We start from the raw sequence: 132,363 nt of genomic DNA on the forward strand, positions 1-132,363 counted from the left end.
TGGGAAAATTCTCATAGCAAAGAGACCAGCACACAAGCAGTAAGGTTGGAGTCACAAGAATGGATGCTATTGCACAAAGTCTAAAAGATGAAATAATAAAGGCAAACCTGACGTCAGGACTCATCAGTATTTAACAGACAAGCAGCACATGGCTCCTGATCCTGATAAGCTGAAGAGCTTTTCCCTTTGATTTTTTTCTAAGTATTTCAGTCTCTCAACCTAGAAGTCACCAAGCCTCACCATTATGACCTTCATTCTCACCATCTGATTGGTGAGTCTTGCTCTACCAGTTATATGGGCAGAAACCACAACACCGCTGTCTGTTTACTCTTGTGTCAGCTTTTACCTACAGTAAACTCACCTCTTTCCTGTCTGAAACTAGATCAAAGGACTAGAGAAATCTGGTATGAGCCAGACATGAGACAAACACACTGATGTGAAAAGTCTTGAGGTTGAGCCAAAATGAAGCTGGCAACTGATTACCACTCTGCAGTTTCCTGCCCAATGGGAATCTTAATTGCAATGGCAGTGACTGAAAAAGTCAGGGGTCAGGAGGGCTTTCAACTGGTGTGACAGGTTGAAGAAACTGTGCTAGAAACCAACGATCCACATGTGCAACCTGTAATCTAAGTGTCCTGACTACCCATGGACAGATTTGAAAATCCTGAACTGGGTGTGGTATTGTTGCACAACTGTAGTCTCTAACCAGTTCCTCTTCAAACCTGATACATGCAAGGTTATTACTTAACAGTCTCCATATTGTCATAGGAACATAGGTTTGTTCTACATTGTATCTCAAAATCCTGAAGTATTATTCTCCACTGCCTTTAGCAGCTCAGTAGTTGATAACCTGAAGACTTTGGCAGAATGTGAGAAATGTGAAGAAAGTGTGTGAATAGTATAGATCTCGTGTGTGTGGTCTGATCTGCGTGTATTTACTGAGGCTCAGTGTCATGGCCAAGGTACCTGGTTTCCATCCATCTTTCCCTTCTCCTCTTTGGTTCCTCTCTAATCCTTCAACCCAGTCTAAACCCAAACTCAACTTCTTGCTACTCTCAAACACTCTTGTCTTTATGCAAACCCTACATATTTCTGGAACTCCTCTATCTGTTTGTGAGACCGCCTGCCCATCCACCAAGAATTAGGCTTCTTCAGCATCCAGATATATTTCTGTGTATGACCTTACACACACATATTTGCAAATGTCTTTCCTGACTAAATTTGGGGCTTCTTAATAAGAGAGACCATTGTATTTTCCTTTTTCTACCCCAGTATCTCAGTGTCTGTCTGAGGAATGAAAGAGCAGCTCCCGCGTGTTTGCAGATGGAAAAACCTTGAAATTATATTTAGCTATCTATAGATGTAATTTCCCAGCTTCTAAGTGGAGAAGGTCAATCAGCAGAAATAGAACATACCCAAAGGTACTTCACGCCAAAGGCTTGCAAATACAAGTTTGTAATTATGAAGTACACCATTTTCACTTTTTTTTGCAAGTAATTAACATTTCTGTTTGAACCAGAGATGCTAAACTTAATCAACATACTAGGTTGCAACAATTTAAATGCTAGCTATTTCTGCTTTTGGAAATCACAACCACAATTCCACACTGACCTTTAGTAATATTCAACTAGCTCTGCAGGAACTCCCTGGCAGGTAATGCAATCACCTGATAAAGCTGAGTGCTGCTGTCGTCACTGACTTACGAACAGAATGAAAGCAGGCGCTGCTGTTCACCGTATATTAAGGAGAATGGAAAAATTTACACGTGGGCAGATACCTTCTGTCAACAGAAATTTTGACAATTGTGTTTCCTTTTTAAACTTAACTTCTAAAATGATTCTTATGTGCAAACTACAATATGATTGTTGGTATTTAAATATCACATCTATTTGTAGCTGATGAATAAAGCTGTCTTGAGCAAAACTTTATTTTTATCTAATTTTCGCAGAGTTCTCACATCTTACTTATACAGACTTCATATCCTAAATATACGACATAAAGGAACGGAGAGATGTGAAAGGGAAAGAGAAACCATCACACCAGGCTTTGTATCAAACTCCAGCTACTACGAACTTTTCAAATATTATGTAAGTTTTAAGCGTATGATTGTATTAAAAGCTAAAGGTATATTCTCTTAAGTTCCTGTGATTTGTGTGCTAAAAATAAGAGGTTTTTCTAGATTTTGAAATAAAACAAAACTATGCACACACACAATGCAACAGATAAGATAACTGAATATGTCTGTTTCTTAGTGTACAAGATGTGTATTTAAGCATCAGTAATTTGAGCCTGATGCCTGAAGGCGGCTGTATTCAACCACTTCTATTTGTGAAGGAAATAATTACATAACTCTGAATAGCATGTTGGTTCTCCAAATAGCACCTTGGTTCACAGGTGTCTGCTTTCTTGGATGAATATCTCTGGTTTATTTTTCAAATTGGGGAACAGAATTTTTTTAAATCTCCAGCTTATTAAAACAGTTTAGATAATGCAATGGCTAATATTAATTATCAACTAGATATGAGAATTGTGTAGGTGACAGGTTGCTGGGTACTTCAATGGAGGACCTCTGGCCATGACTGTGCTAGATCATCTTCATTAAGTTAGTTGAGGTGGGAAGACCCATCCAAATAATGGCAGATACCCTTCCCTGAGCTTAATTCCTCAGATGCATGAAAAGAAGTGCCAGCATTCACCACTGTCTGCTTCCTAACTGCAGATGCAATACACCTAGATTCCCCAGCGTCCTTGGAAGAACTTAACGGGCTAAGGCTTCTCTGTCATGATAGACTTTCCTGGGAATTTGTAAGCCAAAATAAACTGTCTCTGCCTGCAGCTGCTTTTGTTGCAATATTTTATCACAGCATCAGGAAAAGTAGCTAAGATAGCAAGGTTCCCTGCTTAAGCCATTTCGTGACATTTGCAAAAGTGAAGAGAGATTCCAACTGCATTATGAATCTAAAGGAAAATTTTTAACATGTAAAAGGGTCCCAGACCATAGCACAACTGACTCCTCCGTGATGGAAGTACTATTCAGGCTGTAACACTCAGCATGTAGACAGCACCACCTGCCAACACTAAAACAAAGGCCTAAGCCATCCAAGTTAATGGTTCTGGGAAAGTCTCAAAATGTACTAACCTTGCTTTTTAGCTTCTATAGTTCTGCTTCAGGCTAACTGTTGCTGTTAACTGAATTATGTCAACCCAGAACACGGTCTTTGTGCTCCAAAGCTCACCTTGAAAAGGCTAATATGATGACGTTCTATTGGCTTAAACCAATGTTCAAGCAGCGCTCTCTGGTGGATACCCACAGCAATCCCATCAACTTTACTGCGGAATTCAGGACCCATTTCTTTTGGGTTTGCTGAAGCAAAAGAAACATCTACAGTCTTCAACTTCTCCACCATCTGGCTGTTCTGACTTTATTAACCTTTCCTAATTGACAGCTACCGAAGCAGCTCTATTTGTGGTAACTCTGAGTGAGACATGGTTTGTATTTCTCTAATTATGGCGCTATCCTGACAATGACAGTCATTGCCTAGAATTACTCATCCTAGTCTAGTGTCTTGGGAATCTGAAAAAAAAAAAAAAAGTCAAGGCTGACAAGCTACTCTAATGTTTCAAAAATAGTTACTTCCTTAGGTGTAAATTAACTCCTGCTCCCCTACCCTACTCTGCCTACTCGACTGTCCGGGTGCACCTGCCTCTCTTCTCCCAAAAGGTCTTTCCTAACTCTTCACAAATGGAGACTACACACCCTTCTCGCCTCTGTGGCCACGACCTCAGAGCCCCCAGGACACAGAAGAGATGAGTCTCCATTCTTGATATCAGTGTGTTTGTCTCTCCAAATATCCCATTACTCTTTGCAGTTCCCTCTAAGGGGAGCAGAGAGAGAAACATAATGAAAATGTATTGAGACACCCATCTCCCAGGCAAAGGGTGTCAAGTCTGCCTGTCATGCTAATATTCTTGAAAAAAAAAGGAACAGACTAATAAATGATTCTGAAGCATATTACAGAGGGAAATAGACACATATCCACTGGGGTAATGAGGCTTATCTCTGTGGGCTTTCTTAAATTAATGACAGAAATATGTGATTTTTCATACAGAGTGAAAACTTTGGACAGGAGAAAATTACTTAAGAAAGATCACCAAGGCCTTGTATTATCGTTTGTCTCACATCTCTAATTTATATTTATGTTCTGACACAGGAAATGTGACACTTCTGGATACTATAAATCTCAGTAATGACACAAAACAAATGTAGTCACCCAGTTTCTCTGTACTCTCCACCTTTGCTTCTATATTGTTGTCTTTAAATATCCTTACTACTTGAATAAACATTTGTAATTGTACAGACCATCCTACATGTTAGGTACACTGAGAAATTTTAATTCATTTATTGGTATTACTTTTCTAGACACCTTATTGACATAGTAATAGCATATATCCTCAGCACATACCCTCAACACATAACCTCAGCACATACCCTCAACACATATCCTCAGTACATACCCTCAGCACATACCCTCAGCACATATCCTCAGCACATATCCTCAGCACATATCCCCAGCACATACCCTCAGCACATACCCTCAGCACATATCCTCAGTGCATACCCTCAACACATAACCTCAGCACATACCCTCAGTGCATACCCTCAGCAATACCCTCAGCAATACCCTTAGCACATACCCTCATCACATACCCTCAGAACATACCCCTCACCACATATCCCCAGCACATACCCTCAGCACATATCCTCAGCACATATCCTCAGCACATATCCTCAGCACATATCCTCAACACATATCCTCAGCACATATCCTCATCAATACCCTCAGCAATACCCTTAGCACATACCCTCAGCACATATCCCCAGCACATACCCTCAGCACATACCCTCAGCACATATCCTCAGCACATACACTCAGCACATATCCTCAGCACATACCCTCAGCACATACCCTCAGTGCATACCCTCAGCAATACCCTCAGCAATACCCTTAGCACATACCCTCATCACATACCCTCAGAACATACCCCTCACCACATATCCCCAGCACATACCCTCAGCATATACCCTCAGCACATATCCTCAGCAATACCCTCAGGACATATCCTCACTCATTATCACCACCATCTTCATTGCACCATTTGTCTTAGCCAGTCAACAAAAACAAAGTTCATATTCTATATGTGTCACTATATCAATTACTAAGAATTCAGTCAAACTGCATGATCTCCAGGAATACAGAGCACTGGGTGTTATTAAATGTGGAAACTATAGAAATTATATAGTTCAGATTTATCTAGCTTGGTGGTTAGTCAGAACCATCTAAGGTGGTTGGGTCTGAAAAAATGGCTCAGTAGTTAAAATTACTGACTTCTCTTCCAGAGGAACCATGTTCATTTCCCAGCACCTACTTGACAATTGACAGCCATGTGCAACTCCAGGTTTGGTAGATCGAAGACCCTTCCCTGGTCTCTAAGAGCAAAAGGCACGCATGTAATACAAAAAAATATGCATAGAATCAAGAATTCATTACAAGTGCCTGTTTTATCTACACTGATCTGTGTTTGATTCAGAAGAGCCTAGCCTGGAGCTTGGCATCTCTGCTTTCCCATCTTCACTTTGGAATAACTGGGAACTGTGAGAATAAGCAAGATCAGTGAACTACCAACCTGAGCCGCTTCCCTTACTGTAGACAAGAAATAAACTGCTGGTGAGAGTGATTTTCTAATCATACATCCAGTGTGAGCACTGTGTGGCCCAAACCCAGATTTTCCAACTCTTCCTTCCATGTTCTTTTATATTGGCTAGGACTCTGGATTGCAAAGGGAGAAATATCCAAAGTAAACCATTTAAAGTTCAGGAAGAGAGAGAGAGAACTGGGATTTCTTACCAATTCTCACCAATATATCCACAGGTAGCCTAAACTTACCCTAAAACTGGTGTCTCACGCGGCTTTCTCAGGTGATGATTATGGTCCAAGGAATTATGCTCATAAAGTAGTTCTAGTGCCTGAAATAAAGTATGACAAGAAATTAGATATACAAAATGAATAGATATCTACTTAATATCTAACCCACTCTGCAATATAATTCATGACCTTTATATTAGTAAGGGTTGTCCAGAGAAACAAAACTGATAATGCGAGCATACACATCTGTATAAGGGGATGGGGAGTATTAGACTGGCTAGTGTGGTCCATCTTCATGCTAGAGGATCTGAAAACCTAGGAGCCGCTTAGTCCTAAACACTGGGCGTCCCAACAGTGCCAACCTAAGGCAACAAGGGAAGTTGCTAGTCTTTGGCTCCCAGGAGAGGCCAGAGTCTGATGTCACCAAAGGAAAGCATCAGCTACAACAGTATGGATAGATGGTCTCACCAACAACAATTAAACAAATAGCATGCTCTCTTCTCAGACCTCCCTGTATCTCTCTATAGCACCCACTCAGACGTGCTTATTTCTCAGGGATCGTCTCTGTTCTGTTAATTCTTTCTAAAAATACTCTTATACAACAACCCAGAGATGTGCACCCCAGTTGGATACTGACCCCATCAAGTTGACAGTCAGGATTAAACATCACTGCCTTCCAAAGTTCTTTTATAGCTTATGTTACTTAAAAATGTTTTATTCTTCGACACTCAACTTTTATGAAGCAGGAGTTTCACAAAATAGTATTCTGTTTTACAATACTTGGTGACATCCTTCTCTCTATCATGTCCTATTTCATTTTGTAAAAAATTTAAAAATATGCAGCTCTCACCCATTAAAGCGTTTTCAATACTTTAATATTGTAACTGGTGGGGAACAATGTAGAAGCTGATTTGTCTGGTCTGATTTTCAACTTGTCAAAAATTCAATGAGTCCTATAGTGTGCATCATACAGACTTTAAGGGAATTATATGACAGTCTCTGGTCTCTGGATGTGTAAATAAGAAAGGAGGCATTGGGTAGGATAGCACAGTACAGAATGCTAATCAGAGAGCAAAACACAAAGCAAGGGTGAACAGATAGCAATCTCAGGGACAGCCAAGACAGTGAGAAAACAGCCAGAAGCAGAAAGTAATGACATCAGCAAGATGCTGGATGTGATGTCAGCCAAGAGCCTGGCAGCATGTGAAAGTAGGTCAAGGGCCCATTCTACAGCTTGTCCTGGAAAGCTGCAGGGGACCTCTCAGGGGGAGGGGAGTGCTGGGGGTGGGGGGACACATCCAAGGTAATGACTCCACTTCTTTCTCTGTCTGCTTCATGAGAGTGGGCACCATGTGGCAGCAAACACTAGAGTACAACAGTGTCTGCAGGCAGACACATGTCCAGGTCCTAATGGGGACGAGAGACCTGAAGCTGGCCAACTCTGCAGTGAATATTTTGCAGAATAGAGTAACATTACTATATAAGAAACATACTGCTTGCTTATGTTATATGTTATGGTAGATATTTTTAAATCATACTTGTAGTCTATTTATATCTACCCGGTTCAGCAGAGCATTGGAAGGAGGGAACTTAAAACTTTCTCGTAAAATGGTGTTCACTTTGTATGTGCATTCTCATGCTGTGAGGCCAATCCCTAGGTTCCATGCTCTGAAACAGCTTTGAGGCCCACTCTGTCAGCACCCCTTCCTTGGTTCTCTTGGGTTCTTGCGTACATCCTCTTGGACTATCACTTGGGAGTGTTAGCTCTAGTCTTCTCCATGAGAATTAAACCTTCTCGGACAGAAATGTGATCCTACTCAATTTTCTTCAGTCATTTCTTTTTCCCAGCTACTACTTCTTTTTATATAAATTAACAGTATGGTCTGTCACACTCAGCAGCTACAAGACCTTGATTTTTGTTCCAAGTCCTGAAATATTTCTTTCTGCTAATAAGCTGCAGGCTGGATCACAATGACTGAATACTCACTTCTCCTCCCCCGTGACCCTCTCTTCAATGTCATAGAGTATTACCTCGGTTTCCACTTCAGTTCCCAGTGCCTGAATAGTCTAGCCAACAGGCATGTGTTGTCTCCTTGGCCAGTAGGTTCATTTGCTCCATAGAGAGCCCAGGATGCCCAGCCGCACAGTACCTCCCCTCACAAGGTTTTGCCCTAAGCTTCCATATTCACTAACCTCCATAGTGATTATCCTTCACCTCTGCTTGGTTGTTTTATTAGAAATGGTGATTTAAGTTTATCTGGAACAACTGTTTTGTGTGTCATCCAGAAAGACACAAGTATGGCTCCACAATCATCTTTCTAAAATCTTCATAGTTAAATCTTTTGAAATTCATAATTTTAAGGATTGTATAAAGAAATACAGTATGCAGACCATACATGATTTAATACTTCTAGAAAGTCTGGGATATCACATAATAACAAAACACACTGCTCTTCTTTTTTTCCAGCAAGATAGAAAGCTAGTTACATGGCATAAATCAAACAAAGAACATACATGGCTTCAAGGCAGATTAACTGTTTCTTGCAAATGACATAAAGTTTCAGTTTTCAGAGTTTACTCTGTATTTTCTAAGCTGCAGGCCTATATGAAAGACTGAAGGTACTAATGAACTGCTGAGTTGACCAGGTTTGGCCAAATGTCTGTTGAGGGTTTTGCATGGTTGGTACTGTAACAGATGCAATGGATACAATGGACATCTTTGCCTACCAGCAGTGCTTGGGAGTCTGAGAAACTTAAGGACTGAATCCTGTGTCATAGGACGGTGGCTTACTTATCTGGCTGGATTATGCAACATTCCTCTGAATTTAATGCAAACAATATTTTTGAGATGTTAACTTAGAACGTTATTCAGAGATTTCTCCAATCCAATTCCAAGAAGGCTGTGTGTATAGATAACCCACAGTGCTTATATTTTTTTTTCTAAAAGCTTAGCTTGGAAATAAATGAAAAGGGATAGTTTTAGTGACTGAGTAATGGGGTGGATTCCCCCCGCAAAGCCAGGAGAAAAACTGGAAATCAACAGGCTCTGCAGTAGGGACTTGAGGTTGGATTATGGGTGGTAACAGAAGCTGAGAGGGAGACTTTCTGCCTTGTTGCCTAGCTTTGGCAGAGATTCACATGTCCAAAGAATTAGACAAAGAGGATGAAGAAATGGCTCAACAGTTAAAGGCACTTGCTGCTTTTGCAGAGGACCCAGACTCAGTTCCTAGCACCAGTCTGGGCTCACAACCATCCTTCACTCCAGTTCCAAGGGACTCTACAGGCACTTCACACATGTGGTGCACAGATATACAAGCAAGCAAACATATAAATATATGTAAATAAATATTTTAAAAGCTAAAGCAAACAAGCAAAAAGGAATGGGACAGGACAGTGGGCTGTTGTAAGCTAGGTGGACTAAAGAAAATGGGGACCACCTATACTTATATTTCAAGTTTCCTCATGAACTTCAAGGGATGAGGGATATGAGACACTTCGGTATGACTGGAATGAAATGATCTATTAATTGGAGATAAAATTATATGAAATAAGATTAAAAGTCAACTGAGGCGATGATCTTGTACATTTGGTGTGTGGTTCGTACTTGTTATTAGTTTATCACATCTCCCACTGTCATTTGCTGTTAACCCAACATCAACACGTATAGACCTACCAATTGCCCAGTCCCATACTGGGTTCCTGAAGCCACACTCCAGGCCAAGCCTGAGCCCCACTTGGGAGAGGAAACAGTTGTCAGTGGTCTTGAGTAGAAACATACACAGTGTGCTTTACTGGTCTGTTTGGTTTACTGTTCCATATTATACAAAGCCAATTGTGGCTTTCAAATATTCATCTAGTTTTGTCCTATTGGGGTCAGTTCAGTGCATTGTGAGATAGTTTGCTCTTCACAAAGATGTTTTGTTTTGTTTTGTTTTGTTTTTCAATAAATCCACAGCTGAAAAGATACCCAACGTTACTAGGTAGTGTTGTAGCATTTCAGGGCTAAGACAGATGAAGTGTTGAGCCTTAGTAGTTATATGTTAACGCTGTCTGAAGGCAGAACATTCCCAAGACATCACAGACACTTATAGCCTATGAAGATGCCATCAGCAGATTCTCCAGCTATCATCCCACATCCCTAATGGGCCACAGATTGTTTACCCAGGAGGCAATACATACTCTGTAGTCTTCCCCCAAGAGAGAAAAAGTCCCGATTTATACTAAGACTTTGCAGCCTGCTTTCTCATCCTCTAGAGCAAGCTTTCTGCAAATGATCCTCAGGGTCATGCAGGTGCAGTGTTCAAGTGATTTCAACTGGAGCAAGTCATCCCCAATGTTTCACATATGTTTTTATGTCTATATATTCATTTTCAGGTGAGCTCATGGTTTCTTAACATTCTTCCTAAATTTTTATTAAATACATTGCTGGAAACCTATTACCATTGTCACTTTTGCAGCAATGTCTTTTCAAATTATATTTTTATACTGCTGCTTTTGTGTGAAAATATTCCTGACCTTCACCCTTTGTGGTGTCAATGTTGGGAAGCATCTCTGGGTGTTCCTTTAAAGGTAATGAGGTTGTTTTGCTTGCTTGTTTGTTTGTCTGTTCTCTTGCCAGTGTCCCTTCCTCTGGGACACCCACACACTTCTCATTGTCCATCATTGTTGATATCTGTAAGCCACCTTCACAGAGTTCCCCTGCCTGAATTGCCTTACAGTCTCTTATAACATCACCATCCACACAATTTCCATTCTCTGATGGGTGACTCTTTTTACTTTCTCACCCCTGACTTCACTTCTTCCCCGCACTTTCTTGTTTGTTGAGCAAACCCCGTCTCTTAAGTACCTGTTTGTTAAATGTCTTGTGGGCTTGTCACTGGGAGACTAGGAAGCAGTAAATGCATCCGTATGCTCTTCTGTGTATGTTAATCCTGTGGTTAATCACTGATTGCGATGTCTGTGCATCTTCATGAACTGACTTGTGAACTGTGCATGTATGCACTTGCTCACAGTTAACTTTCCTTGGAAACTAAAACAGAAGCCAAATTGTTAGGAACTTGCTTTTAAATAAAGTGTGCAACTTGTACTTGTGTAGATTATAACTGTCCAAAGTGAAGACTGGTTACTGTATTGTAGTATTGCTGATATCTATAAAAATCCAGAGCAGAAAAGAAAATGTACATCATAACTTAGTTGGTTTTATATATATATATGTGTGTGTGTGTGTGTGTGTGTGTGTGTATAAAGATTGTTGTCAATAATTATCCTAGATTTATAATTCATATAAATAGACTGAAAAGGAAAAGGAAAACTTTTATTAAAAATTATATATGAGTGCAAGACATAAAATGAAATATCCAGAAATGGAGACAGCAAAGCCCAATGCTCTACAGGGATTAATTCTCTCCAACAACAGAGGCCATGACTCCATGTAAACAAACTAGGAAATTCTAAGCTTTTTATTTTTAAATTTTATAATGAAGCAGTCGCTTTAATTATTAATCTAAACCCACAATCCAAGTCATAAAGCAAAATACATTAATATTTTAAAATAAGTTAATATTTAAAAATTAATCTCTTACAATGAAAAAAAAAGATCTATTTCCCAAAACCACAAAAAGATACAGACTGAATCCTAAACATCTTTGTTTTATATGTAACAGAAAAAGACTAGTATTTGTTAATAATATAGAAGGAACACTCTCTTTCATCAACTGTAACATGAATGAATTTTAAAATAATTATGCTAAATGCAAAAAGCCAGATCAAAAGCTACTATGCACTGGGTGGTCTAGCCCAAACAGTGCTGCAGAGTTCTCCTGAGTTGTACAGATACAGGAGACCCTGCACGTTGACCAACTCAGGTACCACCCAGGCTCAGACCTAAGGCTTTGAGTTGGCCTGCCCCAAAATCTACACCATGTGTGAACTGTTAGAGCTCAAGAAAGGGAAGGTCCTGCTGATCTAAAGCTGCAGGGTCTCCACGACTCAGGGTAGCAACAGGATAACTGGGAGGAAACCAGGTGAGGATCCAATATTGATGATGTCACAGAAGCCCAAATCCTTGAACCAGACCAACATTCCCAAGTGAAGATGTGTGGACAGAGGGGTACACTGTGGAACATACTGTGACACACTACAGATTCCATGAAAAGAAGTTGTCTGTGTTTTTTGTTTTGTTTTGTTTGTTTGTGTTTTTTATTTTCTTTTGAGCGAGGAGGTTGCAAGGGCAGGGGGTGGATACAGTGGGACTGGGAGATGAGTGGAGTAGGGGTGCATGATGTAAAACTCACAAAGAATCAATAATATATACGTATATGTATGTAAAATAAAGATACTATTTTTATAAATAACCCAGGTCCACTTAAACAAGTACAAGTCTATTTATATATAACTCTAGAAAATGCAACCTAATTTTTAGTCACAGCAACAGATCAGTGGTGAACTTGACCTGGAACAGAGAATATCAGCATATAAAGAAGAGTCATAATAAACTGTCATGAGGTGACAGTTATAGTCATCATATAGATTGTAGTAGCAACTTCAGTCTTGTGGCTGGTCCCTCAAGGGCAAGGGATACCTTGGCATGGGCCGCCAAGGCACCCCCTCCCCCATAACTGACTGCACCTGCATAGACTACACCCTTCTCTTTATCTTTTTAAAAGCACAACAGTAACAAACTAATCACTAACTTTTTTTTTGCCGGGCAGTGGTGGCGCACAACTTTAATCCCAGCACTGGGGAGGCAGAGGCAGGTGGATTTCTGAGTTCAAGGCCAGCCTGGTCTACAAAGTGAGTTCCAGAACAGCCAGGGGCTACACAGAGAAACCCTGTCTCAAAAAAATAAAAATAAAAATAAATAAATAAAAATGTTTTTAAAGTCTCTTTTTTTAAATCAAAGATAATTATTTTTCTGTCATTTTTGGAAGAAGTGCTTCTGGTTATACAGTCTGAGAGGGCATTTTCTCTCTCTACTTTAAAAGATCCTTTCTTCTGATAGTCATTGCTTAGGGAGCGGTCTACTAATAGCCACTTCAGTTAGATGTCTGCCTGTTTTTTTCTTCCTGGTTTAATCATCTTTGCATATTTGGCAGTGTGGTGATGTACCAAATAGTGAATTCAACATATGGCCTGGTTAAGGAATAAGCAATAAGCTGTACTGAGTCCAGAGAGCAGAGTGTCCTGAGGCCACATGGGGCAAAATGTGTTGGAGTGAAGAGACTTCTCTTTCTTCTTAGGGCAAACTTGAGAATTTTCTCAGTGAACAATGATGGTTGAGCATTCAGGAAATGCTAATTCACACACTGGGTGTTTATAGGAGTTTCTGAGAAGCTTAACGACTTGGATGCTCTTTGATTGGAAGTCATAGTAGCTCTCAGCCAACCTGGAACCCATGAGAAAGACAGACTCCCAAAGTTTCAGTCAATTCAGTTACTGAGCTGCAGCTCCACACGCTAATCTTTCTTGTCACATATCTGACTAAGGAAGCAGTCATTTGCATTTAGGCTTTTCTCTTGTTTCCAGGGGCGAGCTTCTGCTGCCTCTTCTTGGAATAAGGGACTCTTTCTAGATCCAGGAATTGTTATTTTGATACCAAGAGCAACATCTAGAGACGGAGAAATTCAGTTTTGAGGCGACCTCCCTTGCCCCAGTCCCTCAGGCTGAAGTCTCCTTTCCCAGGTGACAGGGACATTTCTGACTACTTTGCAATTCAGACTTCATTTCATACAGACAGCTCTCCATGCAAATAAAACATTGTCTAGGAACCATGGTGACTCTCACAGTTCCAAAAGACTCCAAGCTATATCTCAATACTGAATTGAGTCAGTCATACCTCAAGGAAGAAAGCATCAGCATCTTAGGGATGCAGGATGAGGCTGGCAGGCAACCAAGCCCCCACCCTTGTCCTTCTCTAGTGTAAACAGGCTGGAGCAAGGTGGGGGTCCTCGGGCTGCCTGCTGGCACTAGTTTGCAAAACAGCACATCTGAGTAGGTTACTGTCATCTTCCTGGACAAGGGGGGCAATTCCTTGGAAGGCCAGAACAATGTGCCCTCATCCTAAAGGGGACAGAAGTTCTCAGTCTAACCTCTGTTGTGAAGGTCTTTCTCATGGCTTTCTTCCTCCTTACTGGCCTTCCACAAAGTTGCAGATTTTCTGAAAACTAGCCTTTGTCTTTCTCACTTACTTCTCCAGCCCAGCAACTCTTGCCCAGACACTTCTCTCATTCTTTCTGTGATTTCTTTCTCCTTGCTACAGCTGTGGTCGCCTAGAAATGTCCAAGGAATTCTGCCCAGGTCCAGAAACTCAACAGTCCCTCTGCTTGATTGGGGAATTTACTTCTTGACAAGATGCTGCAGATGGCATAGCCTCAAGCTGAAAACCCCTAGCCTTAGAACTAGGAGGATGTGCCTGCTCATCCACGCTGGCCAGTCTGACGATTTACACAATGTGATTTACGCGGTGGCAGGCTCTGTAACTGGTTGAGAGTAATCTATTGAGTCATTCTCAGATGGTTTTAACTTTTATGACACTTTATTCTTGTATGTGTGCTCATGGTGTGTGGGTGCTGGGGATCAGATTTGAGTCATGAGGCTTCTGCAGCAAACACTTTTACCTGTGGGACAATCTTTACAGAGTAAGTGGAGCCAGCCAGGCAGCATTACTGACTTGTGACCACTCACTGCATCCCATACTCCCTGGTTCAAAGCAGATGTCCTGGGTTCAGCTAAGTGTCATATTGGTTCCCAAACTAACCTTCTAACTTCCCTGTGAATTCATTTCCCTTCATGAGTTGGCCTATGTGAATTTAACAACCACCTAAATGTTAATGACTCAAATCTGAGTGTTTAACTTAAGTGGCTTTCCCTAAGCTCTAGACCCATTTAGCCAAGGCAGCACTACCATTTGGATGCTTTCCAGGTCCTTACAATTCTGCCTGCTAGAAATTGAACTCTTCCATCTCTGTCCTCTCCAAAGTGTTTTTTTGTTGTTGTTTGTTTGTTTGTTTGTTTGTTTGCATCCCCTCATTCAGTGATGGTCACCGGCTCCTCTGAGAATCTTGAACATCATCATTCTTGTCTCCTCTTTAAATGAACCTTTCAATTCTGCCTTCTAAATAGCTTTCTACTTACTATGTGTTTTTTGTCTTCATTTCAAATCTGTCCTTGGTGTTGGATTGACTGGTAGAGTGTGGAGCCCTCAGAAACCTCCACCCTTTTGGCTGTTGTCATGTAAGAATTTACCTTCTTAGGAGGCCAGCAGGAAAAAAAAAAAAAAAAAGGAGGCCAGCAGGAGGGCTCAGCAGGTAAAGGACTGACAACCCTTCCTCCCATGCTAAAAACCGCTTGGTGGAAGAGAACAATGCCTATAAACTGTCTGCTGACTAAGTGTGTTCTCCAAAAGCTTGTGTATACACAAAGACACACTCACATGCACACACACACACACACACACACGAAATAAGCAAATACAATTGAATTTTTTAAAAAACTAATTTTACTTATATCTGTCAGAAAGAAGACTTAATCAGACATCTAAGATCAATAAAATAGCTGCACTCTTCTGCTCTCAAGAAATAACTGATAAATGAACTTAAGCAGAAGAACTTAGAGAGGGCGTCCTCAGAGTCCTTTTAACTTGCTTAGTCATGAGACTTTTTGCAGACTTCTGTCTTTTGTTTTTGATTTTAAAGGGGGTGGGAGGAAGCACCAGTTAGTGTTCCAGATAAGGAATGAACAATGTATTCAGTCATTCTGTCAATCTCACATGTAAAAGGTGTGAAAAGAGAAACTTGAGTTACACAATCACAATCCTACTCCCCATGGAAGGAACTACTACCCAAGGAAGGAAGAGCTAGGTCGCGTCCACACACGTGGATTATACATAGAGATGTTTTCACCAACTGCTCACAGCAGGAGAAGCATTCATTGTTAATGGAAGTGTTACAGCTTTGAGGGGAAAGCTATCTCAGCAGTCCAGCACTAAGCAGTAACACAAAGTCACATGGCACAAAAAACCTCACCCCCCACCACCACCAAAAAAAAAGACACAAGAGATGGCTGCCTTTGCTGAATAAGAACATCAAGGAACTCAGCGGGAGGCAGGCTTATATAGGGCTTCCTTGGGGAGAGTTTTCCAGAGCAGAGATTGGTGAGATTTCAAGCCAAGCCCAGGGATTGCTGGGATTTTGAGTTCTGGGATTGATGGGATTTCGTGCTAAGGAATTGGTGGGGTTTTGGTAGGTTTTCAAACCCAGAAGTGAACTTGCCCCTTGTACCCTACATTTCCTCCTTTTTTGTTTATTATTAATAAACAACCAGGGGTTGGGAAAGGGAGCAGAATTATCATTAGACTATTTCCTGCTGATTGGGGGCACTGAAGTCTTTAGTGTGAATTTAACCTTCACCAGCAGGGCAGAACTGAGACTCACAAGTCTCTGGCTGGGGAGCCAGGGACTAGTAATCCTGAAATAGCAACTGAACAAGCATCTTTTTAGAAATATTTTGAATCTGTTGTTGAAGAAATCTAGATCACTTTGACTGTCCATTTATTGCATTACCTTCTTTCATTTTTTATTTATTTGTGTGTGTGTTGTTTTTCTTGTTGTTGTTTTGGTTTTTCAAGACAGAGTTTCTCTGTGTAGCCCTGGCTGTCCTGGAACTCACTCTGTAGACCAGGCTGGCCTCAAACTCAGAAATCCGCCTACCTCTGCTTCCCAAGTGCTGGGACTAAAAGCATGAGCCACCACTACCCAGCCCTTCTTTCTTTTCTGAGATTAAATTTTTAAAATGGTATCATTTGAATAAATTTGAGTTGAGATGAACTGAAAAAAATCTTTCAGTATTCATTGAAATATAAGACTTTTAATAAATATTAGTACTTCTCAGAAAATATGACATATGGAAACTGTGGTCCTACAATAAAGATACATCAAAACTACATTTTTACAATTTGCTCAACAAAAACAAATGTTTTATGGGACTATATTGAATGAATCTCCAAAATAATGATAAGATTGGGAACACTATGTCTTAAGCCAAATGTAAAATGAAGAGGAAAGTAATTACACAAAATCGGTATTTCACACATGTATTAAACAACTGCTGTTTACTGGGGCTGAAGATGATTTGCCCTCAATAAGCATTTCTCCATCTTTAGTCCATCTTCTCACGTGACTGGAGGGTTTATGAGAACAGTTACAATGTTTCTCTTGGCTACAAAGCATCCTGGTACAATATATGCCTGTTCCTCAGTAAATGCTACATTGGTAAGTGAGGGAACATGGAAACAAATCAGGATGTTTTGATCTAGTTGGAGACCCAAAGCTCAAGCAGAATGCAAGGTCAAAATTTTAGATGTGATGTGAATATAGACAATCGTTATAACACTTGGAGATTTGTTTTGTTTTTTTGGTTGTTTTGTTTTTGTTTTGAGGAAGTTGGAGAGGTTTCATGGTGTTGGAGAGTGGCCATGAATTTCTTAGGTTTGCTTTCCTAGTGTTCAGCATTTTTTTTTTTTTTTTAGAACATCTGAATTTTTTAATCCTTCTTTACAGGTTACCTAGACCACTTTTGATTAAGAAAACTGTAGAAAGTTAGTAACTGCCACAAGTGGACGCCAGTTGGTGGCATGTGTCAATTTCCACAGAGTCCTGCTTTGTGGGGCGTCTGAATGCACTGCTCGGGGTCTCTGCTCAAACTTGCCGGAATCACTCATGGCAGATTTTAGTCCACAGGTCGCTTTTCCCCATATTTCTTTGTAAACTCTTTGGCATTCTTACAGAATTTTCTACGGTCCTTAGAGTATTCTTCAGCTAGGTCAGCCGGAGTGGGTGCTCAGGCTGGGGGTCATTCACCAGTGCTGTGAGGGACTGGATTACTTGGTCAGTCTTGGTGGCTGGCTTCCAGCTTTCAGCACTAATGACTGGCAGACAGACCTTCTCATCGATGTTAGGGTGGCAGATCTTTGTTTCAAATGTGATCTTGGGTGGTTTGAGTGGATACTCTGCTGGAAAGTTGATGTCAATTCTAAAGGCTCCCTTATCATATGGAGGGTTGTCAGGAACAATAAGCCCTTGCCAAGTCAATAAATTAGCTTCATCAACCTGGATGTTAGGGAAGCTAATTCCACATTTTCATTCCACATTTGTGGATCTCTTCAAGCTCCTTCATCAGCCTCCTGCTGGCCGCCATCTTGAATCTGGTGCTGCTGCTTTCCCAAAAATCTAGAGTTCAGCTTCTTAAACTATAGGTCATGACCCTATGAGGCCACACAAGCAAATGCCAACTGTAAGTTTTCTGAATGTGCAATGGCCAAAACTTAATTCAAAATCAAACTTGCAATGAAGCTGAGACATCTCTGGCAGTACTCACAGACTTTGTATAGTTCAACTCACTGCAAGCTTCATTCTCAACACACAAGGTGATCATCTGCACTGAGCAGAACACTATACAACACCATCAACACTGCTCCACTCAGAGTTAACACGTCTTATTTTATGTACTGCAGTGTTTTAATGTGCACACAAAATTTTCTGCTCTTATAGAAATATAATGGTTTAACTACTGAAAATAACACATTTTTTTTTGCTACTCCTTGAAATGAAAGTATCAAAATAGCATAACTTTGGATCAGAGAATTTTGATATTTAAAATTACTGTGTGAGCTGGTAATTTTATTTTTATATAAAAAGTTATAAAATACATTTTTGCTTAGGACAAGAACAGACTATCCAACAATTTCTGAAATGTTCCTAGACACACTTCTGCCGCTGCATATATGAGAAATGGCAGTCTCAGCATTGACAACCTGTAAAATTAAAATCTTGACCACTTTTTAACTCTGGGAAATGTTAAGTATCAAATGTTTTGTCAAGACTTAATTGTTTATATCAAAACTAAGCAGCAAATCCACTGCATCAGGGTACAAGTTAGTTTACTTTTGTCTTTAAAAAGTGATGAAATTATATTTACATCAAAGAATTATTTTCAATACATTTCTTTATCACTATTATTAAATGTTTAATTAGTGAATCTACTCTATATATTGATTTACATACAGAAAGGACATAAAAAATTTGTGAGAATAAAGGGGTTGTGAATGGAAAAAATACTTAAGGATTTCTTAATCAACAATCAAAGTTATTTCAAAGTTCTAACCTGAGGTGGAAATTTTTAGTTTCTTAACAACTCAGTTATGTCATGTGATGTTTTTCTGGAAGCTGTCTTGTAAGAGGGCTTATGATGTTTTGCTGAAAACAGACTCTTCAGACATGTGATATTTAGAAAGAATATAACTAGAACCCACACACAGTGGGAGAATGCTCTTGCATTGCTACACTGTGCAACACTTCACTTCTTTGCTAGCTTTACTTCTTCACTGGTTTTTACTTTGTAGAGAGAAATGCACCAAAGAACTTCTCATGGTATTCTGGTTGATTCTGGCTACTTCCACTGACAATTCAGTGGAGCCTTGCTGTTTCTGCTGGATCATGCTGCCACTACTGATCCATCTTTGGTGTTTGCTATTGAATTGAACTGCTGATATCCTGACAATAAAGAGTGGAATCAACCCAGAGAACTACCATTAAACAGGTCCACAATCCCCTACTTCAGGTCAGTGGGCTAGAAGGGAGGTTGAAGCATTTAAGAACCATAAATAAAGTAGGTTTTGAAGAAAAATCTAAGCCTACACTAACCAAGAGTAGAAGGGTGCATAAAGGGGAACATGAGACAAAAGAAGATATATGAGCCTATATTTAAAAGTAGCTTGTCACATTATCTAGAATGTGGAAACCTGGAAAGACTATTCCCCCCACCTAACAAATAAAGCTGGATAAATGCTGTTTCTTCTTTAGGCCATTGACTAGCTGAGATCATACAGAAACAAAGTGGTTTAAAATTTGAAAATGAACAGGCTCACAGAGAGAGAGCTGTCCTGAGGCACTCTCTTACCTATGGCAGAAAAGATGAAGAAATAACCTATATATGCCATATGGACAAGTTAAAGCACTCAGTTTAAGGTAGAAGTCTGCAGTGGCTACCATGAAGACATAGACAGCAAGCAGCTTATCTTCGTGACCTCCACTGGATGCTCACAAGAAAGATTGAGAATGGAGGAAGAGAGAACCTCTACCACGGCAGGTCTGGAAGAAAAAGAATGACTGGTCACCTTATGAAGAGTTAGCTCAGCTGGCAAAGTCCTTGTCTTGAAATCATCTGCAACTCTAGCTCGAGGAGATCCAATACCCTTTCCTAACCACTTGCTACAGACGAACCTCTATTGGGTCTCCGATCTGCAGGGAACAGGTTTCTGGTTGCAGGTGAGCAAGGGTCGGCAAGAACTGACAGACAGACGCAGACACAAGGGAGTGCTGAATCTGAATGTAATTTTTTTCCAAGCAAACACCAGACTTTTAATACAGGAAAAAAAAAAAGAAAGCCAGGGGAACACATCTGCCAAGTTACATTGACGCATACACACAAAAAGAATGCATACATTAAAAGATGGCAGGCGCCAGGCTGTGTTTACAACTGAAAATAGGAACAACCTTAATTAAGATCAGCTAAACACAGGAGCCAGGTGAATGCTCTGATGCAATGCTAGTCTATTGTTAAACCCATCACCAGGGGTCCTTAGGTAAATACCTGATTATGCTATTCCTCTGGGCCTAGTGAAAAAACCTGCACCAGGGGAATTCCCTTCTACTAACCCTTTCATGCTACAACCCACCTATTTCCTAGGCCATTGTGTAGTCCTGTGTTTGGGTGTGACTCTTTCCTAAGTAATTACTATGCAGACTAGCCCTGAGCTTTTCTAGCTCTGTTCAAGTAAATTGTAATGCCTAATTAGTTTCACTGTCTCTACTAGAAGTGAATTTGAGTGTTACTGAATAGGTAACATTCTTATTGAATTCCAAGCTCAGGGTCGGCTTCAAGGATTGCCTGGGACATTGGAACACTGAGGAAGGCTTAGCTATATGTCAAAATCAATCCTAAAAGGCACTTATAATAAAACAATATTGAAAGAGAGCACACAGATCCATACACCAGAGTAACGTGAGGATAGGTTTTGAGTATACAGGCTATGGTTAGGCTAATGCCAAGGTTCCAGGAGGCAAAGTTTCATTGGAACTCTTTGCCTCACGACTGCTTCCAGGCTTTCAGGCCTGTCATGCGTGCCACATCACTGAAGTGGATGTAGCAACCACCAAGAGTGCAAGGCATGCACATAGCACACACATACATGCAACTGAAACACTGGATAAAACAATGAAATAAATAATGTGTGGTCACTTGCACTGTTAATCCCAGTGTTGGGGAGGGGACAACAGGGACTCAATAGCTAGCCAGTCTAAAGTTATTGTTAAGCTCCAAGTCAAAGCAGACCAATAAGAGATACTTTCTCAATGGAGAAAGATGGATTTCCTGAGTACAACATCTGAGAGTGTGCTCTTGTCTCAACAGGAGCACATATGCATCTGCACACACACATACGTACCCTAACCCATGCATGCTTGTGCACATCTTACACACACACACACACACACACACACACAAATCAAAATTTGAAAGCCTCGCTTGAACCCTTGTCTTCTATAGAAAACAATCATGAGCCTTTGTCAGAGAGTCGACAAACCTTGTCTCCAGTTATTCACTCCTCATTGTAAGCCTAAGGAACACTAGGACAATTTTGAAGATGAAAGTAATCTAACTTAATCTTGATTATATGATTGAATTTCTCACATTAATCCTCATGCACAAATACCATTTACTCATGATGAATATTGTTCAATAAAAATGTACAAGTCAGCCACAGTTTTCAAATTTTTGTTTGTATGTTTGATTGATTGATTGATTGATGTGATCTTGCTAACTCAGGTTGGCTTTATAATCATAATCCTCCTGCCTCACTTTCCTGAGTTCTGGAATTCCAGTTATGTACCAGCATACCTACGGAAGAGATTCTTTGGTAAAGCAGGATGAAACAAGTCACTGTAAAAGACAGGAAAGCAACAAGATTGCTGAGATGAATAAGGCGTGTGAGATATCAGATGTGGAATTTAAATACTGATTAAGAGATATGGTGACTCAACACCTTTAATCCCAGCACTCAGGAGGCAGAGGCAGATTGATCTCTGTGAATCCAAGTCTAGTCTGGTTTACACAGCCAGTTTCAAGCCAGTCAGGACCACATGGTGAAACTGTCCCAAACAAACAAACAAAACCAAAACAAAACAAAGCAAAACAAACAAAAGCTCTGATTAATAAGCTAAAGAATTTGTAAAGTGATATAAGATAAACAACAGATGAGAACTTTTAAGGGAAAAATGAAATAGACATGTTAAGAGCACTCCATCTGTATCACAGTTTGAATATAAAATGTCAACAAAGGCTCCTGTGTTGAATTGGTTTCCAGATGATGACACTGTTTGAGAAGCAGGGGTCACCTGGAGGGAGCAGATCCCTGAGGAGGTTAGCCCTGTGTCATGTAACTCTGTGAGCCCTACTTCCTGATGCACTCAGATACAAGCCTCACGTTCCTGCCTCCACAAGTCCTGCTGCCATGCTTACCCCATCATTTTAGAATGCACCCACAAACCCTGAGGCCAAACAAGCAAGCCTGAAATGTGCTTCCTGTCAGGTGTGTGGTAACAGAAGGAGAATAGCAACATTCACATACACAGTGACAGACAGTGGGTGTGTTTGATAGCTTCATCAGCATATTTGATAAACCGAAGGAAGAACATAGCAGTAGAACCTTGACTATAGACCAACAGAAATGACCAGATTTGAAAAGGCATAGACTGTGTGTGGTTGATGGATTAAAACACTGAAAGGAAACGTACTCAACAGAATCATGTGTAACTGAAATTTCAGAAGAGAAGAGAAAGAAAATAGAACTATTTGAAGAGAGAATGACTAAGGATTCCTTTTAAAGATCAAAACATATCAAATTAAAGATCCCATAATCTCTGAGAATCATTAACAACAAAAACAAAATTAAAAGTTACGATCATCACATCCAAAATGCTGAAAATCACACAAGAAGAACATTTTGAAGATAGCTAAAAAATATATACATTAGGTGGAAAAATAACTATTATTTTCCATCCCAAACCATTCAACTAGAAATCAGTAAAATGATAATTTTAAATGCTGAGGAAACAAAAGTCTTCCCCAAATGCTAAGCTCAGCTAAAATACCTGCTAGAACTGAAAGTGAAAGTGGATTTCTTCTCAAACAAAAGCTGAGAGAACATGTTGAATACATCTGTATTAAAAAAGATGAACCAACCAAGCAAAAAGTCAGATTTATCCAAGGAACTAGCAGAAATAGTTACATAGTGGCTAATATAAATGCATTTAATGTTTTTATTGTAGTCATTCCAAGATATTTAACTACCAAAATGTGTGATGTTCAATATATAATACAAGTCATGGGGTAGCAGTACAATTTAATTATATTTTAGAGAGTAAAAATTCTGGCTATCGGGCTGGAGAGATGGCTCAGTGGTTAAGAGCACTGGTTGCTCTTCCAGAGGTCCTGAGTTCAATTCCCAGCAACCACATGGTGGCTCACAGCCACCTGGAATAAGAACTGATGCTCTCTTCTGGCATTAGGGTGTACATGCAGATAGAGCACTCATACATAAAATAAATAAAGCAATCTTTTTAGAATAAATCCTGGCTATCAGTACGATTACCAACATTTAAGTGGGCAAGTGGCTTACTAGATATCTTCATTTTCTTCATATTCCCACTACTTATAACACTTATTTAAAGCAAAATGGTAGCATGTGTTTTGTGTTTTTATTACAAATTAAAAAACAAAAGATACTACAATAAAAGTACAAAATTTGAAAGTGAAGGCTAAATTTTTGCAGTATTCTTCAAGCAATAAATGTGCATAATGATTAACTAAGAATGTTATAAATTCCAAGGGAAAGGCCAAAACTCCTTTTAAAATGGATACAAACAGTAGGTGAAGGACCAGAGAGATGGCTGTCATATGTGCTTGCTATGCAATTAAATGTAATGTCCTAAGTTTCATAATATCTCTTCCTCATGTGACATTTTTCCAGGCTACAGTACCGAGTATTTCAGGGCAGCCCATGGGAAACACCCATAACAGTTATCTATGTGACTGTGTAGATTCAAAGGATGGAAATGTGTCTGCCTGCTGTCCTGCAATGTACTGTATCTGACTGGTTAAATGTGTCACCACAAGAAATTAATCCCACAGACTTTCCATCATGTCTGGACTGTCCCCTCCCATAGCTGTTCAGGGTGCCTGGATGACTGATAAAAGGACAACTGTTTGTGGATAAGGAGATGCTCGGTCATAGTCCCTCGCTGGGGAATAGATGGCTAACACAAAATGAACTGGATAGGTGTTGTTGTTGTTTGGACTCTTTTTTTTTTTTTTTCTGAGACAGGGTTTCTCTGTGTAGCCCAGGCTGTCTTGGAACTCACTCTGTAGACCAGGCTGGCCCCGAACTCAGAAATTCACCTGCCTCTGCCTCCCGAGTGCTGGGATTCAAAGCATGAACCACCACTGTCTGGCGATTTTTATAGTTTTGTGTGTGTGTTTCTTCATTTTTTTTTTGTAAGATAAAGAAAGGGCAGGATGCTGGTAAGTGGGGAGGATCTGGGGGGATTGGGAGAGAGGAAAGCATGGTCAAAATATATTGTATGAAAATAACTTTTCCTTTTCATTAAAAGATATTTAGGACAGCCAAGCTTAACGCTAATTGTGAAAGGTTTCAGAGATGAAGCTTGGCAGGTTCAAGTAGAGTTTGAAGGCAAGCAGCTAAGAATATAAGGCTCTGATGGTCCTTGAAGGCAAGACACCATTCATTTGATAATAATTAAACTTGGATACTGATAGTAAATATCAAAAGAGAAAAAGGAAAAGAAAAAGAAAAAGAGTAACTGTAGGTGAGAAAGCAGTTACATATCAGAGACAGCAAACAAGAAATATTAACCTGCTCTGGAGCCAGCCGAGCTGCCCTGAGCAGCCTGATGGCACAGGAGAACCTCCACTCTCCACCCACCTCTGCCCAGCTTTGTGGGATCTACAGATCCTGAACCATACAGACCTGCAGATATGGACCCATACAACCCACGGATACCCGTTAGAGGCCTGGCAAATCAGCATCATCAAGGTTAACCTCCCTCCCAATATCTATTACAACAGGAGCATCCAGGGACCAAAGCCATCCAGATGGCTAAAGGCCCTCAAAAAAAAAAAAAATCAACAAAAGCCAGGGCAATATGATACTTTCAGAGCACACACACCCTCCTACAGCAAGCCCTGGATATCCTAACACAACTCAATCACAAGAAAATAACCGTAAATCCAATCTTATAAAGATGACAGAGGCCTTTAAAGAGGAAATGAACAAGTCCCTTAAAGAAATACAAGAAAATGCAATCAAACAGGTAGAGGTTTTTAAAGTGGAAACAAATAAATCCCTTAAAGACATACAGAAAAATACAATTAAACAGGTGAAGTATTTCCTTCATAAAACTGTGCAAGACCTGAAAGTGAAAAAAGAAGCAATAAAGAGGAAATCCTAGAGATGGAAAATCTAGGGAAGAGAACAACAAATATAAGCATCACCAACATAACTCAGGAGATGGGAGAATCTCAGGCATGCAAGATACAACAGGACAAACTGATACATCAGTGAGAAAATAATGTTAAATCTAAAACATTCTGACACAAAACATCCAGGAAACCTGGGATAACGTGACAAGTCCTAACCTAAGAATAATTGAAATAGAAGAAAGTAGAGTCTGCGCTCCAAGGCCCAGAAAATATTTTCAACTAAATCACAGAAGAAAGAAAGAGAGAGAGAGAGAGAGAGAGAGAGAGAGAGAGAGAGAGAGAGAAAGAAAGAAAGAAAGAAAGAAAGAAAGAAAGAAAGAAAGAAAGAAAGAGAAATTCCCAACCTAAAGAGATTTCTATAGACCTATACAGGAATCTTATAGAACACCAATTAGACTGGACCAGGAAAAAATCCTCCTGTCACATAATAATCAAAACATAAAAATCTACAGAACAAAGAAACAATATTAAAAGCAGTAAGTAAAGGGGGCCAGGTAACATACAAAGGCAGACCTATCGGAGTTACACCTGACATCTCAACAGAGACTGTAAAAGCTAGAAGGGCTTAGACAGATATATTGCAACCTCCAAAAACCCAGATGTCAGCCATGCTAGGCTCCTGTCTGAGAGCACATCATCAGTAATAGTGTCAGTGTTTGGTACCTGCTCATGAGATGGACCCCAAGTTGGGCCAATCACTGATCATCTTTTCTGAGTCAGACTCCTCCTCTGAGGTTGATTTTTCCTCTTCTGATTTATAACTAACCTCTCCTGAGCTACTTTTCTCAGACTTTTCTGTTGAGAAATAAACATTGTCCTTAGATCCTGAGGGAGACTGTAGTGATGGAGTACCCTCACAAGGAGGTAAATCTACTGTCCCCTGAGCACATATGGCTTTTTTGCCATCTGCCAATGCCGTCCTAAGCACACTCCAAAGAGCAAACGCTGTAGGGGGCATGCCTCCAGTCTCTGAAAACCAGTTTTAAATATCTAATCCTTTCTCCCATGTATCTAACTCTAGAGTTCTTTTTCCTGGAAAACAAGGACTAATTGGACTAACCGTTTGTACAAACTGAAGTCAGTCAGCTAGCTAGTGTTAACGTCAATGCCTTTTTCTTTAACAGTATGCTTAATAACATCTGTAAGGAACTCTCTGTAGATTCACTTTGTCCCATCCTGAGAGACACACATGAAATGCACACAACCCAGAACTGATGGCTTCTGACCTGAGATGGGTGCTGTTAAAACCCAACAGAACAGCTAGGCACTGATGACACCTAATATCAGCCTCTACTGATGGTAACAAGCAATAAAAGCCAGAGCTGATGGCTCCTGGCTTAAAGTGGGCACTGATGGTAGCCAATATCAACTACTGCTGATGGTGTGAGACCCCGACTTAGAGCATTTCTCCCTGGAAGGTAAAGCCCCTGGACGTTCCCCAAGCTTGTTTTCCCTGATCTCTAAAAATACAGCTAGAAAGAAGCTCTTTGTTCTCTATAGCCAGCAAAAAGCCTTTTTGTTTCTATATTTTACAACCAGAGATGCAATAATTGTAATTTTACCAAGGACATCTGGCAGAGAAGAGCTGTAGCCCAACTCCTCCCAATTCTTCAGCTAGCTGTTAAAAGCTACTGTTACTGCTCGGGGTCTAACTCCCCTACCCTGCACGGCACAAGGAGTTCGTCCTCAGCTAGCTGATAATAAAACCTCTTGCAGTTTGCATCAGGGTGATTTTCTCTCGAGTCATTGGGGTGCTGGCCAGCTCATCCCGGGACTAGAGCAGAGGCCCAGCTTCGGGGGTCTTACATGTGGGGGCTCGTCCGCCTGGATTTGTGGCCTACCCCAAATCTCAGAGACCCCACTTGGAGGTAGGATCCTGTCTTTGTCTATGTCTTTGTCTGCCAGCTATGTTTCAATTCAGTATTCTTGGTTTGCAGTCGTTCGTGCTTGCGAGAGCAACGAACTCCCTGTCTGGGACAGAGGGGAGGGTTACTGACAGACGTGTCAGGAGTAACTGGTTGCTACCTTGGGAGACGTCCCAGGAGGTCTGAGGGAGCTCCAGGGACAACTGGAGATCTCCCATCTGGGTGCCAAGTGAGAGTGTGCTCACTCGGCCATCTGATTGGGTCCTGGTCTCAGTTATCGTAATCTTTTTGTGTATATATCTTGTTTGTTTCCCTGCATGCGACTCTGACGATGGGACAGACTATTAGCACTCCCCTTGGACTGACTCTCGAGCATTGGACTGAATTAAGACTAAGACTCACAATCTGTCTATAGATGTCAGAAAGAGATTTTGGAGAGCTTTCTGCTATACGGAATGGCCAGCTTTTGATGTTGGTTGGCCACCAGAGGGCACTCTTGATCTGATTGTGATTTCTGCCATTACAGATGTTGTTATGCAGAAGAGACCAGGGTCTCAACCAGATCAAGTACCCTACATTCTCATCTGGAAAAATTTAGCACAGGACCCCCAATCCTGGTTTTGAAGCCTTGGGTTCAGAAGAACAAGCTGGGCTCCCAAGTCCTAGCTCTCTGCGACTCAGAGAAAAACTAAGAAAGCCCAGATTTGCCAGACAGAAGTAACCTATTTGGGTTATACTCTCAGGGGAGAGAAACGGAGGCTAACAGAAGCTCAGAAAAAGACTGTGACAAATCCCCATCCCAACAACCTCGAAGGAGGTGAGGGAATTTCTGGGCACGGCTGGGTTCTGTAGGCTCTGGATCCCAGGCTTTGCCACCCTGGCAGCCCCACTCTACCCCCTTAATAAGAGACTGGGACTTTCTCATGGACCCCCATACACCAGGAGGCCTTTAAAGAGATTAAAAAGGCCTTGCTTAGTGCACCAGCCCTACCCCTGCAGGACCTGACCAAGCCTTTTACTCTCTATGTAGATGAAAAAACAAGAATAGTGAGAGGGGTCCTGACCCAAGCTCTGGAGCCAGAGAAACGACCTGTGGCCTACTTGTCAAAAAAAAAAAAAAAAAATTAGACCCAGTGGCCAGTAGATGGCCATCTTGATTAAAAGCTATCGCTGCTGTGGCACTACTTCTCAAGGATGCTGACAAACTGACTCTAGGTCAACAAACTATAGTAGTAGCCCTATATGCCTTAGAAAACATCGTCAGACAATCGCCTGATCACTAGATGACTAATGCTCGCATGACCCATTATCAGAGCCTCTTACTGACTGAGAGAGTGCAGTTTACACCCCCTGCTATCCTGAATCCTGCCACCTTGCTGCTGGAAGCCAACAACTCACTACCAGGGCACCAGTGTATAGACATCCTGGCAGAAGAAACTGGAACTAGGAAAGACTTCACTGACCAGCTATGGCCAGGCTGCTCCAACTGGTACACGGATGGTAGCAGCTTTTTGGTTAAAGATAAGCAAAAAGTGGGGACAACAGTAGTCAACAGAAAACAAACTATCTGGGCCAACAGCTTGCCTGAAGGGACGACAGCCCAGAGAGCAAAGCTAATCGCACTCACCCAAGCCTTGCGGCTGGCAGAAGAGAAGAACATCAATATCTACACAGACAGCAGGTATGCTTTCGCCACCGCTCACATACATGGGGCAAACTATAGGCAAAGGGGGCTACTCACATCTGCTGGGAAAGATATAAAAATAAAGAAGAAATCTTGAGCCTATGAGAAGCCATACACTTGCCAAAAAACAACCCAACTAACCAGGGCCCAAGTTCATCCACATGCACTCCAGCCAGTTCGAAGAGGTCGCATGGTTCAGCTGTACCTGCACATCAGGCAGAAGCCTCGCAAGCAGGAGCACTACCACACCACCAAAGTGGGGTTCTGGATGGAGCTGGTCCAGCACCTCAGTACCATGATGCTCCCCCCATCCCCGCTCCAGCGCCAGGCCACAAGGTGCCCTGCTGTAAAGTCATCCTCCGCGTCCTCGTTCTCCATTGCTCCGGGTTCAAAACTGCCCAGGTAGGGACGCCTGGCTGGGGATCCCGACCTGGGCCCAGACGGGGCGGCCCTAGTGTGACTAATCAAAGGAGTTGAGCGTGAGGATTACAACGTGGGCGCCTTCCTCAACATCTTCGTCTTCACTACACTCTTCTACAAGAAGGACAAGCAGTGCCAAGAGATGCACTGCAAGTCATGCCCTCTCTACCTGGCGCCACGCGGGGAAAGACATCAAGAGGGCAGACAGGCTGGTGAACTGGGTCACAAGTTCGATTCCCACACCAAAAGCCCCACGGTGGCCCCATCAGGAAAACGTCCCAGGACATGAAGAGTAGAGCAAGAGGGCAAGGAAATGGGCAAGACTTGGTGGTGGGTGCCAGAATGAACTGGTTTGAACCAGACTGAACTGGACTTGACCGGTTTGAGCTGGGTTGGAACTCATGTCCAAGGAAAGGCCATGGAGTCCTTCCTGGTACTTGGGTTCAGCTACAGGTCAAGTGCTTAGACTTTTTTTCTTTTAAGATCAAGTCCAGTCCCTCTCAATATGATTGTATATATAAGCAAGCCCCAAAATTCTAGCAATGAACTCCTACAGCTGATCAACAACTTCAGCAAAGTGGCTAGATAAAAAATTAGCTCAAAGAAATCAATAGACTTCCTTTATACAAATGATAAACTGTCTGAGAAAAAAAATAGGGAAACAACACCCTAAAGAAAGAAATTGAAGAAGATATATCAGTTAGATGTAAAGTCTCCCATGCTCAAGGATTGGCAGGATTAAAATAGTGAAAATGACCATCCTACCAAAGGCAATCTACAGATTCCAACACAATTTTTTATAGACCTTGCACAAGCAATTCTCAACTTCATAAGAAAAAAATTTAAAAACAAAACAAAACAAAACACAGGAGAGCCAAAACAATCCTGAGCAATGAGAGAACTTCCAAGAGTCACAGTCCCTGACCTCAGGCTGTAATAAAGAGCAACAGTGATACAAAACACCTGTGTGATACTGATACAAAAACAGACTCACTAATCAAAGTAAATGAATCAAAGACCCAGAAACAAACTCACACACCTATGAACACTTGATCTCTGAAAAAGAAGCCAAAATTATACAGTGAAGAAAAAAGAAAGAAAGAAAGGAAAGAAAGAAAGAAAGAAAGAAAGGAAAGAAAGAAAGCACCTTCAATAAATGGTGCTGGTCTAACTGGCTGTCTGTATGTAGAAGAATGAAAATAGATCCATATTTATCATCTTGCACAAACCTCAAGTCCAAGTGGATCAAGGACCTCAACATAAAACTGGATACATTGAGTCTAATAGAAGAGAAAGTGGGGAAGAGCCATGAACACGCTGGCATAGGGAAAATGTTCTGAATAGAACACCAGTGGCTCAGGTTCTAAGATCAAATATTGATAAATAGGACCTCATGAAACTGAAAAGCTTCTGTAAGGCAAAGGACACTATCAATAGGACCAAACAGCAGCCTACAGATTGGGGAAGGATTGTCACTGACTACTTATGGTAGAGGCTGTAGAGTAAGGGGAACACCTTCATTGCAGGTAGTAATGCAAACTTGTACAACCACTTTGGAACCAAAGTGTGTGTGTGTGTGTGTGTGTGTGTGTGTGTGTAGTAATTAGATTTCCTCCACAGACAGTTGTATTGTTCAATAATACATAATGGGCCTCTTTCTAATATGGGTGCCGTGTTTTCCTTGTCTTTTTGCAATGCTTATGAAATCTATGTGTAGCAGACACTGCGTATGTTATCTTTTATTCTTAGAAATACTCTACTATTGTCCTTATGTTCTATATAAGGAAGTTTAAACAAACGGTTCAAAGATTCTCCCAACATCTCAAAATTCAGAAATAGTTGAGTCAATGTTTCCAGACCAAATTTTTTTCAGGACCCAAAGCCCTCTCTTTGGACACGAATTTTCTTATTCCTATACATTCTTTAATTTCAAGGCTTTTCTTCTTCCAGGTGTCCTATAAATGTGCAAGGGCAGCGTTAACTTTACTGATTACCCTCACTAACACTCGAATACTTCCACATCTAGTTTCAAGCTTGCAAAGACAAACAAATTATTCTATTTAATCAGTTCCACAGAGTTCCCATTGTCCACCTTCTCGCCAGAGGAAAGCCTAGTTTTTTAGAGAATACTCGTTTCTGTCGGTACTTTTATGTGTGCGGCTTTCTGGAAGGAACTGAAGACACAGAAAGTGGGCGGTGGGCTGGTGAGATGGCTCAGTGGGTAAGAGCACCCAACTGCTCTTCCGAAGGTCCAGAGTTCAAGTCCCAGCAACCACATGGTGGCTCACAACCATCCCTAACGAGATCTGGCGCCCTCTTCTGGAGTGTCTGAAGACAGCTACAGTGTACTTACATATAATAAATAAATAAATCTTAAAAAAAAAAAAAAAAGAAAAGAAAAGAAAGTGGGCGGTGAGGTGCCTCCAGGTCGTCCTTCAGCTTGTCTAAGGGTTTCCGGCTGGAAAGCTCAGAGAGGGTAGCGGTAATCACTTACCAGTAACCGACCACTGAGCACCGCCGCCTGGAGACTAGAGCGGCCCTCGTTGTCGCGCGGCTCCCTGACGTCACTCGACCGCGCTGGCTCCGCCCCCAGCGCTGGCTTCCGGCAGGAAAGCTTGCGGTTGCGCTTTGTGAACCACGCCGAGTGAGTGGCGCGGGGCTGACCGGAGGCTAACTGCTCTCTGCATTATCAGGTGGTGCCCGCCAAAATGTCTCACTTGGAGAGCATGGTCCTCTGTCGAGAGGCCCAAGTGTCCACTTTGCAGTCCCTGTTTGGAGAGGTATTGTAGTCAGACTGCTTCCCAAATGCCAGAGGCGAATGCGTCCTGGATCCGTTCCGTTTGGGGGGAGTACTGTGTGGATTGCGAGGCGGTAGGCTATCCCCTTATGTTAAGATGGAGGTGCGGTATGACTGCCCCACACTTACCCAAAGAAACTTCTCAGTCTATTTTAAAGGAGACTGCAGAGGAAGAGCTGGCCTGCTCTACAGGACGTCGGCTAGAAAGTGCTCCTTTTACTTGGACCACACTTGGGAGATTTTGTGAGCCCCAAATAGCTACTGCAAGTTGCTGCAGAACAGGGTTTAGGTAGGAAGTCTGTTTGCAGAGTGTTTATTAAACGCCAGTTCGCCCGTTGTAGTGAGGTATAGATTGGGTCAAATACAGAGAGGTGATTGGCTTCAAGGCCAATTAGGGTAACGCTGTGTTTTAGCCTTTAAAATCCTTCAGCTTTTCCAGAATTATAAAAGCCAGGAGAAGTCTCGCTTGGGTTTCTCTCCCCGCTGACCAGATGAGATGATTTAGAGGGGAGAGGTTAGCCTCTGAAGTGAACACAGCTAGGGCTTCTCTTTCACAGGCAGAGGTAACATTCATTTTTCTCAGCTGCCTTGCATTGTGCTCATTAATTAGAATTGATTGCACTTGGATCTTATCTGGGAGATGAGTAAATACAAATAGCCATTTAGTCTTCCTTTAGAAATGTACTTTCATCCAGCAGAGTGTTGGATCCAGTGAGTCTGTGGTGGCAAATGAAATAGTCATGGAAAAGTACTTCCCTCCATCTAAAAGGAGTCATGTTAGCAATTCTAGAGGTCAGCTGCATCTGTAGTTATAATGCTTTCAATTTAAGTACCTATATTATTGAAATGTATAATTGTTTATGCTCTGTACATTCCTTCATTGGGCTTGATAAACCCAGATTATTCTAATCAAAAGTACTCCTTTTTTTGAGGAGTACTTTATTAGCAAAATAAGAGAGGTAGGGCTGATTTAGCAGTCGGTCACAGAAAAGGTTTCACCTTTGCTCTTACTTAATACTACATTTAACAAAAACAATATTTTTCTTCAAGGAAGTTTGCATGTGGGAAATACAAAGAACCACTATAGCAAATAACTACAGAAGAAGAAAAAAAGCTAGCTATGCTCTTAGAAGACTAAGTCATATGTTTAGCAAGTGTGTATTTTCTGAGCACTGGCTCTGTGTGTGGCACTGTGCCAGCTTCTGTCTTGTGGCACATGTTGGGGGAAAGTTAAGTGACAGTGGAGTCAGAGTTCATTTCAACTCTAGGTGACAATGTAAACGTTGTTTAAAAGGGGAACGTGCTGGTTAATTTTGCCCTCATGGGAAGAGAGAACATAACTGAAAAAAAAAAAAAAAATATGCCTCCAACAGATAGTCGGTAGGCAAGTCTGTAGGACATTTTCTTGATTAATGATTGATGTGGGAGGGCCCAGCCCACTGGGAATGGTACCACTCCAGGGAAGAAAGCAAGCTGAATAAGTCAGTCAATAAGACACCTTCCTCCGTGGCCTCTGCTTCAGTTTCTGCTTCTAGGTTCTTGCCTCTAATTCCTGTCCCAACTTTCCTTCATGATGAACTATAACCGTCAGCTGAAGTAAACCCTTTCCTCCACAGGATGCTTCTGACCATGCACGGCAATAGAAGCTTGTATGGGCAGGGAATACTATAGTAGGCTCCAAAGAGTAGGTGTATACAAGTGTGGTGGGATTCCAGAAGCCAGATACCATCTAGCTCTGGAAAGAAAGGAAAACAACAAAAAAAAAGTCATGAGCTTCCTTTTTGCTTATGAAATGATATCTGAAATTATTTTTAAAATTTATGTCTCCCCAGTAGATGTTTGAATCCATCAGAGTCTACCCTGTTTTACACTGGTATCTGTGCTGCTCAGTAGCTTATAATTTTACAAGATAATTCCATAAGGGAACACACCTTGAGTTGAGTTGAATTTAAGTTCAGAGTATTAGGCACACGCCTTTAATCCCAGCACTCGGGAGGCAGAGGCAGGCGGATTTCTGAGTTTGAGGCCAGCCTGGTCTACAAAGTGAGTTCCAGGACAGCCAGGGCTACACAGAGAAACCCTGTCTTGAAAAAACCAAAACCAAAAAAAAAAAAAAAAAAAAGAATATGTATAGAATATGTATATAGCACTGAAATAACTTGGATTTAGTATTATACTCTACTAATAAAACTTGTGTACAAGTTGGTAAATATTTATTTCTGGTTTCATACAGACAGAACCTTGTCTTTTCTTTCTTAGAGACATCATTTCAGCTTTCCGTCCATCTTTATTTATGGACACACTGCCAGTGGGAAGACCTATGTAACACAAACATTGTTGAAAACTTTAGAGGTAAGAATAAACCTAACCCTGATGTAGACCTTTATTCTTACATTACTAGAGACGGAATGAATCGATACAATTTATTTCACCATCCAGTGCCTTCTCTATCTGCAAACCAGGGCAAGTAGAGGCAGCTTTGGGATTGTTAGATACTAAATGTTAACGCATGAAAAATGAATTACAGTTCAGTATTATAAACAGTTATAGAAGTATTTTAGATGCTATTTATTTATGAATATTATCATATACCTACTTATGTCCTAAGCCAGCAGTAAGCAATATCTATTTGAGAAGGTATGGCTATGCTCTGCAGCAAGTGTGTACACAGAAACAGATGTGCAGGCCACAGCTTCGGGTTGCTAACTCTGGTCTTGCCTTAGCTCCGAGGATGCATGTTTAAGATGGCCTGCTGAGTTGCTCTGAAAATTTGCATTTGAAAACTTGTCTATGAAGTATCCTGGAGATAATTATTGAATAAAAGCATGAAAATCCAGTAAGGAGTTTTGTGTTTAAGAAATGTATTATATTTTTAATACTTTATTACTTTTGCAATCACTTAATGTAAGAAGGGATTTGTTTCTGTTATAGATGCCCAAATACATGCTTAGAAAAAATACTATTATTTGAGTCAAAAATAGCACAAAAATAAGCAAGATACTTATTTTTAACAGACATTATGAGTGTTCTACATAAGGAAATGAATGTGAAAGCAAATATTGTTGGTATCTTCCTACTAAATAAATGTAACATGTTAGTAAGTAAACTTCTCTAGTAAATAAAGTTCTCACTAGGAGTTTCAACATTCAAAAGTAGTTTGGTTTCTTTATAATAATATTTCGAGAGAAAAATACAAGTTTACTTTGGGTGCTAGAGGAAAACAAATGAAAAACTCAAATCACTGAAGTGAGTTTGAGTAAGGAACTATCTACAAAGACTGAGGTAGTCTCAAGGAACTCAGAAGGGACAGTAATTCATCATGGCATTTATCTCCCCCAGACCTCAAGGGATCTTAGAGACACTGTTGCCAAAACTGGCAAGACTAGCTGCCTTACAGAAGCTGAGCCCAGCTGGAGCGCTGGCCTTTACAGCACAATGTAGACACTGAAATAATGAGCTGCTTCCCTAGCCGCCCTGCTTCAGTCCCTAGCTGCTACTTCCTGTGACTTCTCCAACCAGGACCTGATGATGTACTCTACACGGTCAGGCTCCTGGGGCACAGGGTACTTAGAGAACAGTGGGGTGTAGACTCACAGAGGCCATTAGAAGCCACCCAGCAGACACTGCACTGTGTATGTTCTGTTTACCCTGCTGTGCTTTTTTGTTTTCAGCTGCCGCATGCCTTTGTGAATTGTGTTGAATGTTTTACTTCGAGGCTACTTTTGGAACAAATTTTAAACAAGCTGAGTCATCTTAATTCTTCAGATGCAGGGTGTTCTACAGAAATGACCTGTGAAACATTTAATGACTTTGTTCAGTTGTTTAAGCAAGTGACCAGTGCTGAACATCTCAAGGACCAGACTGTGTATATTGTAAGTAATTTGATATGATCATATTATCTTTAATTCGAAAACTGCAATAGATACACTTCCATATATTTATTTTGAGTCTTATTTTGTATAGTGCTCTGTGGAAGGTACTGTTGTGATACAAAAATGTGTTAGAGCTGCTGTTAAAAAGGAGCTTTGCCTAACAGAAGAGTTATATATAACACATATTCACATAAGACAACATGCAGACTACAATAAGTGGTAGCCATGGTATGCTAAGTACTGATGTTCATGACCATGTATAGCTTCATGAGTGGTAAGATTTGAGACAGACCAAAGAGAATGAATCGGATTATCAGTTAGTTTTCTCATCGTTGGGACCAAGTGCCAAACCATGAGAAGGACAGGTTGGTTTTGGTTTAATGATCCAGCATGATGATTTTTATTTTGGAGTGGTAAACGTATGTATAAACCTCTGGGACTGGATTAAGTTACCAGTGCAGGTAGCTATGATACAGATGAGTCTTGGACCTGAGTCCTGTGGCACTGCATGGGTTTATGTGAACATTCCAGTATTCAGGGAATGGGAGATAAGAAGGAACACACATGAAGACTGAGAAGTTAGCGATATGGTAAGTCTACACACCAGATTACATTTGTGGCTCAGGCTTTAGTACAGCAATAAAAACAGAAGGAGTCTGCTTTAAATGTGGAGAGACAGGACACTGAAGGAATGAATGCCCACAAAACTCCCTTCCCATAAAAAATCCTAATGCCCCTAAGACAGTCTGTCCCCAGTGTCACAAAGGTTTCCACGGGAGAAAACATTGTACCTCCCTACATGGTAAAAATGGTAAACCACTAAAGCCTTTAAACTTAAGAGGGTGCAGCTTTCCAACAGTAAGAGATAACTGCTCCCATAGAAGCCTGATGGGTGTGTACGATCTCAAAAGCCTCCCACCCAAAAGTAACCTTCAAATAGATAACAAGCCATCATCCACACTCCTCAACAGATCAAACTGACACTGTCCCTACCTTTACTAGCTCTCAGTTCCAAAACCTTCTGCACTCAATAAAAAATTGCCCACTGTACAGGGATTCCCCACATCCCTCAAGGCCAAAAAGAGTGTGCAGTGCCTTAGAAGCTTTGCCAGGCCTTCCCTTTCCTGCTCTTTTAGCCCAAGAGAGCACTTTCTTGATGGGGTTCTTTGGGTGTGCACCCACTGGTTTTTATTCATTGCTGGCATCTTCAGAAATTGTCTGAAATATGTGAGACAAAGCTACAAGCCAGGTGATAAGAAAATACTCTAAGGTGAGCTCTGCTTTTTCTCTCTCTGTTTCAGAGGTTTCTTTGTTTTATAGAATATTCAGTGTTCTTAGTTTGACTTAGCAATCAGGACTGTACTGGCTGGTTTTGTGTGTCACCTTGACTCAAGCTGAGGTTATCACAGAGAAAGAAATCTCTGTTGAGGAAATGCCTCCATGAGATCCAGCTGTAAGGCCTTTTCTCAATTAGTGATCAAGGTGGGAGGGCCTATTAGGGGTGGTGCCATCCCTGGGCTGGTAGTCTTGGGTTCTATAAGTCAGCAAGCTGAGCAAGTCAGGGGAAGCAAGCCAGTAAGAAACATTCCTCCATGGCTTCTGCATCAGCTCCTGCTTCCTGACCTGCTTGAGTTCCAGCCCTGACTTCTTTGGTGATGAACAGCAGTGTGGAAGTGTAAGCCGAATAAATCCTTTCCTCCCCAACTAATTTGTTTGTTTCTTTCCTTTTTTTATGGTTTTAGAGCTTTATTGTAGAAAGGCAGGAAGAAGGAGAGAAGGGAGAAAGAGAGAAGCCGGCCATGGCCATGTGGAGAGACGGGGGGGAAAAGAGAAAGAGGAGGGTTAGAGAGGAGAGTAAGAAAGGTGAGGGCTTAAAGAGCCCCAACTTGTTTCTTCGTCATGATATTTTGTGCAAGCATACAAACCCTGACAAGACAAGGACAAAACACATCTTTTTTGTCTTGTAAGAAGACAAAGTCTATTTTTTTTTTAAATTTTGCCAGCATGTAAGTCTATGAACCACATGCATGCCCCGAACCTGCATTGGTCAGAAGAGAACATTATATCCCCTGGAACTAAAGTTGGTTGTAAGCTTTCATGTGGGTGCTGGGAATTCAATCCAGGTCATCTGGAGGAGCACCAAGTGCTCTTAACCTCTGAGCCATCTTTCCAGCCCCAAGTCAGTTTGTAAATGTTTAGCAAATGCTAGTAAAGAATGCAGGGACTGCTAATAATCACTACCATTTCTGTGATGTATTCTAAGGTGACTCTTGTTTAACTCACTGTTGCTTTATACGAACAGTGAAAATGTTAAAAATGATGGAAAAAGACAAATAGCATTTTAGTACTATAAAAATAGTTTCATAATGTAACAACCAAATGAGGACCATCTCTGTAGACGCTGAAATGTCTAAATATACAGAAGTTGTCTTAGAGAAGGATGATTCAAAGATGTAACTGATAGACAATAAGGAGGATTGGCCCCTGACTGTATAACTAACTTTAGCAAATAGAATTTGCAGGGCTGCTGAGATGAGAAGGGAGAGCCAGGGTGAGGATGGGAGTATATGAGTCAGCACGATTGAATCTAGAAGACCTGTGAGAGCTGATGGTCTTTCTAAAAATGGAGAGTTTTGCAACTTCTAGTTGTAAAGATCATTACTCGCAAATGGCACATATGTCATAAACTGTCTCCCCTGAGCATCTGGTGATCCTGTAGTCCAGAGGGGTAAGTCAGTAGTAGAGTTGGCCCTCTTGGCAATGCAGGCCTGAGTGAGGTGGACTCCAAGTGGGATCAGGAGAGTCACGGGGGGTGGGGGTGGGGAGTCCTGGCTAGGCAGGAGTAGCAGGAACATAAGGAGGGGTACAGAGATCCTTCTCGGGAGCAGAAAGGGGAGCAAGGCAAGAGCCCGAGGCTAACCCTCTTTTAGAGGAAGAAGAGTTGGGAGTGGCGAGGCCTGCAACAAAAAAAGGTCTCATTCAAATGGGGCTTTTTAACCAGGTATTGTCACATGGTGATATATGGCACTTGGTTCAGTTGGCCCCAAGCCTCATAAACTAAACATTTACCCTGTAAATGATGGGGAGATAGAAAGTTCCGTCCTCAGGCCATAGGTGGGCCATTTATTCATGCAAAAGATGGTTAATGTGTGTGGGCTGAACAACCAGACCCAAATCTTCTGTGACTCAGGGAAAGTCCTGAAAATGGTCAGGCCCAGGCCCAGTGCTTATCCCATCTTAGGAATCTAAGGAAAATTTGTACAAGAGGACACAAATCACAAACAATACACACAGACAAACACAGAAGGCATTCCCAGAAAAACAAAAAACATAAGGCTGTCTCAGACAGCCTGTGCATGTGAGGCCACAGCCAGTACAGAATCTAGATGAAAACTAGCAAGTTCTCCTGCCTCTGGTAGGGGGTTGGGAGCATCCTCCATTGCCCCTGGCCAGGTGACAAAATACGTGTCAGCTTTGTCCCTCTCAGCCTCTAGGTTAAACCCAAAACAGAAACACAGAGATGTACAAGAAAAAAGACAGCTGGGAGCCCTAACTTACCAGCTGGAAAAACACTTTACTATTTCGGTCGGGGGTGGGGGGTCTCTAGGGAATCCCAGATGAGCCCCCAAATATAAGGGCCTGTAATTCGCTGAAGAATGATATCCTGGACTTAAATAGTAGAAGAATAGAAGTCCAGCATGTTGGGATCTCCCATTACCAAGAGAGAGAGACAACCAAATGAGCTGGTAGACCCAGTTTAAAGTACATTAGGGGAATTTCGGGGTGGGCAAGCTTTATCTTATTTTATCTCTAGGATTTTAGAACCATTATCAGGGTGTAGGGCTAGAAACTGGGTTGTTTTTTCTAGTACCTGACTTGGATGTGCTTGCCTAGACTTGCCTAGTTCTTAGGCCTAGTCTCTTAAGCTGCCAGTTTGAAGCCTGCCATGGAGTCAGCCTAGCCTTCTCAACTAGATTTAAGGCCTATTTTTGAGGAGGAAACTATACTCTAAGCTTGATCAGAACCTGTGGCTGAAGATAATAATAGACCCAGAGGGAGAACCTATTATTGTTTCCTTTCTAAATGAACATAATATCAAACTGCCTTCTAAGTACCTTTATACCAATAGATTAGCACAGCTGAGAACTCAGGAGAGAAGGTGTCCCTAAAAAGGACATCTGTATCATAATGCCTCCATACAAGGCTCAGAGAACAATGGAATTGGGGGTAGAGATATTGTAAGAGCCAAAGGTTGGGAAAGCCAGGGACAAAGCTGTGTCTTCTGAATATAGCAGCCATCGAAATCATGAACTGACTGCAGTTTTAGTCATCTGCACAGGATTAAGCCCAGTCAGCATTCCACCATGGATGAGGGAGGAGCTCACGAGGCCCCTGACCCTAATTGAGGAGGTAATGGCCGTTGATGACTGGTTTTCTAGAGCTAGTTTTCTTCAGGGCTGTGACCCCTGGTCAGTTGCCCATGCTCCAGTGAGTGCCCTCACAGTCATGAGCATAGGCAGCACTAACTGGACTCGGGTATTTCAAAGGACCAAGGGAGAACAAAGCATGAAGCTTGGCAGGGTGTGGGTAACTGGCAGTCCAGGAGTCTGAGAAGTGAGGGAGTCCATGGTGAAAATCCATTGTATACATGTACCAAGTTCTCAGAGAATTACCTTGGAAACCTTCAATGAGTTAATGAACAGAAACATTAGATAAGTAGTTAAAAAATTATGGAACACCAACTTATTGTTCCCTTGAGGATGTCGTTTACTGCACTAAAGGCAGGCAAGTCATAGCCCCAAGAAGATATCAGGCCCTAGTTTCTGAACCCTGAAATACTACTGTACTTGGGAAAAGGATCTTCACACATAGAATTAAGTGGAGGATCTTAGGGTAAGGAGACTGACCCAGTTATCTGGGAGGAAAACAGACTAATCCTAAATGTCAGTACGTAAGAGGATCAGAAGGAAACTGAAGTGCACTGTACAGGTGGACAAGACCAGACTGAGAGCACTGCAGCAAATCAGGCGGACGTGGGAGGATGTTTATTTGCCTTGAAGATTAGAGTGTTGTAGGTGACGTGCCACAGCATTCCGGAACCACAGCCATCTGGACCAGGGGACCAGAAGCTGGGAAGGACAGGAAATGAACTTTCTCTAGGAACCACTGGAGTTGTCATTGTGATGCTTGGTGAGAGGGTCTGTAGGATTTCGACCTTCAAGAACTGTGAAAAAATAAATTTTAAGCCTTTAGGTCTATAGTAATAATACAAAAACAAAAACATCACAAACTCAGAAAAATTGGCAATTGGGGAAATCAAGTATTTTTCCTTTTGTCCTATATGAACTCATACAATCATGAATCTTTAATCACCCATGAAACTAATGTGACTTTTTGGGACAAGTTTGGAGAAATTTGAGTATTATCACTAAATTTTTAAATGTATGATACTATGGCTGGTTATATTTTTTAAAAGACCCATGGCCTCATTAGTCAGTCTTAATAGTCGTTAATGTGACCAAACTCATCACCATTTTGCTCTTATATATTGTGATGTTATCCATAAGTGTTTACCATGTAGGTCTATGTTTTAGGAAAACGTTATAACACTGAACAAAACTCGATCTTTGAGTTATCCAGCAGTTTAAACATTACATTGTATGTGTAGCTGTAAAGTTTTATCAGGGAAACTTCTGCGATGAATTTTAGAATATATTTCTGTCTTTCTTGGGTAATAAAGACTTGCAGGGTTTTGGGTGGGTTTTTTGTTTTGTTTTGTGTTGTTTTTAAAGTGGTAAAATGAAGTCAGAATTTTATACTATGTGTTGGGTAGAACAATTAGAGAACAGCCTTTTAAACACAGCAGTGACATGTTTTCTCTTTGAATATTTAGATTAAAATATGCTATTAATTATCTAGGTTTTTAGCTTAATCTGTTTAAAATATCTTTACAAACAATAGCCGTTTGGAAGTAAATTCAAATTTACTTTTAAAAAGTTACAACTTTTTGTAGCATGGAAAATTTTAAAAAGTCTTACAATGTGTTGTACTTTATAAAATAGATTATGAACTGATTTTCATATAGCCATCTCTCTTTAAAGGTTCTGGATAAAGCTGAGTATCTAAGAGATATGGAAGCAAATCTTTTGCCTGGGTTCCTTAGGTTGCAAGAATTGGTAAGTAATGAGTGAGAGTGACTTTACCTTGGCATAGACCAGGTCTGTCCCTATCCAGTGTGTTATATTCTCGGGTTTCTCTATCATGATCACAGTTGAGTTATCCATAGTAATATTAATTTATGACTTGATGGGCTTATTAAATTATTTTAGCTTTTCATTTTCAATTATAAAGTAATTCTTATCTGTTAAAGAATTTTAAGTGTTCACTCATTAGTGAGAGAGGGCTAGACATTGGATTCTACAATAATTCTTAAATATCTTTTCATTTACATCTACCACGTCATGCTGTGCTTATTCTGATCATCTGGATTTCTGTCCACTAGCCATGCAGTGTCACCATGCAACTCTCCACTTTACTGTGTGTTATCATCGAATTGTTTTAAAGCGGCTGTAATTGCCATGTAATGCAGAAAGAGCAGGAAGATTTAATAAGCATGTGCATCAGATTAGAGAGTAGTTATCATAGGGGAAAAGCACAAACATTTGGATAATTTGAACAAAACTGATGAGAGAATTCAGTCTTTACCAGTGTTCACGTAGGAATGTTAGATTCATAATAGTTATGCTTATTTCCTGTTGAAATTTTATTCACCAACAGCAGAGAGCTAGCTAAGCAGACAAGTACTGTTTGCTCTTTTTACTTAAGAGTGATTTAAATTTTGTGGTTGCTTTATATTTTAGTTTGGTTTTATTATCTTATCGGTGGTTTGACATAGTGTTTTGGACATACTTCCTAGCTGTATGCTTTTGTATTAAAGTGTTAAGTATAACGTTGTACTAAGAACCAGGGCAGTCTCCCCCTTTGAAATTGCATTCAGTATTAAAACACGAGAAACTGCTGGTTCTAGTTCCTGTTCTGTTGCTGTGATAGAACAGTAACCTTGGGGAGAAAGGGTTTCTAAGCCTTACAGTTCCACAAGACATCCTGTCCCTCATGGGGTGGGAGGGCACGGCAGCAGGAGTGTGAGCCCAGCCTGGCACTTGGGAAGCCAAGTTGTTCCATCCCTATACAGGAAGGAAGGAGAGAGAGAAAGAAAGAAATGAGAAGTGGGGCCTTAAGGCTTAACCAGTGGCATATTTCCTTACTGCCTTCTGTAAGGCCCTGCCCCTAAAGGCTCCACACCTTCCCAACTGAAGGCCAGTTGTTCATATACATGAGCCCATTAGAGATAATTCTGATTCAAATGATTGCAAGGCTGAAAGTTTAAGGGACTCCCAGGTGCCACTGAAATCATTGTCTCCCAAGAGACAGTGGTTTTCTCGTGGTTCACAGTTGTGTTCTCTCCAGGTTCACCTATGGTAAAGAATTGGGGAGGAAGAAGGTTCACCTATATAGTAGAGAGTTGGGGAGGAGGGTAGGGTGGGGAGCACTCCAGGAGGTAGGTGTGAGGTCAGTACTGTAATGAGGTACCTGCCTGTGCTTGGTCCTCCTTTCATTTTGTTAGTTTGTTTTTGTGGCTGTGTGGGGTTTTAAATGGCTGCTCTCATTGTCTCTCATTCTTGTCATAGTCTTACCCGTTGTTTTCTCCTTATAACTAGTAATGGTGTTCAGGTGACCTTGGCAATATTAGGCCTTTTACTTGTGTCTTAGTTTTAACTATAAAAACTATTTGGAAAAAAAATTAAGGTTAACTTAGTAAACACTTCCTGTTTTTTACATTAAGTATCTAAGTCAAAGGAAATTTAAATTGTAATAAAACCCATTGTATACTGGAAGATTTTTAAGATGAACAGTTGGAAATATTACCAGTTTGAAATCACTGATCTTTGTTCTTGTCAACTTCTCTATGTATTTAACTAATTTTATAAAATGCCTTTTACCTAGCAAGAAGGCTCAGTGTTAGGAGTTCTTGCCCCCAAGCCTGGTGACCCAAATTCTTTACCTGCAACCAACATGCTCATGGAGACCCAACTCCAGCAAGTTGTCCTCTGATCTCCACAGCCATGTGTGATAGGCAAGGGGTGCTATATATGTGAGCACACTAAATAAGTACAAATAAATCTGTTGGTTTTCCATGAGCTCTATCATCAAGAATGTGGATAGAGCATACTTTTTTAAAAATTTTTAACATTTTTTTATTACGTATTTTCCTCAATTATATTTCCAATGCTATCCCAAAAGTCCCCCATACCATGCCCCCCACTTCCCTACCCACCCATTCCCATTTTTTTGGCCCTGGCGTTCCACTATACTGGGGCATATAAAGTTTGTGTGTCCAATGGGCCTCTCTTTCCAGTGATGGCCGACTAGGCCATCTTTTGATACATATGCAGCTAGAGTCAAGAGCTCTGGGGTACTGGTTAGTTAATAATGTTGTTCCACCTATAGGGTTGCAGATCCCTTTAGCTCCGGGTACTTTCTCTAGCTTCTCCATTGGGAGCCTTGTGATCCATCCAATAACTGACTGTGAGCATCCACTTCTGTGTTTGCTAGGCCCCGGCATAGTCTCACAAGAGACAGCTATATCTGGGTCCTTTCAGCAAAATCTTGCTAGTGTATGCAATGGTGTCAGCATTTGGAACCTGATTGTGGGGTGGATCCCTGGATATGGCAGTCTCTAGATGGTCCATCCTTTCGTCACAGCTCCAAACTTTGTCTCTGTAACTCCTTCCATGGGTGTTTTGTTCCCAATTCTAAGAAGGGGCAAAGTTTCCACACTTTGGTCTTTGTTCTTGAGTTTCCTGTGTTTTGCAAATTGTATCTTATATCTTGGGTATCCTAAGTTTTTGGGCTAATATCCACTTATAAGTGAGTACATATTGTGTGAGTTCCTTTGTGATTGTGTTACCTCACTCAGGATGATGCCCTCCAGGTCCATCCATTTGGCTAGGAATTTCATAAATTCATTCTTTTTAATAGCTGAGTAGTACTCCATTGTGTAAATGTACCACATTTTCTGTATCCATTCCTCTGTTGAGGGGCATCTGGGTTCTTTCCAGCTTCTGGCTATTATAAATAAGGCTGCTATGAACATGGTGGAGCATGTGTCCTTCTTACAGGTTGGGACATCTTCTGGATATATGCCCAGGAGAGGTATTGCTGGATCCTCCGGTAGTACTATGTCCAATTTTCTAAGGAACCGCCAGACTGATTTCCAGGGTGGTTGTACAAGCTTGCAATCCCACCAACAGTGGAGGAGTGTTCCTCATTCTCCACATCCTCGCCAGCATCTGCTGTCACCTGAATTTTTGATCTTAGCCATTCTGACTGGTGTGAGGTGGAATCTCAGGGATGTTTTGATTTGCATTTCCCTGATGATTAAGGATGTTGAACATTTTTTCAGGTGCTTCTCTGCCATTCAGTATTCCTCAGGTGAGAATTCTTTGTTCAGTTCTGAGCCCCATTTTTTAATGGGGTTATTTGATTTTCTGGAGTCCACCTTCTTGAGTTCTTTATATATATTGGATATTAGTCCCCTATCTGATTTAGGATAGGTAAAGAACTTTCCCAATCTGTTGGTGGCCTTTTTGTCTTACTGACAGTGTCTTTTGCCTTGCAGAACCTTTGCAGTTTCATGAGGTCCCATTTGTCAATTCTTGATCTTACAGCGCAAGCCATTGCTGTTCTATTCAGGAATTTTTCCCCTGTGCCCATATCTTCAAGGCTTTTCCCCACTTTCTCCTCTATAAGTTTCAGTGTCTCTGGTTTTATGTGAAGTTCCTTGATCCACTTAGATTTGACCTTAGTACAAGGAGATAGGAATGGATCAATTCGTATTCTTCTACATGATAACAACCAGTTTTGCCAGCACCATATGTTGAAAATGTGTCTTTCTTCCACTGGATGGTTTTAGCTCCCTTGTCGAAGATCAAGTGACCATAAGTGTGTGGGTTCATTTCTGGGTCTTCAATTCTATTCCATTGGTCTACTTGTCTGTCAGTATACCAGTACCATGCAGTTTTTATCACAATTGCTCTGTAGTAAAGCTTTAGGTCAGGCATGGTGATTCCACCACAGGTTCTTTTATCATTGAGAAGAGTTTTTCTATCCTAGGTTTTTTGTTATTCCAGATGAATTTGCAGATTGCTCTTTCTAATTCGTTGAAGAATTGAGTTGGAATTTTGATGGGGATTGCATTGAATCTGTAGATTGCTTTTGGCAAGATAGTCATTTTTACAATGTTGATCCTGCCAATCCATGAGTATGGGAGATCTTTCCATCTTCTGAGATCTTCTTTAATTTCTTTCTTCAGAGACTTGAAGTTTTTATCATACAGATCTTTCACTTCCTTAGTTAGAGTCACACCAAGATATTTTATATTATTTGTGACTATTGAGAAGGGTGACGTTTCCCTAATTTCTAACACTCTTCTCAATGATATCTTGGTCAAGGAAGGAATAAAGAAAGAAATTAAAGACTTTTTAGAGTTTAATGAAAATGAAGCCACAACATACGCAAACTTATGGGACACATGATCATTTCGTTAGATACGGAAAAAGCATTCAACAAGATCCAACACCCATTCATAATAAAAGTCTTGGAAAGATCAGGAATTCAAGGCCCATATCTAACCATGATAAAAGCAATCTACAGCAAACCAGTAGCCAACATCAAAGTAAATGGTGAGAAGCTTGAAGCAATCCCACTAAAATCAGGGACTAGACAAGGCTGTCCACTCTCTCCATACCTATTCAACATTGTACTTGAAGTCCTAGCCAGAGCAATTTGACAACAAAAGGAGATACAAATTGGAAAAGATGAAGTCAAAATATCACTTTTTGCAGATGATATGATAGTATATATAAGTGACCCTAAAAATTCCATCAGAGAATTCCTAAACCTGATAAACAGCTTCAGTGAAGTAGCTGGATATAAAATTAACACAAACAAGTCAATGGCCTTTCTCTTCACAAAGAATAAACAGGCTGAGATAGAGCATACTTTTAAAGTCTAAATAAATTCATAATTAATTTTTAAAAAATCAGTGAGTTTCTAAACTGAACGTGTTTGAAAAGTCCTTTTTTGGGGGGCTGGTGTATAGCTCAGTAGTAGAAGCTTGGCATTGTATTCATGAGAAGTAGAGTCTTTCCTGAGAGGGTTCTCTGCTGGTATCCACGCAGGAAAGCTAATCCTGTGAAGACATGGCAATGAACCCCAGTGCCTTCACCAATGAGGTCAGACTCTAATGAACTCCAAAGTCAGGCAGCTCATTTTTAGAATATTTAATACACAGTACAATTTGGGGAAAGTAAGTCCAGTCAGTCTAGTTCTATGTGCACAATAAAGCTTAAGGTGTGACTACATAGAAACTCTTTTACAAAGTATATGTGACCATGAGGGTGGGTTGTATAGCTGAAAGGCCTAGAAGATAGTATTGGTCTCTGACTGATAGCATAGAATCAGGAGGCCATCAAGTACACGTGGCATCTCCCCTAAGGATGGGTAATGGTCTAGGGAGGGAAGAATCTGGGATAAATATTCTGAGGAAATAGGGTGAGGTCTTGCCTCTATAACAAAACAAACAGAAAACTTTAATATTTCTTAATAATAATTTATGTGCTCACTTCGGCAGCACACATACTGAAGTTGGAACGATACAGAGAAGATTAGCATGGCCCCTGCGCAAGGATGACGCACAAATTCGTGAAGCATTCCATATTTTTTCACAGTCATCCACAAGATGATATGATAGTATATATAAGTGACCCTAAAAATTCCATCAGAGAGTTCCTAAACCTGATAAACAGCTTCAGTGAAGTAGCTGGATATAAAATTAACTCAAGTCAATGGCCTTTCTCTACACAAAGAATGAAGGAGCTAGAGAAAGGACCCAAGGAGTTGAAGGAGCTTTCAGTTCCATAGGAGGAACAACAATATGAACCAGCCAGTACCCCCAGAGCTCCCAGGGACTAAACCACCAACCAAAGAGTACACATGGTGGGACTCATGGCTCCAGCTGCATATGCAGCAGAGGATGGACAAGTTAGACATCAGTGGGAGGAGAGGGCCCTGGTTCTGTGAAGGCTCTATGCCCCAGTGTACGGGACTGTCAGGGCCAGGAAGCGGGAGTGGGTGGGTTGGTAAGCAGGGGGAGAGGGAAGGGATGGGGGGTTTTGGAGGGGGAAACCAGGAAAGGGGATAATATTTGAAATGTAAATAAAGAAACTATCTAATAAAAATATAATATGAAGTTATACAATATGGCAGATCTACTTTGATCCAACTCCATGTTTCCTTTTCTCTGAGTTGCTGTAGCTGTTTTAATAATGGAAAATGCTAAATTTTCTTTTTCTGTTGTCAATTGATTGAGAGCCTATGATTTTTAAAAATTCTCATAGAAAGATTTTGTCTTGATTTTTCCAACAGATGTGTTTCTTAATATCTACAAGATAAGTTCTGTATGACTGCTCTAGTGTTCATGAATAACTAAAATGTTGATTAACCTACAGTTTAATGGAAATTCTAAGCAATTATGTATGAAAATTTACAAATGGTTGAGCTCTCTGATTAGGTTTTCTAAATACGGTTTATTAATATGCAAATAATTTGTTACATATATTAAGCTTTGCTGAATTTAGTTGAAGATAGATCCAAAGGGAATTACTGCCCTGGGATTGTTAAATACTAAGTTACTTTTCTTCCTGTTTATTTATAGACTGACAGAAACGTGACTGTTATCTTTCTCAGTGAGATTATTTGGGAAAAATTTCGTCCAAATACTGGCTGCTTTGAGCCATTTGTCTTATATTTCCCTGACTATAGCATAGGTAAGTTTCCATTGTTTGAGCAGATAATCCTTGTGAAGATTTTTATTCAAAATGTTAAGCTACAAAATGTTTAGATTCATCAACTGTTGTTGCCAGTCTCAAATAAAATGCTTCTATTTCTGCATTTAAACCTGTGAAGGGAAATATTCTCATAATTACTAAATGAGCAGCTCTTATATCTTTATTAATACCTTTAACAGCATATACATATATACACACACACACACACACATATATATATATACATACATACATACATACATACATAATTAACTGTTTTTTATTTAGAGGAACTCAAAATAGATAAAGACCTTATTTTTAATAGCTTCTCATCCATAAAAATCACACACACACACAAAATAAAAATGGGAGAAGAATAGGAAAGAGGTTTAGATCAAAGGATACAATATTGTAGAGTCTGGGGTTTTTTTGTTTTTGTTTTTTTTTAAGATGTAAGCATACATACATAGATGCACACACACACACACACACACACACACACACACTGTGATGATAATATCCAGACAAATAAGAATCACACTAGACTGGTAACATACATTGAGGAGAATTGGGGAGAAATCTTTATCATATACGTGAATTAAGTCCCATGGTGACTGTTTCTTGATTCTATACATTTATTTGTCATTGCTGTAACTATTACTCTAACAAATACTAGTTCTCTTGTCTATTTAAGGGGGGTATATTTAATCTTAAATTTTATGGTTTAATAATTTTTCTCTTTGGAAGAACATGGTACTTCACGGTACTTCTATATTATTTAATAGCCTTGTTGATTATTGAATTTTGAGCTATCACTATACAGAGAAGATCCCTCCAATTTAAAGACTATAACTGTGAAGCATAAGGTGGTGTAGCAGGCTGCGAGGAAACAGCATCCCATGACCTCGGCCTTGTTAACACTGTCCTGCTCTTCTAATGAGCTGTAAGCATTCATTGCTGAGAACAACACATTTTTGCCTGTTTTCACAAGAACAGAAGCCAAGTAACACCTCCTGGTTTAGCTAATTAACTGTTTTTAATTTGAGGAACTCAAAATAGATAAAGACCTTATTTTTAATAGCTTCTCATCCATAAAAATCACACACACACACAAAAAAGAAAAATGGGAGAAGAATAGGAAAGAGGTTTAGATCAAAGGATACAATATTGTAGAGTTGTAGGGTTTTTTTGTTTTTGTTTTTTTTTTAAGATGTAAAACATGGTTGAAATTTCAGGACAAAATTAAATCTAGCAATCTTTGTAGTATTGCAGTGTAGAAATAAGATTAGATTTGGTTTAGTTACTATCAGCGTAAGGTAAGGCCTGCCTGCTCTGTAACAATTTGAAATTTTCAGTGACATAATTTCCTACCTCACTCGCTATGTGTTCCACCCATATTCTCTGTTTTCTTTCATTATTATATGCCCCTTGGTTCTGCTTCCTAGGAGCCTGTAATAATCTTTTGGTTTTAATGAAATATAAATATGAGAAAGAAAATAGCTTTCATCATATATTCTGTCTAGTGTGTTTTTGTTAGTCTAGATACATAAATGTAGTTTCATCTAAATCAGTGGTTCTCAGCCTTCCTAATGCTATCTATAATCCTTTAACACCTCATGTTGTGGTGACCCCCACCATAAAATTCATTGCTTCTTCATAACTGTAATTTTGTCACTGTTATGAATTGTAAGGTGTCCTATGTTTTCTGATGGGCTTAGGCTACCTGTGAAAGGATTGTTCAACCTGCACAGGGGTCACAACCCACAGGTTGAGAACCACTGATCTAAGCGGACTTAGTCATTATTGCTCCGTACGCTTGACCTCATTCACAGCTTCCATTTTCCCCAGGGGCTGTATTAGTTGTTGTAGGCCATGTGAGCCTGTCCCACTGCAGTTTATTTAAACTAAAAGTCCTCTCGACTTGACTTTTTTGGCATAGTTTTTTTTTCAGTCTTTAAATTCATCTTTTGTTTGTTTTTGTTTTGTTTTGTTTTTCCCTGAAGTTAATCTTGCCCTCCTTCGGAATTTTTCATCCTAGAGCCCTTTTCTCTGTACTGTTGAACATGTAAACATATTTATAATAATAGTCTAACCTGTTACTTTTCCATTTTGGTTGATTTCTGCTAATTCCCCCTCCCCCTCCCCGAGTATTAAGCTCCATCTAGCTACCTTTTTTAAAAACTGAATTATAGACATGGTGATTTGAACATTTTTAGGCTATATTTCATATGTTTTGGGAGAAAGGATCTAGAATAGTTTTTATTCCAGGGCTAATTTTCTAAGACCTAGCACCTTTGGAATCTCACTGAGTGCCTCAGATTCATCATGGTTTGTGCATTCTGACTGAAAGTAGCATGAAGAATTAATAAACCCATGTGAGCTAGGTGTTGTCTAACCTTTAGTTCTCAATAATTGTTTGTTTCCACTTCCTTCTGATTCACAGAAATTGTTCTCATTTGGCCGTATGATGTTTTACTCTGTTCATATATAAATATATATGAACTCAAGACCATTTGGCAGGTTTCTATACCCCTCCCTTTTTCCATCGCTTTAGGATGGCTCTATGTCCTTGAATACACTGCCTGCACGTCCAGCTGTCTTAACTCGACACCATCAGTACTCTCCTCAGCTCAGACAAACTACTGAGCTCCTTCAGGCTCAGCCGGTTGAGCCAGATATAGTGGTGCACAGTTCTGATCCCAACACTGTGGAGGCAGACACAGATAATCTCTGAATTCAAGGCCACTCCGGTCTATATAGAGAGTTTTAAGACGCCAACGCTACACAAAGAGACCCTAGGGTGGGGAAGGAAGGGAGGAAGGAACGCAAACTGGGTTGGTAGAACTCACCTGTTTTATTATTCCAGGACTAATTTTAGCTTTTTCTGGTACCACAGCCTTTTATTGCTTTTTGTTTGATGTTTGAGTATATTCATTTACAGTTAATTATTCATTACAGAAAAGTTCTGTCTATCTTAGGGTGGCTTTTTATGTGATAGGTCATGCCTTAAAAGCAAAATTATAGGACACTCAGGCCAATCAAAATGTTTTTCTCTTTGTGTGCTATGTAGTAGTTCAGCATTTGTTAGGCATGATTTTTTTTCATAACTTTGAGTAATCCCAGGCTATTAGATCAGACATGCCTTGGGTGCTTTAGACCTTGCTTATTGTGTATGTAGTCTGTACTCAAGCAACTGCTTGTTTTAATAGCAATTCACTGAGAAGTTTGATTCTTGGAGTGTTCCTCATGGCTGAAATGGGCCAGTGGCAATATCTGGATTATTTCTACTGAGAACACTTTCTGATAACAAATACTGTAGGTTTTGTTTTGTTTTTAATTCATCCAGCAATCTGTTCTTGAGTTGTTTGGCCCAGTTTGACAATCACATGTCAGTTCCATTGGAACCATCTTCCAGGACTTGGTGTAGAACTCACAGGTTAAAGACTCTGCCTCACAGAGCTGCTTCTCCTGCAGATGCCAGCTCCATTACAGACCTGCCTTCTAAAAGCTGACTGTCCACTAGGGTTCCTGTGATTCTCCCCTCAGGTCTCTTGGTTTGCCTGTAGGGCTCACAGAACTCAAAGCGTTTCCTTTCTTACTACTGTACTGACTACCATCAGATTGTGAAAGACTGAGAAAAAGCCAGACATGAACAGTTGTATGAGAAATGCAAAATTGAGGTTCAAGGAGGTGCCAAGCCTAGAAGCTGACCCTGTGGCCATGGTGGGGTGTCTGTCCACCCAGCGCGTGGGTACACTGGCAGTCTGTACTGCTTGCACTCCATCACCTAGGGGTGTGCATGGAGCCCCATCTAAATAGGTCCAGTTATAACTAAGTCTTTGCCTGGGGGGATGAACTTGGCCTTCAGCCTAAAGGCTAGGAAGTAGGGACCCTAGCAACTGCTGTCACTTGTAAGCTAGTAGAGGCCCAGTCAGGTCACCTCATTAGTGTAAGCCCCAGTATGTTTAGGAGGGACTTAGTGGGAGATGCTTAACCCATCATTTATGAAGTTTTGTGCTAGGAAGAAAAAGAAATACAAATTATTCTATCACATAATTACTCTTTTCTAACTGATAACCACTTTATTTTTCTTAATTATTGTTGGACCTAAATACTTGTTTTTAAAAAACATTTATAAGATTCTGGAGCATAATGATTGTGGTTCTGTGTTGATCATTTAAGTTGGTTTTGTGTCCTGTGAACAGGAAACCTTCAAAAGATCCTGTCCCATGATCATCCTCCAGAGTATTCAGCGGATTTTTACGCTGCCTACATTAACATTCTCCTTGGAGTTTTCTACACTGTCTGTCGAGATCTGAAAGAACTCAGACACCTGGTGGGTGAACATTTTGTGTGTGCACACACACACATCACATACACATACAATATTTGTGTGTGCATATCTGTTAGAAAATTTTGAGACAAGCTTCTAGCTGAGAATATGTGTCAGAAATTTGGAGAAGGCACTTTGAGGCTGTCTGTGTGTTAGCACCTGCTGAGATCTGATAAGAAAGTTGTATATTCATTGTTAGTTATACCTTTCCGTTATTATGAATGTGTCTTAGAGTTGTGAAAGGAAGGAGGCAAGGATGACTGGTTCCCTTTAGAAAGCTTCAGTGAAGGCACTGAGGGAGGTGACTCACTGAGGGTGGAGACAGGTGATGCCAAGGCCTGCTGGCAGTCTAGCATCGAAAGACCCTGTCTCAACAAACACAAACTTCAGTTAATATTTAATACTTCATCTCTGTGGTTGAAAATTCCTAGAAGGACCCTGTGTCAGTAGGTACTAATTGGCTAATGGAAGTTTCTATGGAGAGTGTGGAATGTTGCAGGTCCAGAACGTAACTACAACCCGCCTTAGGCTAAAGCCCATTGAGTGTCCATGCCTTCACCCCCATGCCCACCCCAGCTGTCTCAGGCCTAACATCCTGACTGCAGATAAAAACCTTTTTGGAATAAGCTAACAAAAGGTCAAATTTGCTTCCAGCTAGTTGAGATTTGCCAACTATGCCATAACCACCACCTAATGTTTCTACCAAAGTACTCTAAAAGTGCAGCCTTATTAGTTTGTTTTTCTTAGAAACTAGCAACACTGCTTCAGGTCCTAGTGAGTTTGAGTTTCTACTTCACTGTAGTAAATCTGTGGTGGTGTGAGTGAGAATGGCCTCCATAGACTCACATGTTTGAATATTTAGTCTGCAATTGGTGGAACTATCTGGGAAAGGCTTAGGAGGTGTGGTCTTATTGGAAGAGGTGTGTCACTAGGGGTGGACTTTGAGGTTCTAAAAGGTCCACATCATTTTGAGTTAGCTCACTCTCTGTCTCCTCCTCTCAGCTGCTGCTTCAGTGCCATGCCCACCAAGCCTGCTGCCATGCTCCCCACCATGGTGATCATGAACTAACCCTCTGCAGATATGAGCCCCAAGTTAAATACTTTCTTCTATAAGTTGCTTTGATTATGGTGCTTTGTCCCATTAATAGAAAATTAACTAAGACAAAAATTCTAATACAAAGTAGGATAGATTTGCTGATATTGGAGAAAGAAATGTAGGAGAAATGGGCATGATGCTGGAGAGCAGTACGTTTTGTCTGGGCTAATGGCTTTCTTGACGTGATGCCTTAGTAATTATGTTCTCTGCCTAGGTCTGAAAATCTAAAATTAAGGCAAAAAGTTGGCTGAGGCAAATAGCTCTCTATTATTCTTTTCTCTCTGAAGTTAATTTTAGTACTTAATATTGTCCCCTGAATTTGAATTTGCACAGCAATATCATTATGTCTGTCTCTTCTCCAGGCTCTACTACTAAATCATTTCATCATAAAATACTTACAATCAAATTAATGTTAATAAGTTCTATCTCTGTATGTAAACATACACATTTTATCAATTCGCTAAAATTACATTTCAGTAGGATGGTACCAAGGAAAATTAGTAAGTAGTCATGATTAGTTAATCCATCTCATACTTGTTAATGCATAGAATTTCTAGAGACATTGTTAAAACATGATTCTTGGGTATTAAATGTTCCAGTTGACTTGGCATGCCTGGGATAGTGCCAAGAACTCGTATGTGCAGCGCCCAGTGAGAACTCTTTAAGTCATCGTTAATTAGGTAGTGCTTAAATTATGATGGTGTTCACATGCTGGAAGATAGTTAATGGTCTGGCCCTGATCTTTTTATTAAATATCATTATGACTAAGAGTACAAATTATGCCTTGCTATTTTATTTGAGCCTAATGTATGAGATAGGATTTAGTCAATAGCATGTTTGCTGGTGTACTACCATTATTGATATTGTTTTATAAAATGACACTTTACTTAAAATTGAATTTAAATAAAATTGTATAATTTGTAATAAATTTTATGAAAAGGTTTCTAATTATAATTGTTTCCTGCTTTTTGTCTCTCTGTTTTTAAATTCATAGGCAGTGCTTAATTTCCCCAAATATTGTGAACCTGTAGTTAAAGGAGAAGGTAACTAACTATAATTATTAATATTTCATGTGAGAACATTTATACAAGATTTAAATTATTGAAATTCTCTCCTGGGAGTAGCAGGTGAACGTGATACTCGCAAACTGTGGAGAAATATTGAACCTCACCTGAAGAAGGCAATGCAGACTGTGTATCTCCGGGAGATCTCAAGGTAACTGTGTTTACCTATTAAATATTGCTCATCCAGAGTGCTAGGACTAGAAATGGTACAGGCAGAGGTGATTAAGCTCCCTTATCCAAAATCTAAACTCCAGAATACTTCAAATTTCTAAACTACTTAAACTTCATATCTAAACTACTTAAATTTCATATAAAACCAATGTATGCATGTTTTCCTTTCCTTCTTCATGTATGATAGAAAAAGCATATATAATAAGGTACCCATGGAGATAGGAAACAATGAGTAGTTATAAACCTCCAACACCAGAGTAAAGCAAACATCTGGGAAATAAAAGAAGATGCATTTCTGCACCAGAAGTGTTGATAGTCCAGATTCTCCAGAGTGGTCAGTTCAGAGACTCTACTTGTCTGCTGCATTCTAATGAGTTACCATACCCTCTTGCCACATGTAGTAGCTGTTGTCATCAGATTGTGGTTTCTCACTGCATCTCTCAGTCAGCACTCAAGGCTAGTCTCTTCTCTAGGGCCTATTCTTCCTCCTGGACTACTTGAATAGTCCCTAGAAGTTCCAGTCTCAGTATCTGACTCGGTCACATCTGCTAATTTTTCTCACATAAAGCAACATAACTACTTTCAACATCTTTGAAAGAAATATTAAGTCTACTATTAAGACTTGGAAACTTAAAAAGAAAAGAAAAACATCTTTAGTGTTCTAAGCAAAAAGTCACTTACAAAAGAAAGTTAATAAAACTTGTGAATTGATCAGGATTTTTGAGAAACTCAAAGAGAAGTGAAGCCAAAATATTTGTATTTTCAACCTGTCACTCAAGTATTAAAGCTATAGAAACAGAATGAAACAGGGGACACTTCATAAAGCCCCTCTGAGAGATCTGCTGGGGATAGTCTGGACACACCGGAGACAGCAGCAAAGCCCACCTAAAAGATGGATAGCAAACATTGAATTTAATTTTATCTAAATGAAAATAAAGGCAAACAGTATAGAGCAGTATATGAGTATAGATTGCTTAATAAGCAGTCATATATGATACATGATATGATACCATCTTTTTAAAAAAAAAAAATGGCAAGAGGGCCAGGTTTGGTGGCACACACTTTGAATCTCAGCACTCAGCGGTAAACTTTTGAAAAATACAGATTCATATATATTAATTCTGCTTTTGTGTATTCTTGGAGGACTTAATCTTTAGGTCTCAATATTCTGATTGATTATACACACTTCAGTTGATTGTTCCATAGATTAATGTACAGTTGTATCCAGTATGATGATTTGAGCTGTTGGAAGCTTACAGAGTGGCTGCTATATATTTATTGTAATTTTGATAGTTTTACACCTATGATCAGAGTAAAAGGATTATTAAAACTTGAGTATTTTGTCAGACTGTTACGACATATCAAATGACTTTGTACATGTACAGACATAGTCATGTGTGTGTATTACTTTTCTATTTTCTAATGGAAGTGGTAGGTTCTGTGGGACTCTTTATTACTGTATATTGATTTCTTGTGTCCTTCATTCTGTTTGTGCTCTTCTGTTTTGTTTTAGTTCCCAGTGGGAAAAGTTACAGAAAGATAACACAGACCCAGGACAACTGAAAGGTATCAAAGAAACCCTGTGGGGATTCCAGGCCCCTGCTCAGACTGCTCTCAGACTGCTCATGGACGAACTGTTAGACAGTCTTCAGTAGCAAATGCCAAGTTACAACACTTTCTTAGTAATTTCTCTTCAACTAAATACCAATTTTTTATTTTTTTAAGTATTAGATTCTATTATATGAAAAATCTGTTATTTCTTTTGGTGTTGTCACCTAAATAATCCAATTATATGATACAGCTTTAACTTAGCACATGGAATATTTCATGAGTTTTATGATATATAGTCCAACTTTATAATAACTCAGGTTCTTCAGTGGTTATGTTTTCAAATGCTTTTGTTTTCTTTTAAGAAGGGTATGATGTGCTGGGCAGTGGTGGCTCATGCCTTTAATCCCAGCACTTGGGAGGCAGAGGCAGGTGGGTTTCTGAGTTCGAGGTCAGCTTGGTCTACAGAGGGAGTTCCAGGACTGCCAGGGCTATAAAGAGAAACCCTGTCTAGAAAAACAAAAAAACAAAAACAAAAGTGGCGGGGGTATAATGTAGTGGTATTGAGCTTTTTGGTTTCTATTTCTTGTTTTCTTCTCTTGGTTTCTAAGCACTTGAGGTGATTTACAAGTAATTGCTAGTAGTATATTGTAGGAAAGAAAGATAAATGCCTAGAGTTAGAACAATGCTATAATGTAGCTGAACGACTACTGTGCGTCAGACAGAGCTGTTTGTTCATGTTTAAAATGAGAGGACTAGCTAGCTTTAAATTCTTACAGAGGTGTTAAGTGACTTCCCACAGACTGATACACAGGAAATGTCAGATCCTGTTTTGTGCACATGAAATTAGCATTATGTGCATACTAGATATGACTTCAGTGGATAGTGTCTGTCAATAGGGGTTATTATTTTTACCTTAAGTAGCTTTTAACATATTACATAGTATTACATGGGGTTTGTATGTATGGGGGAGAATTGGAATAGAGGTAAAATCTCCTATTTTGTGGTCATATAAGGTCTTCAGGGAGAGTTTAATGAAGAAAATAATCTTAAAGGAAGAAATATTAGCGTTTAGACTCCAAATTGGGAAGAGACAGTCAAATAGAGCATGCAAAGCATGCCATTGATAAGGTTCAGCACGATAGTACCAGTATCCACAGCAGTAGCTGAGCACAGCTGTGGTAGGCAAAGGGGAACCTGGAAAAGGTATAAAACACCTAATGGCACCTGACTAAAGCTCTTCTGGTGTTCTGTTATAAAGGTCTCTCGGCGTACACCCACATAGAACTTCCATATTACTCCAAGTTTATTCTTATTGCTGCATACCTTGCCTCTTATAACCCAGCGAGAACTGATAAGAGGTTCTTCCTTAAGGTAATAGTAACATCTGTGTTTTTGAAAGTCCTAGAAATACAGTTGTTCTTGCAGGTTCAGACATACAAGCTTCAAAACTGTTGTATATATACTGAACATGAAAAACAATTTTCTGGTCATTATTCTATAAATAATATACAATTTTAATTATTTTTAGAGCATTTAAATTGTATTGGCTAACCTAACGATGATTCAAAGAACAGAGTGTATTATATAACTGGCATACTTATTTTTTCATAAGGAACTTGAATATCTATGGAGTGTGGTGCTGTTTGAGTGGTATTCACAGAGGACTGAAGTTCCTCTGTGTCTATAGATGGCTAAGGGGCAGAGATTAGACTAGAATGCTAAATACACCATCTGGACCTGTTAATAGCTCTACAATCACAGTCTGAACTTTGGGAGAAAGTAGGTAGTTTACAGAAGAGAGCAAATAGGGTCCAAGTTGTTAGTCTAAAACATTTCACTCCCTCAAAACATTCTTTTTTTTTTTCTTCTATTTTTATGTATGTGTGCATATATTCATTATTGTGTGCATATGTGTGTGGACAAGTTGAATATGCATATCTATGTACACACATGTGGACATTGAAGTCATCCTGGGTCCATCAAACCCCAAACTCACAGACTAGTGAATTTTTCTAGCCAACTTGCTCTGGGCATCCCTGTCTCCCCTTCCCAAGGCTGGAATTACAGGCAGGTTGCCAAACCCATCAGCATGTATGTTTATGTAAGTTCTGGGCATCTGAACTCCAGCCATCATGAAACACTGAGCCTGACTCTGCTTTCATCTCTGCACTGGAAACATTTGTATGGACATAAAACTTAAAGTATTAAGTTTTTATTTGTTTTTTTTTTGTTTGTTTTTTTTTTGTTTTTTGATTTGGGGTTTTGGGGTTTGTTTTTTTAGGTCATTTGTTTCTAGTCTTTTGTGGGCAAGGGTAACTAACTCCTGACTTCTGAAAGAGAGAGAGAGAGAGAGAAAGTAAATGTATACCATATTTTCAACAAATTGTTTATTCTAGTTTAAGCTTCTTTGTCTAAAAAATAATTTTTCTTAATTACAGCATCATGGGAAAATCAAGAAAACTAACTTTCTGAAGAAACATGAGAAGGTATTCATATTTAAATTCTCTTAACTTTTGAATTTAGAAAAATTTTTGCATTTAAGATCATTAAGGAAATGGATGAATGTGTAATTTTATGTGCATATAAGAACTTTTTCTGTTGATAATGTTACCATGTAATGATATTTTATTAAATACACTGTTTGAAAGCAAATTGAAAGAAGTGGGTGCTAGAGATAAAACTGAGTTGACAGAACTTTTAATAACTTTCTTGATGGAAAAGTTCTGTCTGGATTGTTTAGATGAACACGGTGGATTAAACTCAGTTACTTTCTTCCTTTCCACTTTACAATCCCCTTCTCCCCAAATCCATTGGTGAAATAAAAATGACGAACCATAAACACCTAAGCAGGTGAGAGATTTGATTTCAGCGGTGTGAAGTTTGCAAGGGAAGAGTACAAAACTTTATACTATGGGTCGTGACTCCCTATGTCTGTAGTAAAAGATTCCTATACATTCAACACCAAACATTCATTTACAATCAACCCTGCAGTGATCTGGAGGTTGACCCATGTTGCATCGCAGAACTCGGCATGACATCATGCAGTGTGAAGCACATATGTTCAGATTTGAGACAATTGTTGGTTACAAATTGCAGTGTTTTACTACACATTGAAAGTTTCCTGCTTCTAAAGAATATAATAGCTTAATTACAGGAAATAAAATCTTCAGTATTTTTCTACCATTGTTTCTCAGCATGTAAGTATCAATTTAGTTTATCTTTGGATTATTTCCGTTTAGAATACTTGACTTTTAAAAATTATTGTTTGACCTGCTTGTTTGAGTAAAATGAAATTTAGATTGGGCTTAAGACAGAAATTCAAGCATTCCAGAAAATCCCTTCCAAATGCTTCTGCCATTTTGTCTGATGTGTGTTTGTAAATGATGGTCTCACCACAATGAGTATAAAACCAAAATACTGACCAACTTAGCAAAACATTGAAACCACTCTACATCTTGCAAAGATTTAATTTTTTATGTAAATGTATATCTCAGTAGTATACAAATTAGTTTGTCTTTAATAAATGGTAAGATCTCGACAAAGGGTGCTTTTAAATGAATTTATTTATGATTATTATAAGCAAATGATTTTTATACCTTTTTAATGTACTTAATCCCAGGACTTTCACTCAGGAGGCAAAGAGGCAGACAGATGCCTATGAGTTCAAGGCCAATCTGATCTACACAGAGTATTCAAGCCAGCCAGGGCTGCATAGTGAGATTCTGTCTCAAACAAAACAAAACAAAACTTGAGTATAAAGAAAGGAATCACACGTGGGGACATGTATGAGATTTCTCAGAGTAGATGAATATTCATATGCAGATCAAAGGGAGTTTAAACCACAATTCAAAACCAAGCTAATTTTGTCTGAAGAAGCTAGAAAAGCTCAGTTAGTAAACTCACTGAGTCTTTTTTTTTTTTTTTTTTTTTTTTTTTGGTTTTTCGAGACAGGGTTTCTCTGTGTAGCCCCAGCTGTCCTGGAACTCACTTTGTAGACCAGGCTGGCCTCGAACTCAGAAATCCAACTGCCTCTGCCTCCCGAGTGCTGGGATTATCACTGAGTACTTCTAACGGGTTTACTGAGTCAGGTTAAAACCAGTGAATAGATTTAAAAGGTAGATAGCTGCAGCTGCTCTGTGTCCCTGAGCTGCGGCTGACTCCGGGCTGGGGTGGGGAGCTAGGACTGAAGCTCACCGCGGATGAGCTCTTCCCCACTCTTCTGAACCAGTGGTGGGTTGTCAGGACTTTAAGAAGCAAAACTTTATTTCATTGTCTTGCCTTTCATTGTTGCTGGTATAGAAGGGCCTCCGCCTCTCCCTTTCTGAGGTGTGTATGGTCTCACTGCTCTTCATGATGTCTGTTGTTACTGTTAGAGTTGTGCTGTAGTTATCTGGGGTTGGGCCTTTCATTATCTTGAATTAGTTTTGCCTCTGAACATTGACATTTCATATGTTGCCGCTTCTCCCCTTTATCTGATTTGTCTTCTTGAGGTACTGAGTGGATAGATTCATTAGACATTTTGTTCTTTTCAAAGCCATTCTTTCGTGTTCTTTATTTACTTTTGCCTCTGTATACTTTATTCCAAGAGTAATTTTTTTCAGCTTTTTCTTTTCTTTAGTTTTGAAAAAATTCAATAATTTCCCCACCTTTTTATAGTTTGAACCAGGATCCAATTCTAGGGTCAACACCAAAGCCTTTAATAATGTTTCCTGCTCTCTTGAACACATACAGTAGGACATTAGAATGTGTGAGCAGTTTTACAAACCCATTACAGAATGACAAAGAGGAAGTGATACAAACAGAAACTCAAATACTAACAGGCAATGTACATTACAACCGCAGTACAACATTGTAGTCTTGGATTGACAGAACGAAGACTGTTAATTCTAGCTTTCAAATGACACATAAATCAGTCTATAAAACAAAGTCTGCCTACTCTGTAGTTGACAGTATGTCATCAAATTACATACAAACAAAATGTGTGTATTGGTCAAGCCTAAGGCTAGGTTGCACTGCAGCAAAAAGAACCCCAGACTCTGAATGGCTAACCAGATCAGAACTTATATGTTGCTCACAGTGTGACCAAATAAGAGTTGCATGGCTTCTGCCATCCAACAGTGATACAGCAAAGGGAGCACGGAAGAGGGAGAGGACCAGTAGGTTGAAGTCTAGTCTTGGAAGTACTTACATCACTTCTGCTCATATCCCAGTAGCCAGAACTCACCTAAATGGCCTCCATCCATCCGCAAAAAATGGAGACATTAAGTCTTCCTATGTGCTCAAGAAGGGAAGACAAACAAATAATGCTGTTGACAAACTCCGGGCAGTGTCCCTGCAGAAGTACATGTGTATGTGTGTACACAAGGAGAGAGGTGCAGGATTGTCGATTGCAACATATCTATAGTATAGTAATGGCTTCCTTAAGAAGTAAATATGGTAGTGATGTAGTCATAAAAGTGGAAAAGATTAAGAATAGATTAGGGCCGTGTAGGCTTATATTTTTCAAAACCTACTTTAAATTCTTTTTTTTTTTTAAGATTTATTGTATTTATATAAGTACACTGTAGCTGTCTTCAGACACACCAGAAGAGGGCATTGGATTCCATTACAGATGATTGTGAGCCACCATGTGGTTGCTGGGAACTGAACTCAGGACCTCTGGAAGACCAGTCAGTGCTCTTAACCTCTGAGCCATCTCTCCAGCCCAAAACCTACTTTAATAAGTGTATTTAAATGTTTTAACCTCCCTTCTAGCTGGGCAGTGATGGCCACACCTTTAATCCCAGCACTTGAGAGGCAGAGGCAGGCGGGTTTCAGAGTTCAAGGCCAGCCTGGTCTACAGAGTGAGTTCCAGGACAGCCAGGGCTACACAGAGAAACCCTGTCTCGAAAAAACAAAACAAAAACAAAAACAAAAACAAAACCTCCCTTCTAGCCCACCACCCACCAGCGGTAGTGGAAAGGCAAAGTTAATAAGGCAAAGGAAGATGTAGACCTGTTTAGAAATACTTCTTTGGGATGAATCCATTCTTTACTGTCAGGATATCAGCAGATCAGTTCACGTTAATTAGCAGCTGTAGTTCAGTCTACTTGCAAATACCATTCACAAATCAGCAACAGTAATTCTATCCAGAGAAACAATAAGGCTCTGCCAATCTGCCCGAGTCCTTGGAAGTGGCAAGACGTCTCCAGACACCACCAGAACTTCTTTGGTGTGTTTTTCTCTATGAAGTCATAACAAAAGATGATCAGCAAAGAAGGCCAGGCAAATCAATACCACACAGCGTATTCAGCAAAGACCGGCAAAGAGTGGCCAGGCGAGCCAATACTACACAGTGTTGTCCACTGTCTGTTGGGTTACATTTATCCTTTTTCCAAACATTACCTGTTCTCTCAAGTGTCTGCTCTAGCAAAACTTCACATGCCCTTTTTCCAGGCTGCTTCCAGAAAAACACATCTTTTCTCAGCAAAACATCCTCTCATGTGTCCACTTCAACAAAACCATCATCTCATAAGACAGTTCCCAGAAAAATATCACATGATTCAACTGAGTCTTCAAAGAAACCAGAAGTTTCCACTTCAGTGCTGTAAAATATATAAAATATAGACAAATCTAAGAAAATGTAGTGTTAAAGGGAAAAGGCAATGTGGTATAAAGCTGCATCCAAAATGGTACAACTTACAAGGAACTTAAGGTCGAATGGTGCTCAGGCCTCTGGTACATAAGCAGCACTGTTGTGAGGCAGGAAAGGGTTCAGTGGACTCCAACTGACTAGTGACACACACGGTCTAAGATCTTATTTCTCTGTATATACTGTACAGTATTTGAGTTTGATAAGTTGGGTAGTGAGTACATTAGTATTTGTTGTATGAAGCCTCTGCTTTTCTCAATGTGTGACGTATTTGTTAGAAAGAGCATGCAAAATGTAAGAGCAGGAGAATAATCTCTAAACTCTGCAAATAAAGGAAGTAAACACTGCTCTTGTGTACTTTAATTGGGCTTTGGGCTTCTTTCACTACATTATTCTTTTAAATATGTATTTACTCTTAGGGATATACTTTCGCAATTTATTTTCTACTGTTAATAGGAAGTCCTTATATTTTTAACCTGTTTTTAAAGTTATCTGCTAATAGAATGGAATTCCAGTGCTGTAATTTCTCTAATGACATGTGACTGTACCATATGAATATCTAAAACTATAAACATTTTCTGTCTTTAGAGTCTTTATAAAATTATTTTATGCTAACAGCTTATTTATGAACTATGCAACGTTATTACTTTGCTAAATTAAAATGGTATTTTTAGTTCTCGGTCTCTTCAAAACTATATTGAACTTTTTCCAAGAATTGGTCTGAAGAGGAATGGTGGGAAATAAGTAATGTGTTCTAGTCCAGCAATTAAGAACCCGGTGTGGGAGCTAGAGAGATGCTCAGCTGTGAAGAGCAGCTGGTGCTCCCCATAGTGATCCCGGCCGTGGAACTCCAGTTTCAGGAGCTCTTCCACCCCATCACCCTCTGCACCCCCCAGCATGCCTCGGGTGCACACCCATACTTTTCAGGCACTCACATACACACACTTTTTTTAAAAGTCTTAGTTTTGGTTATACATTACCTTGAAAAATCATTTGGGAATGTGTGCAACAGGATAACAGTGTCAAGACTGCAAATAGCTGAGTTTTTCATGTTTATTGGTACAAGGGAAATTTAAGGTCATTTATAAAAGATATGGCATTATCTGCACAAGGTAGGCCTGAAGCAGGGAATTGGCAGGGGTGCTTGACTGCCCTTTCTTCAGCGGCTGGCTATGCTCCAACAACCCTGAAATGAAGCTCATTGGGCTAACACAATTATGGACATAAAGGAAGACTAGACAGGAAGAAGAGGGTCTGTAGGAGTGGGGGGAACAGTAAGAGAGTGCAAATGGTGTGTGTGAATGGAATCAACTGCATTATCTATGTGTAGCAGAATATTATCATGAAACCCATTGTTAGGTATAATTAATGGATGCTAATAAGCATGCCAAAAAGTCTTATGTTCTCTTTTCTCTACAGACAAGCAATCATCTTCTTGGACCAAAGCCCTTTCCACTGGACAGATTATTAGCAATATTGTATAGTATAGTGGACAGCAGAGTGGCTCCAACAGCAAATATCTTCTCCCAGGTAGGCCTCATGCTGGCTTCTTTCCTACCATTCCCAGTCAGTTCTTCAGGTAGTATGGAATTCTACATAGAGATTTTTGCTCAACAAATGTTAATATTTTAACTATACAATGAATATTGTTTTTAGTAAGTACAGTTGGCCCTTTTTAGAGCTAGGTTTGTAATTCATGTATTCTACCAACTATAGTCAGAAAAAAAAGACAGTGACTTTCTTCTATGCTGAGCATATACAGGCCATTTCTTGTTGTTATTTAATACAAATATGAATATAATGTAACAACTGTTTATATAGCACATTAAATTATATTTTATAAGTGATGGATGATTTAAAGTATATTGAAGATGCTGTTCATTGTATGTAAACATATGCTGTCTTATATATGCTTGTGCATCTTCACATGTATGGGGTCCTGCGTCCTCAGGAGGGTGCTGAGGGGCAGCTCTATTAACAGTTCCAAACACAGGCTCTTTGGGAGTCATCACAGAATTTATAAATGATAAAAAATCAATTTAATGTTTCTGATTCATTTTCTTTTTTTTTCAGTAATTTTAAAAATTATTGCTGATTAAACAAGTAGCTTGATGATTAAATTGATGAATTAAAATATATAAGCATAATTTAATGGAAGCATCTTTTAAATGTGTTGGAAAATGATCTATAATGTCTTTATTTCTCACAAATTTACTCTAACGGTTGGTGTGCTATTACTGTTATTTGGTCTGTTTTGCAGCAGAATAGCTAAATTCTCAGCATTTCACTAGATGGCAGCAAAAGCTCAGAAGTAGAAAATGAGTATTTTGGTTTGGGGATTTTTTTTGTTTGTTTGGTTTTCGAGACAGGGTTTCTCTGTGTAGCCCTGGCTGTCCTGGAACTCACTTTGTAGACCAGGCTGGCCTCGAACTCAGAAATTCTCTTGCCTCTGCCTCCCAAGTGCTGGGATTAAAGGTGTGCGCTACCACGCCCGACGGGATTTTGTTTTTAAGTAGTTCATTCACCTTTAAAGAATATTCTCTAAGTTTAGTCATGCTAGAATTCTTCAATGTTTCAGAAAGACTTGGTGTGTATTATGAGTAAAAAAGGCAAATTGATGTAAATGACTTCTCTTAGAATACAGTCAAGTCAGATGCAGTAAGCAGTTTGTATTAGGGATTTTTTTTTTTAATGGCTGGTAATGTGTAAGTAGTTAAACTTACATAATAATTATTTCACTATAAATTTGATCTCAGAATAGATGTCAGATTTTATATGTGATAATAGCTTTTAATTCATTAAAGACTTAGAGTACCAAAAATAGATTGTAGTCTCAACATTGTTGACATCGAATCTAGATCATTGTCTTTATAACATAAGACTTTATATGAACATCTATAGAAGGTTAGTGTGTACAGAGTCTGCAGTTGAAGGAAGGTATTCTAGTCAGTTGTTAGGCTGTATAAACAAGTAGCAAGTGCTGAAAGTTTTAAGAACTTAATTCAGTTTTAATCTGTGTTAAAAGGTTTTTTCTGGTTTTTTGTTTTGTTTTGTTTTTAACTTGCGGTTTCTGAAGTTATGGTCCTTATTTACTCAAGCATAGACTTCATTAGTACCTTCCTGCTTGGTCCTTTTGTTGACATAGGGTTTTGTCATGTGGCCCCTACTGTATTTACCGTGCTTCTGCCTTTCCCTTCTGAGTTCTGGATTCCTACGTTTGTAGCACATGTCCAGCCTTTATTACTGCTAGCAACTTTCTATATACAACATGCATGGTTTTTATTTGTTTCTGCTACTACAGTAACGGAAATGGATATCAGGTGCTACTGTTACCTTTAAACAAACTCAGCTTAGATAGAAGAGAAGAAAAAGACGACTTCCTAGCAGAAAAGAAGCATTGTTAACAGTGTATGTGACTAATTCTTAGATTCCCCCAAATTACCTTTTTGAGAACTAAACAAGGATAAGTTTTTTAAACTTTTCCTTTGGGAGTTTGCAATTTAATTGGGGAAGAGGGAGAGTGAAGGGGAGGATACATAAAAATAGTATTAAAAGGCTGTAAAGGAACGTGTGAGAGGCTTGAGGCTCGTGAGAGACTCCAAGCAGAAAAGGATTACCTCTGCCTTGTGGGAAAGATGTGGCAGCTAAGGTGAAGGGTGGAGCATGACTGGGAAGCTTGAGGGACTTCTTTTGTTCTTTAGTGTTTCCAATATACTTAAACAGTAACTGTGCGGAAAGGAAAGGCAATGCAATCAGTTGACATTTGGATACAGTTCAGAGAAGGGCAGGGGTGAGGGGAGGACCAAAGTTAGAGGACTAAGCAAGGAAACACTTGTCCCTGGCTGCTGTTCTAGGAGCTTGGGTGGCATTGGATGTGGCTGTGTGGTAATAGTGTCTCTGTAGCCGTCATTGCAACACTTCTGCTAATATTGCTGTTCCAGGTGTCACCCTGCCACACAGCACACCTTGTGCCTTGTATACTGTGCCTCGAGTTACCAGGGCATCTTACTTGTTTAGAAATAGACTCAGCAGTTTTACTCTCTAAGGAAAAATAAAAGTTACATACAGTGAGAGGTTTCTGATGTAGCGATTTACCAAATTCTGGGTCTTGACTATAATGAACAGTACAACCAGTGTCACCGATCCTTGTGTGTGTATCACTGGTACTAACATAGTTAGGAACAGCTTGGCTCGGAGTGTCTTTATCTGGTAACTTGTGGCAGTGGAAGTTGTTCACCTTTTGTTACCTCTTCTTATTAACATTTAATATTTATAGTGTTTCAGATAGTGAAAGCATATAAATGAATATTTATAAAATATTTTGGGAACTTGGTCATTCTAATTATTAGGACATAAAATATAGGAAAAACCAAGAAGATAAATATACCTAGGCTTAAGGATTTGACCTTTGCTTCTGCCTGGTCAATAAATTATCTAAGAAAAGAAAAAACATGCCCGGTGTTGAAGAACAGAATCTGGTCGTGAGACAGCAAGGAGGTTGTGTCACTTCCCTTTGCCTTCGGTCAGCAGTAATGTCAGCACCGGCTCTCTTTCCTTCTTTCTCCTTTTATTCATCTGTCAAATACGCTTGCCCACCAGAAGCACAATTTAAACTTAACACACATCACTAACATTTGTATTGGACGGTCGTTTTTGATAAGGACTCTAGATGGCAGTGTTGTTGAATTGTAGCTTTAAGTTTCTGTAGAACCCAGCTTTAACTTAACATTGTCCCTGGTATTTAAAAAGAAAGCGATTTTGAAAATTTTCCACATTTGGCTTGTTTGAGTGAAAGCAGAATCATTTATGGTATATACATTTAAAGTTAGCACAAAGAAAAATTTATTCTTATTTTATTTCATTTGAATCACCTCTGTATTGAAACTATAAAAATAGCGTGTAAGGAAGATGTAAGGTTTTGGGATCTGAAAATAGTTCCTGACAGTAATACTGCTCGGTGTAGCGAGTGTACTTCATAACGCTGTCCTGTCTGGGGGAGCAGCGGGAGGGAGCACACTGAGCATTTTAAATTGTGTGGCTGGGTGTTGGGATTTCCTGTACTTTGCAAACCTTTCGAGTGTTTGAGACCTGTAGATGTTAGTCGCACCTGATCTTTATCCTTATGCACCTCTTAGTCATTCTTAGGCTGAGCTTGAGAGTTCTCAGTAAGGTGAGTGTGCACACCTTCCCATTGTGAGGATGGTGCAGCTGACAGAGATGTGCACTGCTGTCTTATCTTGTTCTCCTTGGTCCCATGCTTGGAACAGATGTGCCATGCCATCACATCACATCCATGCAGCAAATGGGGAAATCTTATGGGCACTGCCTTCATCTGTGTAGCCCTGGCTGTCCTAGAACTCACTCTGAAGACCAGGCTGGCCTCGAACTCAGAAATCCTCCTGCCTCTGCCTCTCAAGTGCATGTGCCACCACTGCCCGGTGGCCTTCACATTTTTAATCTGATCAGGTAGGACCTTTAAAGACCCTCTTCAAAGATAAAATATCAAGTTATTTTCTCCACAAGCATATTAAATCCGCGTTACGATTTTTTTACATTTTTTTTTCTTCTCCCTTGTTTGATGAAAAATTATTAACTTATTGGGAAAATGTGGAGCACTTGTTTTTAAAACAGGGACAGAAGTGCAGTTCTTTGCAGCCGTCACGTGTTACTTACTTTACAATATAAAGCTGCATTGCTTCCCTCTCTCCCCAAGGGTGGAGCTGCTAGTTTATTTCTGAAACCATCCTCACCAAGCTGTAAAGGGGATTCTGGAACGGAAAATTGTGATTTTTAAGAAGTGGAAACATTGAACTGTACATATTTACATAAACATTGATCTTATTTTATTCATTTTTGAACAATAAATTTAAGATAATTTATTGATATTTAAGATAATTTATTGTGATTCGTACATGTAATTATTTAGCATGGCAGTTATAAAGATGTGCTAAGAGTTAATATCAAGAAATAGGTGAAAGGTAAGGAAACAAAATCTTTTAAAACAGTTTCATGCAGCATGCCGGCTGGCAGTTATATTTTCAGTTATATGTAGTTTCTGAATGATTTCATGTTGAGTTGTACATAATTTAATAAAAAACATTCAGAATTTCCTGTAGATTTATTTTTATGTATGTGAAAATTACTGAAAACAGTTTGGAACATGAATTACTATATAAATTTTTATTTTTATTAAAATAGATGTTTCTGCTTTCTGTTTTTATTTAACATTATCCTATGTACTAGGATATATTTGCATTTATTTGCTACACTACTTTTTTTGTACTAAAAGCTTAATCTCTTCTCCCAAAGGTTCAATTAATTGTATTTAAATAAACTTAAGATTTCTGCTCATCTGACTTATTAGCTCAGAGCACGAATGGCGCTTTACATTTTACTAGCAGAGTGTCAGGCAGGTGCTCTGTCCTTCACTCACCATAACTGCAAGGAAGACTTGTTGCTGCTGTAAGAGCTGACATGATATTTTACCCCCCCCCCCAAAAAAAAAGTTTGACATTTTCCTTCAAATGCACATACATATGCATTGTATTTGTTTTATTTTAAGATGTTTTTAAAATGGGAGCTATTTAACTTTTTTCCTGTCCTGAAGCATATAAAATTTAATTAAATTTCAAAGTTAATACCTCTTCCTGCTTGTAATTGAATTTTTTTGTTCGCTTGAAATTTTATCTAATAGATATTTGTGTCTGCTACACTTCACTGTATTGGATAAAGAAAATAAAAGAGGAACCAATTGTGTCTGTAGCTTTCTCAGCCTTTCATCTGCTCTGTAGAGAGCAGAACAATGCTGAAGGATATAGCACCCAAACACTAGAAATCAGCCCCTGCCCTGCTTAAGGACTGGGTGAATTTAAAATTAGAGGTTTTTTTCCTTTACTTCAGTAGTCCCTGACATTTGATGGCTTAGAAAATCAAGTCTTGTGGAGTGATAAATCTGTTCAGTCTTCCCTCTGACGTGCCTTGAGTGTAGTGTTAGGGGCAGCAATTGTTTGACAGTTGTGTTTCAACTAAGGCTTGTTAATGCTCGTATACATTTATGTCATCAAACAATTTCAGTTGATATTTGGAGCTTTTAAATTATATATAATAAACTATAGACTATAGAAATATAAACAATCTGTTTTACATGATTTAGTATGCATTTGATAGCTTTCCTTAGAAAACTGCATTACTGTTTCAGAGCTTAGGATGAAAATTAGATTCTTAGCCTCATTGAAAATATTTCAGGTATCTTTAATCTTTGCCAAAAGCACTTTAACCAAATAATTGATTTTTATAAGTAGTTTACTTCTCCTAAAAAATAATTTACATATTATATGGTAGTTCTCGGAATATTTCTATAAAAAGTAATTATATTTATTAAGTCCTATCAGGCAACTAGAAATAATATATTAAAAGACTGCCTAATACATATATTGACATATGATATATAACCTTGTACATATAAAAGATAACATTCTAAAATCTTGCTGTCAGATGTTCATATAAACTGTTTTGAGTCAGAGCATTATCTTTTTAGACTTTAAACTTGGTGACGTAAAGTGGAGACCATCTTTAAAAGTACTTGTGTTGATACCAAGCATGAAGATGAGGTAGAGAGTGCTCTCTGTGATTTCTCTGCTTCACTCAAGTGCTTGAGCTTTTCAGGTGAATTTGTGTGAGTCACAGAAAAAATAGCTAAATGCTAACTTACCCTAATCTTACTACATCTTCCCCCCAGCCACAGCAGAGATGTGTGTGGCATCCACTCCATAGAGAGTACTGCAGAGGCTCACTTAATGTCTACTCTGCTGATAAAGAATTAGGTCAGCAGGGATGCTGTTTGAAAGAGGCTGGCCCTTCTCTGGCAGCTAAGAGCACCACCACTTAGGATGCTCAGCCTCTGCTAGTGCGGCAGATGAGATTCTCAACTCTCCTTCTCCCCGTGGCGTGGGCATATTACTGTTGTACCACCCACCAGTGTGCAGCAGGCTCCTTACCTCAGAAGGCTGTTCTAAAGCAGGATGTGGATATCTTTTGATTGGAAATGATGGAGTTGATGTATGATTTTTCACTAGCTCTACTGTCGTTTTAAGGAATGCTAATATTGCTGGTTACCATTATGCTACTGGCACAGGATAACATGCATATCTAAGAGATTCCATACTATTGCTAGAGTGACTAGAACTAGATTGTTTGAAAAGAGAAAAGGGAGTTTGAATTAGGGGAGAAGTGATTAGGGATAATCTCCATTATGGAAATGTATGCTACATTTTCAAATACTTGTAAATACATGATAGAGTAACTAGTGCTCCTTATGGATATTTTATTCCCATGATATTTAGTATACAGCTCATTGGAGTTCTCTCTTTGGAGATTGGCCCCACACAAGCACATTCATAGACAGACTGCTCCTCCCATCCATAGACATAGTACTGCTGGCCTTTCTCCTGGATAGAAAATTATGGTTTTTGGGCCCAAGTCACTTTTAGAAACTAGTTGCTCTCTCAGCCTCGGACACTCGGCATGTTGGTAAACAGTTGAATTCTCAGAATGATCAGTAAACAAGCTGGTTGTTCAGACTTAGAATGAGCTTAGCCAGAGCTGTCTGTCGTATTCCCTGGTGTAAGATGCTGCTTACGTGTGGGCTGTGTGTGGACACTGTGTTTCTGTCCCTTCTTCTCAAGTTCTCCATCCACATAATGACTAAACTTGAAATGATCTGAACATCCCGAGTATATCTTACACCGGTATGAGAAATCTGACCATTCCTTAATTTCTGTAGAGTTTCAGTCTTATATTTCAAAACTGGTCATAAAAATAAACAAATTTGCACATTAAGGAACTAAAGTAAAACTGGCACTCTATTCCTTCATCCACCCTCTACTGAGCATGTGTGTGTGTGTGTGTGTGTGTGTGTGTGTGTGTGTGTCCGCGCCCCTTGAAAGGGAAAAAAGTAAGAATATGTTTTCAGTTTTTAGTTTAGCAAATGGAGAAATAACTTGAGTTTTCTTTTAATTGACCACATCTGATGAGCCTTCTCCTCCTAAATCCTCCGTATCCCTTACTCTGCTTCCTAGCACGTGCCTTGAGTCGTTGGTGGTGTCACTTCTTAGGATCTAGACACCAGCTTCCTGTCTGATGTCCTCGCCATCACACTCCTCATACAAAGGCACCAGCATAAACCCTACAAACTGAATTTGATTCCCGTTGCTTTCTTTTTGTGTGTGCTGTTGTTTTCTGCTTATACTTTTTAACAAGTTACATTATCTAAAGAACTACCTCTCCATTACACAGTCTTTCTTGTAAGTCCCTGTTCAGTCTGACCCCATATTTCTTCTGCACCCCATTCACAATAAGCTGTTTCCTCTCTGATGTCATAGTAAGTTTCTTTGTCTTTGTCTTGCTGCTGTTCAGTGTTCTGTCACTGTTGAATTCGTTTATGCTTCATGGTCTGTCCCCTTCATGGCATGTCTCAGGAAGTGCACACTTTGCCCCGTTTGCTCATAGATCCATCCCTACTCCAGAATCGTGTGTCCTTGGCGGAGCATGCACACCTAAGTGCTGCCATGTACTGTGTATTCTCCAGCTTTCCTGAATGTGTAGACTGTTCCATGTGCAGTGTCCCTAAATGAATGACTTCCATTCTCCTTATATATTCCCAGCTATTAAGGCTTACCAACCATTTCCAGGGATTAGAGGCATTTCTTTTAGTTCATTCATACACACACACACATACACACACACACACACACACACACACACACACAAATTGCATACCTTTTTTGGCTTATTTGACCATGTTCCTCCTTTTCGAAGGTAAAAATTTAAAAAGCCATGGCAGTTTTAAACTGAACTACTCTCTTTCTAGTGCTTCATTTACTTTGCACGTGTGTGTGTGTACTGTACACTTGTGCATCTGTGTGTCTCTGTGCATGTGTTAAAAATCTAAAATGAGCAGTTAACTTACACTACAAATGATCAGAACCTTTGATACTAACCAATTATGACACTTGCTGAGTTGTGTGGAGTTCACACACTGATACTTCATATATTAAGTTTATTTAAATAATATGTTTTGGATCTTAAAGGTTTTTCAGAACAATTAAAATATGGGGTATTTCATAAATCAGTTGACCTATATACCATTCTATAAAGGTATAAAAATAATGAGCCTGTTAAAAATTAATTACAGTTGTAAATTGATTTCCTTTTGTTGGCAGAAAGAAGAGTTTATTAGCCCAGGAACAGGTTCACACTGGTTTTACATCAAGCATTTCCAGCTGAAGCTTGTTAGTGACTGCCTCTCAGATTAAGGAAAAAACTCTCACTGTGGTACATGAACTCCTATTGTTAAGATATAAATAACCAGCTCCTCTCCTTCCTGGATGAGAACAAAGAACACAATCACACAGCAGAGATGAACTGAGCAAGGACTGCATGGCCCCATTTAAGACATATGTCAAAAATGCTGTATATATAAAGAGAGGTTTTATTTTTTAATTTTCTTTGTGAATATATGAGGAAATAAAGGAAAAAGGCTATATACTTCAGGTTTTAATCTTAAATATTTTACTTTTAATCAATACGTAATTCAGCATATTTATGGAATATAATGTGATAATTCAATGTGTACAGTGTACGATCATGACATCTGGGCAGTAAGCATCTATTTGCTTACATACTGACCATTTATTTGTGTTAGAGATCTTTGTATATGTCTCCTCTAGTTCATTATAAAGTACCTAATTCAGGAGGATGAGAGAGAAAAGAAGAGAAAAACAGGCTAACACTAAGGTGTCTTTGTAACCAGTAGTCTCAGCAAACCATTTCTATAGCCTGCAGCACCTAAAGTCAGACACTGTTTTGGCTAAGCACTAGTAATATAAAATAGTCCTGACGTGGAATGAGTAACTTGAAGCCTTGATGGAAGACCTCTAAAGTGTTTCTAGTAAATCCCCAGGATGGCATGTATGCTGTATTCTTTTTCATTGGATGTAGACATTAAGTACTTGAGACTTACTAGTTGGCCTTGGGTGGCTGATTGGGACCTCAACGTCTTTTATGGTATGCTTTCTAAGGTTTCCATGTCCTGTGAGCCAGTGCAAATTTTCCTTTTTAAAGCTGTATTGATTGTGTGTGTGTGTGTGTGTGCATGGTAGTGTGCATAGTGAGACCAGAAGAGCAAATGTGGTTCCTGTAACTGTTGTTCCCCTCCCAGTGTACTTCTTGGAGTTGAGAGTAGCAAGTGTCTTAGCCCCGATCAGTCACCTCAGAATTTTCTTTTTTTCAAAAATAATTGGTAATTATTTTTACACTACAAATTTTTCTATTAATATACTTAAAATCTAAGTGGTCTTTATAGCTCTTAAATAAATCGCCATTTTGAAGAATAGAATAAAAGGTAAGAATTGGGGGAGAAACATTCAGGTTGGGTTTACTGTAATCCTCCTGTAGTATTAAAAAAATAATGTTTCATAGCTCCAGACTCAGACAGAGTTGTGAAAAGCAATGTAGACTCACTGCATGGAGCAGTTGACTGAGAGCCCTACTTGAGGCCAGGCTTCAAAACCATAACCAATTGTGTTCTTTAAGTGGAAGATCTTATGTGCTTAAAAACCTACTTCAGTGCTGCATCACTATTTCCCACCCAAGGCCAGATTGTATCCAAATGTTTTAAAAATCTTGATAAATATAGTCCCAACATGCTTTAATTTTGAAAGATTTTTGTATCTTCCTAGATTTTGAAATAAAGGTAAAGGTTTTAGGGTCTCTGAATATCTTATCAGTGTTTATATTTTCTTTCTTTTTTTTTTTTAAAGGAAAGGTTGTATTGACTGCCTGTTATTTCAGAAGCATACTTGTTTGCTATGCACACACCCCTTGTTGTGTGTTGATGATTTTTTTCATTATTTAGTATTCATCTGGCACTTCCACTCTAATATAAGTACATTCGTGTCATTTTTTTTTTGAGTTTTTTTTTTTTTTTTCGAGACAGGGTTTCTCTGTGTAGCCCTGGCTGTCCTGGAACTCACTTTGTAGACCAGGCTGGCCTCGAACTCAGAAATACGCCTGCCTCTGCCTCCCGAATGCTGGAATTAAAGGCGTGTGCCACCACCGCTCAGCTACATTCATGTCATTTTTATTAGTTATTCCTCATAGCACCCTAGTGAAACAGAAGAGCATTTATGTACTTATTTTTCTTTATTTTTAATTAGGTATTTATTTCATTTACATTTCCAATGCTATCCCAAAAGTCCCCCACACCCTCCCCCACCCACTCCCACTTCTTGGCCTGGCGTTCCCCTGTACTGAGGCATATAAAGTTTGCACAACCAATGGGCCTCTCTTTCCACTGATGGCCAACTAGGCCATCTTCTGATACATATGCAGCTAGAGACACGAGCTCCGGGGGATACTGGTTAGTTCATATTGTTGTTCCACTTATATTTTCTTCATTCAACTTTATTTCTAGATAATTATACATTCACCTACGGTTGTAAATGGTGTTCCAGACCTTGTCTTCCTGTGTGTCCTTCACTAACTTCGCTCAGGAAAGACATTTTGCACAAGGTCCAGCTAAAAGTATCCCAGTCAGGAAGTTGGCATTGATGTAGTCTGCTGATCTTATTCTAACTGCCCCACTTCTCATATACATTTGCTATATGACTGGGGTTGTTTGGGGTTGTTGTTTTGTGGGTGGGCACAAGGCTCGCTAATTTTAAAATGTTTGTTTGGTTTGGGCACTAAGGATAGCACCCTGAGGACATACCACCAAGTGTTTCTCCCTACATCTATCTATTCATCCTTATATACATCTCTACACCTGGTCATAGAGACATATTCTCCTCCAATTAAGGTACAGACCATTTTCATCATTATAAGGATCTACCTATTTTTCATTGACAGCTATACCCTTAAATCTCCCTTTTCTTCCCCAGTCTGTGGTAGCTGAGATTCATCTTTCATGTATCAATAGTTTGGGCTCCTGTACAGGTGTGTGTACCTTTGTGTAGATGTGACAGGTGTCCCTGGCAGAAGTCAGTGTTGGGTGTCTTCCTCTGTCACGCTGCCTTATTTTCTGACACATGATCTTTTGCCATTTTACTAGACTAGCTGAGCATCACACTCTTGGGATCCCCCTGTCTTTACACACCCCAGAGTTGTGATTGCAGGTGCATATTGCCACACCAGCTTTTTGTGTGAGTTCTAGGGAGTCCTAACCACCTCTCAGGTCCCTTATGTTTGTTAAACAAGCACTTTACCCTCTGACCAATCTCCCCAGCCCTTTTCTTTGTTTTTATTGCTTAGTGCTCTGTGATGTGACTGTACTGGTTTTTAAATATTAACCCATTTGACATATACATTCTTTCAAGTATTTTAGTTTGGAGGTGGTTGGTAGAGGTTTTTGGTTTAACTTTTATAAATGAATCTACTCTGAAATTTAGTCTGCAGATTTTTATATGAAGCTGTTCTCTTGCTATGTACACTGACTAAATAGCATTGGCCTAAATATATGATGCTGTTATAATTTTTAATCAAATATTAGACACAGGATGTGTTGCATTGTTCTACGTACTTGCTTTCTGTTGTTCTTTTTCTTTTTGATGCTTGCTGCTCCTTTTATACTTTCGTTTGAAGAATTTCTTTTGGCTATTCTTTGCCAGTGGCAAATTCTCTAATTTTCTCTTGTTTAAGAATGTCCATTTCCACTTAATTTGCAAATGGTAGTTTTGCCAGACACAGACTTCTCAGTTCATTTTCACAGCACTGTCTTCTGTCCATGGGGAGAAAAAGGCTGGCCATAAGTCTGGTGTTGCTGGCTCATACACTGCAGTGCTGAGCCTGGCTTACTTTCTATTGTTGGACAAGGAATTTGCAAGTTTTTACCTCTGTGTTATTCCTCGGGGCCTGGCATCCTGCATTGGCCGCAGTCCTTCCCTGGCCTCCTTGGTTGTCCCTGTGTCAGTTACTTCCAGGGGAAGCAGGATATCTGAGTCTATGCCATCTATTGGAACTGGAAGTTACTTCTCCTGTGGTTATCCTTTTCTAAACCCTGTAAAGCTTTTTAGCATTGATTTTGAAATATGTTCAGGGTAATTCAAAGCCCAATTGAATGACAAGCCTTCGGTAAACTAGAAGTACTAAAAATAGATTGCCTGTAATGTTCAAGTAGAGGATGTTTTGTCATTGTTTAGTGAGCTTTTCTCCAAGGAAGATTAAGTCCTTCTGAGATGTTACTTTATAACCTACATACTCTTCTCTCTTTCCTTGCTGAAACTAGAGAAGGTATGAATCAGTTTCTGCTCCTAGCAGTGTAATGACAGAAGTGACTCTTCCGTATCTCTTTCTTGTGTTTCGTATTTGTCAGTGAATCCTGAAGAGCTAGATGAGAAAGACCATCTTGTCTTTTTCTTATGTGTGTGCTGGAGTAGACAGGGGAGCCTCTGTGTCTAGCAATGTCTGACGTGCACACTGACGGCCCCAAGCTATTTAGCTGTAGCATGGAGACCTGCTCCTCTTGGATTGTCATGAATGTTTGAAGTTAAACAAGAAAAATTATTTTCTGTGATGTCATCTTTGAATGTTCACATTCTAGAAAAAGTCCACAAGAGTTTAATGGATATATAATTTTTTAAATAGATAATTAAGGATGAGATGATAGAAAAGGTAAATGTCCTTATATTTATGCAGAATTAGGAATAATTTCCTACATTTTTCTAAAAGTTTTGATTTAGAGTTTTAAATTGATGTGTTTGAGATTTAAAGAATTAAGCCCATAAATTATTTTTATGCTTTGATATGTTCTGATTTTACTCTAGCAACATTAATAATAAACTGGGAAAATTTTAAATTTTTTAACAAAGTTTTCTTAAAGCATCAGTATTTTTTATACTATTTTATATAACAGGTGTTTTCCTGAACTGTGTATTCATATGTTACTGTTAGTTCTCATATGACAACGTTGTGGAATGAATAGCACTGAAATTATGCTTTTTGTATACAAAGTCTAGATGAATTATTTTGTTTAGCTTTGAATGTTTTAATATTAGCTTTCTTAAAACAGCCCCCTATCTCCCTAAAAACCAATATCACCATTAAACTCCTATTTCGGAAATGACTTTGACTGATATTATCATGCTTTTGCACACTTTACATGATTGGTTTAAATGGTAGAACTGAAAGTGATCTCAAAGTGGTTTATTTGTTCCAAGCCTTTGCACAGTCATTGTGACTGTCCTGTAAGCATAAGCTTAGATATCTGAAAATATTTTTGAAATTTTAACCTAGCTCAGTTAAAGACATATGTTATGTTTGTCCGTGAAAATTGTGGATGAAGAATAATAGGCAATATAAGAACCTAATTAAATATGAGATAGTGTTTAATTTATAGGAAAATAAAAGTTATAAGAAGTATAAGGAAAAAATTACTGGCCAAGTAAGAGGTAATTAATGTTTTCTCTTACATTAAAAGAAGTACAAAGTAGATCAGCCTTTAATAATCCAGGAGCTTGTAAAACTTTCAAGCATTTTAGGAAGTGAATCCCTATGGAAAACAGAAAGGGCTGCAGTTAATTTAGCTTTGCCGTGGGAGAATGTCTTAACTCTTGCATTCATTTCACATTCTATTTAGGACAGGAGTTAGCTCACTTAGTAAAGTGCTTGCATGATGAAGACCTGGATTTGATCATTAGCACACACACTAAAAGCAAAAATATAGCACCCATTTGTGATCTCAGAGCCCCGAAGCTCACTGGCCTACCAACCTAGCCAAAGTGGTAAATACACCTTGGGTCCTTAGAAGAGAGACCCTGTCTCAAAAAATAAAAAGATAAATGGCTTCTGAGGAATGACACCTGAGTTTGTCTTTGGCCTCTACATGCACATATACTTAAGTGTACTAAACATGCATACACACACATACACACATACACACAAACATAGGAACCTGTATACATGCAAATGATGTTTATGTGAGAAAATGTTATATTTTAAATCATCTGTTAACAATCCAGGACTCTTTAGTGAGTACCCATCATTCTTAAACTAGGTTTTCAAACACATACAAATTTGGGTGTACAAAGTTTACAATACTTGTATTTTTATGGATTCATTTATGTCTTTATTAATAGCACCGTAAGTAAATAAAGGTATCATTCAGTCTCATTAAATTTTCTCATAAGAATATCCTTTCATTTTTAGATTACCTCCCTAGTGACTCTACAGCTGTTAACCCTAGTTGGTCATGAAGATCAACTTAATGGGCCAAAATACAAATGCACAGTTTCTCTAGATTTCATCAGAGCTATTGCACGGTAAGTATAGATTATCTGATTGTGTAAAGTGTCACAGTTATGCAAATTATATGCTAACTAAAAGTATCCTTTCTAATATAATAAAAAGTCATTTAAACAAGAAAAGATCATTTAAGTGCCAAGATCCATTGTAGCATCCTCTAATCTAGTTTATCAATGATGTAAAGTTAGAAGTAGCAGCTAGTGTGTTAGATGACAGAAATGAATTGACTGAAGTACTATATATAGGAAGGTTGGATTCCAGAGATCATTGGCTACCAAAGCTCATATGTATGGAAACATGACACTTCAGACCACAAGGACATCCTCTTCCCTCATCAGCCCTCCTGCTCTCGAGTGACATCTTATGACACACACTATCAGGTGCTGGCTTGAGCTCTGTCTCTCTCCATCCCACGTGCTACCACCTTCCCCAGTCCTCTTCCTCAAGTCCTTAACTGACTGCCTAGACTACCCCTCTCTCTATGGCAGCAGATCCTCCAAGGCTGTTTGCTGTCTGTCACGAAATCATTCCCATGACCTCCTCCTCTTTCCTTGTTCTCCTTAGGGATGATTACCCTGCTTCAGGCTCCCAGCCATGACAGTTTAGCGTGTAGTTTATAGCATTCTGTCCTGCCTACTTGATTCCTGACTGTATGTAAACCATACATCCTGACGCCTGTGCTTCCCTTTCCATGCTTCATTCAGAAATACTGAAGCCATTGGTTTAGAACCCTGTCAGTGCCATTACTGCTGGTGGCCATCTATATCTCCCTGCCTGAGTGTGTGTATAGTGGGCATGGGGACCCTCCCTGCCTAAGGAATTCTTCATCTGCCTTTGTTCAGAACGCCTCCCAGAGGGCACTCCTCCTCAGCTGCTTGTTTTCCCAGTGGTTCTGAAGCTCTCTTCTGGAGACCCTGACTCCATGGTGCTGGCTTTTCTCTTGGTTCTTTGGCTGTTTTTGCTGGGATTCATTTGCCAGCCTGTTCTCTCTACCTGACCTTTAAACAGAGTTAGTTGTTCCTTGAGGCTTGATCCCAGCTTCTTTTCTCATAATATACTTTTCTCCTAAGCAATTTTAGCTATACCTACAACTTCAACAACCATTAGTAAGTCCCATTATTGTTAAAGGCCATTTCATTTTCATATTTCATATTTTTGACCTTTATTAGACATTATAGTCCAACTCAAGACTGAATTCCGAAATTCTGCTCTGTTTCACACATGAACAAGAAACGGAAGACTGACCTCTCCTTCCTGCTTCCTGTTTGAGCCGGCAGCACCTTAGGTTGCCGTGCTGCCGCCGAGGCCTAGAATTTGAGAGTGGCCTTGTTCTTTTCTTCCGTACTGTCCATGCCTACTCACTGTCCTGTGAGGTCTGTGGTCCTTCTGTAGATCACACATTGGTGGCTTTACCACTCGGTGATGTTCTCTCACTCTTTAGTAGCCTCCTAATCGATTGTCTCTACTCTTATCTCCATATAACCCACTCTCCTCACTACAGTCAGAAAGATCTATAACAGTTAGCTTCAGTCTCCTAGACACAAATCTCCTGTATCTCCTACATACATACGGCCTTCGCCCTGTGCACTCACACGTGAGCCCTTTCTAGGTTTTTACATTCACCATTTCGCATGTAGCTTGTCTCCACTTACATCTCACAGTGACCTTGTATTTCTGAAGCCTTTTCAGCTATATCATCACTATCCTCACACTTCCTGAATCACTTTCCATCCCCTGGGCTGAGTTTCAGGAAGATAAACTCTTAATTATTCACCTTACAATTTACACTGATAAATATAAATCAAAATACTCTTGCCCTTTCCAGTCAGTAAAACCTTAGGTAGGAGGGAACCATGTGGACTTGTTTTGGAGGTGACATCAAGAAAAAGAGTGAAGAACACAGTCTCACTCGAAATTGGGGTATCGTAGGAGAAGAAAGTCCCTATGATGATTGTCAGAGAAGTGACTGGGTCTGCTTTGAGGCGCCTGTGGCTGTCCTAATTTGCTTTCTATTGCTCTGAGAGAGATCGTGGCCAAATGCAACTTGGGGAGGAGAGGGCTTACTTGGCTCTCACTCCTGATCACACTCCATCCATTGAGAGAAGCCAACTTGGGAACTCAAGCAGGGCAGGAACCTGGAAGTAGAAAGTCATGCAGAGACCATGGGAATCTCTTCCTACTGGCTTGCTTTCCATGACTTATGTACTGCTTTTTATACCACCAAGACCATCTGCCTAGGGTCACCAGAGTGGGCTGGGCCCACCCATATCAATCATTAATCAAAACAAACAAACAAACAAAAAACTCTATATCCTTATCTATAGACTAATCTGGGGGTCTGTATTTTTCAGTTGAGATTCCCTCTTTCTAGATCACTCTAGTTTGTGTCAAGTTGAACAAAACAGTGACAGCTAGTCAGCAAAGTTTCAAAGAACAAACTACTAGATTGATTGAAAGACCCACAACGTGAGGACTCCCCCACGTTCTGACTCAGGAGAGGCGACACCCCAAAATCACCCACAAGAAACGGTCTTGCTGCAACTTGCAAGAGGATTTTTATTCAAGAGCGTTCTTGGGCCCACGGTCATACACCACGCAGGGGTAGAGGACCGTGGCGCCCCGAGTAGCTGAGTAAGGGGGTATTTAAAGGAAGAAACCACAATTCAAGGAAGTGGGGAGGGCGTTGGAAAATACCAAAGGTACCAGTTAAGAGTCACAAGGAAGTGCAAAGTCACAAGTGTCACAAGGAATACCTGGTAATTGTTCAGGTTAACTTTTAAGACAGTTTCTAAGAGCCCCTAACAATAGCACATTCTTTGAATGAACACTCTTTGAACCCAGGAAGCGGGTGGGTGGAGGAATGTCTCTATCTGTTTTATGACCAGCACACCTTGGAGCACTGAGCCACAAAGGCCACACTCCCAAGCCTGGGCCCAAAGGCCTAGAATTTTGCCCTTACGTTTTACTTTTTCACAATCAATAATGTATATTCGTAGGAAAGATACTGTTCAGTTATTAAGAATTCTACTTTTGAAGGAAAAAAGCACAGGGAAGAGGTCATGGTAAAATTTAAGCAAATAAAGTAGTTATATGGAGTTACATGTGTGTAGAACTCTCACCTGCCTATAAACTAAGGAACCTTAGCAGTGAGAGGAATCAGAGTCCTGATTGCATGAGAAGCACACACTTGAACTGTCAGCACTTGCAGGTCGGCGTAGGGCAGATGTCACATTCCATTCTGTTTCAGTGATATTGGTAAGAAAGGAGATACAACAAGCACAGCTTTGGGTTTTGTTCTTTTATGCACTTAACATTCATGATCCTGTTGTATACAAACACAGTGCTTGACTTTGGGCACTTAGAAACAAGTTTGACATAGCTACAACTTGTGTGCATTTATGTGGTTAGCTTTTATTTTGAAGATAAGAATCTACTTAAATGCTGAGGAAAAACAAAGGAAAGTTAATGATACAAAACAAAGTAAATTTAAAGCACAAAATATTTGCAGTGCTGTGTAAGCCTGGGATGTAGCAAGGAGCTGGTCAAGCTCAGGTTGAAACAGCAGTGAACTTGGGCCTAGACTGAACGGGGCAGATCCAGATGCTGACCTTAGTAGCAAAAAAGATGAGGAAATTCTCACCTGATCTCTTCTGTTTTCTCCATTAAGGAAGAGGCAGAATTGTTACCGAAGGCAGAAACAGTAGCAGCTTTTACTGAGAACAGGGAGTACTATCAGAATCAGTGGCTGTGGGTATGGAAGCCAGTGCTCACAAGAAAAGCAGCATGCTGAGAGGGTTTGGAATTCTTGACCTTGAATTTACAGTGGCATCAATCTGTGAGACTTGTGATCTTTTCCAGCAGCATTCCATATGCTAGATACCAGGGCTGCCGAGAATAATAATTGAAATCACATAGTACTGGGATTTTGCCAGATGAGTTCAGTAGATGCTAGCAAGTGAGCTCTTGGTGTGATGAACTGTGGAGTCTGAACTGGACAGAAAGGAAGACAAACCACCAGGGGCCTAGCACATAAACACTCAGTGTTTGTAGATGAGAATAAAATGAAGGGGTCTGTAATGTAACTGTCCTCTAGGTGTCCCAGATACTTGAAATAGAACAAATAACATCTCAGTAGCTAAGTTCTGAGAGGTAGAATATTACTGAGTACATTTATTTAGAGAAATTTAGACAAATATATAGTGAGATTCCAAGTCTTGGGATGCAAAGGAAACCAAACTCCATGCTAACTATTCAATGGCTAGGAAATGGTAACAAGGTAGATAGAAGGCTGGTGACTGGAATGGGCTGGGTCTCAAGGGCAGGGATCTTACACAAGGACACCAACCTCACCTGACTGAACTGTCTGACATACATTTGAGAGATGAATCTTTATTAGCAAGAACTGAAGAGAAAACTGTGCTCTTCAGGGAGAGCCATGTTTTTAGTTACTGCCCAAATGAGAGAAAGGAGATTGACTGAAGATATAGAGAACTTATAGACAGGAAGCTGCTTCCAAGAAGAAATCAGAATGTGGAGTAGAAGTGTGAAGAGAACATATAGCCAGGAGTTCTGGGGGAAGACTATGGAACGGTCTTACTGTGGGGCAAAAGGTAGGCATTTGCAGTTCTCCATAGTCAATGGAAAGACTGCAGGATGCCTCAAGGCATCCTTTTTTAGAAGATAAAGTTTGTTAGTGACAAAGTTGACAAAACAAACAGATTTTCAAAACTAGCCACAAAGTATAAAATCGTGAGACAAAAATGTCTTTACTATGAGTAAAAGAATTTACAAGGTGAAATAAAAAGATACAGATAAAACTAAACCCTTAAATGTATGTTATGTGGTTTAGTTCTGTTTTTATAAATTCTGATTTAAGAGTTCCCCATAGGAGGGCTGGGGAGACAGCATCTGAGTGAGTAAAGCATTTCCATACAAGCTTCAGGACAAAGGTTCAGAACAACAGAACCAGGCTAAGGTGGGGCAGAAGGGGCATCTGCCTGTAATCCCAGCACATGAGAGACAGGGACATAATGTTGGGGTGGAGCTGCCTAGCTAGGCTAGCTAGAATTGCTGAGGTCTAGATTTAGTCTCAGTAAATAAAGTAGATCCTGATCAAGGGAGACACAGTGTCAATGTCAAGCTTCCATGTGCACATGCCAGCACATGTGCACTAATATACGTGCAAGTCTGCATACATAAATATTTTCCACATATTCATAGATACAAAAAGAATTACTCCTAGAGAAATTGTCATTCACATTGTATTTATCCTATTTCTTTCTAGCTGCTTACTTTAGAAAATAATTTGTATTTCATGGGAAACAGAACCCTGGACTATGTGTATGTTATCAGAAGTCTTGAAATTGTATGTGTATGAGTCTAATGTGCATCTAAACTCAAGAAAGGGCAGAAGCAAATGCAAATATACAGTCTTCATAGACCAAAGATTTCTTTAACATGATTTGTTTGTCCACAGTTACTGTGGTTGTGTGCACCCTGGTATTTGGCATTGCCACTGTGGTCATGCTGTTGAAATTCTAAATTGTTTCAGGAGAGATATGGGGTCAGTTGGCAGGTCACCTGTTTGTTGAGAGCTGGGGGGACCATAGAAGTAATTGGATACCTTGCTTGATGAATGCTGCATAAAGTAGTGATCTTCTACCCAGTCCCCTGGTTACTTAGATGTTGGGCTTTTGTTGTTGCTTGATGGTTTGTTTGGGCTTTGGAGGGGAGCTATAAAATCTCACCACATAGGCACGGAAGAGCGTTTGCTGCTCTTGCAGAGGACCTTGCTTAGGTTCCCATCACCTGCCAGGCTGGCAGCTCATACTTCAGTTTCAGTGGATTCAGTGCCCTCTTCTGGGCTTTGTGGGGACCACAGATAAATCTTTCGTTTAGTTATATGTGTGTGCCTGTGTGCAGGTATGTGCACATGAGTGCAAATAACTGCGGAAGCTAGAGGTAATGGGTCCCTGAAACTAGATGTACAGGTAATTGTGAGCCAGCCATGTGTGGGTGTTGGAACGCTAACCAGGGTCCTCTGCAAGAGCACTGTGTGTTCTTAACCACTGAGCGATAACCCAGTCCTAAAAATCTTTCAGAAAAAGAAGTTACATAGTATGATTTGTTTTCTTAGGAATGGCTTACTGACAAAGTAGACACACAGAATACAGTGAATTGTCTATAAATGAATTTTTTAATTGCTTAAGGTGTTTAAATCATATCATTTATTCTATTAGTATTTTGTTGTATAAACTATGCCATAACAACACAAATTTTTACTGAAACAAAGGGTCCTATCACAAAGTAATCTGTTTTCATTTGTTTGGGCAAACATTTTTCAATGGTTACTGCCACAAAGTTGTGACTCTGTGTCCTCCCTGTGTGTTCTTGACTCTGTGTTCTCTGTGCATCCCTTCTCTTGTAGATGTGTCGTCACATTGATTAGTTAGCCTCCCATGCAGTAGTCCATTGAATAATATGCTTTGGAATATACAAATTCTCCTATGTTGGTGTTAGTTGTTTTTTGTTGTTTTTCTTTTTTTTTTTTTTTAACTTCTTCAGAACTTTTTGTTTTCACTAAGGACAAAACAAAAAACCAAACCAAAAGCAAACAAATAAGCAAAAATAAGGCATGAAATCGATTTTACTTTGTTGACCATTCAAAGCCATCAGGGGACTGTATTCAGAGAGTTGTACAAATACACCTTTTCACTTCTTCATGGATGGGAAAGTCTAGCCTGCTATTTCTGGTTTCCCGCAAGACAATTGATAAGTCAGGTTACAGACTGTAAGGTATTTTAAGATCATTACTATAAGGACTTCATTGCCAGTAGGTTTGAGAGGTAAGTGAAAGGACCATGTTGTGACATTGTAGCCACATCCTTGTGCCTGAGAGGACTTAATTGAAATGATCACTGTTTTGCTGCTTAGAAAGGCTCAGTATTTCTCAGGGAGGCACTTGTTATACTAAACGTATTCTTCAGTTCACTGTTGGGTATCTCGGTAGCCAGAGCATCTCACAAATCGAGCTATTTTTAAATGTGTTTCAAAATCTTTATAGCTCCCTAGCCATATATTTAAAAAATATTTGGCTTGTCAGTCATTTGTGTAGAAACTTTTTTAGAAAGTATATAACAAAATGATAGACAAAAAGAATACTAATGATCGTTTAATAAGTAAGAATGTGCAATTAGTGACATGAAAAGGCTGTTCTCAAGCAGATGATTATTCTTGCAGAACTGAATACTTAGGGCTTTAATTTTATACTTATTGCTAGATCATTATATCTAATTATTTTGAACATTTATTCAAATAATAAACCTCCAAGTCTGAATATTTATAGTGAAGAATGAGTTTGGAGAAAGGAAAATAATTATATGTCTCTTCCTCTGTTATTTTATAATGCCTGCCATCAGAGTATAAAAATATACATCTACATCGTCTGTTGTACCATATTCTTGGATCATACAGATTTAGTTGAATTGCGCGTACAGGTCAGCCGCTGCTAAAAGACTGAAGATAATGAAAGCTACAAATGAGGACAGATGAGCTGTGCATTATGTGATGATAAAACAGGTGTTTGGGAAGATAAACAATGTTCTGAAGCAAACAAGATTTAAATACTTGTGCATCTCTAATTACTTCCTTCTGATTATTAGGCAGAAAGCAAGTAGTTTTCAAATAAAGTCTACACTTTGTACCATGTAGTTCACATACAAAGTGATGAGAAGCTCTAACTCTTTGTCTTCAGTACTTTATGAATGGTTCAAAAGTGGTTTAAAAGTTGTGTTTATAAGTTACATTTAAAAAAAAAAAATGAGTTCTAGTGCATCTGACAGCCTTGTCCAGTTGGGATTTGCTTTGCAGTCATTCAGAGCTGAGCAGTAGAGACGGGATGCTAACATGCTATCTGTTTTTGTTTCTAGGATGGTGAACTTTGACATAATAAAATACTTGTATGATTTCTTGTGAAAACAAGCTTCAAAGCCATATGGACACTGTGACAATGACTAAGCCAAGCTGTGTTCATCCAAATCCTCAGCTGGCCGGGGAAAGGAGTTCTTTGGCTCGATTGGATTTGTCCAAACAGGTGCTGGCCCAGCATGGAATCTGATGAAAATCCTCTGATTGGTCTGGGTAGATGTGAGCAGAGGACTATTTACCAGGGGCCCAGGAGTATTTGGAAGCAACGTGTTAATTATAAACAGCAGGGTTTGAGCACAATCTGTTCTACTCTTAATGATGTTATCTTAACACTGAAATTGCCTGAAACCCATTTACTTAGGACTGTGTTTTGCTCTATGAACTATCCCCTGCGCTTTGAACGTGCCAGCAGCCCTTGTTTATTTGCCCAGCCTTTTCACTTCCTCTCCACAGGAGTCTCTGCTGGCTCTTGCCAAAGCAGATTTCCTAAGGCCACTATTTTAAAAGATCATAGTTGCTAAAGTATGTGCTGTATATGTTTATCTTCTTACCTAGTTTTCTCAAATACTGGCAGCTTGTTCATTGTGCACACAGCAGCTTCATGTCTAACTCTGCTTCCTAACCTGACAGTACTGGTCACTCCCAGTTCACCAACGTATTGTGTTCCTTCCTTCCATTTTTCTTTTGAGTTGATGGATTTTGAGAGCTCCACAATAAAATTCTTCCTCTTACATTAGCTGTGTTCTTCGGTTCTGACCACCTTACTTGTTCATATTTTCTAAATAGTTTCCTCTTACCACTGAATACTTGAAAATTGAATGGGTTATTTTGAGGTAAGGAATACAAAGAGGAATAAAATCGTGTTTTGTCTCCTGAGTAAAATGGGAACTTTACAGTCAGGAGGACAGCACCACAGCCAGTGAGCATGTTTCTTCCTGCTCTTCCAGGAAGTTGTTCCAGGGCTTCCCAGGATGTTTGGTGAAGACAGTGCCCTGGAAGAGCTGAGCACAGGACAGATTCACACTTGGGTTTTCAAATGCAGAGCTCTGTGGAGAGGAGACAGGCCTGTAGGTGGGGAGCAGTGCCTCCTGGGACCGATGAGTAGACCGCCCTGTAGGTAACCCTTCAGAACAATGCCTCCTGGGATGTGGGATTTGGGTTCCTACTGTTTTGCTACACAGGTGCTGAGTCATGGTTCAGGCTGAAGTGTGAGGTAGAAACTGACAGCTGAGATACTGATGATAGGAAGAGAAGGGGGCAGAGTTTCTAGTGTCCACACCATTGCTCCTCAGAGCAGCACCTGGCTCCTACATAGCACATTTTCTGTCCTGAACCATATCACACCATATTACTAGCCCTAGAAATAGCTTCCCTCAACAATACTCTAATTACATTTTCCCTGCCCTAAGTGGGCCTTCAGAAGTTTGCTGTTTTGTAATTTACTTTCTAATAGCTTTGCTAAATGACTCAGTAATATGATCAATTTATTTAAATGAAGACTAATAGAGCTTAATACACATATTAGCATTTTAACAAGGGTCATCTGCAAATTAAATCATCTCTTTAGAAGACATATTTCTCCAATTAGAGGAAGAAATCTAACACTGAGAATCATGCTAGCTTATAAGGCAGCTATCTCTGTTAAGGGGGCAGCTTATACTTTGTACTCTACCTTGATCAGAAAGGAGTGGAGGTGGGAGTGATGACTGTAGGCTTTTAGGTTTTCTTATGTAAATCTTCCACTTTACACATTCCTTAATTTACCAAGAGCCAGACCACACAGCTAAAGGCCACCCTCCTCTCTTCCTTCCTTGTCATTTCAACCCATGACCAGCCTTCATAAAAGAGGACATTCTTTTTCAACAACTCTGGAAAGGCCAGTGGCATACCAAGCCACACTGCAATAAACCTGAAAGTCACAGAAGGACCAAGTCTCCATAAGGCAGCAGGTAGGACTTGCTCCTAAGACATGGAGTCAGGCAACTGTGAGTGGTGGTCGGGGAGAACAGCAAAATCACTGCTCTTTGTGGCCCTAGCCACATTATTTAACCTTTTTGCACCTCTTAGTTTTTCATTGCTGTGCTTGGGATAAGTGTCACAGCTTTCATTAAAAGCCAATGTAGTGGGACCTGTAACCTCCAGCAGAGTGGGAAAAAGTTAGGTCACTGGAAGTGTGGCCTTGAAGGTGATGCTGAGACTGTACTGCCTTCTCTGTCTTTGCATCTTGGTTGTCATGAATGAGCAGCTTCCTTCACCAAATGAAACCTCCAGTACTAGGAAGGGGCTACAACTAACCAAGTTGTTGACCAAAGAGACCTCATGGAAACCTCTAAACAACTGGGCTATTGCCAACGCTATTGGTTATTTCCACAAGCTGATGGTAAGGTTGTATTCCTGAACTTCCTAACAGAGAAGTATAGCTGTTGTCTACCTAAGGCCCTTCTCTCCTACTGACTAGTATTCATGGTATTAGAGGGTATCTTGCATGCTACCAGAGGAAAAATGTAAACACTAACCCAGCTACAAACCCTTTGTCTACAGTGGTGTCCTGCCTTCAGTATACACTGGTACAATAGTGTCACAAAGCTTATGGGAGTGACCACTCTGACTGCATTTAATTGACCATGAGATGGAACACATTGCCTGACACTGCTTGTGTAAAACAGATAGGCCATGGGCGTAGGGGAAAACCAAATACTATTGTTCTGTTAAAGGAATGTAGCAATGAGTTTTAAAGACATCCTGCCATAATCAGGTCAGTGGCTTGCTCACCTATGATTAGAGAAGCTTCCTTCCCCCTGCAATAGATGAGAAGAAACACAGCCAAAGCAGAAAATAAGAGACCTTCAAACACTTGGTCCTAAATTGTTGTCTTCATCAAATCCTCTCTTCAGGGCTTAGGGAACTCGGTAGAAGAGATGGGAAGATTGTAAAAGCCAATGGGGATGGAAGACACCAAGGAAACAAGGCCTTCTAGATACAACAGGATTGATGTATATATGCAGTCACAGAGACTGTGGCAGCATGCATGTAGCCTTAACAGATGGGGTTCCAGCACTGTGAGGGGAAGCAGACACAAGCCCCCATACCTAGCCCAGAGACTATCTCCAATTAATAGTCACTCACAAAAGAAAAATTATTTTTCTCCAATGAAATCTTGTTGGGTATACAAAACACACTTAAGGGCAGGCTCCAGCCCAGCAGTTAAAAGAACAATATAAAACAAAATCAGTGGTATTTATGGAGGGTGGGGAGGGGGGTTCCTTAGTTGATGGGTTTTGGGAGGGTAATTTGTTTTTTTAATTCATAATGCTTTTTCTGGTCTCCCCTTTCTCCCCTTAGTGTTACCTGTCCTCATACAAAGGAGTCCTGTACCTCAAGAAATTATTTCTTAAAAAGTTGGAGTTGCTCATGGTTATAGTAACATGTGTCTTTATTTTTAGACCTGAAGAGTTACCTACTTCATGTGTCGACTTCATTCCTTGCTTTTCAGGATCCAGTAAGAATGTGAAAGCTTTCGCTGAGAGGTCAAATCAGGAAGCAGGTAACCTAGGACTGCTTGTTTGCCTTCAAGTGTAATGACTGTATAGCCAACAGATAGACTGCTCATGGGGTAATTAATATTCTCTAGTGAGTGAGAAACTAACAGAAGAATCTGGTCAGCAAGCACCATTCGGTTCATGCCATCCAGAGAAAAAGCAATGTACCAGACCCAGGAACAATCCATCTTTACCACATCATACACCCAGCAAGGTTTCAACATAGTAGACTACAGAAAGGCTGTGTGTGCGGTCTGCGACACTTTCTGCACTGCTACATGAAGCCTCTCACTGTCATGTACCATAATTGTTTGTAGTTCACACCTTACCCATGAACAGAATGTTGGGTTGGAGGCAATTAGACAGAGGCTGATAATTCAGCTCCATCTCCTGCATCTTGAAAGTTTCATCTTTACATATGGTTGCCTATCATGTGTGAATAGTGTTGATAATTTTGCATGTAATTTCAGACAGTCTGCTGACACAATTTGCTTTCAAAAATGCTTAGTAGAGCTCAAAGAAATCTTTCCTATCAAGACAGCAACACTTTGTTCAAATTTGCCATTAGCTGCCCTGAATACACAGTTAGTGCTCATTTTCCAGCAGTGGTGTGCATTCATGAAGCACAGTGTGAGAAGTAGGGATTTGGTAGAGCAGGGAAAATTATAATCAATTCATTCATTTAACTGCATGTTGATGCACAGTAATGACGGGACTTTTCAACAGCATTCCAACTGTTTGAGTAAATAGCAGTTGCTTTGGGATGGCAGGGAGAGCCTGGGCTTTAAAGACCTGCTAGGGTTTGGGAGACAGTAACCTTTCATTGCACTTTCAAAAAGTTGATATGGCAGTTTCCATAATGTGGCGTGTATGCATAAAAACTAAATACCAGCTACATGCCACACCATGTTTTACATGCAAGGGTACCACCGTAAGCAATGGAAGCAGATCTGTAGGTAGCAGGCGCTGGTAATGTTGGTAGAACCAGCCTTTGAAACACAGCCTCCTGGGGACCACTGAGCCTGTGGAGTAGAGGTTATGGGCTCAGTTTTGGACATGTTGCCATTGAGAATCTTGTGAGAAGTGATTACTTGGATCTACATTAGAAAGAAAACCGCCAAGATAGATGCAGTTATTTCATGATTTAGATATGTTAGTCTTCGAAGCGATATCCATGTCATGATTAGAGAAAACCATATAGAAGGTAGCCACGAAGCTGACTGTTCTTCAAGAACCGCAAATTACCTATACTTTTTGAAATAATAATTCTGCACTATTTATTTCTCTCCCTACTCCCTTCAGCTCATGAAGTAATGATAAGAAACTAGTAAGCTCTGTTTACTTACTTATGGCCCCAAAAGGGAAAAATAAACCCAGTTCCATGGAGAGTCTTAGATCACATGGCTGTTCCCTGTGCTTATTCATCTTTCTTATGACTGGGTGATGACCTGGGAGAGCCAGCATGATAGCACAGAAGCCGGGCTTTGGGAGCATGCAGCACTTTCAGATGAGCAGTAACTAGACTACCCTTGCATAGAAGGAAAGCAAATAGAATGACTTCATGATGAAAGGGTTATAAAAGAATGTGTAGACATGCTAAGTCTAGAACATACTATGCTAAAATAGAAAAGCATAAAATAGTATGTCATCTCAATATTGCAATTGATGGAAGCAGCAGATTCCAATCACCAGGTGGTCCCCCCGCCTTCCCTAAGAGAGGGGATGCAAAAAGATCAATGTGGATATTCCAGGGAAAGCAAAGGGAATGCATGTCAGAGAAGCCAGGTTCTGAGTGAGGTGGTGGGACATTATGTATGGATCCAGCTGTGTGAGTTGAAGGTAGAGCGCTTGAGCAGAGGAGTCATACATCACGCTTAGGTTTTGCAAAGCATCATTGCATGCTTTCGAGAGTGAAGCTGGAAAGCCAGAGAAATAATAGTGGCTAAGATAAAAGTATCAGCAGTGGTTGTGATGAGGTATTCGATTCTGGACATAATTTGAAAGAAATTTCAATGGAACTTGTTAAAGAACTGGATGTTAATTGTGAAGGAAAGGGTAATTGGTAACTTTAAGTTTTTAGCTTTGTTATCTAGAAAGACAGTTGACCCTAGCTGAGATGAGAAAGACTGGTTAACGAAGAGTTAAATATGGACAGGGAAAAATCAACTATGGTTAATTCCTCCAAAATTCACCTGTTGAAACTCATCACCAATGTGATAAGAAAGGCGTAAAGACATCTTTCCTCTTAAAATAGCAACACTTCACGTGGGCTATTAACTGCTCTGAATACAGTACCGATTTTCCAGCAGTGGTGTGCATTCATGAGCCATCAAGAAGTAGGGATTTGGTAGAATATCCAAAAGTACATTATATCTATTCACTTAACTGCATGCTGATGCAGAGTTCGGTTTCTGTTCTCATGAATGGGTTAGCGACCTTACAATGAAGTAGGAAGCTCCCCACTCCATTTTGACTTCCTGTCCCTTGAACCTCGTGAGGACATAGCATCATCTCTTTTAACCTCTGTCACTTCTAGTATAGACATTGTAAAAGTACTTTGTTTTGGAGGGTGCAGCATAATACACTATCTTGGAAGTAGAGAGCAACCCTCACCAAAGACCACATCTGCTGGGGTATTGGACTTCTCAGCCCCACAAATAGGGAGACATACATTTATTTGTAACTATTGAGTGTTTTGTTATAATGGCACACAGATTTAACAGAGTATCTAAATGGAGACTCAAAACAAATTTGAAGTTCAGAAGAAAGGCAAAGAGGAGAAATAAACCTATGGGGTTACCATTGCTTAGATGTAAATATGTAAGGAAAATGTACCTTAATGGCTGGAAAGGATGGAGGGTGGTGCAGGTTGATGCAGAAAAGATATTCTGTGGTTATTCTTTTCCATGGGAAGGTGGGGCTCATCTACAATTCTAATTTTAAATATAAGGGGTTCAAGTATTGAGTTATTAAATACTAATACTATAATTTCAGATAGTCCTTGTGGGACTGAGAAAAGGGAAAGTGGCCGTGAATAAACGGGTGGATCATGTTCTCAGATGGGTCAGTGTGCACCAAGCCCAGCCCAAGTGAATGGCTTCTGAGTACTGAGTTCACAGATTGAATGTGCTAATTCAATGCCAAGTGCTCTTTCCTTCTAAGTATTTACATTCTCCCCATTCTGAAAGTGTAAACATGTTGAATTTTACCATTAAATAATGTTTCCCTCTAAGCAGATTTAGCATGGAATATTTTTTTAATGTCAAACTCTTTTCTTACCCAGATGTTTCTGTGTGGTGATTGTTGCTCCTTTGAATCATGCTTAGTAGAGCACGTGCTTCAGGTTGTGTGGAAGAGATTGGACTGGTAAGGTGGGAAGCTTTGGCAACATCTTACCTCCACACATGCCCACACATGCATGCTTACCTGCACACTTCCCTCAACACTTACACAGAAAGATTGTCTATTGCAGCTCCATTCGTCATATTCAAAACTGAAAACAATCAAATATCCATAGAATAAATTTTAAAACCTTATGTTCTTATAAGACAGTTATATAACAAAAGTAAACCTCTAGACATTATGTAGAGATAAACGAATCAGAAACTGGGAAGTTTATTCTGTGGTCATCCTCTAGGTGGTGGTGGTGGTGGTATTGACTGGAAGGGGACACAGCAGCTTTCTGGAGTGGCACAGTTATCCGTTATCTTGAGATAAGTGGTGATTACAATGGTGCCACTGAAGTTGAGCTATACATTTTACAATAATGTACTCTACTCTGGGCTCACAAAGCCTTAACTGTAGCAGTGGTTCTGTGGTTGACTTGCTATTGAACCAGCCCCTGAGTCAATGGGTGCCACTCGCTCAGGGTTCAAAACAACAACAAAAAACTTTATTTAAAAAAATATATAAAATAAAAACAGGAAAGCAGCCAGGCGTGGTGGCGCACGCCTTTAATCCCAGTACTCGGGAGGCAGAGGCAGGCGGATTTCTGAGTTCGAGGCCAGCCTGGTCTACAAAGTGAGTGCCAGGACAGCCAGGGCTACACAGAGAAACCCTGTCTCGAAAAACAAAAAAAAAAAAAAAAAACAGGAAAGCATGTGGGAAGTACTGACCACTGACCTGTTTAAACCAGTCCTGTGCCTTTCCTTTGCCTGGACTTGCTCTTGGCTAAGGCAAGGGGTTGCAACTGAAGCCTGGAGGCCTGCAGTGACTCTCAACCAAGATTCAGTCTCGGTAAGGCAAGGGCAACAGGTGGAGACTCCATGGGGTTCAGTTGTCATGGGAATCTCATTTTTAGATACTTGCAGAGATTGGAAGAAGCCGCATTCAGTGTAACATACTCCTTGTAAAGACCTGTGATCTGTAATGCTGAGAAAGCGTAATGGACTTCCTAAGAACACTGCAAGACATGGAAATTAGTTCCAGAATGTCATATCCCAGTAGATTCATGGATATAATGAGTAGAATTGTTAGCTATGTATATTAGGATAAAACCATATGGATTTTTAAAAAGCTCATAAATTCATACATCTGAAAGTGTACTGATTAATTAGTGAGTCTTCAACAGCAGCGTACTGAATGGTGAGCTGTGCTTTGGAGGCCGGGGTTTAAGTCACCACTCAATGAAGTGAGTAGTGACTTGTAAACACTCCCCAAGATAAATGGAACAGTTGGGACTTGACAATTCTGATTGTAAGCAGGGGCAGCAGCAATGAAATTAAAAATGAAGGAGAGAAGAATCCATAACAAAAAATAGCCAATAAAAAAAACCAATAATCAAAGAACATTAGGAAAAAAAATGGCACTCATCAGTCTTTCTAGGTGTGACAGGATCATCCAGCCATGTCCTGGATGAATTTAGGGATGTCACTTATAGGCACTGCCTTTACAACCTTGTTCTACTAAATATGTGTTACTGGCTGGAGGAGACCCAGGAACTGAAATGCCACAACAGGTGCCAGGTGATGGGAACTTGCGCGCCACCCTCCAGGGGCACACTGGCTGTCGCAGTAGGTGGGGCAGGGCCGTAGAGTTTTTAGTGTCATGTGTAATAATCAATCCATTTAGTTCTTTCCCTTCAGAGTTTCACCTCACGTCAGGTAACAGTACACCCAGCTCAATGATGAGACGCTGACGTGAGGATGCTGACTTGCTTTTCTCATTATACCTGGAGTAGCCTAAATAAAACACAGAATCTTGGCAAGCAATTCTGGGGTAAAGTATGGACTGTTTAGAAAAGTCAGTCATGTTTGGTAACGGCCTGAAAGCAATCTGATATTGTCAAGTGACATAGGGCTTCATGATTTATGACTTGGGACTATTCAGGTTCAGTTATCCCTGTGTTTGACTTGCCCTTATAACAGGGAGTCATCTTTAGGATGGTATTTCTGGCAGAATTCTGAGCCAGTGGTAGACTTGGGAGTTGTCACTGTGTGCGCTGTAAAGAAAAGCATGGCCATCAGTGATGTTCTGCAGAGAAGCGTAGTGAAATGAAGGGAAGCCAAAGTATATCCAGAGATGTTTGCATCACGGATACCAATGACCAGATCTGTCTCTCAAGCCAGGCATATGTGCAAGTGGGACACACCTCTCATCTCAGCACTTGCAAGGGTTAGGCAGAAATATCCTGAGTTTGAGGCCAGCCTAAGGTATATGAGGACACCCAGTCTGTCTCTGTGTCTGTGGTCTCTGTCTCAGTCACCTCCTTTCTCCCCTCCTCTGTGGTGTGTGTGTGTGTGTGTGTGTGTGTGTGTGTGTGTGTGTGTGTGTTTCTGTCTATTTCTGTAGATGGGTATGTGCACCTGAGTATAGTCACTCAAAGAAGCCGAATATGTTTGGTCCACTGAGCCTGGAGTTATGGCAGCTGTGAGCCACCCGACGTGGGTTATCGGATCTGAAATTGGGTCTTTTTCTAGAGTAATGGTACATTCTTTTTGTTGATGTTTTCATGATCTAAATATACTCATTTAATTTTAAAATCCTTTTTTGAGATTTTAGTATAGTTACACCATTTTCCCTCCCCTCCCTCTGATTGATACATCTACAACATGACTCCTATACCTAAGGCTCAGGGATCACTTCACAAGAAGGGGTAGAAAGAGTGTAAGAGCTAGAAGAGGGGGTTTTCTGTGCAGCTTTGTCTTCTAGGACTGTCAGAGGCTCCACCCCTGAACAATAACCTGGACAAGAACGGAACCAGTGCACTCTAAGTCACTGGGCTACCTTCCCAGAACTAGTAATACTGAGCAATGTGTGCAGCAGGCAGAGTGTCCCCCAGAAAGAGTAAGACAAAAGTTTCATGGAGAACACACCCTAACTGGAAGTCTGTCTCCCAGGGCCCCTCATTTTACTGTATGAGACTTCGAGCCACCTCTTGCTCTGCTCTGTCATTCCTCTCATTGTCCCTCTAACTTTCCTAACTGCTCTTTCTTCTCATAGCTGCAGTCCCCCTTTTGGGTGGCATGTGCCTCTCTATCCAGGCATCTGGTTTTCTGGGTAACTGAACCACATAACTGTTGCAGGGCCTGGAGGGCAGTCTCTATTACATAGTACTATATGTGTACATGTGGCCCTCATTAAGTCTTGACGCAGCACCTCAAGTCCAACTTTTCCAATAAGTTAGTTTCTCAAACGTGATTACATCAGAAGAATCAAAGGATGTGGTTATAGAATTAAATAGGAGGGTGGGCAACTATAAGAAAAGATGCAGTCGTCTACGTGATCCATGTAACGTACTATAGTTGTCTAAAGTCAAGTAATGGACATTAAATGAAAACTTCACTTGCTTGGTTTTACTAACCACATATCAAGTGCTAACTAGTGGCCCATAGATAGTGGCTACTTCATTCCACAGGGTATAAACAAAACGTTATCATCATCACATAATGGATAGAACAAAATGTGTTGGTGCTCAAGGCTGTGTGACTCCCAAAGCCCAGTTTCTTTTGTGGTCACTGCCAGGCACTGTGGCTGTATGTGGAGGTGGTTATCTCCTGCAGCTGATGGGAGCATGTCAGGCTGGGGAGTCTCCCATGACCGAGGACTACCCTGTGTACAACAAGGACTTTGGAAATCCTGAAATTTAGTAATTATAGTAATAGAAATCTAGTCATTGTAGCTTCACGCTAAACCCAAAGCCTCTTTCACATGTAAGCTGACTTTTAGAGGGTTTTACTACAATAATACAGCTATTTCAAGCCTTATGTGATGTTTGTTCTTTTCCATTTAGAACTCCTCAACTACCACTCACCATTGTAGAGATCCTGGCACTCACAGTGACAGTGGACATTTTCATTGCCACTAAGATATCAGCTTATTGGTGTACAGTGTAGACGAGTACAAGCATCTACCTAATCCATCATAATTTTTGGTACAGCTGAAAAAAATGAATATTATAGACTTCGTACTTTTTTCTAGAATTGGGACATTATAATTATTTAAATTGTTGATGAAAGTTATACCACTTAAGCACTTTATTACAAGACAATACTTAGGCAAATGGATGTATCTGGAGGATATCACCCTGAGTGAGGTAACCCAATCACAAAAGAACACACGTGATATGCACTCATTGATAAGTGGATATTAGTCCAGAAGCTTGGAATACCCAAGATACAGTTCACAAATCACATGAAACTCAAGAAGGAAGACCAAAATGTGGATACTTCGATCCTTCTTAGAAGGGGGAACAAAATACCCATGGAAGGAGTTACAGAGACAAAGTGTGGAGCAGAGGCTGAAAGAAGGACCATCCAGAGACTGCCCCATCTAGGGATCCATCCCATATACATTTACCAAACCCAGACACTATTATGGATGCCAACAAGTGCTTTCTGACAGGAACCTGATATAGCTGTCTCCTGAGAGGCTCTTCCAGTGCCTGACAAATATAGAAGTGGATGCTCACAGTCATCCATCAGACTGAGCATAGAATCCCCAGTGAAGGATCTAGAGAAAGGACCCAAGGAGCTGAAGGGGTTTGCAGCCCCATAGGGGGAACAACAATATGAATTAACCAGTACCCCCAGAGCTCCCAGGGATTAAACCACCAACCAAAGAGTACACATGGTGGGACTCGTGGCTCCAGCCACATATGTAGCAGAGGACGGCCTAGTCTGTCATCAGTGTGAGGCGAGGCCATTGGTCCTGTGAAGGCTCTAAGCCCCAGTGTGGGAAAATGCCAGGACCAGGAAGCTGGAGTGGGTGGCTTGGTGAGCAGAGCAAGGTGAGAAGGAGACATAGGGTTTTTGGAGGGGAAACCAGGAAAGGGGATAACATTTGACATGTAAATAAAGAAAACATCTAATAAAAAGAAAATATCAGTGATGCAAAGGGACCTTGTCCCATTGGACAGGGAGTCCCGTCTCGGAGACCCTGTGCTGAGGTGTCTTCCTGCCTCACCTCCTATTGTCATCCTCCACGTGCCGCCTGTGCCTCTTCCCCCTGGCTTTCTGCTCTTTCAGAGACTCAGAAAATGAACAAGCTCCTGTGTCTGTCCCATTTGCTCACTGTCCTGAGGCTGGAACACGGGTTTCCTATGGGCCCGCTCCTCCATTCCACATGACAGGTCAGGCATCACAAGTCTTTCCTAATCTCTCTTGTGCCCTCTTCAGTCTCTAGCCTCAAATGTTTCATTCCCCCAAGCTTCTCTCACCCCATTAGACACAGTGCAGACATGCAAGCAGAACTTCAGTCTGGGGAGACGACTTGGTCACATAAGTGTTTGCCATTCAGGACCCCAGTTTGATTTCTAGCATCCAAATGAAAGCCAGATGTGGCAGTGTGTGCCTGTGATCCCTGTACTGGGAAGGTAGAGACAGGATGATCTAGGACTTGCTACAGAACTAGTCTAGCTGAATGGTGAGTTCCAGGTTCAGTGAGAGACCTCTCAGGAAAAGTAAGATAGAGAACAATTAAGGAGGACACCCATTGTCAACCTCTGATCGCCACACGTAAGCACCTCAGCCACACACACACACACACATCATTGTTCAGATGGGAAGGAATCTTGAAGTCTTTAAAGTATTTAGGAGTTGAGAACACATAGCGTAAGTAGGTACTAAGATTGGCTTTGCTCAAAGGTAAGAAAACACCCTTTATGAACATAAGATGCATTAAATATTCCAGTGCATGTGATGATCAGCATCCTTTCTTTAAGCTGAGCAATTCAAGTCTGAGTTGCCTGTCCTCCTTGAAACTTCTCCCCAGTGAAGCTGCAATGCAGCTTTGGGTTTTGCTAAGTTGCATCCTGGAACAGCTTGACGGTTTCCTTACTGCTTGCAGCCTGCAGTGCCTACAGAGGCCTCTGCCCCACTGTAGTTCCTGCCAGGCAGTTGTCACAGCATTAATTAAACTGGAAGAAGAAAGGCTTTGCATGTCATTTTCTATATTGAATGCCTTCATGTTATGGATACATCTCCATGGAGAATCTCATATGCAGACTGAAAACAACTCCCTGGGAACCCCACGGAGCTCAGGCAGGATGCTGTAAACAGGGAGATTGCAGCACACTAAAATGTGAGCTCCATCCCATGCACTGTATTTTTTAATGAGAAAGAGGAGTTTACTCCTTATTCTCTGAGTTATACTTCAATTTCCTTCCTCAAAGTGTTGGATGTCTGCATCTGCTTCATGGATACAATGCTTGTTGCTCTCATATCCAAGACTAGTCTCAACTGCCAATGAAGTAAGGAAACATTTCATTTTTTAAAAAATTTTTATTAGATATTTTCTTCATTTACATTTCAAATGCTATCCCAAAAGTCCCCTATAACCTCCCCCCACCTTGGTCACCTACCCACTCACTCCCACTTCTTGGCACTGGCGTTTCCCTGTACTGGGGCATATAAAGTTTGCAAGACCAAGGGACCTCTCTTCCCACTGATGGCAGACTAGGCCATCTTATGCTACATATGCAGCTAGAGACACAAGCTCTGGGGGTACTGGTTAGTTCATATTGTTGTTCCACCTATAGGGTTGCAGACCCTTCAGTTCCTTGGGTTCTTTCTCTAGCTCCTCCATTTGGGGCCCTGTGTTCCATCCAATAGATGACTGTGAGCATCCACTTCTGTATTTGCCAGGCACTGGCATAGCCTCACACGAGACAGCTATATCAGGGTCCTTTCAGTAAAATCTTTCTGGCATATGTAATAGTGTCTGTGTTTGGTGGCTGATTATGGGATGGACCCCCGGGTGGGGCAGTCTCTGGATGGTCCATCCTTTCATCTTCACTCCAAACTGTGTCTCTGTAACTCCTTTCATGGGTATTTTGTTCCCTATTCTAAGGAGGAATGAAGTCTCCACGTGGTGGTCTTCCCTCTTCTTGATTGACTTGTGTTTTGCAAATTGTATCTTGGGTATTCTAGGTTTCTGGGATAATATTCACTTATCAGTGAGTGCATATCAAGTGACTTCTTTTGTGACTGGGTTTACCTCACTCAGGATGGTATCCTCCAGATCCATCCATTTGCCTAAGAATTTCATAAATCCATTGTTTTTAATAGCTGAGTAGTACTCTACTGTGTAAATGTACCACATTTTCTGTCTCCATTCCTCTGTTGAGGGACATCTGGGTTCTTTCCAGCTTCTGGCTATTACAAAGAGGGCTGTAATGAACACAGTGGAGCATGTGAAGGAAACATTTCTATTGTGTTCATACAGATTGATACAATTTTAGATTTATGTTTCAGATGTGCCCAGGTTTCATACTCATGAACTTTATTCATGTTGCATGTTAAAAGGCATGTTACATTTTAAGAAACAAATGATATGAGCTAAAAACAAGGTACTTGCTGTTTCCCAATGGAAGAGTGGAAAGAAGACTTTGGATAGATAAGGGCTTACAACCTCTCATGCCACAGGTCAACTCAGTGTGACTCTGATCAGCTGGGCTTCTCCAGACTCCACAGGTAGCCTCTGGATGCCTTCCCCAGAAGGATGCTGAGACCAGCAAGATAGCAAAGAACACAGACAACCTGGCACAGCAGGCAGAACTGGGAGGGACATAATAGAAAATAAAAGTATCATCGGTTGTCACAGCAGTTTGGCAGTGCAGGTATGTTCCTGTGGAACACAGCACCCTGTACCTCATCACAGATAACTCCAGGAGCACTGAATAGATACTATGACTTCTATATTAGCTTTTCTGTTACAATGAGCAACTGTGCAAATAGGTCTGCCCAAAGCATGTGCTCTCTGCATCCATGACTAAGGACATAGAAATGCAACTCGCATGTACACAGATCATGCAAAAGCCTCTCCACATATCTGAAACATCACACTGAAGGTGAGATTATTTCTAAGTTCTCTTCCTATCCTGCTCCATCATTCCTTTATTTAGTGAAAGTAACATTAAGTGCTTCGGGAGGTTAGTAGAGAGCAATGACAAAAACAGCCAAAGCAACATAAACAGTGCGTCATAGAAACACAGAGCAGCAGAAGTAGCAGAATGCCAGAGTTGAAGCAGAATGGTGGTATTAAATACTGTGGTGGGCCTCAGAGAGAGTGAGATTTGAAAAAGAGATTTCAATAAAAGATTGAAGGATTAGTCACATAGTTTAGTGAGAAAAGCCTGGGGTGGCACATCTGGGAAGGTGATATGACACCACAGAAATGAGGCCAGTGTACAGCAGAGGAGCCAGTGAGAGAGGAGATGAAGGCAGAAAATGAATGAGAGCTCTGATATATCAGAACTTCCCATGGTAAGGAATATGGTTTCGAGTCTAAGTGAAATAGGATGCCATAGAGAAGAGAGGCCTGAGTACATGGTTATAGAATCTCTTGTGCATTGTGTGGAAGCATCACCTGTCAATAAAAAGCTGATGGCCTATTAGCTAAGGTAGGAAATAGGAGATAGGGCATCCAGGAGAGAGAGAGAGAGAGAGAGAGAGAGAGAGAGAGAGAGAGAGAGAGAGAGAGAAAGAAATGTTGGAAGAGTCAAGAGTGGAGACTTGACTTGAATTCTGAGGTCAGACCCATGAAACTGAGGAGCGGTAACTAGCTGTGTGGCACAGAGAGACCAGAACAAATGTGTTATGGAAGTTATGAACTTGTTAGGGAATGAGCCAAAGCTTATGGCACAAACATTTATTCATACATAATTCAGTCTCCTGACCAGTACCCACTGGTATGAGGCTAGGCTCTCATGGAAGAGCAAACACAGACTCTAGCCCAAGAACTAGCAAAGGCATGCTAGACCCAACTGCTGAGGGAGCAGAGCTATCCCCTATAGATGTGTGCTGGCCTAAGGACTTGTAAACACAGAAGAGCAGAGGAACTTTTCCTGGAGCCGCAGTGGGGACTGAAAAACCCAAACTGCTAAACCGGTAAGGAATAAAATTTGAAAACAATAAAAGAGAAACAAACATTCAGCTTGAAATTAACAAAATGAAGCCCTTAAAGTGAGAGTTAAATAATATTAAAAGGAATTCTCCAAAGGAAAGAATTTAGAGGAAATTAGATACAGAAAAAGATTTTAAGTTTAGAAAGCATTAAAAGAAAAATAAAAGATAAAGTTTCTGAAGAAGAGAAAGAAAAATACAGTGGAGTCTCCAGAGAAAGGAGAGAGAAAGGAAATTAAAGTGGGATCTCGGAAAAAGCACATTTAGATAAGGAGAACTACAAAATTAAATGGTAGATTGCAGATCCTGGAACAGAGGTTAGTGGATTCTTCAAATCAGAATAATGTTCAGAAGATTCCAGTCTGGAACCTATAACAACACCCAAAAGGTCATTCCAGATGAGAAAACCATGAAGACCTGAAGAATTAGCATGGCAGCCAACAGAGATGCAATCCGGATTCTGCTTTATGATGCTACCTTAGAGCAATGTCATACCGTAGCTTATATGTTTCATTGTATAGACTTTGAAGATTACATATATGTGTATATGTTAATATATCATATAGTTGATGCATGTCCAGGATTCCAATGGACTCTTGCCTTGAATTCTGAAAAAGATGATTCTGAGATTTCACATTTATCAGAGATGGTAGCTATCTTGGAAATGCCTTTACAGATTGAAGCTGATGATGCTTCAACAGATGTATCCATTAAAGTACAACAATTTTCTTAGGCATTATGACATAGAAAATGTTAGATATATCTTACAACCCTACAGGTCAAGCAGTTATGGAGAGACCTAACAGAACTTTAAAGGAAATGCTCATAAAAGAGAGGGGGAATAAAGCTTACGGCCTAGGCATTTATTCGTGAATAATTCTCAAAGTCATTCTCTGGGAACAAAGAGGCTGGGTAGAAAAGTTCTTGGCTATATACACTGGTCTCTTTAAAATGTCCTCTCAGACCCTCCTAAGCAGAGTCACATCTCCGAGACACCAAAGAACCGCTCAATCTCCCTGTCTACACTGCCTGTGGCACTCACCCTCTCTGTGTGAACATGTAACAGGCACATCGATGAGAAGAAGAGTTTGAAATGCATATCTGGATTATGAACTGTGTTTCTCTGGGACCTAAGATTCAAGTGCCAAATGCACAGTCGATCCTTGCTTTCTTCTGGATATTTTGCTAAGTGTGTGTTAGATTTGTATACTTATATTGTAGAGTGGCAAATAAATATTGATTTACCAGAAAGAAAAAAAAATGTTCTCTCAGGAGGCTGGGTTTATAATAGGGTGGGATTCCAGTTAGAAGGTAGTTCTGAGCAAGAAGTGATAAGTTGTGGTCTACCATGGTCAAGGTGGTAAGAGTGGGTAGAATGTGGTGTTTTCATAGTGGACATAATCAGTGGACTTCTGGACCCCTGTGTATAACGTGAAAAGAAAGATGAATCTATTTCTAAAGTCTCACTTTTCTTTGTATGCCTGATCAGTATATATTCATATATTCATTGTTCTATACAGAGTTTTATTATGACATTTTGATATAAAGTACATTGATCAAATTACCCCCTGATAATCCCTCTTTTAATTTTATGATTTTGGTTTAACTTGATTGCATGCACTAAATAAATCATGTGATTCTTGTTTCTGAGTCTAGCTAAATTTACATAATATGAAGAGCTCCAGTTCCATTCATTTTTTTCTAAAAATGATTCTGTTATATTTCCTTCCAAGCTAAATAATAACCCATATACATACCATGCTTTCTTTACCCATTTATTGACTGATGACTATCTGGGCTGATTCTTTAACTTGTCTGTCATGAGCAGTGTCACAATAAGCATGGATGTGCAGATATGGAATGCTGACTGACTCCTTCAGATACATTGATAGGGTAGTTGAATGACCATGCGACAGTTCTGTTTTCAGTTTAAGGGATCTCCGTGCTGCTCTATGGTGGCTATGACACTTTGCATTCCTCTGCAATATAAAGTGGTTCCTCACCTCCACACTATCACCAGCATGTGTGGGGACTGCATTTGTTTTATGACAGAGATTCTGACAGCGCTGAGATAGAATCCTGATGCAGCTTTGATTTGTATTTCCACAGTGTCTAAGGTTGAACTTTTTCATGAATTGACTGGCCATTTGTGTTTCTTCCTTTATGAACTTTGTTCTCTGCTAATTCTTTTAGTGCTTATGTTTCTGAGTACTCTGAATATTCTGGACAATAACCCCTGTCAGATGACTAGCCGACAAAGCTTGTCTCCCTTTCTGTCAGCTGCTTCTTTGCTATGTTAGTTGTTTCCTCTGCTGCACAAAAGCTTAAGACATGCCGGGCGTGGTGGCACACGCCTTTAATCCTAGCACTGGGGAGGCAGAGGCAGGTCGATTTCTGAGTTCGAAGCCAGCCTGGTCTAAAAAGTGAGTTCCAGGACAGCCAGGGCTATACAGAGAAACCCTGTCTCGAAAAACCAAAAAACAAAAAAAACAACAACAAAAAAAAAACAAAAAGCTCAAGACATATTTTCTATGCAGACAACTTCAGAGATGCATTTTCTCAGAGAACTTTGTCAGTCATGTGAATACTATGTCAAAAACTTAGGCTGTAGCCATGTATTTGCCCATGTCTGATCCCAGGACAGCTCATCACTTCATAATCACTTTACAAAATCAAAGGGGTTGTGCACTTTTGTTTACAGATAGGACATGCATGGATAATCTTCACATATATTATCTGGAACATTAATCAACAAATAACTCTGGAACCCTATTTTACCATCTGTTAAACATCTATATTACTATTTAAATATTATTTGCCACTGGTTTTTACCTCAGAGTGGGACTTGAATTTTAGCTGCCATTTTGGTCTAATTGTTATTTTGGTTAATTATGATTTTATTAGAAAACCCAGTTCCAAGGAGCTTGTGGAGCTGTTTCTTCAGGAGTTCCCTGATAACATAAGCATAGCCTGCCCTGTTTAATGATGAAGACCCATAATTCATGGGATGAACCCTGGTGATTGAACCAAAATGTTCTCAAACAACTATCTGAGGAGCCAATGGAATGCGCACACCTTCAGAGCAGCAGTTCATAAGAGAGTTATGTTTTTGTATTTTAACCATGCCTCTCCAAAGTCCAAACTAAAAAATACCTTTTATCATGGAGCCCTGGTGTGAGCAGGCTCTTGCATTTTCCACTTGAGGGTTCTCTGATCTTTAAAGTAATCCCATCAAGAAGCCACAAAGTTAGACCTCGTTGCTCTTCTTAAGCAATACCTCCATGCTGTCTAGAACAGTACCTTGGGGCCTGCATTACTGCCTCACCTGATGGACTCCTGAGCAGCCTTGAGGTTTATGCAACTGGCCTAAGTGTTCCAGGCTGACTGATACATCCAGGGGTTCAACACAGACTATTAGGGTCAAAGCTCTTGTGTGCTCATCATCTTGCTACCCTGACACTTAATCTAAACTTGCTCGTGGTATATATCCCCCCCACCCCCACGCCCAGATATCCAGATTCCCATAGGAAGAAACATCTCATCCAGTTTCTATAGTTTACCAATCCTGGGTATTTATCTTGTCAGCATTGAATTTCTAGCCAAACCTTCAATTTGGATACGCAGTATGTAAGATACAAAAATCAACCTGTCAGATGAAAAAGAAATTCAACTGGGGATTCTTGGCACACTGTTGAAACAGGTGGTCCAGGTTCCTTGCTGGTACTTTAAATGCCCTCCTATTAACACAGCAAATGGCATCTTCCTGGCAGAATTCACCAGAGCAGTGTCCTTGGTGGACAGACAATCATCACAAACCACCTTTTGGTTATTCCGATAGAAGGATGGAATCTCTGCAGCCAAAATGGAACAAAACTGTATTGGCTCCACCTTGATATCCAAAACTGAATAGCATTTGGCAGTGGTACCAGGAGCACAATAGGCATTAACTCAACCAAACTCAATTTGATTGACTATGGGACTCAAAGTAGAACATCAAAAAATAATTGCCTGGAATGGTTTTGTCTGTCTCCTCTGCACATCTCCACCCTCAGCTATGGTTTCTTTTATCTCTCCTTTCCACCTGTGCAGCCCTGTTCAGCCCTTAGCTACTAGGAATATTGTGGACCCTTCAGCCCTAAGGAAACCCAAGAGAGAGGAAGACTGTGCCTCATGTGGGATCTCTTCTTCCCGGAAGCAAAAATTAGTCTAGAAAGACCATTTTGGGCAGGTTTCCAACTTCCCCAAGGAAGGAAATCAAAATGGAGAAGGAGGAAGAAACAAGAGAGAAAGCTAGAGGTAGCAACATTAAAGGGTTGGGGGTGGGGAGAACAGAAATGGGAGAAAAAGAAGAAAGAATACAAGCTCTTAGCCACAGCCAAAGAAGACTTGCCAGTATAAATCTGGTCCAACCAAGCTTCTCCTATTTCCAAGTCTTTAGTACTTAGGGGATTTTAAGATATATAATAGGTTTTAAGAGAATCATCTAGGAATTCTTTTATTGATCCCCATTGTCTTCCTTTATAGAACCCCTACCACTTACCAGATTCCATTTGTTTGCCTGTCTGTCTCCTCTTACCCCTGGACTGAAAGACAATCAGAGGAGAGACTATCTCTTGTAGCTCTTTGTATTCCCTACCCTTGATATAATTCCTGCCTCATGGTTAACTCTTCATAGATAATAAATTTAAAACGGAGTATCATGAAACAGATGACTGGAAAACAAATCATTGAGTGGATAGAGAGACCTGTCTTGTGTGACTGCATGCATGGGAAAGGCTAAGTAAGTGTGGGGAAGGAGGCGGGATTACTTTGGAGTAGGAGTGACATCTGGGAACTGGCAGGAGGTAGGCTCTCAGGAACACAAGTGTTCTAAGATGGTATTTCTTGATCTAAGTGATCCTTTGGAGCTGGGGAAGTCGCTCTGCAGAACAGACCTTGCCTAGCATCTGTGACACACTGGGTTCCAACCTATAACTGATACCATGCAAGAATTTCCTGAGTGCTTTCTGCCTGCTTTTTAAAATAAAATATGCCTGTGTGTGTGTGTGTGTGTGTGTGTGTGTGTGTGTGTGTGTGTGTGTGTGTATACTAAATTAAAAAGTTACTAGGAGGAAAAATGAAAGAAAGAAAAAGAAGCAGTTAGCTACTCTAGACCCATCAAAAGAAATTAAGGTGGACAGGAGATTCTAATTACAAAAGGACTTGCTTCTGTCTTTTTTATCTTTTGCTGAGTATGAATTAAAATTGCTTGCAAATTATGCAACAATCCACACCGGCATTCCCTAAACATCATTACTCCATAGCACATTTTATTGCACTCTTCATCAATCATTTATTCTCAAAAGATCAACACATCTGTATGCATGTACAAATTACAATCTAATTAAAGAAATCTACTGTATCATGTTTGATGTTATTGAGTCCCTAAAATGTACACTGGGAGGGAACAGAAATATTTTTGTGAGTCGGTAAATATTCAGGATGTCAGGTACTGAAAAGTGTGCCATGCCTCTGATTAATTGACTTTAATAATAATCATTTTATTTATATAGAGACCTCACAAAGGCATTTGGGGAGCTATAAAGTGATCCATAGTCCATGATTAAAGTGCAATACGAGCAATATATTACAAGCTTCCTTCCCAAAGCAAAACAAAGGGAAGAGATGGATAGGCAGGAAGTGAAGGTGGAGGAGAGGGGATGGGACATAGATTCGGTGTCTAGGTGGTGATAAATGCTGCTTCGTTAAGAACAGGGGAGTTTCCTGGATTGGCCAAGGTCTGTAATTTAATAATGTTGTGATGAAATACTGATCTGTGGGGACTCGCTTCTCACCCTGCAGAGAGACACACTCTTCCTTCTTCCAGTGCCTGGTGGCAGAAACTCAGATAATAATGACATCTTTCCTGCAAGCTACATCCTAGATATGAGTGGGATTTTTCATAACAATCCAAGCCGCAGAAGTTAAGAACATCACTATAAAAATCACTTCTTGGTGTGGGAAAGGGAAAAAAAGGACAGAAAAGAAAACCTAGATAATATGTTATCAGCTCTCGGAAATAAACATATTTTTGAAAGTGCCTATGAGGGTGCTTACAAGTGTGATAATCAGGGACAACAGGGGAGCTGTTCCCTTTACCTTACCCTGTCTGTCTACATGTTCCAGGACCTCTTCCACTCCAAGGTCTGCATCCTTACAATGGTTTCTTGGTTAGTCTTTTTTCATTTCTGACTGTCTTGTAATGTGGTTTGCTACCATGATGAGTATCTACTAGTAAAATGTAGAGGAAGATACAAAGAAGCAGGAAGGAGGAAGTCAGGGAAAGCCCAGTGAGGAGACATGCTTGCTGTGCAGTCTGGGGGACCTGAGTTTGATTCCCAGAACCCATGAAAGAAAAGCAGGACATAATGATCACATCTGTAACCCTAGCCCTTCAGCAACAGGAAGGTGAGAGATAAAGAGAGAAGAGTGGTCCCGAGGAACCTCACAGGCCTGTTCAGTGTAACAGAACATGTATACATGGCAGAAAAGGAGGTAGGAGAGAGCTGGTTCTGGAAATGTTGTTCTCTGACCTCCACAGGCCCACAATGGCATGTTAAGGTACACACACACACACACTGTCTCTCTGTCTGTCTGTCTGTCTCTCTCTCTCTCTCTCTCACACACACACACACACACACACACATATACAAACACACTTACCCCAATATAATAGGAAAATGGAAACAAAAATTTCACTAAAATCCCCTTAAGGCCTTCTTAAATATTGCATTAATAATTGTGATTGTGAGGGGGCTGGAGAGATGGCTCAATGGTTAAGAGCACTGGCTGCTCTTCCAGAGGTCCTGAGTTCAATTCCCACCAACAACATGGTGACTCACAACCATCTATAATGGGATCTGATGTCCTCTTCTGGCACATAGGTATACCTACAGAGAGAGCACTCATACACATGAAATAAATAAATCTTTAACAATAAAAAGTTGTCTTTGTGGCCTAAACCATGGTAGGGAGCCCATGCCTGGCACTGCCTGGATGGCCAGGCACTGGAAGCTGGAGAGCCCAGAGACCTAGGGTTGAACCAGACATGACTGACCAAAATATGCCTAGGCAGCTGACCTTCTTTCAGATGGGATGAGATGAAGAATATGATGTCACAAAAAGGCTGTGGCAGTCTAGTGATAGACTTCTATTCCAAGGGGCTGCAAAGTTACTTAGTTCAGTCGTTTGAATTACAACAACAGAAACATGGAGACAAAAGCATTATAGGAAAGGTAAGAATAGTTAACAATGATCCTTACGTGGTGAGATTGATGGTTCAAAGCGACACAGCCTCAGGAGTTACGCCTACATAGATGCAGCTAAACAGAAATATGAAAGACCACAACTGCTAAAGGGCTTCCTCTTACCCGAGCAAGGCCACAGTTGCTAAAGGGCTTTCTCCTATCCGAGCAAGGGCACAGAATCCCTGTTGCTAATTTCTCTTAACCTAATTAAATATAATCTTTATCTTAATGCTCTGTAGTTACAGTGATGTTACTTATGTGACAGACAGATCCTATGCCCTGTGAAATAAAATGGACCTTTTAAAAAAAAAGCCTTTCTTAGTTGTTGTCTAGCCTAACTGTGTAATCTGGATTCTTGTTTGAGGAAAGCTGAAAAGACGTTCTGGCTGGGGAAGAAGGGGAGCCAGAGTTTACTGGGAATCCTTGGGCAGTGCGTGATTGATGTGTGGGTGAGGAGTCAAGAGAGCTACTGCCCAGGGATGAATAAAAGAGCTCCCATTCTTCAGAGAGCTAGAGAAAGATGGGCGAGACAGCGTGGAAGGCTGCCATCAGTCTAAAAGAAAAGGCACTCTCTGGGAAAGAAAGCAGACATTCGGGTAAAGAAGGCAACCGTATTACACCCACTGAGCATAAAATCTGACATTACGGAGGACAAGGAGGAAAAACCGAGGAGAGAAAAGCGGGCTGTCAAATGGTAACTCGGGATGTACTTCATTTTTGTAGAACCGCTTCTACAATATTTGCCCTTTTGACCATTGATTACACCAATTTTAAAGATTGTTGTCTTCAAGAAATGCTTGCTTTATTTTGCTTTGCTTTGCTTTAAAAAGCCTGCAACATGCTACAGAGTTGCCGTCTTATCACCGTGCACTTCTGTTTACCTGCAGCAGCTGGCAATGAAGGCCAGCATAGAGGAACGAAAATTCAAAAGACTACTAGGCTTAGTGGCCACTCACACTAGAGTCGCAGTACGTGCAGGTGGCAGCTGAGTTGCTTGGCTTGCATTCGTTCTTCTTCTGTGAAAGTGTTTGCTTTCCTACAGCTTGGGCACCATCAGAGTTATGAAGGCAACTGGGTGGACTACTCAACATTTTTACAAATGAAAGACATAGAGTAGAAAATATCAGATCGAATGCAGTCGAATAGTAAAAGTTATTTCATAAAATTTCTGTTACTTTACACACATATACACACATAAGTGTGTGCACTGAGTTACAAGGCATATATATATATATATATATATATATATATATATATATATATATATAGTTTTTTTTTCAACTACAATTAGGTCACTTCGCCCTCCTTTTCCTATCTCCAGACTCTCCCAGTTACCCTTCCTCAAACTCCTTGTGTGTTTGCCCTCAAGTTGATAGCCTATTTTTCTTTGGTTATAACTGTCATAAATATGTACATATATACACATACATGTCACATATATATGTTACATATATACATGTATATAATTATAACAGATACAATATAGCTGTTACACACACACACACACACACATATATATATATATATATATATATATATATATGCACAAACATATATAAATCAGGTTTCAAAGCAGGCCGCTCTGCTTTGGGAAACCCATAGGTGACTCATCCCCAGGAGTTTCTCAGAAACTGCACCTCAGACTGAAAGCATCCACGTGAGGGTGTATTTGACTTAACACGTTACTTTTCAAAAAGACCAAACATAGTAAATCTGCATGTATTAAACTCGTGGCATTTGCACCCCACATGCTTGCTTTAGAAAATGCTTTTTGGTGTTTTCTTTGTCCTCTAAACACATTCTCTGAAGATGGAACTTGTATGACACCTGGAAAGGAGCCAAATGATTGATGACTGCCAGTGCCAAATTGCAATTTTCATCAGATAAGCCACAAAGTAGGTATTATTCATAAGGGATTTGGTATCTGACAAAACTCATATTTATGGTGCATGTGAAAGACTCCAAAACTCCCAAAGGGAGGCACTTACTCAAGCCTCGGGTCAGCCGCGCACCCAAGAAGACACTGAGACCGGTACTTAAGATGTATAGAGAGTAAGATTTAATACAGCAACGACAAGAAAGCACATAAAAGCACATATACCAGATATCTGGGGTCGGATCTCATGCAGCCTGCAAGGTGCAGAGGAGATTCGGCAATTAGCCCAAACTTTTCACAAGCTTTTATAGGAAGGAGGCAAGGGGGGGAGCAGGGCAGGGAAAATACAGGTTTTACGTCACTAAGTGATTCAACCAAGGGTTTTTCCAAAGTGCTTTTGCAACCGCGTCCCACACTTTGGCCATGTACTTGATTCATTGGAACTGAGGTTTTTACTCACACCCTTATCTCAAAAATGTCCCTGGCACAGTCCTTAGTTGGGAGGGGTTGGACTGGGTTCGTTCCAGGAGACCCTTATCTCAGAAATGTCCGTCCCCGGAACAGTTTTCATTTGAGAGGGGGTCTGACTCTGGTGTGAGAGTTCAGAATGTACTCTGGGGTGAGAGTTCTGGTGGTCAGTAATTTTCCTCTTTCATTCCCCACTCCTTCTAGTGAGTAATTCTAATCTTAGAATTTCAGAAGTCTATATTTTTATGCGGAGAATACTGCATTTACTCTATTTTAACATGGGAACAAAAACAGAACAAGAAGCATTAGTAAACAGAACTAGGCAGGGGCCCTTTTAGCAAGGCTTGAGGGTCTGGGCATGATGTAGGTGCACGTAGATCAGATCTCTGGCTGGAACTGGTGAGATGTCCTTGGGATACCCAGCTCGTTCACTGTCTCAGCTGTTGGGATCCCTGGAGCAATGTCGTCCGCGTACTCAGTCCAATTTTTCCCAGTTGTGACCAGACCACCTGCAAGCCTTTTAACTTAGCATACAGATCATTATTATAACAACATAGGTTTAAACACATCATTTGAGACTATGATGGGCATAGGAGTTTCATAAAAGATCTTAAAAAGAGTAAAACTGAATACGTTTGAATAGGGCATAGGGAAGGAACACCAAGTCTATGCCAGTCTCCACGACTAATTTTGTCAAGGTCTGTCTTAGAGTTTTAAACTAATTTCTTTATCTGTCCTGAGCTCTGAGGTCTATACACACAATGTAATTTTTATTTGACCTCTAAATACTTGGCCACACCCTGACTTACCTGGGCAACATTATCTGACACTATTGCTTTTGGCACTCTGAACCTTGGAAAAATTTTCTTCAATAATCTTCTTGATGACTATGTGAGCAGTCTCATTTATCCATTTTGAGAACGTTTTTTCTCAGTAAAGTTTATTTCTCAGTTGATGTCAGGTCTGTCTTTTCAAGGGAGGACTAGTTTTCTTTCTTTCAGTTTTTACCATTTTATACAGGGTTTCTTTTACCAGTCTTAATTTGTCTATAACTTGATAGTCTTCAGACTGCCAGGATCATTGCTCTTTGGGATGCCTGTTTTTGGCGGTTAGATCTGCCATCTGATTTCTTTTGTTCACAGCATCTTAGGTCTTTTTCTGTAGATGTCAACAGCTCTCTTTGTCTGTATATTGTTCCATACAGTGGCAAAAGCATACCTGCTGTCAGTGTAGACTTTTATAAAGCTTGTATCAAAGCCACAAGTTTAGCTTTTTGGGCTGAAGTCCCTTTAGGGAGGCTGCTGGCCTAGATCACTTGCTTTCTGTCCACCGCTGCACTGCTGTCCCCGCCTTCCGCTTACCTTAGTCAAATCTGGCAAAGCCAGAGCGGGGGCTGCAAGCAGGGCTGCCTTTATGCTGTCAAAGGCTTTTTGGTGTTTTTCAGTCCAGGTGAATGGGACTTTTTTTTTTCTGCAAAAGCCCGCCGTCCCCAGAAACTCACGTACTTGGCGCGGGGTGGTGGGGGTTGGGATCAGCATCACAGTCTTTTTTCTGGCCTCGGTGAGCCACCACTTTTCGTCGTCTCGGCACTTCGGTACGACATAACTGAGCTTTCTTGGCTGATACCCGGTACCCCAACTCACCCAGTTCATTCAGGAGCTTCTAGGAGGGCCAGAATTTCTTCTTTGTTTTTAATGTCTCTGCCTTTAGCCAACCGCAGGGCTTGGGTTAGCGCCAAGAGTTCATGTTTTCCAGAGCATTAGTCAGCCATCAGTCAGGGGGCTGAACCACACTTTTAGGGCATGTGCCAAGTTTTGTCTCAGAGTCAGTTTATCTGCGTCCTTGACCAGAAGCCACTATGTGCAGACAAGCAGGTCATCTTACAGTCACCAGGTCTAATTTTCACAAGTATGCCACCGTGGGTCTTTTTCAGGGTCCCAATCTCTGAGTAAGAACCTCTTTGGCAATACTTTTGTTCTCAGTCACATCTAGGAGTCCCAAAGTTAGGGACAACATTAGGGCAGTCTCAATAGCATCTAAGGCCATCCAAGGTTGTTCTTTATTTTTTATACGAAGGGCTGTTTATCTTTTTAATTCAGCAAAACCTGGAATCCACAGTCTGCAAAGGCCTGCAGTGTCCAGGAACCTTTTAAACTTGCTTTGCACTGGTCAGTGGAGGAATATGAAACACAGTCTCTTTTTAGCTGCTTCAACAGGTAGACCACCAGTCTCTTTTAAGGACTCAGCTTCTGTGTTAGCACCCCTTCTGCTTTTTCTTTACTTTCAGCCACAAACAGGTGAAGGGTTTGGTCATGAGGGGGGGCTCCTCTTTTTTTGTTAGGGCAGTCTCTCACTCAGTGCTCTTTTTCTTTAACAGATAACAGTAAACACTTTGATCTTCAGCCAAAAGCTTGCTTTTTGTCGCCGGGTACTAAGTTTTCTAGCTTCCCTGACTTTTGTGACCAGCATCATTAGTAAGTGTCACTTTGCTAGGTTCTAGTCTTTGTCATTTATCTCTCTTTACTCCTGTTTCTTAACTGCAATGGAGATCTCATATAATGTTTCTCTTTCTATCTATATATATATCTCTTTGTGTCTCTTTGCTTACTTTGAATGTTATCTAATTATTACATCTATATTCTGTCACTTAACTTTTTTCATAGTTTACCTCTTTTTACTGTTAACCTATTTCTTTTGAGTCTGCTGAAGCTTTGCTCTCAGCTCTTTTTTTTTCAGACCTCTATCCTTTTCTTAACTTCTATAACTTTTTATTACCTATTACCTAGGTCAGATTGATGGGACACTTTCAGTCCCACAGAGACGAGACCTCATCAGAGCCTGGCAGTTAGACCCATAGGTGCTCCTTACCTTGTATGTCTCCCTCACCGGAGCCCAGAACAGACTCACTGCCAACAACTCAGGGCAGTGCCTGAGAAGAGAAAACACATGGGGCAGAGAAGGGAGTGCAGTTCTCACATCAGACCACTGATATTTCAAAATGAACACAATTTTTTCTCTGTTAACAAGAGACAAGATACAGAGGGCAGGAGAATGAGCCTTTCTCCCACCCAAGAGGCAGGCAAAGGCTGAAAACAGATCCTTTGATGTGAAGAGCCCAGCGCCGAGTCTCCGCTGCGCGCCGAATGCGGTGTAAACTCCTGGGAGTGGCAAACAAACGCTGGCAGGCAGAGGCAGCAATTTAACTATTTAACTACCTGATAGACGCCTGGTGCTCTCTGCACTGTCTTTGGGGAGGGAGCACGCAGTCAGGCAGGCACAACAAAAGCAGACACGAGACTGAGATAAGAAGAAAAAAACCAAAGCACGAGGTGGGACTCGAACCCACGATCTCGCAACCTGAAGCACGAGGTGGGACTCGAACCCACGATCTCGCAACCAGAAGCACGAGGTGGGACTCGAACCCACGATCTCGCAACCAGAAGCACGAGGTGGGACTCGAACCCACGATCTCGCACCCTGAAGCACGAGGTGGGACTCGAACCCACGATCTCGCACAGAGGCACGAGGTGGGACTCGAACCCACGATCTCGCAACCTGAAGCACGAGGTGGGACTCGAACCCACGATCTCGCACCCTGAAGCACGAGGTGGGACTCGAACCCACGATCTCGCACAGAGGGGTCCACTAAGCGTCCTTAGTCCTCCCCTTGTCCTCCTGGGACGTCTCCCAGGGCGCACAGACGGTGGACACCTGGACACGTCTGTCTTCCACACCCTACGCTCCTACCCGGAGCGCGGTCTCACTGTGCACATTGCACACTGAGCGTCTGCAAAACCGAAGCTGCGATCGCACCAGATACAGAACAGCCTAGCCTCTCAGAAACTAACAGAACACAGACACCAGACCAAAGCAGAACAGTAAATCTTACTTCTGAGCGGGTCCAGGACTTCTGGGTAAATGCGCTGATTCCCGGCCAACGCACCAAATGAAAGACTCCAAAACTCCCAAAGGGAGGCACTTACTCAAGCCTCGGGTCAGCCGCGCACCCAAGAAGACACTGAGACCGGTACTTAAGATGTATAGAGAGTAAGATTTAATACAGCAACGACAAGAAAGCACATAAAAGCACATATACCAGATATCTGGGGTCGGATCTCATGCAGCCTGCAAGGTGCAGAGGAGATTCGGCAATTAGCCCAAACTTTTCACAAGCTTTTATAGGAAGGAGGCAAGGGGGGGAGCAGGGCAGGGAAAATACAGGTTTTACGTCACTAAGTGATTCAACCAAGGGTTTTTCCAAAGTGCTTTTGCAACCGCGTCCCACACTTTGGCCATGTACTTGATTCATTGGAACTGAGGTTTTTACTCACACCCTTATCTCAAAAATGTCCCTGGCACAGTCCTTAGTTGGGAGGGGTTGGACTGGGTTCGTTCCAGGAGACCCTTATCTCAGAAATGTCCGTCCCCGGAACAGTTTTCATTTGAGAGGGGGTCTGACTCTGGTGTGAGAGTTCAGAATGTACTCTGGGGTGAGAGTTCTGGTGGTCAGTAATTTTCCTCTTTCACATGTATTGAGGGTTATCTCCTTTAGTGTGTGGCATTTTTCATAGGCAGAATTTTAATTGACCTATTCAGTCATGATTCTGGTAGGAGTGAATGTCTTTGAGATATCAAAACGTTTTTTTACTGGAAAATTGTACATCTCAGGCTGTGCAAGTCCACAGTTGGTAGACTCGATATAACCCATCTCCATCTCCATGGTGGAGTCCATTCATATGCCCGTCAACCAGGTCTCTGACACTTTTTCAAGGTAGCCTGAGAAGGAGTGGAAAGGAAAGAGAGCAAGTTATGAGAAGGAAAACCAACAGGGAAATCACTCTCGGGCACTAGACAGGAAAGCTCACGGCAAGTATCTGTAAACGCCTTGCTGGAAGCCAGCCTAGCTGAGGCCCTCTGCAATAGGCCTCTCAAAACCAGCCCTTAAGGGCTGACACCCACAGACACAAGTGTAGCTGTTACTTTTTGAATTTTCATTCACAGAAAACTCATCTTTTGGTCTGTCCTGCACTAACTTGGTTGTGAAGCTATGTAGTGCCCTTTTTAATAATTAGCAATCAGATTTCTTCAAAAGGAAAAAGAAATCCCTTGCAAATTGTTTCTCTCTCAATTTGCTGACTATACAGCCCTGATTCTTAGTAAGAGTTTATGGCTACTTGGCAGCACACATCTTTCTTTACTCATGAACACTTTGAAATCCAGTTTTGCATCTGCTTAGTGTCATTTTTTCCTCAAAATGAATGAAGTTATTTTAAAGTAATAATGGAGTCCAATGGAGTCCTTGGGAACAACTAAAACAGAAGGGACTCTCTTGAAATCCTCTGTGTAGAGGAACACACTGGGTCTCATAGCATATATATATATATATGTATATATATATATGTAGAGATATATATATGTAGAGATATATATGTATATATATATATATGTAGAGAGAGAGAGAGAGTGTGTGTGTGTGTGTGAAACATCCTTATTAGAATAATTTTAAAGAGATTGACTTGTTGATCTTAAATTTTATGTGGAAATAAATTTTAAAATGATCTTGAAGAAGTAGAGCAAACCTGAAGGTCACATACTTATGAATTTCAAAACTTACTACAAAGCCACAGTAATCAAGACCAGCATAAAAATGGCTTGAATATACATGTAATTCCATGGCACAGAGTTGGGCATCCAGGAATAAACCCACATTTCAGCAAGGGTGTCAAAAAAATTCAATGAGAGAAAAATAATCTTTTCATAAACTCAGTACTGAGATTTCTGGATATTCATATGCAAAAGAGTGGAGATGAACAGCTCTTTGCTTCACACATCGCACAGAAAACATCCAAAATCGATGACGAACTTAAATGCAAGATAGAAAACTCTTGAAGCCAGGTATGGCAGAATATGCCTTTGATCTTAGCACTCTAGTGGCAAAGTCAGAATGAACTCTGTTAATTCAAAGCCAGCTTGGTCAACAAAGCTGTGAGCTCTCAGAGATCCACCTGACTTTGCCTCCAGAAGGCTAGGATTAGAGGTGTCCTCAGATTTGAACTGTTAACGGATGGGGACAGCCAGTGCTTCCGTTTCTGCTTCATGTCAAGTTTCTTCCTGGGCTTCAAATAGACCCACGCCCCAAGCAGTGACTTCCAGTGGCTGATCAAATGTGTTGCTCTTGACAATTAGCGGTTACCAACCATTTCTTTCTATGACACATGTCTCCCCAGTGCCTCCTTTAAAGTAGGCCATCCAGTTTCTCTTTGCCTGTGGCCAGTAATAGCCCAAGAAGAGACTGGTGAGTCAGAAAAGGCACGCAAGGCAGGTCCTGGACAATGTTCTTGCCGAGGTTGTATTATCTTTCTTCTTTCCATCCAGAATCAGTTACATTCCTGACAAGAAGCAATTTAAGGGGGGGGGGAAGCATTAATTTTGGCTAAGAGTTTAAGGAGCTAGAGACCACGTGGTAGAAAGCTGCTGGCAGAAGCATGAAGCTGATCTCATCGCGTCCCCATCCAGGAACCCAGCGAGGTGAGTGCGGCTGCTCTATCAGTCTTCTCCTTTACTTCCTGTCAGGGACCACACCCCATGGGATAGCACGGCACACATTCAGACTGAAACTTCCCACCTTCGGTAACCCTTTCTGGAAAGGCCCTTACAGGCACCCCTGGAGTTTGTTTCCTATGTGATTGTAAATCTAGACAGTTGACAATGGAAATTACCTAGAACAGATTTTTTTTAAAACATAGCTCAGAGGATAAGATCTTAAATTCATTAATAATAAGATACCTGTACCTTAATTAAAAATGTCTCCTAACTTTCAGTTTATTATATTTCAGCATCTAGGGGATGAGACTAAGGGGCAAAGGAGGGTTCATGGTGATCAGTATTTTCTGGCTAGCTTGGCTCCTCACCCATCATGGTACACATTTAGCTTGGACCGAAAGCCAGCATGTTCCTTAGCAGTAGCCAGTGTACATCTGAGGCTATCCCATCTCCCCTACTTGGTGACTACTTGAGTTTTCTCTGTGACAAAGCAGAAATGTTTTCTTTTTGTTTTGTTCAGTTTTTTTGTATGTTGTACAAAGATCCCCAGAGGACAGGCTCCATCTCTCAGGTTTGTACCAATAATTGGCATCCTGTAGGAAATGAAGCATGAGGGGCTGGAGAGCCTGGAGGGAAATCCCTCTGTCTTGGAGTAGTCACTTGCATGCTTGCGATGCAGGGGACTGAAGCCAGCTCTCCTCATGGCAGGCAAGTGCGCCATGATGGAGATTTATTTACCTCTAGGCTTTGACTTTGTCATTCGAGAACAAGGAGGGCTAGAAGGAAGGACCAGGAAGACTTAATATTGCAACATTTTAGCTGGGGGTAAATTGAGTTAGCATTGTGATTCAGTCAATTCTGGCTTTCTAATCACATAGAGAGCAACCTGTGGGTTTAGCATGAACGTAGAGGGACCTTGCAAAGGGAACCAAGCAGCACAGGCATTTCCCTGATTACAGCTGTGGGAGCCAGTCCTCCATGCACTTCAGATGACGTGATCATATCCGGCCAAACTAGACAGCTCTTGTGTGAACCCCGTAGATCCTTCACTGACTGATAATAAACTGACCTGATAATAAACACATCAAAATGCGAGCATTTCTCCATTGAGATCATAACATACAGACAGTGTGTGGCTGCAAAACACTAAAATGGCATTGTCAGTCATCCAGAATAACTGGGGCCTGTACAAGATGAGCTGGGTTCAGGCAATAAATGGAAGTATTTAAAGGCAGAAAACAGAAACCATAGGTTATAGTATGCGTGCAATGGATAGTTCTTGAAAGTGTTTGTGGTATATTACCTTTTAACAAAACCCACACCTCAGAATAGGAATTTAACCACAGAAAGAGAAATGTCCCAGATCAATTCCTTCCAAATGCTGCTGCTGCTTTGCATATCATATGTTCTGTGTCTTCATTCTCAAGGCAGCCAGCAGACTGCAGATAGTGAGGGCTCAAGGCAGCCTGTGCACTGACTGCAGATAGTGAGGGCTCAGGGCAGCCTGTGCACTGACTGCAGATAGTGAGGGCTCAGGGCAGCCTGTGCACTGACTGCAGATAGTGAGGGCTCAGGGCAGCCTGTGCACTGACTGCAGATAGTGAGGGCTCAAGGCAGCCTGTGCACTGACTGCAGATAGTGAGGGCTCAGGGCAGCCTGTGCACTGACTGCAGATAGTGAGGGCTCAAGACAGCCTGTGCACTGACTGCAGATAGTGAGGGCTCAGGGCAGCCTGTGCACTGACTGCAGATAGTGAGGGCTCAGGGCAGCCTGTGCACTGACTGCAGATAGTGAGGGCTCAGGGCAGCCTGTGCACTGACTGCAGATAGTGAGGGCTCAGGGCAGCCTGTGCACTGACTGCAGATAGTGAGGGCTCAGGGCAGCCTGTGCACTGACTGCAGATAGTGAGGGCTCAGGGCAGCCTGTGCACTGACTGCAGATAGTGAGGGCTCAGGGCAGCCTGTGCACTGACTGCAGATAGTAAGGGCACGAAGACTGGCAATGTGAACCTCCACAAGGTTACACACTAACTCTGTGGTCTTGGATAAGTCTCTAGGCACTCCTGTGCCATGGTTTCTTCATATGTAAGGTAGGAATGAGAAGGATACACACCCCATAGTATTACCATGAGGACTCAGTGAGTTACTTCACATAAAACACTCAAAGAAAAGTGTCTGAAAAAAGAGTGGGGACTATAAACATTAGCTCTTGACTACTTTTTAACTTGTTATTGTTATTAAGCTTTTCAATATTAAAGTGTATTAGTGTTTTGTGGGAGAGAGAGAGAGAGGGAGGAAGGGAGAGAGGAAGAGGGAAAGAGAGAGAGAGAGAGAAAGAGAAAGGAGGAGGAGAAGGAGGAGGAGGAGGAGGAGAAGGAGAAAGAGGAGGAGGAGGAGGAGGAGAAGGAGAAGGAGAAGGAGAGAAGGAGAAGAAGAGAAGGAGAAGGAGAAGAAGAGAAGGAGAAGGAGAAGAAGAGAAGGAGAAGGAGAAGAAGAGAAGGAGAAGGAGAAGGAGAAGGAGAAGGAGAAGGAGAAGGAGAAGGAGAAGGAGAAGGAGAAGGAGAAGGAGAAGGAGAAGGAGAAGGAGAAGGAGAAGGAGAAGGAGAAGGAGAAGGAGAAGGAGAAGGAGAAGGAGAAGAAGAGAAGGAGAAGGAGAAGGAGAAGGAGAAGGAGAAGGAGAAGGAGAAGGAGAAGGAGAAGGAGAAGGAGAAGGAGAAGGAGAAGGAGAAGGAGAAGGAGAAGAGAAGAGAAGGAGAAAAGACTTCTGGAACCCAAGCAAAGGCCAAACAATATAACCCATGGGAAAGACCCAGATGCATCTGCTATGGAAAATCTTAGGAAACAGGACTCAGAACTCCCATTGGTCATGACTGCTGGCCCTGCCCTTTTTTGAAGTCTGGTTTGTCATGCTGGACCCTGGGCCAGCAAAGAGGGACTGGCTGCTTCTTCATCCATTCCCAGGCTTGAACTCTTGGTAAGGAATCATGGCTTGCAGATATGCATAGGGACCAGTAAAGGGAGGGTATCGTTAAGTTGTGGGTGTGAGACACCCACCACAGTCACAGGCTCCTGTGTTTGAACTCGCAGCCCCATGGCCGAGGGGGCAGTTGTGGAACCTTTAGTTGTGGGGCCTGGCTGGAGAAACTGAGTCATTGTGGAGGGCAAGACTTAAGATTCATATCTGGTGCAATTGCTGTGCTCTGTCTCTGCTCCTGGGCTGCTGAGAGCGGCTGTAACAAGCTTCTCACACCATGGGACCCTGCTGTGCTGACTGGTCCCCTTCAAACTTCTTTCCTCTCTTCTCCTCCTCCTCCTTCTTCCTCTTCTTCTTCCTCTTCTTCTTCCTCTTCTTCCTCTTCTTCCTCTCCTTCCTCTTCTTATTTCTCGTCTCCTTCTTCTCCTCCTTTTCCCTCTTCTTCCTCTTCTTTCTCCTCTCCTCCTCTTACTCCTCTCCCTCCCCCTCCTCTTCTTCTTCTGTATTTCATCACAGAGATGAGAAAATTAACTGATACTACCAGGAAGTGGAGATTTGTAGAAGTGTGGCTTTCTGCTTCACTATGAAGGATGAGACAGAGAGAGGGTGAGTAGTTGATGTTCAAGAGCTGCTGGAGCGAAAAGTTGGACTTCACTGCACCATGAAAGAACTTGCCTTCTTCCTTTCCTTCTCTCTGTCTCTGTCTCTGTCTCTGTCTCTGTCTCTCTCTCTGTCTCTCTCTCTCTCTCTCAAATCAGAAAATTCACTTTGTAATACAGTGGATGCGAGTGTGTCCATAAACATCCAAGGACTCATTCTACACCACCTTGCCTCTGCCTGACAAACATGTCAGCAGTAGCTTGCAGCCCTTCCCTCTCTTAGCCCACAGCCCGTATCAAACGGTTCCCATTTCCACGTATGCACATATTCTGGATAGTCTGTATGGAAACAAATAATATGCAGCATTTTGTATATGGCTTCCTCAACTTAGCCTATTGGTTTAGATGACCATCTCTATTGCAGTAAGGATCAGGGGACGGACACACACACACACACACACACACACACACACACGTGAACCAGCAGAAAGGAACATCTTTCCAGCAGACAGGAAGCAGAGACAACCTGCTGGCACAGGGGCTGAGTGAAGGGGCTCAGGAAGTGATTCTGGGAGCGAGACTAACCTGCTGCCTGCAACGTGCACAGCAGCAAGGAGGAGAACTGGGTTGGGGTGAATCTTTTCTCCACTGACTGTCTGTCATCCTGTGGGAAATCAGTACAGCACTTCATGTTGACTCCTGGGCTTCCAATCCCACACTGTTTGTCTTTGTGCCTAAGCTGACCCTCATGACTGTGGTTCCAATGAAGCTTGAAATATGGATCTTCTCCAACTTTGTCCTGAAAACTCTCTTTAGAGCCAGTTAACATTTTGGTAAGCATTGCATTGAATCCATATTAACTGAACCTTCAATTTGCCCTCTTGCCGCAGACCCTCTGGGCCCCTTTGTCTGCGTGGAACGAGTCTCTAGTCGCAGGTGGGCAAAGCGTAGGATGGGATGACAGACAGATGCACACAGGAGAGGTTGTGTAGAATCTGAATGTAATTTGTCAAATCGAGCATCAAACTTTTTATACAGAAGACAATAAGGAAGTTGGGTGACATACCCACAAGGTACAAAGAGGTTACTGAATTCTTACATAAAACAGAGGAATGCAAACACAGAAGGTCTAACAGGAACCACCTGGGATAGAAATCATTGTTAACAACTGGGATCAATAAGGGCTCCACCTAAGATTCACTTAATCTTAGAAGCCAGGGTCAAGGGCTTCGTGCCCTTGCCATAGTTCCTATTTTAGTCTATTGTATAGTCCACCTTCCCCTTAGGCCATTGTAAATACACGTGTATGGGTATAACTCAGCTATAGTTCTAAGTATCTATTCTGGTTTCTCCTTCAGTCTGAAACTTCCTTCTTCCTTGGTGATGGTAAATTCCTGTGTAGGACAGTGACTTAGCTTTTATTCAAAGTGATAGTGTAGTACCAGAGGCAATTCTGAATGTCACTGAATAGCAACATTCTTACTGAATTTCCAAGCCCATGGTCTTGCTCAAGGACTTTCTAGGACTGTTGGAACACTGGCGAAGGCTTTAGCTATGTCAGAATTCAATCTTAAAAGGCACTTATAATAGGATAATACTAAAAGAGAGCACGTGGATCCATACACTAGACTAACGCGGGAATGGAAAATTAATGTATGGGTTAGAGAGAACGCCAGACTCCAGGAGTGAGTTTCCGTGAAACTCTTTTGCCTCGTGAGTAGCTTCCAAGCCTCAGCCTGTCAAGCTGACTGGACCGGAGTGTGTGACATTTCTCCCTTTCTTTTTTTTTTATTTTTCAGCTGAAGTTCCAGGATGTCCCGCCTCGTCGTAGCAAACTCACTCCTGGAGTGCATGGCACCCTCTTAGTTATATCAAGTGTTAAGATCCATGAATACTGGGTATTTTTCCCTTTAAGTCTCATTAACAGAATTTTCTAGCTTATGATAGTTCAAGTATCTTATGTTATTTCATGCTAATGTAAATGGGATTATTTCATTGACTAATTTCCAAAGTACTCATTGATGAATAGAAATACACAAGATTTCTAAAAGTTGACATTGGGTCCTAAATCTTATTAATCTTATTATCTGTAATCAGTTTGTTTTTATTTCTGTGTATAGACTCCCTATGAATTTGTGTGTATATGCTGTGTGTGCAGTATAAAACAGAGGTAGTTTCACAGTCTGGACTCTCTTTCTGGCATCTCACGCTCAGGCTGGATTTTGTCTTCTGGCCTAGTTTCTAAGTCAGAAAATATTATTGGCCACATTTTATGCAAGGATAATGTTGAGGTTTTGGTTTTTGCTGTCCATTGTAATGCTAAATACAGCCCCCAAAACCTGGAGTCCCTGAAACCCTGCCCCAAGTTAATTCTGATGGTAGAATAAAGATGCCAACAGTCAATAATAGTCAGGGAAAAGAGACATTGGTAGGGTTTAAGTTTCCTGGGCTTGAGACCACGAAAAGAGGGAAGAAAGAAACTGCCCTGATATAGAAGAATGAAAGAGAGAGAGAGAGAGAGAGAGAGAGAGAGAGAGAGAGAGAGAGAGATGCTATGGTCTGGTGGTCTGGGGCTGTCTGGTTGGAGTTGAGAGCAGCCCAGATGGAACATAGAAATAGTGAGTGATGGTGGCTCGGGATTACTCATGGGAAGGTAGATTCCAACAACATTGAAGCCAAGCAGCTGCCCAGCTACTTAAAGCCTAAGGCATATTTAAAAATATAAAGGCTGTGTGTGTGTGTGTGTGTCTTTCATCTAGGAACATAAATGGTTTAAGATGGGAAGAAAACCTGAGCATGCATTTTTTAATTTTTTTTTTTACTACAGGTAAACTGATCCAAGGACAGTATCTGAAGAGAACTTGTTTATTTCTACCACTAGACTGAATATCAGGGCTGAAGCCAAGCTCTATGAATGATTCATCGATGAATCCCCAGAGTAGAGCACCAGGCCTGGTTCATTACAGGTCCTCATATATATATATCGGCTTAATGAATGGGTTTATGGTCGGGTAGTATGTGAAATTCCAACAACCTATCTTTTTCAGCTGCCCCAGTTTCTGGCTGCAAATCTGTGAACATACTAGGTGTATTACAGTCCATTTTGTTTCACAACAACTCAGAATGAGGCTGAGGATCTCAGTTTAACCTGTGACTCACCTTGAGTTCCTTTGTACCCAGGCCTCAGTGTCAGGAATTTCTCTTTGGTGGTGTTGGGAAACAGTGAGCATTGTGGAGGACTAAGAGATTAGGTGGGGAGGACTGTTGGGATAGAGAGCAAAGAGAAGCACAGAGATGTGTATGAGTTTGGAATCCAGAGGGACTTGAATTGGTTCTGATGTTTTTCCTATAAGCTGGGCACTCTCATCAACTAGAGCTAAGCCCTGGCCTTGGAAGCCAGTTTCTCCGTCCTCTATATAGCAGGCTAGCCCTTGGCTTCCTAGGAAATCATCACTATGCAGACTTTGTGAATGTACACCTGAGTGTTCCCAAAGGCTTCTGAGGGAGATCTCATCTCTAACCAAGAACATCTCTTTGCTGAGGCCTCAAGAGGGCTGTTTTAACTGTCTCCTCCCCTTTATTGCCAAGTGTGGCAAATTTCTTCATGATTATTTCAGATTAGATATTGATACTTTATTAGATTAAGATCCTGGGAATAATTTTGTCTAGTGTGGTCCATCTTCTTTCTGTGTGGTCCATCCACTTTCTTTCTGGTCTGCGCTTCACACACCACAAACATTTGTCCATAGTTCCTCTCTTAGTTGCAGAGCACTCTGTTAGTCTCATACACACATCTCTCACTTGTACATCTTTACCAGTCGGAGCTTGTTTCTACTGTAGTCAGTACTAGTGAGTTATCTCTAAGTATTCATTCCCTTGGTTTATTTTACCTCTGACTTTAGACGAACATGTTACCACTTGTAAATAAGGACCACATTCCCATAGAGTTAGGTGAAATTATCAAGTTAACATTAGAAAAGAAAGTAGACATGAAAGACCTGGAAAGAGCTTCTATAATGTAAAGCATACACTTTTTCTTCTCTGGATGGTTTTCAGACCTACAAATGATGTACAGAGCAATGAGTAGCCTTCTCGGGCAATTCTGAAGATGGCAGAGCAGAAAAGTAGATTTCCGAGACCTGTGGAGCTGCTTCTCAGCCTTGCAGCCCACCTCTAGATTTCTCTCACACAGCAGAGAATGAACACGGTGTTTAAGTCACTGTTTTATTGGTTGTTGTTTGTTTTGTTGGTGGCGGTTGGTTGGGTTTTTTTATTTTTGCTTTTTTTGTTTTGTTTCGTTTTGTTTTGGGCTTTGTTGTTGTTGCTGTTGTTTGCTGCTGATCTGTGTATCTTGACCTAATACTGATTAATATAGTTCAATCTATAAGGCCCTCTTATTTTGTTCTATGTGACAAAAGACAGACCTAACAAATGATCCCTTAGTCATCCTGCTAGCTGATTCTACCCTACGCATGAAACTCAAGAAGAATGAAGACCAAAGTGTGGACACTGTGCACCTTCTTAGAATTGGGAACAAAACACCCAGGGAAGGAGTTACAGAGACAAAGTTCGTAGCGGTGATGAAAGGATGGACCATTTAGATTCTACCCTTTCCAATCAACTGTGTTGTCAACTCCAGCGTGTATCAAATTCTTTTTTTTTTTAAATCTTCTCCTAAGATTTATTTATTTATAGAGTACACTGTAGCTGTCTTCAGACACACAGCAGAAGAGTACATCGGATCCCATCACAGATGGTTGTGAGCCACCATGTAGTTGCTGGGAACTGAACTCAGAACCTCTGGCAGAGCAGTCAGTGCTCTTAACCGCTGAGCCGTCTCTCCAGCCCCCATGTGTCAAATTCTTATGTACTTGCAACTATTGCTGGTAATACTATAGTGTTCTGTATTATATTACTCCTGTATCAGAAAACATGCATAAACTTTATTAAATGCTTTTCTGTACTCATTAAAATGATCATTTTTCTCATTTGACTATATTTATGAAGTCACTTTAAATATATTAGTTATAACATTTCTTACTAGATTTTATTCCAATATTTAATCTAAATGTCTATAGTGAGATTTCTCCTATTTGCATGTATGTCTCTTTATATAATTCTACTTCCTTATCCAGAGTAAAGGTCTTACTACAGCATGCCTGCATCCTGAATATGCGAATGCTGCACTCTGCTCATACTTACTCTTACCACTTTTTCTCACCATCCTCCCCCGACTCCGTTTCTTTCCTTTCTATATTCTGAGTAACCCCTCCATTTTCTTTCAGTCCTTTTTTTCTTCACTAAATTCCATGTATGAGAGACAGTGTGTGATTGTTGTCTCTCTGGTCTAGCTTATTTCACAAAACATGACATCTTTACTTCTATCAATTTTCCTGCAGAGAGATTCCATTCTTCCTCACAGTGGAGTAGGATGCCATCGCGTATATCCTCCATGGTTCTTCAGCCTTTTCTCTATTGGTGGGCAGGAGGCTGATTCTAACATTTGATGATCAGTCCTATAATATCCTTGGATATGAGAGCCAGAGTGCTCCCACACAGTTGATTAAGTGCTTGCCTTACAAGCATGGAGACTTGAGTTCCCTCTCCAGAGCCCATATACAATAACTGGGTATGGCCCTGCATACTTGTAACTCAAGTTCTTGTCCTTGGACTTGCTCACAAGCTAGCCTGACCAAATTGGCTAGCCTAGGTCAATAAGAGATCTTGCCTCGATAAACAGCTTCTAAATAATGACACACAAGGTTGGCCTCTGGCCTCTGTACTGTGAACAAGGGCACACACACAAACACACACAAACACAGGGATACAAGTGTTCTTTTAAAACGCTGACATTGACTCTTGGAAATATGAATATATAATTGGTATAACTGGATCACATAGATCCGACACAATGATTTCTGAAAATTTTAATGTGGCTTTTTTGTGATTGATTTCCTGTCTTCTATGAGATAAATTATAATTTTTTCTTTGTGTGTGACCATGAATGTCTATCTTTGGTCTTACATTAGTTAATACCAACTTAGTAAATACTTACTCGTGCTTATTCTCTTCTATTAATATCAAAAGATGACATTTTTATTAGATATTTTCTTTATTTACATTTCAAATGCTATACCCTCTCCCCGCCCTGCTCCCCTACCCACTCACTCCCACTTCTTGGCCCTGGCGTTCCCCTGTACTGGGGCATATAAAGTTTGCTAGACCAAGGGACCTCTCTTCCCAGTGATTGCCGACTAGGCCATCTTCTGCTACATATGCAGCTAGAGACACAAGCTCTGGGGGTACTGGTTAGCTCATATTGTTGTTCCACCTATAGGGTTGCAGACCCCTTCAGCTCCTTGGGTATTTTCTCTAGCTCCTCCATTGGGGGCCATGTGTTCCATCCTAAAGATGACTGTGAGCATCCACTTCTATATTTTCCAGGCACTGGCAAAGCCTCACAGGAGACAGCTATATCAGGGTCCTTTCAGCAAAATCTTGCTGGCACATGCAATAGTGTCTGCGTTTCGTGGCTGATTATGGGATGGACCCCGGGTGGGGCAGTCTCTGGATGGTCCATCCTTTTGCCTTAGTTCCAAACTTTGTAAAAGCTTATTTATTTGTATATTTTGTGCACATGAGTACTTGCATGTATGCCTGTACACCAGAAGAGACCGTTGGATTCCATTACAGATGGTTGTGAGCCACCATGTGGGTGCTGGGAATTGAACTCAAGACCTCTGGAAGAACAGCCAGGGCTCTTAACCACTGAGCCATATCTCCAGCTCAAAAGATGACATATTTTGTCTCCACTCAAGGAGATACACTATCAACACCGTCTCCTTGATAACCACGACATAGTTTTGTCCTTTGCCATGGTCCAGTCTAAGTAAACAAAACCAACTTTTCTCTGCTCTTTCTGTTTCCATTCTGACCCTGCCACATCTCCCTCTGTCTGTCTTTCCTTTTGCTGGAGGACAGACTGCCCATGTCTTTTAGTAGCAAGCTTCCTGAGACAAGCAGGCCTGAAAACATTTCATGCCATTGCTACATTTAAGTGACTGATTATTTGATTATCAAATTCAAAGCAAAACAATTTTTTTTCATATCTGTTCTTTGAAGAAAGTGTGGTTCTGTCTGCTTTTTATTGTTTCACCATTCACAAAATCTGATTTTCTTTTCTTTTGCTGTTTGAAAGTTTCACTAGACTACATTTAGAGCATTTTCCGTCCCTGTCATGTAAGCATAATAGATCTTGTCCAGGGGATTTGAATGTCTTCAATTCTGAGAGGTCATAAATCTTTTATCTTGCTCCATGTAATCTTTACCTGAACCTATGGCTCCCACCAGATGGGCTCTCATCTTTCTCTGATTGCAAGCTGCTTTTCACTCTCAGCCTGTCTTTGTCCCTTCTTGGAACCTTCAGGACGGTCCTCTGATGTGATCTTCCTGCTTACCAGTGTGTTCTCAGGCATGCTCCACATGGCTGTGTAGCCCATTACTTTTCTATTATTCTCTCCTGCAAAGGTCCTATTGGCTTGGTTTTCAGAATTGCCCTTTTCTGCCTTACATTTCAAATATTCCTTCTTCTAACTTTGAGATTCGTTTGCTTATCTGCTTTTTAAACATTTTTACCTGTTTCTTTAACCCTGTTTTGTTTTTTTTTGTTTGTTTTTTTGTTTTTTTTAAATATCCTCCCTGGTTGTCTTTATTTTGTAGTATCTCAGCTCACAAGATATATCATTATTCATTGGTTTTCGGGAAGCCTTCTGGATGACCCTCAGAAGCTCTTGTGATCTCTCCTACCTGCTGTCAGCTGTGCTCTTGGCTCTAGATGAGCATCCATATTCAGACAGCCTTCTGCAGGGCTTTCTCCTTGTGATGCTGATATCACTTCCACCCACTTTAGATTCTGGAGCATGCTATCCACAGAACTTAAAGCACCCTGCAATTCATTTCCCCAAATCGTCAGTCTCAATATTGCATTGTTTCCTACTGAGACCCTGACTAGCACACTAGTTAATACCGACTTCTTGCAGAGAAGAGTAACCAGTTGTCATGCTCAGCCTGGTGCTTCTCCAGTGAGGTAGAATATGAGGAAAGCCAAACTGTAGTATTTGGGAAAGTGTCTCATAGAGAAGAGTCTCTTGGATCAAAGTCTAAGCCTCTGAAGACTCCCATAGCCCATTCTACACCCTGAGGTTCAGTCCCTATTTCCAGGAGCATCTGGAATGAGATGTATTCAAGGATGTTGCTAGTGTTTAGTTATGGAGGAGTCTGAAGAGGAGCAAGATGCACAAGTGCATGCTGGTCCACCTGCACTTCCAGGTGCACATTACCTCTGTGGCTTCCAGAGCTTCCAGGATATAGCATACTAGTCCCATGGCAATAATTGAGAAGGCAGTGCTATGCTGAAGGCAACACTGGGAAAACAACAGAATTGGAAATTGTCTGACTAGCCTCATTTATAACCATAAAGCACAATTCCTCACCTTCCCTATTCCAGATATAGCCACCTCTTCTTCTCTAAGAGTTTGTTACAAAATATTATTAAAGTACAAAGTCAGTTCTGAGCTCTTCTTCAGTTCTTCTGGGGTTTGGTTAGGTAAA

At 40.7% G+C, this 132,363-nt stretch overlaps 1 protein-coding gene, 1 non-coding gene and 1 pseudogene across 3 annotated transcripts; 2 read left to right on the top strand and 1 right to left on the bottom strand.

Moving 5' to 3' along the window:
- Positions 1–17,432: 17,432 nt before the first annotated feature.
- LOC147004915 (ubiquitin-conjugating enzyme E2 L3 pseudogene) lies at positions 17,433–32,043 on the bottom strand (annotated as a pseudogene). Its single transcript, XR_015046887.1, has 2 exons — positions 31,999–32,043; positions 17,433–18,183 (listed from the first exon to the last, which is right to left on the bottom strand). The product of XR_015046887.1 is annotated as a ubiquitin-conjugating enzyme E2 L3 pseudogene (transcript).
- A 62-nt stretch (positions 32,044–32,105) lies between these two features.
- On the top strand, positions 32,106–88,859 carry Orc5 (origin recognition complex subunit 5). Its single transcript, XM_085836455.1, has 14 exons — positions 32,106–32,284; positions 34,561–34,653; positions 35,973–36,173; positions 42,275–42,349; positions 48,949–49,060; positions 53,266–53,396; positions 55,484–55,532; positions 55,614–55,704; positions 57,238–57,290; positions 58,534–58,646; positions 59,714–59,761; positions 65,326–65,436; positions 80,107–80,219; positions 88,131–88,859. Exons 1-14 carry the CDS (start codon positions 32,213–32,215, stop codon positions 88,174–88,176), a joined length of 1,308 nt encoding a protein of 435 aa, XP_085692581.1. The 5' UTR covers positions 32,106–32,212; the 3' UTR covers positions 88,177–88,859.
- On the top strand, positions 47,850–47,956 carry LOC147004917 (U6 spliceosomal RNA). Its single transcript, XR_015047060.1, has one exon. It is a non-coding gene; the product is annotated as a U6 spliceosomal RNA (small nuclear RNA).
- Positions 88,860–132,363: the final 43,504 nt, after the last annotated feature.

The sequence above is a fragment of the Mus caroli genome, unplaced genomic scaffold, assembly GCF_978045245.1.
Source record: "Mus caroli unplaced genomic scaffold, Mus_caroli_1 scaffold_4, whole genome shotgun sequence".
NCBI lineage: Eukaryota > Metazoa > Chordata > Mammalia > Rodentia > Muridae > Mus > Mus caroli.

Coding starts and splice junctions, on each gene's coding strand:
- Orc5 (XM_085836455.1), top strand. CDS start 32,213: ATGTCTCACTTGGAGAGCATGGTCCTCTGTCGAGAGGCCCAAGTGTCC. Junction 55,705..57,237: donor TATCTCCGGGAGATCTCAAG/GTAACTGTGTTT, acceptor GTTTTGTTTTAG/TTCCCAGTGGGAAAAGTTAC. Junction 57,291..58,533: donor AGACCCAGGACAACTGAAAG/GTATCAAAGAAA, acceptor TCTGTTATAAAG/GTCTCTCGGCGTACACCCAC.